This window comes from Chlamydotis macqueenii, chromosome 1 (genome assembly GCF_036417535.1).
Source record: "Chlamydotis macqueenii isolate bChlMac1 chromosome 1, bChlMac1.mat, whole genome shotgun sequence".
Taxonomy (NCBI): domain Eukaryota; kingdom Metazoa; phylum Chordata; class Aves; order Otidiformes; family Otididae; genus Chlamydotis; species Chlamydotis macqueenii.
In genome coordinates, this window is record NC_141556.1 from 47178259 (window position 1) to 47322437 (window position 144179).

At 38.6% G+C, this 144179-nt stretch overlaps 1 protein-coding gene across 3 annotated transcripts; it reads right to left on the reverse strand.

Annotated features, from left to right (window-relative positions):
- Positions 1-15773: 15773 nt before the first annotated feature.
- Positions 15774-71859, reverse strand: KITLG (KIT ligand). Of its 3 annotated transcripts, none has more exons than XM_086750089.1 (10): positions 71685-71855; positions 45487-45600; positions 34800-34862; positions 30455-30634; positions 28355-28517; positions 27367-27462; positions 20633-20742; positions 20057-20133; positions 18492-18575; positions 15774-17287 (listed from the first exon to the last, which is right to left on the reverse strand). In XM_086750089.1, exons 1-9 carry the CDS (start codon positions 71697-71699, stop codon positions 18536-18538), a joined length of 858 nt encoding a protein of 285 aa, XP_086606215.1. In that variant the 5' UTR covers positions 71700-71855; the 3' UTR covers positions 15774-17287; positions 18492-18535. The 3 variants fall into 3 exon arrangements, with proteins under 3 accessions (XP_086606215.1, XP_086606210.1, XP_086606224.1); XM_086750084.1 differs by having other exon boundaries at positions 15774-17291; XM_086750098.1 differs by lacking the exon at positions 27367-27462 and having other exon boundaries at positions 15774-17291; positions 71685-71859.
- Between the last annotated feature and the right edge of the window lie 72320 nt (positions 71860-144179).

The following is a 144179-nucleotide window of genomic DNA, read 5'->3' on the forward strand; positions in this document are numbered from 1 at the left end:
CTATGCTTTCTACACTGTGATGGGCTAGAAAGGAATGTTTACTCCTTGGGAAAATTAAGGTAATACCTGGAAAAAATACAGACTCTCGAGGTTCAGGTTTCTGACTCATTGTGTGTCTACTCACTGGTCATACAGTATAATGCTTTGCCACAATGTTACGTTAACTCACTCTCTTAAAAGACTGAAAGCTCTTTCTTTTCCCACTCTCCCAAGTAAATTACAGAAAATTATTTTGTGTCTCAGTGCCTATGCAAAAGCAAAACCCCAAACCCCAAACAGAAAACTCACTTCAGGGTAAAGTGGATTTTGCACTGGCTCTGAGCCTCCCAGCCACTATTCTGAAGGGTGAAGCAAAAGTATTCATTTAGTGCATTGTATTCCAACACATTTCCTATTAAACTAGAGGAATATAATTACTGAGTGTACTTCATTACCCTACATTTTATGACGGGCACAGAGCCACACAGTATGAGGCAGAAAGCAACAGATCCTAAAGAAAAGACACAGTCAGGGTATGGTACCCTTCATAAAATGTGAGTACTGTTCTGTATTTCTCCTACATCTCATTCCATTTCCAACTTCCTTTCTTCACTTGTGCTTGTCATTTGTTCTTCTTCACATCATTTAGGTGTGCCTTCGCCTTGTAGTTATCCTGTCTGTATAACTCAGGTGCTACACTTGTATCTCCCACTTCTCACACCAAAAAGTACTCTAACCTTCTCTGAAAGGCAACAGTACTTTCTATCACTTTAGTGATAGAGCTGCTAAATGTTGGCAGGCCTTGGACCAGACAATCTCCAGGCATCCTTTCCAACCTACTTTCTTATCCTATGGTTTTGGTTTCATACTGTGGGTTAAGCATGGACAACGGAGCATGCACCAGCCAGTTCTCCCACTTTGGGAACTGAACTGCATCTTTTATGGGTCAATTACTGGCTCTGGAATTTTTCCTGTTTGGTAGCACACGCCTGAGAAAATAGATGTTCAGTTGCTTCCCTGCTAATCTTTCAGGTTTCCAAATGTGCTCTAGGAAAACAAAAAATCAAAAGCAAAACAATTCACATCCCCCAAGCACTCTGCCATGTCTCTGCCAATAACAGAGAACTTGTTCTTTCATCCACCCCTAAAACCCTTTAGATGAGACTCTTAGGTCTGCTTTTTCTCGCCTTCAGTTGAGACTAGTCTGTTGTGTCCAGTCATTGGAAGCTGGCATCTGCACAAGAATTTTTTTATGGGACTGTGCATGTTCAGATGAAACATGCTCCAGTGTGCTCTGCTGTGCTTGTGTGTCTGGGCTAGTGTGTGCTGGGGCAGGAGGAGAGGAGCAGGCCACTCAGAAAGGGCAAGCTGGCACTTACCTAACATTATCTGAATTTTGAATGCTGGGAGCTATGTACATATCACTGTGGATATAGCTTTAGGTTTGAGTTCGGCTTTGCATAGGCTGGCAATGTACAGACTGTAGACTAATGATGGATACTGAACACCTCCCTCCCTCCTTCCTGTCCTGTCATTCAATCCTGCACTTGCTTGCTCGTTATCTCCTCTCTGCACTAAAGTGAACAACAGCTTTCCAAATAATCTGTGCTGCAACAGGAGAAAGTTCTATGATTTGGGGCACTGTATTTCTGGAAAAAAAAAAAAGTGAAAAATAAGGAAGTCAGAAAGGCATGTTCTGAATCAGACTACAATCCTAAGAGAGAGTCTCATTAACGGTGCTTGCTGCCAAATGCTTTTTCATTTGCCTTCCGAACTGTCTGCATTAATGACTACCTCCACTTGGAAGTTATTTACATAAAGTATTGTTCTCATGTCACTGCTACAGATAGCAGCTCCTCACTAGGTGAGCTGAAAAAGAAACAAATAGAGCAGGTTACAAAGGAATTCAGAAAAAGTTGGGTTTAACATGGTAATGGGAAGGATGAAGTATTTCTCCAATAATGTCCCGACCATGCCCAAGGGCAAATATCTCACCACCCTTACACGAGACCCTCACAGGTAGGTCTTCACCGTAAAGGTGCTGTTCTGTGCTAAGGTAATCTATACTTCACTAGTTCCCATCATTTGATGTGTTTACTTGTTTCCCAACTCCCAACCTTTCCTGGCAAACATGGGTGGGTCTATGAGGAAAAAAAAAGACATCCATATTCTCAAGGAGAAGTCATAGGAGAGAGGAAATTGCAGACCTGCCCAGTGTCTCGGCTCGGCAGCACTTTTCCACAATGTCTGAGGGAAAAGTGTGGTGTCTAAACCTTGCAACTGGCAGTGAAGGACTTCATACAGCTAGAGAGGTCACTAGCCTGTCTGCCAAGCCTTCTATCGCCAGACTGCTGCCACTCAGGTCTTGAATCAGCTTCAGGTGCCTGGTGGCAGATAAGCCAATACAAAATAGTCTGAAATATTGCATCATTTCCTTGAACTTCAGTAGCTTCCCAGAGAAAAGGAGACCATTCAAATATGTAATGATACTTAGGTGTAATTTAAATTCTGCTCAAAAATACTTTTTTTTTTTTTGTGCTTTCGGCCCATGACACAGAATTGACTAGAGAGATCTTATCTGAAAAGCAAACCTTATTGTATGCACATCCGTTGGTAATACAGGCCATGCTTTTACAGACAATTCTAACACACTGAATAGGCTACTGCTCCAATGGGTGCTAGACTCTGATGCTATCATTTGATAGTGAGTGACTCTTTATCTAAGCAAGAGAGAAGCAGTGTAAAGCCTATGCCTAAAAACATGTTTCACTTCACTTGTCTGCTGCTGAAATGCCAGTGCCTACTGATCTCATTCCAATATGACTCAGAGTACTCTTTATCGTTTCAATTTTTTTGCCCAAAAATATAAAACTTGATGACTTAGAATGGCTGTAATGACTGGAGCCACAAAGCTGATAGCATTTTTACTTAAATTAAGAGATATTTAGAGACATAATTGCTATGTAACTTATATAATGTGTATTTATTAAAGGTGGTGGAATAATATATACTAATATTTTGAGAAAGTCCTCTAATAATCAAATATATTAAAAATTTGGGTGAATAATTAGCTCCTTGTTAATGAACATTTTCCAGCTTTGTACGACCCATTTGTCTAATGGGTTTTGACCCTTTTCCATCGCTGGCACTTATACTGCACCAGAAATGCTCTTGCGTTGGCGACTTGTTTAGCAGCAAAATTAATTTCTATCAAAGTAAGGTTTAAATTAAAGTTAGAAGATCTTTTCTTCTTTATCTCTCTTATGCAGTTAATTTATACATAGTGTTGGACCATTAAAATGAGACTGTTTATACCAAATGAACTACCAAATCCCTTTTCAAAATGGGTTAACTTATTTGGAAGTAGACAGTATTAGCTCAGATTTAGAAGGCCCACTCCTGTATTTAACCAGAAGTAGATATTCTGGAACAACTCCCATGTAGGCAAATTTTTGTCTTCTTTCAGAGACAGAGCTAGAAATTCCTTCTTTAGGGAAATGCAGTACTATGAGAAAAATGCTTGTGTTTTAAAGTCACATAATACTACCATTTGTCAGAAAGTCTAAGGAAAACATCTTATGAACATTTATTTTCAATATGTATGATGGGTTCTTAACAGAAAACTTCAGTAGCACATCAACTACTTATGGCAGCTGAGACTCACAGTGACTTCCTAGCTGAAAACCAAATCTGAAATGGCTATGTCTAATCTCATCATAACACACTCAAAAACAAGAACCTCTCAATATACAATTTAATTTTGTTGACTGAAGCCACTATATGGCTGAACTCACTTGTTGACTGTTGATTTAATTTTGATATTTTCTTGTTCTCCAAGATCCCAACTTGTTTTGTTCTGGACAACTGCTAGTTGTAGGACAAAAATGTGTCAGTATTTTGGATAACAGTGCTTTAATAATAAAAATAAACAGTAACACCTACTGCTGTGTTCTTCAAAAATTGAGAGTGAGTTCACAGAAAATACTCTGACTCAGAAAATACATAAGCAACAGGAGCTAACTCATATCTGTGTTATATTGGAGAAAAGTAAAATCTTTGAGGGATTCTGTTCTAGTGTTTTGACACCTACTGATCAAGTCCAGAGAAGTAATAAATACTTTCACCTTATTTCAAACAGTATCTGCTTCAAGATTATAGTGCTAATTTACACTTTTGGATTGTTGTAGTTCAGCCCCAATCAGGACCAGACTATGCAGTCTCTCTCTTGCTGTCCCCACCCTCCAAGAGAATAGGGAGAAAAAGAAAAAAGAAAACTGAGGTTTGAGATAAGGACGGGGAGAAATCCTTAAAGTTACCGTCACGGGCAAAACAGACTCGACTTGGGGAAAACTATTCATTTATTACTAAAACCAAAGCAGGATAATGAGACAGAGAAGAAGATAACCTCCCCCCACCCCTCCCTCTTCCCGGGCTTAACATTATCTCTACTACCTTCCCCACTCGGAGTGGCACAGCGGGGAGGAGGGAATGGGGGTTGCGGTCAGTTCATCACACGTTGTTTCACGCCGCTGCTTCATCGTCGGGGGAAGAACTCCTCACATTCCTCCCCTGCTCCAGCATGTGGCCCCTCCCACAGGCTGCAGTCCTTCATGAAACTGCTCTGGCATGGGTCATTTCTTCCACGGGGTGCAGTCCCTCCAGAACGGCTGCCCCAGCAGGCCTCCATGGGCCACAGCCTCCTTCAGGCATTTGCCTGCCCCAACGTGGGGTCCTCCAAGGGCTGCAGGTGGATCTCTGCCCCTCCATGGACCTCCATGGGCTGCAGGGGGACAACCTGCTCCACCATGGTCTTCACCACAGGCTGCAGGGGAATCTTGGCCAGGAGCCATATTACTCCTCCCCCTCCCTCTTCACTGACCTTGGCGCCTGCAACCATTCCTCTCACAAGAAAAATTCTTCACAACAGGCAGGCAGACGCCTCTCAGGATCGCTGCACATCTCATCTTCTCTTCACTTCTTGCAGCTGGGCAGGGCCAAGTCAGGCCCAGTTGGCTGCCCGGCGGGAAGCCACAGGGTGAGGCCTGCAAGACCCACAAGACTCGCGCCTCCCCCTCTCTGCCCCCACTCAGCTGCTTCACATCTTCTTCCTTTTTTTCTTTTCTGCTTTTCCCCTTCTTAAATATGTTATCGCAGAGGTGTTATCATGGAACATTCTGCTACCAATTGGCTTGGCCTTGGCCAGCAGCAGGTCCTAGGCCTGCTGGGCCTAGGCCCAGCTGAGTCCAGCAGACAAAGGGGAAACTTCTAGCAGTTTCCTACAGAAGCTACCACCGTAGCCCTCCCCTCACTAAATAAAACAAGAACATGGATATATTGGAGTAAGTGGAGAGTCCAGAGGACTGCAGCAAGTGCAGCTTGCTGGAAACACAGCCTGTGAAGAAGAACTGAAGTAAGATGGGTTGGTTAATCTGGAAAAGACTGAAAAGACCCAAGTTAGTAGCAACCTGATCTGGTTGAAGATGCCCATGCTCCTTGCAGGGGAGTTGGACCTTTGAAGGTCCCTTCCAACCCTACCCATTCTATGATTCTATGATTCAAATCTGTAGAAGGCTTCTGAAAAGAAAAAGGGAGTAGTCAGTTCTCCATTCTTTAGAGAAGTAAGTAACACAGTGCAGCAAGGGAGTTATAAGTGAGACACTAAAGGACATTATTTTAAGAGTAAAGATTGATGTTCAGTTGAGTAGACCCAGGGAGACTACAGGCTCTTTATTACTGGCAGGTAAAAATGACTTGCTTCAGGAATGACAAAGATACCGCTGACTCTGTACTGGATAGGGGGATGAGCTGTTCTTCTAGCCTCTTTTCCTAAAATATGAAAGTAAGAAACTGATCAATTTTAAAGCTTTATAACATAGTAGGACCCTCTGATAAAACATTTTAGTTCATATTTCTGGACACATAGGAGAGATAGTTGTAAGTAGGGGGGAGAAAACAGGTGATCTCTCACAAGCTGAGATGCCCGTCTTTTGTTACTATGAGGCTTATTCATCTTTTGTTTCTATGAGGCTTATTCATCTTTTGTATCTTTGTTATGCTACATACTTAATATAGTGAGGTTTATCTTAACCTGCTGAACCTGAGTTAGATCCACATAAGACTAAATAATAGGTCTTTCAAACAATTGGTTAACAGTTTTCTTTTTTTTTCTGAAAACACTTCAGTGTTTTTTTAAAGCTTCCATTTGACAAAATGTTCTAGTTTGTTATTCCTAGAGGTAGGCAGAAAAGGTCAAACAAGACTTGGAGAGAGAAACAACCAGAAATGGCTTAAGTTTAAGAGAAAAAGATTGGAAAATATTGTGAAGAAAAAAGAAAAAGGAAAAGTACAATAGTCCTTGGAATAAACAATGCAGATACTATGCTTGGCTGAACTCTAAATGGAAAATTTTTGTAGATACTAATCAATTTTGTACACGGTAAAGCAAATATTCCCAATAGTCGGATAAAATGTAACTGGTGTTATTTTTCTAGGGAAAAAACTTGAATCTTCGTCCTCAAGTTTACAGCGGGAAGTAAATTCTGCACATCAGTACTTGCAGCAAGCAAACTGAGTGACTCAAAAGCTTTTTTTGAACCAAGAGAAGTAATGTTTCAGAGAAAGCACTTTAAAACTCCTTTTTCTTCCATATGTGTTTCCAGCTGCAACAGCTGATGGATTTGGTTATTTTTGCCCACTGGTGCTCTGAGGTCCTGGCTGTCATTGAGAAACACTGTCTGGAATGAACAAAGTGTGCCTTGTATAACTGGAAATTAGGCAAGAAGGGAGAGTTTAATCTTCCTGATTACCGTAAATACAGTTTCTAGGGAATAACTTCAAAATTAGAGCTTGTGCTTTGATGTTTCTGAAGATCATATGGTACAACCAAGCATCAGCTTTTGTGTTGCTATGCTCAGTCAACATGCGTGTCCTCTGGATGGATTATTTGCCAGCTCACTCTGTTGGCATGTTTGTTTGTTTGTTTTAAGTAGCAGACTGCAGTCATGCTTGCCACTGGCTATGATGTGATTTTTCACCTGAAATTCACTAATAGTCTTTTGCTGGATGTTGTCTCTCCTTCCAGAGCCAGAAGGATGTATGATGAGAAAGGTCCCCAACCCTTGCAGCGTTGTATTGCCTACTTCAGCTTCATTTATTAAATAACAGTGGTTTTTAAAGTGTTTCAAATTGGCCTGGTTGATTTTGTATCAAAATGGGTAAGAAATGCTCACCTGAGCTCTTCTGCCAGCTTTGTTCTGAAAGTAGTAACCTCAGGCAGGGGAGCTATGATAAATGGTGAGAAACTGTAACACATAAAAACTCCAGAGACTTCCCTGCAGATATTTTTTTTTTCTAGAACTGTAGCTTTGGTTGATTTCCAGAAGTGCTAAGATCCAAAACATGTGTTGAAGCAGAAAGAAACTTGTAATGAGACTGGAAACAGTCTCATGAAGTCACAAGAAAAGTTCAGTTCAGAAATGTGTTCAGTGGCTTTGAAAACAAATTACGTATCCTACTGATAGAGCAGAGAAGTATTTAAGGTCATAAAATGATCGTGAACAGAAATTATATCTTACACTCTTAAAAGAAAAAAACTTTGTGTTTTCTTGTTTTGCTGCTTCCTCCTTGAATAGATTTTTACATTTCCAAGAGTAACATCTTATCAAATAGATGGCATGTTCTGATATTTCAAATGCTTTATTTAATTGCCAAGATCATATGATGGTTGCCTCTGTCTCCAGCGGTTGAACTTTGCCCTTATTAGAGCACTGTTATTACTTTATACAACCACACAGAAAAGTTGGAAGTGGAAATGAAATTAATTTTTTTTACACAATGCCAATTAATAGTTTTCTGCATAGCAAATTTGCTTTCATATGTCTTTCAGTTCAGATGATATCTGCAATGTACAAGGTCCATTATAAATTGGCAGATTAAATTCAGGAATCCCTGTGTGAAATTCTATGGTTTATATGCAAGAGTTTCATATAATTAACTGGTTAATGTGAACTAATAATTTGCTATGTTCTCCTCTGTTATGCTTATTCCAGACTTCCAAATAAGTTATAGAATTCCAGGACCTGGAAATAAGCTTTTCTAAACATATAAATGACCTGCAAACCTCCAAAACCTGATCTCCTGAGTGCAGAGCTGCTATACAACATGACTTGTTTCTTTGATGCTGCTTTATTAATTTTTTCGATTGCTTGCTGTCACTATATACAGAGCTAGGCAAATTTAGTATAATTTAAAACATTACCATTATTTTTGTGAAAGCTATTTAAATTTTTGTTACTGTTCAATTTCTCAGTTATTTTATTTTTCTAATCTTAAAAATGCAGAAAAGTAAAATTTTGCAGTTTCCACTGTCATTATATTTAGACATGATATTTACAAAACCATCAGGAAATTTGTCAACAATCTCAGGCTGCGTTCAGTCATACTGACTTCCTGCACTGGTGCTTATCTTTACATTTTCTTTAGAACTGTTGCAGAATTTTTGCTTCTTTTTTTTTTTTTTAACATAAACGATCAGGCACCCGCCTCCTCATCACTGCACACAAGGAGAACAATGGATATTCCTCCTGTCACTCAATAGCTTAATTATTAACTATTTACCTGGGAAGGAGCAAAAATTAAATAAAGGGCTTCTCAACTGCCTGCTCTCCAGGCTGGGAGTGAGACTGTGCACCTCTCTCCCTTTGAACTTGCTGTGCAAAATATAGTGCAGTGCTCCCAGGACCAGGGCAGAGGGAAGCTTAAGAGAGGCACAGCATGGCTTCCCACAGCCTGTGGAGCAGCACTGCTGGTGTGAGGTGAAGACGCAGTGGATGCTTTTTGCCCCTCGAGGTTGTGTGCTTCCCTGTTGGTGTCTGACTGGTCAGAGCATGCAAGCCTGGCTCGTGGAGAGCCAGAAGAAGGTGCAGGCAGTGCTGGGCCAGGTGCACTGCATGTCTTGGTCAGGAAACACGTGCTGCTCCTCAGCCTTGGATGCGGAGTTAGGGGTGGGAAGAGTACGAGACTTGAGTCAACTCATGGCTGGAGAGGCGAGGGTGACATGACGTGGTGGGGGTGCAGCAAGACAAAATACACCAAAATGAGCTCAGGCTATAATAAGTCTAAACAAGACCAACAAGAGGTTCACCAGAAGGAGAGGTTAGACTTCAGTCAGTTTGTTCATGCAGTTTTATCAACAGGAACTCTATGAGAACCGATCGCACAAACAAACATCTGAGGAACTTGACCAGCTGTTGCTATCTTAAATCTGACGGCCAGATATTTTTAAGATAAAACAGGGTTAACATGTAGTGTAACCTTTTTTATTTCCTCTGAGGAAAAACTCTCACGGAGTTTCTGTGCTCACAGCCTGCATACGCACAGCTGTGCAGTACACTTCACAGTCAGACTAGCAGTACCCCAGTTATAGCTGTACCATGTCCACATCTGGTGGTCCTGGTGACCTCATCCTTCATCTGAGTTACAAATGCAGCAACTTTTGAGATTAAGCCATCTGGGACAACTTCAGAAGCCTAATCTTTTACTAAACAATTTGAAGTATTTTCTTCCTAAATACTAACTCAAATGTTTACTGCCTACATAAAAACTGCTAATGGTAGGGCTGCTAAGCGCAACTGGGATACACGAGGCTTTAATTGCAGAGTATGACTCAACAGGAGAGCACGGGGAATTGGGATGGGGGCTGAAGGAGGGACTGGATAGCTACAGGACACAAAGGTGTATGAATGCAAGAGAGGAAACCTGGGGCTTTGGGGAGTTTCCAGTTGTGGTCCAGATTGAAATGTAGATTTGTTTGAGTCATGCAACCTGGAGCCAGTTTTTGACTCTCAGTGAAATACCCTTGATGGCCTATATGGAAATAGAGATGGATTCATTATAGGTGCCCCCAGGGATGTGATAGGTGTGTGTGGTTCTGGCACGTGCAGCCACGGAGCAGGAAGGGTGATGGTGCTGAGCTGCCGGTGGCTGGGGAGTGCAGTGCAGGGTGGGGCATCCAGTGAGCCTTTTGATCAGCGCATGGGATTTGGCAATCGTGAGGCTCATTTCTCGCGAACGGTTGGATTTGTGAAGAGATTCTGTAACGTGCAGCCATTCCTTCAGGGTGTATGACTGAAGTTCATGGTAGTTACCTGTAAAGTTTGCTAAATCCAAACACTGGCTCCTCCTCCACACCTCCAGCACCCCCCATCCCACACACAGGCACACACTACACTACAGGTACATTATGCCAGCTTAAAACTCTTGTGTATCAGCGATTCTATTTGTAATGTACTGAGTACCCAATTATAGCACGTAACAGCATTGTTCATTTGTACAACTCTTTGTTTGATCCAAAGGTTAATGCATTTAAAATAAAATCAAGAAAACACAATGCTTACTGACTGAGGCATACTGGACATACCGGAACAGTATGAAACAAGACTTAACATCAAACTGCTGAGTGGTATAGCCATGTTGATGGGATATTTTCTTCTCAACTTCCATCAAAGGAGCAATTGCCCCAAAGAACTCATTGCATTATTCTTAGGGATGTGACTCAAAAGATTCAGATGCTATGTCTTTGCCTTCACTGATGCTATTAATTGGCTTTGAGACACATCCCCATTTTGTCATTTCTAAAGGTGAAGGCTGTTCTGTGTTTTGTTAATGATGACAGCACTGCTGTGAAAAAGGAAGGTCTAAAATATTTAACTTTAAGAACATGACAGATTAAATAACCTGTGGGGTCCTAATAATCATCAATCACAATGTTGGAGATGACAAGGTGAAATTTCTAAGATGACATTTTGTCACTTGGGGTAATCACTGAAACTGACAAAAGCTATACATTCTGCTCTGCAGCTTCTTTACTCTAATTGGGCCAATTTTACTATCATGCTATTATCCTGTGCGGCAGAACTGGTGACAAACAAAGAGGCTTTTGTGATCTCAGTTGAATATTTTTCCATGAGCTCAAGAAAATATCTTCTTTGCCAAAAAAGAATGAAAATTGTCCCTGTATTTTGTGACTGGCCAGAAGCCCAAGGCTCACGTCTGTCCGGAAAAAGTCTGATCTGTATTTTTAGTTCCTGCTTGCTTATCGTGGGATCTTGCAGAAAGGGCCACATGTAAAGGGAACTATAATCAGATTTGGGATTTTTCCTGTTACATGTTGAAATAACGTTCCCCAGGATATGATGGAGGAAAAAAAGTGCTAAACTTCCATTCTCTCACTCATCACAATTTTGGCAGTCTTCTTTAATTTAGCCTTATTTTCTACTACGAACCAGCACATAAAAATTCCATTTAAGCATATAGCAACATGGAACTCGATTGTGTTAGCACAAGCTTCATTGTAGTTATTGGGAAACTTAATTCCATTTTAGAAAAGTTTGAATTTTTGAATAAAATTTATCATCAACGGCTACATGAAGAGTAGTAAGGAAGAGGTTTTATAAGTTGCTAATGTAGTGTGAAATCCTGAAACAACCCATCTCATTAAAACTAAAAACATCTTATGTATTACCATTCTGAAACTCTAGGCAAAAATATGTTTAGTAATGCACATTTGTTAACATGGAATAAAAGTACACTGGAGTGTAACGTGAAGTGTATGTGGAGTGGGCATAAATACTGCTATTTCATGGAAATGTTAAGCTGTTCAAATGTATTGCTATCAAGAAACAGCCGTTTATTACAATAAGCATTGTTTTTCTGCATGACAGAAGTAGGAAAATTACATTATTAACACTCATTATGCCTGGGACAGAGCTTGTCTTTGTTTTCGTCCACTGAACAAAATGTTTATATTAATTGTTTTGGAGACACTTAAATTGGAAAACTGAAGGTAAGTATTTATTTTGATCCTTTAGCACATTTTAGTCTCCAGAGTTCAGATTAAGTGGTGGTGGTGGTGGGAAGTAGTTAGTTAGCATTATGTAAAGCACCAAAAACTGTAAGTCAGACTACTATCACCATTATGGTGGTGTCTCTTTGGCTGGAGGGTTACATCCGTTTTCCCAGACTTTCAGTGTTACCCTTTACTCCACCTACAGATGTTAAAATTACCAGCTCCTGACTTGAGCAAGAGTTGCTTTAGTTAGCCAAGAGCTCTTGTAACTCATTTCCAAGTACCCTGCTGTTAATCCTGCCTTCCTGAACTTCCAGGTCAAGTCTGTATGCTCATCTTCAACCTCTGCAGCTACGTTGTGCTCACCTCTCCCTAGCTGAACCAAGTGTCCATTGCATCTCCGACCCACTGGAGCCACCAGTGCTACTCCTTGGGGAATGACTTCTGCTACACCATCAGTGCGGAGCTCCAGTGCTCCACGGCCTTCTTCAAGTCCATCAGCTCTGCATTTCTTGTTGTGTCCTGACCAACAGCCACAGCTCACATGCTTGTCCATGCCTTAAATTTTGCCATCCCCAAGTCCTGTTCCCCTGTCTCCCAGCCCATTAATCCAGCTCTCCACTCCTTTTCATCAGCCCTGTTTGTTCCTCACTCCTATTTGTAAACCCCCTATATCTGCCTACTGCAACTTCACCTCTCTTTCTTCCAAGGCTCCTTACCTCTCTCCAAGGTAGGTTGAAAGCCTCAGTAGGTTTATCTCTTCCTCTTAGGCTGGCATCCTTTCATTCGCTTTCAGGAACAGAGGGGTTCCAGAGCTCCCTGAGCAGCTCAGTTTTCCCTCCCAACCTCATCCCTGTCCTGGGCTTCTTACCAAAAAACCACAATAAACTGTTGAAAACTGAAAGGAAGGATGACATTCTTACACGATAAGCTCTGGTTTCAGTTGAAAAACCCTGTTATAAGCAATAAATTTCTGAGTTAGTAAATGCCACTTAATGCAAAACAAATGCATCAACAATATTCAGGCTTTTTAGTGGTAAATTAAGTTAAAATTCCAATACGTGACTAGTAGCAAGAATGGGACGTGAAAAACTGCCTAAAGCAGGGCACAAGTTTAAGCCCATTAAGGAGCTACAAGAAACTTTTAATTCTGAAGTTGGAATAATTTTCATAATTGCAGCTACACTATGGATCAGCACTGAAGGCTGATAATGAGAACATATACTTTGGTGGTAGAGGACTTCAAAATGCATGATTAAGAAATGAAATGTATTTTGAAAAAGTCCGCATTTGGTAGCATGCATTCTGGCAGAAAATTCTTCCAGGAGATGATAGGACTTAAAAAAAAGCTCTTAAATGGGATTGACGCAAAGGAATACACTAATTATTTGGCAGTGCATAATATCTTTATTTAGAACAATAAAGCATATGTATATAATGTAAATTCCAAATTTGAACTGGTATAAAAAAGGATCAGGGAAAACATCTATCTTTAAGAGGACACATATATACATACACATCACATTTTATAAACTTTGTTGATTACCTTCAGTCAGAATGTAACTATGCAAAATTGTGCTGAAAATTACATTGAAATAAATGAATTTGCCCATGATACAACCAGCAAACGTCTGTGTCTCTAGCACTAAAGAGTCTGAAGTTTCCGCGTTCCATCAATTTGATAACATAATAGCAACATGCCACCATTACTGTAGATCTGCATTTAATAGACAGTTGAATCAGATCCCTGAATTGAAGAATGTTGGATAATTCTTAAATGTAAATCTAACTCAAAATATCTGTATTTTATATATATGGTTAGCTTTTCAATGTAATAGCTGTATTGTGTGTACTGAACAGTTTCAGCATATTACAAAGAGAGAGCAACAGAGAAAACGGAGCAGTGAAGATCAGAATCTACAAAATGTGCAGGTTGTACACACACTCCACAGTAGAGCACATTTTATAAGCTTACTTATCAAATGACCTTGTGATGAAATAAGTACCATTAATTTATTCAAGTAAACGCACACCTAAAGTAGTACATTGAGTTACTCAGTATATCGCTATCTGCTTTTTATTCTCACAAGGCCACTATTAATTGCATGCAAAGTTCAACTACTTCAAAGGAAACCTAAAAATGTTAGTTTCTCCTCACAAAACCACAGACATCCGAAACCCAAATTTTGTTGACTTTCATATAAAAAATACAACACTCGCTTTTCCCAGTTTCTTTTTAAGAGAAAGGGCGTTCATTTTGTAACTGTATTAATGCTTGAGCTGTTGTCTACCCAAAAAGAAGACTGAAAAACTGATCACTCTTCAGAAGTTAAATAGCCCACAACTGGATAAAGAATGGCTACTTCTGCCATCACTACTCCCACTGAACAGAAACTTATTCTATTTCCTTCGATTTCAAAGACGTGTCATAATTCAGCAGAAATCCAAAATTTTACTATGTCTGAAGTAAGGGCATCCTCAGTGGGTAGACAAAGCAGCCACAGAAATTTTCAAATAATCTCATGATCACATATCCAAGTACCCTGCCATCCAGTGTATCCATGAATGTCTAGAAGCATCCTGCTTTGCAAAATGATTGAGAACATCCAATGCTCTGTTCAGATCTCTCAAAAAGGGGTGCAGAGAACAGGAAAACCATGAGCTTCAACAACAGTTCTGTTACTCCATGTATCATACTACTTTGATGCATAATTAAAGAACAATATTTGTGATGTGAAGTTGGAAGGTTTATATCTGGATTTTCTTTCTGTTCTCATGTAGTGTTAAGTTTACCTTGCTCCATGGAAGAGATTAAAGTATCTGACATTATTTGAAAGTGACTTAGCTACTATTTTAAGATGTTACTCTTGGAAGGAGAACATTTTGCAGCAGTCCATCTGGGTTTAACGTATGTTTTGATTTAAAACTGATATTTTCTATAGTGTTGAACAGTAGACTAAGGAGCCTAAAAAATTATGTATTTTGAATATCAACGAATAATTTGAGGCACTCCAATGTGCAACATTGTTGTGTATTTGATTTTTCTGGAAAAAATGGATTTAGGAAAACTAATATTCTTATGAAAAAGGAACATTAATAAATACAAGATTTTTGTTTAACTGAATATGAGAAAAATACTGTAAGACTTAAATGTGTAAACTTGCTTTGAGAACATATTGTATAGCAACATGAAGTATTTAAGGTTTTTTTAAAATGTGCAAGGATAATTGCTTTCATTTACTGTGGATACTTATCTGCTTTGTCAAAACCAATATGCAGTTATTCTCCACATTACCAATAAGATATAAATTTCCCATCAATTAAGTCATGCTGACATTTCTTTCAGTGTAACTCTTAAGTTTGAAATACAAAGTCTGAGGGCCTTATGAGTAAAGAACTACACAATGTCAAATGAGACTGAGTTGTAGAAGGGGAATTCTGCTGTTTGATTTTTGCCGAGCTAAAATTTGCAACGCACTTGCTTTTTAGAAGTGATGAACAACCTTGATTAGTTCTTATTAAGTGGTGAGTGCTCTATCATCTTCTGAATAAAAATGAAGGCCTAATTCTAAGTTTCTTTTCATCTAGTCTAAGAGAAGTTCCTCAGATGATGCAAATCCCAAAGCTCTGTTAATGTTAATGGAACTATGCTAATTTATGCTATGCTAACCAGTTGAGGGGGACTTGAGGATCTTTTTCTGACACACAGAAAGTGTGAAAAGGCCTTAGTAGAAATAAAAAATAGTTCCACGTGATCAAATCCTTGTATCAGTGAATTCACAAGAAGTTTAGACATTGATCTCAGTAGGACCAAAATTCCATGCAGAGTAGCTACACGGACACTTAAGCTCTGTCAATAAAACATAGTAAGGTTTTGAGGTTTTCTTTCTTTTTGGTAAGTACGAAAGATTAATCAGTTTTACCAATAATACACACGCACACACACATGTATATATTATATGTATATCATTCTTTTTATGCATGGTTCTCAGAAAATTCTGCAGATGATTAAAATTTCCACAAGAATTCTTAAAAAAATTAATTAACAATATACTTTAAAGAGAATACCAACTTTATGCAAAACATTAAAAGGGTAGTGTTTTGTTTTTTTAAAAAATTTTTCAAGTTACTTGAACTAAAACTCTTGCTGATCTAGTCAGTTTGACGACAGACAATAGTTTGCCATCTCAAGTGAGCCACTTGCACCTCCTGAAGTACAAACCCCTAATACAGATAAATAACTCATACCCATTATCTGGAAAGAGTCAGGAAGAAAAGATGCACAACTACACTTTTAACTTTTACCATGGTATTTTTAGGATTTACTTGAAAATGTATGTCTGTACATCAGTCCTGTACAGATTCCATGGATGCTATAACAGCAATAGATGCAGAAGACAAGTGAGAAACAAAGCCTTTCTCTTTTGTTTTGAGAGAACTAACTTTAAAGGTGGAGAATGCCAGGATATTAAAGCTTATTAATCACTTAAAACACAATGCAAACATTAATTACAGTTGATGTAAGTACAAGTAAATACACTCTCAGGATCTTTCAGATTTTCTATGCTATACATTTAAAGACAAGGTATCAATGGCAAGCATTGTCAGCATTTAAAATGCATGTCATGGGTTTTTCTTTATTCTGATGTTTGAACGCAATTCAGACTCTTTACTTTCTCTTCCCTTGGCTTGGCTGGAAATTTCACCAGTGTTCACACATCCAGCAGTTACTCTTAATGCTTCGAAGCTCCATGAGGTACATTCACCTCCTGTTTGCTTTGTCTTTATCCAGTATTCGCTTCTTCTGAACAGAGACCACCAACACTGATGAATTCTTGAGGCTTTCTGAGGTGGGCAACTGGCCACCTGGCACCCAATAGAGACCACATGTTGCTGTACACATGATCTTTGCCAGTCATAAACACAGCTCCTTTTAAGTGAAAGGCTAGAACACGGGTTCATGGCATGATTCTTTCAAGTTTTATATACAATATTGAAGAGTATGTTATCTGTATCCATTTCTGTGTTTTCTGTCAGTTCAGAGAACTCCATCTGAAGACATCAAAGTAAGGTAGAGGACACAGAACTTAAATTAAGGATGCAAATGTACTTATGACTTTCAAGGATTACACATGGTTGGAGGCATTTGAAAGATGCTTTTTGTTCAGGACATGTACTTTGCTTGCCAGAGTCAGCTGCAAGTATTAATGCAATTAAAAATCCCCAAATGCCACACAAGGTAGATATTCACATAAGATACAGTCCTGCTAAGTGCACACTCTTCTTGTTGTTGTTCAATTTAGTGTTGGTTTCACAGTAACAAACACAAATTGTCCTCATTTCTATATTATGTCTATGGAGTCATGGGCAGCAACAACAGATGCAGACTCAGTCTGTCACTCCAGAAGGAATATGAATGTGCTTAAAGCTGCTTCATTTATGAAGCGAACATGGAACTGTTACCTGCCTGAAGAGAAAAACAGAAAATTATGATTTTGCTGATTAGTTTTCCTCTCTGTATTACTAAACAGTAGAGCTTTTCACAGGCATATTACAGAGTTTTTTTTCTTATAGTTTTGGAAATAGATAAATACAATCAGACTTGCACAGACATTCCTTTATTCTGAAAGAAAAATTATTGTTGTAAGACATACTTTCCTGCTCCCAGAACACACTTGCCTGCAAAAGCTCATTGATGTCATCTGTGGAGATAAAACAACTCCTGATTTTACAGAACTGCTACATTTGTGCATTTTGGTGTCTGGCAGTCTCTGGCAGAAAACTTCCCTTTAGTCATCTGGACAAGCCAATACCAAACTGAGTTTATATCTTTGGAAAAATCAAATGACTTGTCCAATGCAGTGATGATTTCCCTTCTCAGTGAGCAGATGTTAGAACAAAGCAGTTAAGGAGACTGCAAATCCTACAAGTTGTAGCTAACTTGATCACAATGAACTCTCCGGAATACACCTGAGTGACTGCTACGGGATGAACTGCAAAACCTGGATTGCCTGCTATACTCCTGTGCCGCTCTTTCCACTCATGATATAAAATGAAGCTGCCGGAATCTTCCAGACCCCTGTCAGAGATGCTGTGGGTTCAGTACAGCACAACTCCTGTGGCAAGAAGCCCCTTGCCAGAGACATGCACCAGCCTGTGGAGGACAGCTGAGACTGAGAAAGCTTCACTTGCCTTTGTTGCTCATACCAAAGCAAGAATGATGTATCTGATAAGGCTAGAGAGACTGCAAACTGTGCTGAGTAAGCAACAACTAAGAGAAACTCAACTCTACTTGGCCTGTTCTCCTACACTCACCTGCTGTTTTAAGGACTGTGGTTTTTGGGTCATGCTGCTTTGATACAGCTGTAGGACAACAGTTCCATATCTGCTCTGATGCCAAAAAGGAGAAGCATTAGCTTTCCTTTATTAGGAAATCCCAGCATGTTTCATTTTGTAACATTCAGGTTAAAAGTCAAATGCCTAAATTAATGATACAGGATTAATTACATTAGCTGCCAAAGATCTTAGGCACAAATGAAGTCTCCTGATAATAAGTTTTCTTTCTTTTTTTTTTTTTTTTTTTTCCACAGAATGGACTCTGAATCACTTCATATTTCAGCAGTCAAAAGTTATTAGGCCTATGGTAAGACTCTAAACCATAACTTACCAGTACACAAAACAGTAACAGTGTTGAGGGAGAGAAAGCAACAGCTACACTTGTAGATGTTCCTTTTGCTTTTGCTGCAACATACTGGAAAAAAAAAAAAAAAAAAAAAAAAAAGGTACTTTATTACTACTATGCTAGTGTTTCCGGGAAATAGAATGGAAGGGTTTATCAGTTAGTTACAATAAAAGGGAACCCAAAGTATTAGATTTTACATTTGCTATTAGGTCTTCCTACTTATAGATTAATATTACAAATTTCTCAGGGAGAAGGGAGAAAAAATAGTGTGCCATATATTTAAGACGATGTCTGATGAAGACTGTAACTTGTTTAAATTTCCTGTTGAGGCTATCTGCTGTATTTATCTAATTGTTTTCTCTTTCCTTGTTTCTTCCTATAAAGCAATGTTTTATATTTCCTGTGAAGTTAAAAGGAAGATGTATGTTCCATTTCACAAGTTTTAATACCCGTGAGGATGAGATGCAGGTTGAGTTATTTGTGGCAACTAGTACACTCGGTGAATGCATAATTTTCCATTCTATGTGTTGTACCTGAAGAAAATTTGTTTTAAGAATGTATCATTTTAGAAAGTTTAAACACTGAAAATTTCAGCTCCTGTCACCAAACTGCTAGATCAGAAACTCAGCAGGCAGCACCAGGCATTTCACACAGTGTGAGAAGCCTACAGGATAAGATGTCATCTTCTGCCATCTGCACCAGATCTTTCCCTTAATCCCTCATAGTTAAAATTTGACCAAACACCCTGAAATATGAGGTTTAATACTCTCAAAATGCTTTACTATGAACTACTCTCACTTAAAATATACCTAACTGCTTTTCTGAATTTCACAGACTTCTTTGCCCAAGTCATATTCAAGCAACTTTGAATGTCTTCTATTGTTATTTGTAAGTTATAATTGATTGACTAAGTTACACAGATTTTTTTTTTTCTGCTTAAAATTCAGATAAAACAGTGATTAAGTATGAACAGAGCTGTGATTCATTTCAGGATGACCTTAGGAAGTTATTAGGACTTGAATGAGTTCTCATTAACTTCCTATGAACATTAAAAAAACTCTAGAAAATATAGATGCTTATATACACATACCCTAAGGAATATAAAAAAGTGAAAGAACATTAAAAATGTTAATATAAAAAAAAAATTAGAAATATTTAGGAGTACAGCCAGGAAGACATTGTTTTCTATTTATTTACATAATATCAAGCTAGCTTTACATGACATAGCAATTAACAAAGTTCACTTCTTTTTTGTTTCTTCCCCTATAGGTCTCAGCAATCATTTCTCACAGTGGGAGTAAGGACAGATAAAGTAGAGGTAATGTCCCCTTAATAAGATTTTGTATGCAGAAATCTCCTCCTTACCAATTTTTGTATTTGACCTACAAGCTCCTTTAAAGGATACACCCTAAGCACACATTTTCCCCTCTACTACAAGACATTATGTTTGGGGCTTTTTTGCACTTGTCAGAGAGAGAAAAACCTTCAGGAGGTAACCCTCAAAGATAAACTTACACTTGTATATATGTATATAAAGTGAAACAGTATACCTTATCTCATTTTCCTCTTGACAGTCATGACACTGTGTAGTTTCATCACTTTCTGGTCTGGATTTGGGGTGTGTTTTCTAGGAATAAAATGCATTAAATATAAATGTGGTAAAGCTTTCTTTAACAGCTCCCTGAACAATTGTATGTTTCAGTTTACTTCAGATTTTTGATATCAAAGACAACTTGCAAAATGTAGGCCAAATCTTGTCCTTTAATATACATCTCCTACTGGTATAATTTTACTGTCAAAGCCTTTGTATTGTAGGCAGGGGCACAAGGGGCAAAAGCAAAATAATCCCCTTCTCAAGATATAATAGGAAAACTGGGAAATTGGGAGAATCCCATGTTTTTAATTTCCTATTAGACAGCTATCATGCTGATAAGACAAGATTTCCACTTTGGTAGTGGAATTCAAGAATTTGACAACTTAGATTTACATTTGTGTGTCACATAGACCAGTGAAGATCAAAAGAGACATCTCTTGCTTTCAAATGCAGAATGGCTCTGTTCCTCCCACCTGCCATAGCTATGAAATGTAGTATCACTAAGTAAACAATTAAATGTAATATTTCTTACCTTCCAGTATATGGCTCCCAAAATAAAGCCAATAAGAAGAGATAGGAGTGATGTCAGTGCTATGCTGATCCCTTGCAGGCTGGAGTTGCTAATGAAGCCAAGTGCCTCTTCTGTAATTACAGATGTTCTCGTTAGTGAAGACAGATTTATAGCAGCAAATTATCTTCAGGGCAACACTATTAGCAAGAGCACTTTCATTCACTGTCTACATAACAGCATCATAAATAGCAGAACAGATACTTCAAAGTGCTGTGTACATGAGGTGCATTTCATACAACATCTCACAGGAAATTTTTGACCACAAGGATGCTCCTCCCATTTCTGAAATGGCAGTGTTGAATAGTTCCAACACTAGTTCTCTTTGTCATTGTACAGAATTTTCTCCTCACACTTCAAAGTTTTGGGTTTATCAATTTTTAAAGGTCTTATTTTGTAACACAAACTAATTATTTGGAAGAGAGTACATCTGTCACTTCATGCATTTGCTTAAGTTCCATAAGACACATCCCACTGACTGCAGATAGAGACTTTGCCTTGCCACTAAGGAATGACCAACATGAGGCCTCTTGAAGGAGGTTAATTTAATAGAAGCAGCCTGATTTCACTTCTTATGTCTGTCTGAAAAGGTCCTCCTGACTTCAGCAAGATCAAACCCTTGTACCTTGAAGTCCAGCTCTGTGTTACTTTGTTGTAACTGTTTCTTGATAGCTTTTTACATTTGGTATGGAAAAGCCTCAATCCTAGTCTTTTATGTACACAAGGAATTCCATTCCCCTCACAGGGAGCTGTATGCATGCTGAGAATAAAATGTGACCCTCCAGTTATTTAATCAAGAGCAGGATGTGAAAAGTCTGGCAGTGGTACCCTGGGATCCACCTTCTGAAACGCAAAGCGAGCCCCAGGAGACTGCTAGTTTAGACACCATCCATCCAGCTTCAGTTCATTTTGAGATTTGGTGTCTGCAGCTCAAATGGTAGGTGTGTTGTCAGATTACAGGGAAAAAAAAGTGCAAACTGTAAGCACTGGAAAACTGTAGGTGATTAGATAGAGAAGTGAAAAATAGACTGATAGTACTAGAAATCTGTGTGACTCATGCAAACAGCAAATGTCTAAGCATGCATGGCATGATATGCTGGGTCAAGAAATGTGAATTTAGTACATTATTAAGCAGCCTCTAAGAAAACACTTTAGTTTAAGAAAGGAGGATTCTCATAATTAACTAGCAAATAATTTTCAACTCAAATTTTCCAGTTGTCATTTTGCAAGCTTTTACACAAACATTCTTTTTATCTCTGGAATTCAGCTGTGCTTTCTGGAGTCACGGTAGACAGAATTAAAAAGTAAGAAAACAAAAAGTCTATCTTATATTGCCACATACTACATGTATCTGTCTCGTACACTGTTTACAAACCACAGGTTCTGACTATAGGGGCTTGAATTTTACATACACCCAGTAGACTTGGCACACTAAAAGGAAACATCCATCAAGCAGATCTGTGCTAGCTTACCGTGAAAGAAACCTATCTACAGAGGGGAAGGGAAAGATAGCAGATAAAGTTCTACAGAAGTGAACATCAGCTGAAAAAGAGAGGCTATCGATTAGTCTGCCTCTCTCTGCTCAGACATTAAAATCAAGAGCAGAAATCAACTGAAGGAGCATAACTTTTCTCAAACAGTCTGTCCCATCTTAGGTGTAAAGGAGGTTTGCATGCAGAACTCAACTTCAAAAAATCTGGACAAACTCAAGTAAGGTAGAGCCAGCCTGAATATCTCAAAAAAAAAAAAAATCCTGTCATTACATTATCTGACCTGTATTCTCAGCATACTCTCAGAAGAACATTTCTATATTGCTCTTCTGCTCTAGTCAAGAAAAATGCAATGCTGATTTGCCCAATTTTATTACCCATTCTCCCCAGCGAGACTCCACTGAGTTATACAACTGAATTAAGTAAAGTGTATGAGGATGGTCATGTTTTCTGGATTCTGCCCTGAAAACTTCAGAAAAGATGGAAAAGTGAAATAAAAATCAAGAAAAACTCTTCAGGTCATATAAAGCATAATTTATTTGATAACAAGTTATGGTAGACTGTATAACCTCAAAAATCCTCTGCCTTCTCTGCAATGTAGAGCAGCATGTCATGGCAAGCATGCTGATTTTTACATGAACTTCTAGAGAAATGTTCTGTATGCAGGGCAATTGGCGATAGTGTAGCACCCTCATTTTTACCATTATCTTTCACAAACTTCAGAGTCTTAGACAACAGAAGAGCTCTTTTTACAATGAGATATCTAAAAGTGGAAAAATCTGATTTCTGAGAGGGTATCTTCAACACAGATGCTTTCTTCAGCATCTCTGGAAAACTGAAATGAAATAATTAGCTTCCCATGTGAGGACCTGCAATCCAGGGACAGAGCCTAAATGCAGCCAAGTTGTGACACCCTCCCCAGCCTAACTTTTAAAAATAGCAACTGATTTTTTTTTCCATACTTTGATAGTGAGTTAATTAATTAGAAAGTTAAGTAACCTGTAACTACCTTAAAGAGCAAACAACAACAGATTATTTAATTTCACTTTCAAGTTCAGAAAAAAGTCTCCTGAAAGACCTGTAGAGAATGAAATGAGTCATGGCAGGTTTCTTCATGAGCCTTTTATTTATAGTAACATCTAAAACATAACAGGTTGGAAAATTTTCAGTCTGGGGAACCTCCCAAAGGCCTGTGTCCTAATGAAGAGAAGAGAGAGAAGGAGAGCAAGCTGGTTGCCTATAGGTTTTTACTCCTTCCACAAGGATCTTTATTAGAAACTTCAGAGCTCTAAACAGAAAGATTCCCACTCCCAGCAGTTGTAAAGGCAGAGTAAGAGAAGGAATAGGAGGAACCAGGTGTATCAGTGATTTTGTGAACTCCTTGGGCAGCGCCAGAGGAACTGCTGGCTTTGCAATGTATTATTCACTTAAAATAAGACTATCCAGCAAGGTGCAAAAGGGTAGTGGAAGCAGACCAGCACCTCTCAGAGCTCTCCCTCTGCACCTTCTGGAAGAAGCCTTTAGGAAGTGAGCTCATCTGACGTAGATTTATGCATAGCCTTCATGGACGTTGGGATATTAAGCTGTGAACAAAATATACTTATGTTAAAAGTCACTGAAGCTACACAATGAAGTTACTGAGCTGCTCTCCACCTTAAGCCATGTGTGCAGGTTTAGCAAACAATTATGATTCAAAGCACTGGCTCAATTTTTTTGTTATATATGTCTCAAAGGAATTTTCAGTTTACCTCTGCTCAGCTCCAACACAATTACCACAAGATCTTATCTACAAAAATGCAGAGCAGCTCTCACTTGTTCATTAAGGTTTTCCATTAACTATAAAGTTGGAACAAAGGCACAGAAGGCAACACCAATTGCATTAAGCCATGGGTGAACATTTTCAAATTGTTGTGCAATTACTGAATTAAACTATGGTATTTTTTGCTTAATTATAAAAGCAGACCTCCTTCCTAAAAAGAGTCAGAGATCTCTTTGTTTGTATGTTCTTTGAACTATTCAGTAGTGAATAATAAAGCTAAATTATTATGAGGAAACTAGAGGCAAAAATGGAAGAAAGCAACACTGAACTTTCTATGGAAATATAAACAATACCATGGCAGTTCATTAAATGAGAAGTGTTAGTAAGAGCTAGTAAGTTCAAGCTTTAATCAGGAACATGAGATTCATCTGATGAAAAAGAAAAAAAAAAAAAAAGACTAGCATTTATTGTTTGGCAAGATCAGGACTCAAGACCTGCTGACACTCGTTCTTTACACATATAATCAGAATTCTCTACACTACGTATGGTGTAAAGATCGAGAGAAATACAATAATACTGGTACTTCAACAGTTAATTGGAATTTAAATTGGACTACAGTCATGTAACACAAAGCAGCCTAAATAAATTGGAGGTGGTGATGGTGTTAGAGAATTTTATGGAGGAAAAGATGGAGTAGGAACATGCCACAGATCTACATTCAATGTTACAAGGATGACAATAGCACTACTGCCATTAAAAAAAAATTAGAACAGGATTAATTGTTCCATTTTACACTTAGCTGAGGTAAGACTTTTGGTGTAGATTTAGTCAAGGTTCTGCTCTAATAGAGTAGTTTAATTTTATCGTTGTGTAATAATAATGAAGTAATGAAATATGACTCTTTCAACAAATGTAGCAACAACATAGAAAACAATTTAGCTAATTTGTATTATGTACAATTTTTATTATAATTATTTCAAATGATTTTATTAGACGATGTACTTCAAGTTTGTTTAAGTTGAACTTAGAATTAAGAGTAGTTCAAGTAATCTGACTACACAGACTACTAATAAATGCAAAATTTATTATTAATCTGGAGGGGTTCTTTTGCAAACAGTTAATGGTCTAGAAACCATTAATTTCAAACAGCTAAATTTAAAACCATTTAAAATTAAAGAAGGTAATTAAAAAAAATGCAATAGGGAGACGCTTTTTTCAAGTTTCCCCTCTTCTCCAAATGTTTTCCTTTTTGAAATTTGAATCTAGCAGTGGTGTTCTGAGAACAGTACTGAAGCCAGCAGACAGGATTGCCTGTGCTGGGGCATCTTCACAGGAGAAGTAGTAAGAGTTACTTTTGTAAGAAGAAGAAAATGCACTTAGCAATAAAGACAAAACTAAAATTAGTACTGAAGACCATTTTCAGGAAGGAAGACAGAGATGCCAATAAAGATGCCACAGGTCCCTCCCCTGCAAAAAAACCCCAAACAAATAACTGAAGTGTAACCAATCAGCATCCAGTGTCCGGGTTAATGTGATTTAATCTGATTATGAGTTCAAACTGTCCTCAGCCCCAGTTCTCCTGCCATTTCTACATAAGGTCGTTAACTGATATCCAATTTTCCAATAAATTGCTTAAGAGAATGACAATCAGTTAAAACACACCTGTACAGCATATGGCCAGCCAAGCAATTTCTTTGACTTACTGCATTATTTTAATTAGGCTTCTTTCCTACTGGATTATCTGTTCCTGTTATAAAACAAGACTAATGAATCTGCTTCTGTACTCCCCTCTGCAGTACAGATACAGGTGCCACACTCCGCTGTGCTGCCTGGCATTCCTCTTGTTTCTGTATCAGGTCAAACTCCTTTCATCTGAACAGCTCCTGTAATCTGTCTTTCTTTTGGCTCCTTGATCCATTCCCATTGCTTCAGGCTGCAGCTCAATATTCTTCCCTTAGCAGTGACAGCAAAAATTATCACATGTTCAGACCTGAGAGAGACAGGTATGCACTTTTTAGCCCCCCTCCTGGTGCCTCACAATTGGCCCTGGGCTCATCAGGTTATTTGTAGCCAGCTGCGTGACCTCTTGGTGAGGAATTTACGACAGTGAGACTTCTCTTTTCCAGAGGGGCAGGCTGGCAGCCAGGAATTGAAGGTGGTTTTTGTTCCAACCTTCTACTCAGAGGTTTCTGGGGAATGATGACTTAAGACCTTCTCCTAATTAGAAAGCAATCAGGAAGGGCTTCAAATCTAACAGCAGCTGTAAGCCAGCTAAGACATAGCAAGCACGGTGATAAAAACCCAGAGAATAACTAGTTTACACATTCCCAAGAGAAGGAGCATGAGAAGAAACTCAATTGTAGTAGTATCTGTCCCACCATCAGGAGCTACTGTCATGCCCACCAGGCCACATCAGGCTGCTTCCTTGTGCACGTTTTCCTTAAGCACAAGGAGTACCAGCCACACACTTCATCATCACGTATTTAAAATAACATGGATGCTTGTGAATTGAAAGGGTGGAGTTCTAAGAGGTAGACACTTTCATCCTGACACATCCAGAAAACAGGAGCATGGAAAACAACAACATGGTTAAGCTTTAAACACCATTTCAGGAACCTCTAAGGAAAATCCCCTTCTTTTGTTTGTATGGAAAGCTCCAGGAAGTATTCACCTTGTTGTATGTGATGTCACTAAAAGCCCCTGAAACTTCCCTGTTCTCCTAAGCTCAGACTCCTATACCTCTTCTGACTCTGTGACGGATAATGCTGAGACTCTCACAGCAACAATTCTGGGCTCTCTTACCTGTCAGTGACCAGTCATGTAATATACTGACCAACACAGATGAGAAACACGGAGACAGCCATGCCAGAGAGAAGATTACAGCCTGCCAAAAGCGTAGTGACTTTGTCCTTGACCTCAACTGAAAACCCGCTGACTGTGGAGGTGGCCCTGCTGTGACTACAGCAAGCAAACATGGGGACCATCTTCATGTTTAGTGTCAAGCTTGGGATTGATGGCACTCTCAAAATGCCATGTACAGGCAACCTTTTTGTCCACATGAATACCCTGGGCCAAATTTTGGACAACTGTTCTGATCGTTTGGGGCAATTTCCTTTTCTGAGAGTTCAAATGAAATGTCTGGGACAGCCAAGCTTGCTGAGGCCATATGAGTAGTGAGACCTCACGACAGCCGAGACGAAGAGACCTGCCCTTTCCAAGTTGTAGAGAGCTGCCACATCATTGTAACTTGATAGCATCTCTAAATTTGTGTTAGATAAGTTCATTGCATTTCAGTGTGACAGCTGAGAAACACATGGTACACCATCAGGCACAAGTAACTTCCCATTAATTTGCACAATTAATGACATTCTTTTCCTCCAAGCTCTCATAACAACCAGCTACCAGAACAAAATGGAGACACACAGATTAATTCAATCACTTGTACTTACTGTTACTGCTAGTGTTACTGCCAATGCTGTCATTCCTAAGGGAGCTGGCAGCAACAGGAGGAAACAAAAATGTTTTTGTGACAGCGACTCTGGAATCTAAATAGAAAATGAGTGTGTCAGCATTATGTAACTTAAAAATACAGTTCCCTCTAAGATGATGGGATATAGGGCTACTCTGATGCAGCTATAGGGCTGTTTTAAAAATCTGGCTACAGGGCTGTTTATAAAGTGGATTAAGCCAAAAAAGGCAGTCTTATTAAGAGGTAGATGTTTTTGTACACTGAGCTGCTGCTGAATAGCTATTCTGGAAAAGCAGTTGCTTTAAACAAGTTCTTAGGTTATGGCACTGATCTCCTTCTAGTTACTACTGGTGTTAACTGTGCAACTGGATACACTGCCCTAATTAAAAAGCTAATAGCTGTCACTAGAGAGAGTAAAAGAAAAGAGAACACAAAACCTCCATTTACTGGAAGGATGAGAACGAACTGCAGGAGCCTGACTTGAGCTTGTTAAATTTCTTAAATTAAGTAAACATGGCCCTTTTCAGGAGGGGCAAGATTAATATGGAGGTGACTTGAGGCTGATGCAATTTACAACTTGTCCTCTTTTCCCATCCTTTCAGTAGTGCAATCTTAGGCTCCTTTACTGCCTTATAAAACTTAAGTAGAGTATTAATAGAAGATAAGAAGAAGAACAATGCAAAAAAAATATCCAGGATATATTTGGGATGAAAAGAAACAGAGTATTGTGAGGTTATTTGGATTACATTAAGGAATGATGTCACTAGGAACAATGGCACTAGTTTTACTGCCAGATAGAACTCGACTTAGAACAGAAACACAAGCTTCGGTGTTGGTAGTAAATTTAACTGGCAGTAAAAAGGAGACATGGAGATACAGCATCAAATCCTTAGCATCTCTGAAATCAAAGGAAAATAATCCACTTATATCTACTTAGATTCTGTTCCCCAAAATGAGAGCCATCTTACCATTCTCTGGTGTTCCTACTGTTGAAGGTAGAATGCAGTCATTCTTATCCAATGTGTCTGCAAACTCCTTGTAGACCTCAATGGTATTATTAAACCGCCTAAAAAAGTCCTCAGGAATGAAGCGACCTTCTTCATAAAGGTGATCATTTTCTTTTACAAAATCCTAGGATAAAATACAGAATTCAACTTGAAAGATGGTCAAGTTAGATGCTCATTTCAGCACCTCAAAAGATCACTCAAATATCGAAAGATGACACAAAACAGTTGAAATTTTTAACCTGCAGAATGCAATGTATGCAATCTTCATAAAACATACAACCTCCCTGATAAGAGGATTTCAACTTAGCCTTGCAAATATAAATAAATTATTAATCCAGCACTGTAAATTGCCAAGGAATTAAATGTAGTCTCCCATTCCAAGCTGAAGATGAAAAGACTTCTTTTAAATTTCCCTCAACAAAAAAAAAAATTACCTTGATTTCACATTACTTTGCAATGTTCCACAGAATCCTTTTAATCTGAACACAGGAATACAACACAATCATAGCTATTATCATAAGAGTACAGGGAACAGAATACAATAGCTGGGATCTACTACTGCACAGGAGGCTGAGATCTCTGATAATGTACGTAAAAATAAGCAGGACTATAAACAAGGAAGCCCAGTCCCTCTGAGGTCTAACAGACAAGTGTGTTACACCAGACTAAACAACAGATTGAGGTCCATATTGAGATCAGTGATGGTTATCTTTCTTTTTTTTTCCTTTTTACCTGACTTTGGCTTTCATAACAATTGTTTCTTAGGCCACCAGTTTGAATTTGGCCTGGGGTTACTCTGGACTTCCAAGAAGGAAGACAGTGATAAGAACATGGGTTAAATATGTACTAAAGTAAACTTCCTAGTTTTGGATCCAAAATTATTTTGTTTAATGCTGAAAGTACTAGACCTAACATCATTCTTCTCTGAGGAAATCAATAGCTAGTTGTTTCTCTGAATTACAGGTTATTTATTTCTTCATTCCATAAAATAAAATTCATCTTCCCCAACCACATCCCAGCTGAGTGCTTGAACTCATCAGAACAAGAAGAGGAAGGAGGAAAAAAAAAAAAACAAAAAACCAAAACAAACAAACAAAAATATATACATTGAAGACTCATTAGAATTCAGTTTGAAATGGAAAGGAAACATCTAAATACTCTCAGCGATATAATGCCAATTATGATGACAATGTTACAAGGTTATGTCACTCTAAATGAGATTGAGTACTTCAGTCCATTTGATTCATTTTGGATGTTAAAAAGGTGCAATTAGAACAGCTAAGGACTTACTTGACAAAAATAATGTATTTGGAAGATGAAGTCCTTGCCCTAAAGAACATGATAGATTTTGGCCATTTTGCTAGTGGGACAAAATCTTCAACTAGAGAACTTACTGTTACTTACTGATAGACTGGTTAGAGCTGGGTAAGAGATTAGAAAGTTAATTTTTCCCATCATTTTCACCTGAGAGAATCAGGCATCTCTTGAGTGAGACTCCTGGAATCCCTCCAGCTGCTGTTAGCATCCAGAAACACATGGAAATGGGCCGATATCCTCTAGTCTTTGCTATAGTTTTGTATAAAAAAGTTAATTAAACCATAGCGAAGCTTTCAGAGCCTCACACACTGACATAAATCTTAAGAGTACATTAATAACTTTAACCACATCATCTTTAAATTTACAATACGATCACTAGCAAAATGAGTAATTTAAGCTGGATGCACAAGGACGATTTCTGCCTGTTTCAAACAGACTAGAAAGAACTATCTTAAGGATGACGGTTACATTTTTGACTACTTAAATAACTGTATACAGGTCATTGTCTACACTGTAATTCCTTGTAAGCCATCTTCCTTTGAAACACGAGATAACGACTAGCCAACATTAGCACAGTGTACTCAGTGCTTTTCTAAACAAAGAAGGATTTCAGAGGTACAGGAATAGAAATTAGAACAAATCTAACAAAGCTTTTGACATTTTTAAACTATTGCTGAGTACTGTGCAATAGAAAGTTCAAATAAAAATATCCAGCATATAAATAGAAACTCTGTATTATGTTACCTTATTTTTATCAAAAGCTAGACATGCCATAAGATCATTAATTATCCTTGTGAGATTATTGATGATTGAATAGTTGCTTAAAACATCAGACATATCTGAAATATCTGAAAACTTCTGCAGAAGATTATGTAGACTCCTTGAAAATTCAGGCACCATCAAATGCAACCAACAGTGATTAGGCTGTCAGGAGGAAAAAAAAAAAAAAAAAAAAAAAAAAAAGAGAAACAGGTAGATTAAAGATCACACTTTTGGAAAAACTGGTTAAGCAACTCAATGTGCAAAAGCAGATTAGACTGTTCTTCCAAATTTAAATTATCTTGAAAGTCTAAATTAAAATTAGTCTTCTTTAGTGTGGCCAACTTTTTCTTTAGACCTTTTGGTAAAATTTCTATTCTCACTGATACTGACATATTTATGGTTGTCTGCTAAATGCCATCCCTTCATTAAATTCTTAATGAATGCTAAGCATCAGTCTGAGAATTTGAGCCTTGGGACACACTACTATGAACCCTCTTCCATGCTTTCATTAACCTATTTTTTTTTAAATAACTATTGCTTTAACAATTTTATCTAGACTTTCTTTAAACCAATCTCAGTTTTCATTTTATTATCGTTACCCTACATGACTCAGTTAACCCCAAAGATCCTTGATCTAAATATCTTCTGAGGAAGGTTTACATAAACATTTCACATGAAAACCATGTGTGCTTTTATCCACCTTTAAACTAGTTCACTTAGTTAACTCCTTCTCTTCAGCTTTTTCACTAAATGCCATTCCTGAGAACAGTTTCTAAAAACTAGATCTAAAAGTCTTTCACCTCCTGAGTTTTCACCAACAAAAGGGTTCTGCACAGCCTGTCGTGGTATCTGCCACATCTGTGCCACTGGAAAAATAAAAGTTCAAATCCTTTCACTGACACCTATGCAATTAGTTTGCAGATAAAGTTTGTACAGCTGTTCATGTGACTGAAACTTGGTCATTAATCTTGTTGCCTTATAGGGAGTCATTAACTTTTTTTACTTAGGTTTACATAACAGTAGTAAAGTAAATAAAAAAGCCACTCAGCTCAGGAAAAATCCTGACTCAATATGGTCGGCAAAAACACAGGAAATGCACTAGTTACACTGCAACATGTACCTGGAAATCCTTTCCCAACAAATGCTGACTTTTTAATGGTATATATTGCGGGAATTTATATGTTAAGTTATTTTTTCAGTGGTTGAAAATGTCTCAGGATCAGTAAAGTCTGCCAGCTATGAAGATCTTGGCCCAGCAACCCCTAAGCACTCTCAGCATCACTAAGCCATTTACCAATTGCTTCTCAGTGGATAGGCAGCATCCTTTTTCCTTCAAGAATAAGAATAGGGGAGGCAGAAGCAAATAAATCAGAGAAAGCTTGTCAAAATGTACTCTGTTCAAGCAGCATGCGTTGTGCCACGTCCCACTGCCCTCATGAGACAAATAATGCATTTTTTTTCTGCTTTGGTGCAGGAACACAGACACAGAACTTCCGTGCTTCCCTGAACTGCAAACTTGGAAACCGTTTTCCTCTGTGGTTTTGTTGATACATATTCTCCTCTGGCAGGGACTAGCAAAAGCCTGCCGCTTCTCCTAGCGAGCATTTGGCAATTCCAGCAGGGAATCTATTTTGTTGCTCCCGTGGTTTAACACATGCGTGGGAGTCTTCTCCGACTGAACCGTTCTGACCTACAAAGCTGTATTTCACGAGAGCTTCAAGTTTTCTTTTCAGCAATATCAAGCTGTGCAATCGCTTGCTATCTCAATATCTACCAAACACAGGGATTAAGCTGTTGAAATTGAGAAATATGATGTTGTTTCCAAGGAGAAATGGAGGTTTAATTCTGCTTTTTTTGTGTGTGTAAATTTGACCAATATTTACATTTTAGGGCACCTGCAAACCTGACTTCCCTTGTACTTCCAGGTAGTCCTCATTTAGCTTTTTCTTTCTACATCTATCTAAAAGTTTCAAGTTTATCTTCTCTTCTGACTTCAGCCCCTGCTGCTGTCATCTTTGCCTTTTAACCTTCAGGTTGGACGATGCAGTTCACTCTACACGAGACTACTTTTAAAGCCACTCAGATGCCTTGAGCTAGTGCATAATGCAACAACCTTTCTGTTTAATGGATCGGGTCAGTCTGTTCCTGTTACATGCACTACACTAGCTTCCCATCTGCTTTGCATTCACCCTGCCTTCATACCTTTAGTCATCTACATTTGAGGCTTGCTACCTTGGGTACATTTCCCACTCTATGCATTCACTGAAGGTTGAAATCTACTGAAAAAAAAAAATCGCAGAGCGCTATTTCAGTACTTTCAGAGCTGAACAAAGGGCATTTGCCTTATGCAAAGCTGTGGGTTTCCCAGCTTGCAGGGACCTTGCAGAACCCAGAGCAAAATCTTTGCTGTGATATGCATAACACAACCTGAAATCCCCAGGGAGGAATCTGGCAAAGTGGGATGTGAATACTGCTGAACACTTCCTCCTACAAAGGCACGCAGCCAAGAGCTGCACCTTCCATCACCAGGACTGAAAGTGGCATACCAGCAAAACAAATACAGAAATCTCAGCTCTGAATTTCTCTTCTTCCTATTCATTTCTTGGCCACTCATTATAAATGTAAACTGTAAAATTTAAGTTTCTGGACATGATGCAGTAAGATGACATGGCATTTATACTGTAGAAAAGAAACTGCATACTGGCAGCCACAACTGAACCATGGAGTGATGTAAGAGTTAAGCAGTGAGAACGACCAGGACTCATCACTCAAGCAAGCTCCCTGCCCTTCTTCATCTGCAATGCCAACTTCCCCAGGAGTGCAGCAAAGGGAACAGCCCTGATCCAGCCCAGCTCTCACCCATCAGCTGCCGCTCTCATCCCAGAGGCTGGGGAGCAGCGCTCAAGGCTACAGCTGTCCTCCACAGATGTGGATCTCATCACATCAGGCACCAAAATAATTTAATTTCAAAAAGCACCACAGACAGGTGATGGATTCCTTTTTCTCTAGATATTGGCTAGTTTCAGAAATGGAAATTTTTCCATTAGTTTCAATAATATTATATAGGAACTAGTACTTGACTTGCATAGCATTTGTTCTGCAGAGTTTTTCTGTCTAGGGAAGGAAGCTTAAACTGAGTTTTCTAAAGTACTCTAAGTTTTAGTCAAAGCCTTGAGATCCTGACAAAACTGATAAGACCACCTCCAGTTCTACCATAATACCTCGTAACCTCCCAGCTCAGGGTCCTTTACTATCCCAGTCTCCTTTTCCTCCAGTCATCATCTTATTATTCAGGACTGAAAGAATGTTGCTTCTGGCATCCTTCTTCAATAGCAATAGGGAATATCGCTAGATTTGCTACAATGTTGTAGGACAGGATGCATTTTTATCTGTGTATCACACACAAATGGGATTTTCATAATGAAAATACAAGATCAGCTTCTTACATCCACTAGATGATTTCCAGCTAGTGATGTTTGTGTACAATGACTCATTCTTAATACTGTTCATTTTAACTAAAACTAGTCCTTTTCTCACTTTTTTCTTTCCTTAAAACAATACAGTACAGTATAGCATTCAGCATAGTTTCTACTTTCACCTTGTTTCCTTCTCTCCTTTTTCTTGCAGTGTATGCAACAATCAAGAGAATTTTAAATGTATCTTTCTAAAAATATTTTTTTTTAAATTAAGGAGAAACATTGAAAATATTTAGTAGAATAAGCAATATGATAATGTGAAAAAGTTTTAAATATATAATATTATAAAATTTTAAACTTATTTGAAAGTATCAATATGTATTAACTATGGGATTACACAGAAAGAATAATACAAAGCATGTTTGAATGAAATATCCTCACTTTCTACTGGTTTGTTTAGTTACTGACACTACCATTTACTGAACTTAGGGTTTTCTTTATTGCCTATTCAGTATTTGTTGTGCTTTAATGGCATTTCCTCTGGCTGAAACAAGGACATTCTACAGTATATTCCAAAATACAATTAGAAACAAACTGTTTCTTCAAGAAAACAAAAATTTTAAATTGACATAATGAAATAATACTGTAGTTCAACTGTTTCCAGATAAAATGATAAGAAATTCAGTATTAAGAAACATTTTTCCAGGATTCCTGTAGTTAAAAAGGTTTTAAGTGACTGCAGGAACATCTCCACATTTCTTTTAAATGAGTACTTACAAAGTGTATGGAAACTGAAATAACTGTTACTTAACTGTAACTTATTAAGCCATAGGACTAGGCACAAAATATTATGGTTGTCACTGGTTTCAGTGGGCTATTTTATTGGATTAACTTGAAGTGTTTGTACATACCAGACTATCCATCTTCCGGACATATTTAAGGGTTATCATATAATCATTCGGGAGATTTCCAACCTACAGTAAACAGATAATAAAAGTGTTATTACTGACTACACAAGTAAGACTTAATTTCCATCACTATATTAAAAAAAAAAAAACAACCAAAAACAAACCCTACCAAATATTCAACCCAAATTTTCAGTAATGAACCAGGTGCAAAAGCTCACATACTCAGTTTCCTGTGGAACTGCTACTGACTCTTATTTGCTCAGAAGTGAAGCCTCTTTCCACACATCTGTAACATCCCCAGATCCAATCTGATCACGGCCAATGCTACCACTTCCCAGCAGCACTAAATTCTCCTCACTGATGTGGTGAGGAGAAGTGATCTGAGGTTATTCATTACTGCAGAAACTCCACTGCATTTTCATCTTTTAATGACATGTCTTGAAGTGTTGACAATTTCTATGTAACCCCAACCACTCCAAACAGTAGAGGACTCAGTAGTCTCTAAACCTTTTTCCCTTCAGATAATTTCCAGGTTCAGTAAGCATCTGAAGCTAAATAAATACTTGCTTGCCTTGCCCTTAGTTATGTACCAGGTTAGAGAAACAACTGAGCACAACTTTAACTTACTAGTGATGGGCAATATAATTATATCATAGCAGTGTCCTGGGGCAAAGGAGAGCTTCCACACACGTAAGGGGAGTGCACCTTTGCCCACGTGGGTGAGTAGGGGTGTGCAGAGGCAAGGACAAAGAGTAGGAAGGATTCTCCCTGAATTTCACAATGCAATTTGCCACAGATGGGATCCAACAGTACCATGAGATGTAGTTTAGGATCTAGGGAATGTGCTGAGTGGGGAGATGAAGGAGACACTGCCACGATCCAGTCTCTCGAGGTACTTTTTTCAAAAGGTTTACCAACACTATAATGCTTAGTGGTATAGTAAATTATTTTCTTTTGTACCAGTGAAAGACTCAATTGATATTTCTCATCCTGATTTGGAATCCATTTAGTCAAAAAGACAATAAGCACATACATAATTCCTTTGGTGAACCAGAATCTACACTTTGTTTAGCAAAGCATTTCTACTTCTTTGGGTTAAAGATCATTTCGTTATGTCTGCTTTTGATTCTGCTGCTATAGCAACTACCACAGGGATTTTTTTTTTTTCTGTGCAGATTTTGGGTAGTATTTTGCTTGACACAACAGAATGTTTTATTTGTTAATTAAAATTTAGTTTCAATTACAAATTTAAAAAGCAATTTCAAAATGTTATGGTTCTAGAAATGATCAAGGACAATACTTAAGCACAATCAGTCACTATTGAATTCCAAACTTTTTTTTTTTTATTTACAACGTGGGCTGAGTCACAATCTTTCAGTTCAATGACATCTAGCTTTCTCCTAAAGCTCAAAAAACCCAAATTTTATACAAATGATCCTCGTAAATTCCTTTCCATAGATCAATTTTCTTTTCTCTTTTTTATTTTTATACCTATACATTCCCAAAGCAGCAATTACAGAAGTGCCACTAAAATTCTCTATATCAATTCCTATTTACATAGCATTTTGGGGAGTTGATTCAAGATACTGTAAATACTGAAAAATATTACAATAAATTTGTTCTTTCTTTAGAGCATCTAATTTATTCTAAATCCTCATCCACACTTTTGGTATATTCTTCCTTCCTCTAAAAACATTCTGACATCATGGTACATTAACAAGTAATCCACTTTTTTTTCCAGCTTCCTTTGCGTGCCTAGAGAGGTAGGATTAGCAGCACTTCAAGCAGCAAATATAGTGAAGATGCTACTGTATGTGCAAAGTTTCCTGTACTCACTCTAGAGGGATTCAACACTTAGCAATGTCAGCGAAAGCACTGTTCCTTAAGAAAGGTCACTGGAAGATTAAATTTGTTCCAAATCAATGAACATTACAAGATTTGATATGCATTATGTATACAATCTACTTTATTGGCATCAGAGCCTGTCAAGCACTTCTCATGCACAGTCAAAAAAAAAAAAGAAAAAAAAATCTAACTGTCCAAGAGCTCTTATAGCTTCCCAAAAGAAGTCAGAGAATACAGCTCAGCCTCAAGTATTTTACTCCTTGACAGACTGTGAATCAGAAAAGATATTTTCGAATTTACTACTAGAAATGATGATCACTGCAGGGCTAGTGTCAAACAAAATATATGCCCTGCCTCAAGACAAAACAACTTAAGTTTTATTGATTAAACTCCACATGCCAGATGCTCTGCTGATGGTAAATGATAGAGCTCAGTCAAAGCGAGGGAGTATATTTGTGTCCCAGTTGGACTTCCCAACTTACACACTGAAAACAGAGTAGAGCCCCTGATGTAAGAGCAGAGGATATGTTTGTACTAAATCTGTGCATTTTGTATTTTCTTGCTTTCCTGAAACAAATCTTGACATTTCATTGAAGACTAACCCCCAAGACTATGATCCGAAACCACGTACTTTATTTTCAACTGGACTCAACTCCGTAAGTACAGTGATAAATTTGGGGGCAACAAAACACCTGCCTGCATGACTTACCTTGGTTTGGATAAAAGTAACACTTTGATGATTATAGAGAGTGTCAACTGATAATCTTGGAAAGTAATGTATAGAACTAAAAGAATCATACATTGCAATTAAAATGCCACAAAGTTGCTCTAATTGAGTGCATGTGTGTGGTTTTAGAAATCCTGTCAGGCTCTGAGAAGAGGTGAAGGGCAGGCAATCTAGACTTATGTCTTTAAATCCATATAAAACTAACATTAAGGGCTATATTCCCAGTTGTAACAAAATCTAAAACTGGGCAATGTAAGATTCCTTTTGACATACAGAGATCTGAATATTTAATACAGCACTGTTAACATTGCATAACCCAAATATACTTTGAAAATATGCTCATGGTCACATAGATGGGGAGATGAAAAAGGGATGTTGTAAAAGCTATGTGGTTTCCAGAAGCCACTCTTTCATCACAACAGCAGAACAGAAGAGAGATCACCTATCTCTGTAGTTAAGTACTTGAAATGAGGGATACTGCTCTTGGAAATTCCCTTTATTGTAACTGTTCTGAACACTTTAAGGAGACAAGCATAGATATAATTTTTCTTTTGTAACACAGTAAAATAAGTCCTTAAAGTAAAAATTAACATTTACCATTGTCAGTGATTTCTTTTTTACTGAGGCACATGATGGGAAGACCACACTTTCCTTTTGGCTATCATTTCTACCTCCTATTTGTCTCTTCTTCAATCCACTTTCCTATTTTTTAACGCCTCTGCATCTCCCTTCTTTGCATCCTTGGCTTTTCTTTTCCTGCAGGAGCTTCCACTTTCTGCCCATAATCTCTGCAATATACTCTCTCATCTTCTAATGAAGCAGTTAATAAAATCCTCATCATTTTGCTTAAGACAGCATGCTAACGACTTCCGTTCACACTTCTCACAGCCATAGTGGCAGATTACTTGCAGGATAACAACACTGGATCATTTTTTATAACCCCTTCACTCAGGAGAGTTAGATCCATTTAAAAATAAATATCAAATGTTGCAGAGAGTGCAAAGTACACATTTACAGCAAAGATACAATGTGAAGGCAAAGTGTTTGAAATAGCATGTCTGGAACATTCAACCTGGTCAGTACATGCTGACTACTGTTTGGGCTTCCAACATTCAAAAGAAAAAAATTGCTTTAGAGAAGTAGATCACGGAAGAAGAGGTGAATATGTTAGATTTAACTGATGAAACCAAAATACGTAGGTACATTCTATACATACTGCACAGCTCACTGAAAATTCTACTTATATGTAGATTTGATGTTCATATTTAACAAACATATATACAACAGATTCCTCATTCTTATGCAAAATCATAGTCATAACTACAGCAATGCAGCTTTACGCTGACTTACTGTGCTGAAAAGAACAATGGGGACAGGCTTTATTGACAGGAGCTGCAATTACAGTTTCATAATACAGAACATTTGTTCATCAAGTAATGTGTTTCCCTCCAGACATCTTCATTAAAAAAGAAGCACAAGTTCAAGTGATTAGTAATGCAGGATGAATATTCTCCAAATATTTTTGCTCTCCATAGGTATGAAATTATGCTCTTTTAAAGTTGTCACTATTAAAAAACAAAACAAAACAAAAAAGACTGTTCAATTGTTCTTTGCTTCTTAGAATTATTTTACTTAGGATATATTCTTAACATGACAAAATTACATTATAAAGATTTGAATTTATTTAATCTTACAGAAAATATAAGTCATTTTTGTATGAACAGATATCAGTCTCGTTTGGTCTTAGGTTGATCAATGCTCAGAAACCTTACTGTATTGAATCTACTCTTTCTTTCCAATCCTAGCTTCTAGTATGATTCTAGTATGATGCTAGTGAAAACCCAGATTAACACAATGAAAACAAGTTACACCATACATCTGTCCTCAATTTATTACACAACACAAAGTTGATTAGGCAAATGACCCACATTTTAAGGCACTGCACAGCATGCCTTATTTATTCCTCCAATAGCTTAAGCTTAGTAGATATCCCTGGTCTATAGTCACAGAACACATTATGTCGGGGGTATGTTCTTTTTATATTCCTAGAATACAACACAGTCAAGCAGAACACAGCTGCAGCCATGCTCAGGGTTTTCTACCAGTGGTACAGGAGCTTTATATTCCTTTTATTTGGAACAAGAAGCTCAGAACCAAATAAATGAAGAATAAGTTGGATCAAGCTACAGGCAAAATAATTTGGTAGGGAATTATGGCACTGTTTTGCTAGCTCTAGGTGAACTGCAGTAGAGGTAGGGAAGAACAGAGTAGGAAAAAGAAAGACTAACATGGATTTATGCTGAAAAAAAATTTAGTATGAGATATGAAGAGGATGAGAATCTGCCTGGAGTTCATCAAGGAGCATCCTTCCCGCAACCATGAACAACATAACAGATACCATAGAAATAATGAGAAGAAACTAGAACAAGAGGGCAAACTCAGCATGTGTGAAGATAAGCAGTATTAATAGTTAGTGCCTTTAAAGACAAAATCAAGAAGCTTACTGTTTATAATGAAAAAAAAAAGAGGAACAGCTTGAACGAAATAAGTAGAAGATATAGGGTCAGAGTAGCAAATTAATAGATAGAAGGGCAAAATTATAGAAGCTGAAGCCAGAAAAAGACTTTTCAGTAGACTGGATTTTTATCCACCAAGAATTTGGAAGAATTTTGTATGGACAGAGAGCTACAAAAACATATTTTCCTGTTACAGCAGGAAAACAATGGAGGTTTTAAAAGTGAACATAGAATCATAAAATACTTTGGGTTGGAAGGGACCTTCAAAGGTCATCTAGTCCTACCTCCCTGCAAGGAGCAGGGACATCCCCGACTAGATCACGCTGCTTAGAGCCTCATCCAACCTGGCCTTGAATGTTTCCAGGGATTGGGCATCTACCACCTCTCTGGGAAATCTGTTCCAGTGTTTCAACACCCTCGTTGTAAAAAAAAAAAAAAAAAACCCACCCAAAAAACAAACAAAAAACAAAAACAAAACCAAAAAAAGTATTCCTCATCTCCAGTCTAAATCTACCTCCTTCTATTTTAAAATCATTACCCCTTATCCTCTCACAACAGGCCCCGCTAAAGAGTTTCTCCCTGTCTTTCTTAAAAGCTCCCTTTTTTAAGTACTGGAAGACCTAAGGTCACCCCAGAGCCTTCTCTTCTCCAGGATGAACAGCCCCAGCTCTCTCAGCCTGTCCTCACAGGAGAGGTGCTCAAGCCCTCTGATCATCTTCGTGGTCCTCCTCTGGACCTTCTCCAACAGGTCCATGTCCTCCTTTTTCTGGGGGCTCCAGAACTGGACACAGTACTCCAGGTGGGGTCTCATGAGAGCAGAGTAGAGGGGGAGAATCACCTCCCTCGACCTGCTGGCCATGCTTCTTTTGATGGAGCCCAGGATGTGGTTGGCTTTCTGGGCTGCAAGCACACATTACCAATTCATGTTGAGCTTCTTGCCCACCAGTACCCCCAAGTCCTTCTCCTCAGGGCTGCTCTCAATCCATTCTCCACTCAGCCTGTATTTGTGCTTGAGATTGCCCTGACCCATCTGCAGGACCTTGCACTTGGCCTGGTTGAGCTTCATGAAGTTTACACAGGCCCAGCCCTCAAGCCTGTCAAACTCCCTCTGGATGACATCCCTCCCCTCCATTGTGTTGACTGCACCACACAGCTTGGTGTTGTTGGCAACCTTGCTGAGGGTGCACTAAATCCCACTGTCCATGTTGCCTACAAAGATGTTAAACAGAAGAAGAACATATAAGGGTCTGAAGTGGCAAGAGCCAAAATGGACACCTTTGCTACAGACCTGAATGGCTGGGGAGTGAGCAGAAGGCAGCCCATGTAGGACTAACATTTTGGAGAAATTAAGACAGGAGTATGGCCTCAGCGGAGGATTCCAGCCATACTGAACCTAAGCTGATGTCTGAGCATTTATGGTAAGACAGGAGGAAGAGAGGCCAATATCCTAAGCTCAATGATAGAACTTGTGCACTACTGCTGAATGGCAATTTTATTACCTACAGATGTGGGACTATACTCACAACTGTGCACAAAAGGATTTAAAGAACATGCAACTGTGGTCACGAATAAAACCTTTAGAAACAACTGTCATACCACTCTGAGCAGCTGTACACATAACATTAGATTCTGTGAAATCATTGGCACCAGAATTTGTTCTGTGTGAAGGGGGAGGACATTTATTAAAGACACTACGTCCTACTGGCACAAACTCTCTTTGATCAGTGGAGAAATAAGACTTTCAAAGGTCAATATGATCAACAAAGAACCCAGTCACCCATAGATGTTATGTCTAATTTTGAAGACGTAAGTTCATCAGAATACCATTCCTTAATTCAATAAGTATATTTTCTTTCAAAAAGCAGAAGTGGTACAAAAACATTTCTAGTCATCTGTAAGAGCTGTAAGGTCTCCTGAATTATGTTTTTAAGCAATAGGATGTTGGAGTCCATATTAAATGTACCAAGGATATACTCCATATAGCATTAAAAAAATAGTACTTCTTAGCAAAGTAATATGATCAGTCAGTATTCTTTGTGAATTTCTCTCTTCACACTGTCAGCTAATGATATTTTGTTTTCTAAGTACTTTAAACTTTATTATATACATTTTAAAAATTTATTCTCAATGTCAAGTTGTGACGGTGTAGCATTTCAGAAGAGAATGACCAACTTGCAATATAGTCAGTTAAGTGAAATCAAGAGTTCTTACACTAAATGTAAGATACTAAACTTATTTCTGTGTTATTGTTTCAGTTCTCAAATGGCTTGATAGAAATTATTTCTGCATGAAAAGTCTATGCGAATATTAACACAGACAGACAAAACAGGGATACAAACTTTCCTCAAAACATTCTCAGATGCACACCTCAAAACAGAGAGAACCCAGGTTCTGGGATTTGTATTTTCTGTGTAATTATTGTTTCTCCAGCCCAAAATATCTTTGAATTTGCTAGTTAACTTCACCCAAATTTTGCATTTGATGGAAAAACCTGAAAGGTATGGGTGTGAGTCAGGAGGTCTGTACAGCATCCTCACTGAGTAGGGGCCAGAGTAGCTCAGCCTTGTCCTACTCTGCTCAGGCTTGGCAGCAGCAGATGTGCAAGAGCAAGCTGGATAGCTGGCAGAGGTTTTCTTCCAGACAAGCAGCACATACACCAGAACAGTTACAACACAAAGCCCTTCCTGCCCAGCCAGCAGCCCAGGCAAAGTGGGATATAAATCTGACAGGAGCTCAAAATATTGATCAGGTAGGTATCGTGCCTATGGAGCACGGGAGGGAACTAGCAACCATGCTGCATGTGGAGAACTAAGAGAATGTGGAGGAGGGTGGGGGTATGGAAACACAGTGCCACAGGGATACGTGCAAGAACTGCAGCTGCTGGACTAGTCTGAAGGAATATGTAGGAACATGATACAGAAAGTCACAGTCAAATTAAAGACTAACCTAATTTTTATGGTTTCAGGTTTCTTTCACAATTTATCTCAAAAGCAAAGTGTGATTGCACAAGCTGCATGCAAATTTTTCTAACCCATATTTATATATTCTTGAAGTTTAAATTGTACTAAAAGGAAAGTTAGAGTGTTCTGAGGACAATATAATTGACAAAAAAAAATTAATGCGTGGTTTTGTTAGTGAGGGGGGGCCTAAGGTGGTAGCTTCTGTAGGAAGCTGCTAAAAGTCGCTCCCCTTTGTTCAGTGGACTCGGCCGGGCCTAGGGCGGACCTGCTGCTGGCCAAGGCCGAGCCGATTGGTAGCAGAATGTTCCGTGATAACGCCTCTGCGATAACGTATTTAAGAAGGGGAAAACAGAAAAAAAAGAGAGGAGAGAAGATGTGAAGAAGCTGAGTGGGAGCAGAGGCGCAGAGGGGGAGGCGCAGGCCTCATGGGCCTTGCAGGCCTCACCCTCTGGCCTCTTGCCAGGCAGCCGACTGGGCCCAACTCGGTCCAGCCCGGCTGCAAGAAGTGGAGAGGAGATGAGAAGTGAGTAAGATGTAAAAAGATCCTGAGAGACATCTACCAGCCTGTTGTGAGGAACGGCTGCAGACGCCAAGGTCAGTGAAGAAGGAGGGGGAGGAGTAATGCGGCTCCTGGCCAAGATTCCCCTGTAGCCTGTGGTGATGACCATGGTGGAGCAGGTTGTCCCCCTGCAGCCCATGGGGGTCCACGGAGGAGCAGAGATCCACTTGGAGCCCGTGAAGGACCCCGTACCGGGGGAGGTGGATGCCTGAAGGCAGCTGTGGCCCGTGGAGGGCCCGCTGGGACAGCTGTTCTAGAGGGACTGCACCCGTGGAAGAGATGACCCACGCCGGAGCAGTTCCACGAAGGACTGTGGCCTGTGGGAGGGACCCCACAATGCAGGGGAGGAGGGGAGGAATGTGAGGAGTTCTTCCCCCGACCACGAAGCAGCGGCATAAAACAACGTATGATGAACTGACTGCAACCCCCATTCCTTCTTCCCCCCCTGTGCCGCTTAGGGGAGGGGGGGAAAGGTAGTAGAGATAATGTTAAGCTTGGGAAGAGGGAGGGGTGGATGGAGGTTATCTTGTTCTCTGTCTCATTATCCTGCTATTTGTAGTAATAAATGAATAGTTTTCCCCAAGTCGAGTCTGTTTTGCCCGTGACGGTAACTTTAAGGATTTCTCCGTGTCCTTATCTCAAACCTTGAGCCGTTTTTGTTATATTTTCTCTCCCTGTTCTCTCGGAGGGTGGGGGGAGTGAGAGAGAGACTGCGTAGTCTGGTCCTGATCGGGGCTGAGCTACAACACCCTGTATCACACAATTTCACCAGCAGTCACCGGAGTTCTGTTGTTCTGTCATGCTTTCCACAGGTTTAAATCAAAGCTTAATACTCTTAAGAGATGAAATATTATCGTGAGTAAACATGCCAGTACTTCAGAATTCTGCCTAAAGGGACTAATGAGAAGCACTAAGCATTTGAGTAGGACTATAGAGCATCTCCAGAGATTTACACTATGTATCAACGTATATAACAATGCCCAAAGAAAACAAGTTAACAACACTGCACTGACAGTAAATGCAATGGACTCTAAATTAAGTGTTTGATAATATCAGTGCTGGTATTGCAACCATTTTTCCATAACGAAGCCATAATTTTCAGTTTAAGTCAGTATGTAGATGAAGGTATGCTTGGTAGATGTTCAGTATATATTATTTCTTAGAAACTTTGGTGATAAATCCTGCACCACTGCAAGCAAGCATAATCACTGACTTCAGTGGAGCTAAATACCAATTGACTTTACATAAGGAGATGCAGTTTTTCAGGTTAACGCAATGTTCAAAGAAGTAACAGTTAAAAGATACTTCAATTAATTCAGTTCTTATACAAAGCTGTGAGTCCTTCAGACTTCAGCTTCTATGTTCAGCAAGTAGAGAGAATCATGGAACGAGTGTAGCCAACTCACATCTGAAGACTGTAAGAGATGTTCAATTGTTATTGTCCTGATTGCTACAACGATGTCTAATATCATACCACTTTTATATACGGCACAAGTTTCTCATGCTCTTCTGTCTCATGAGGGTTGTAGAACACTGGAACAGGTTGCCCAGAGAAGTGGTGGAAGCCCCATCCCTGGAAACATTCAAGGCAAGGTTGGATGGGGCCCTGAGCAACCTGATCTAGTCAGGGATGTCCCTGCTCCTTGCAGGGAGGTTGGACTAGATGACCTTTGAAGGTCCCTTCCAACCCTAACCATTCTATGATTCTATGATCTCAATTGCGTTTGCCACTAGTCAGCTCCACACAACTCAATAACACAAAGACTATAATCTTTCATCTGCATGGGAAGCAATCTTATCCCAGACAACATTTGTGGAAATCAAGACTTTTGACAATTTTTATGGAAGTTTGGAGGGACGAAAACATATGTACACACACTTCAACTTAGTCAAGAAGGTAATCTCTTCAATGAACTCTGAAACTATTCTCCAGTCTCTGCAATAAGGGTTCTGATCAAGTGACAGACGTTGATGGATTTTTTTTTTATAATACAGGTTTGCCAGCTTTACTTAAAAATTTAAGTACCATTAGCCATTGATTACTATTAAACATAAAGAATAATTTAAAACAAAAGCTACTTACCAGTTTTGCAATGTCATTCACATCATCTGTCACTGGATTCCCGCAGGAACTCTGGGCTTTGACAAGAGGATTAAGTAGGAGTAGTTGAAGACAAAAGCAAGTGATAATCCAAGTCTATTTAGTGAAAAAAAACAAACAAACAAAAAAAAAAAAGAAACAAGAAATCCCAAGTAAGCAATCTCCAAATGTGAAGTAATGATACTGTAGCAATGTTTTTCGGACACAAAGTCTAGATGCCACAATACTCTTCACCTTTCATAAGCATATATGCTCATATCACTATAGTATAATCTTCGTGGCAGGGATCCACAGAAATGCACTTAATTGATCATTTCTGGAAGCAAGTACCCTCAGAGTAATAATGGAAAACCTGATATTGAGCCATCAGATTACTTGCACAGAATCCTGCTTAGAGGAGTTTCTGCAAAGTTTACAGATACGAAAGAAGAGAAAGAGAAACTTTGCAATATTCTTCATCACCAACATAAAGCTAATTAAATACTTATCATTCACCTGGTAAGGTATTTGATAAAGCTGTCCCTCTAATGTGATAATGGATGATAACAAAACAATACCAGAGCACAGTAAGATAACAGGAGAAAGTTCATAGTCACAGCCATTACATTTGGGTACTCAAACTGCAAGCAAAACCACAACTGGACTCTGCCCAAACACGGAGATCTCAAGCAGCAATACAATACGTTTTCTCTAAGTGACGTGCCCTGGCCTCTCAGGAGTGGCAGCTTGGCTTTGGCACTACGTGTCCTCCTAAATCTTACTGGGAATAGCAATGCAATGTACTCAACACAGGCTTGTGAGCCCCAGCCAGAAAAGCACCAGATAACTAGCTGTGATGCACCTGGGTGTCTCCTTGGCTACACTGCCTAACTTCCTCGCCTTCTGTTGTTCCTTGTGCTTCACTGGTTTCCCACAGAGCCCGGTGCCAAGTTTAAGCTGCAGATCTTTATTTCCAGAATGTTAAAGCATTTAAGTTATGGATAATCAAAAGTTGCCTCGGGTTGCGAAGCTTCTTGTGCCAGCTGACTGAAGCTGTCAGCGAGAGCCGATGATGGTGTACATTTACCGCAAGTGTGGAATTTGCCTGTGCAGGCTCCCGAGCCTTCACGAGGGCAGGACTGAGACCAGAATTTGCTTTTGCACAAACGAAGATGCATCTCAGCCCCATCTGTTCCCTGTGACAGGTAGAGAGCTCCCATCTCCAGCCTTGCCTTCAAATGCTGTCCAACCTTTCACTTTAAGACCAAAGCAAATCAAACAACACAGATGAACCTCTCTAGAAAAGTACAGAGAAAATCAGATTTGACAGATTAAGTGTCATTATAGTAACCTATAGGGGGTAAGAAAGCATGATGATAAATGTTGCTCAGGAGATACATAAACATGATGGAGCAGTGCCAGGCACTTTCCCTAGAGCTGTTAAATGACAAGTAAAATGACAAGTAAATCTCTCTCTTGTATCTTTTATCTCTTAAATCCCATATGTATCTTACATCTCAAGTAAAACTGGCCATTTGCTTTCTTAGAATATGGCTTCCTGACTCATTTAGGCAAAACTAGTACAGTCCTCACTCTGCCTCTTGCACTGGCACTGATGAGGTGATTTAGCCAGCCATACCAAGCAGACAGCTTCCATTTTTGGTTTCCTGTGCTGTTTTTCAGACAGACCATCTTTCTGATCCAGGTAACCGAGACAGCAGAAATACTCCGTTACAGACAGGACAAGCCAGGACTGCCTGTTTTGGTGGAGCCTACACTCAGCTTTCCCTAAACTGTACCTTCAGACACCACAAGATCATGACAATGGGTAGAATTACAGATAAAGAAATTGAAAATATTCTAAGCAAAAAGTACATATTCCATACGCATGTCTTTTGAGAATGGTTCTTGCTTCAATATAATTAGCATTTAGAAATACATTTAATTTAATGTTTGTTCAAGTAATTATTGAAAATAATTACCTATGTGAAGAACTGATAATAAGTACCTAATAGTCATACAAAACCTCTGAATCTTACGCTATACAAAGCTTTGCAGTTACATGTACATGAAAAAGCCAAGCTCTCAGGAGATGCAAGGAAGATGTTGGGCTCACAGTCCCACTCAAGAAACAACAACCCTGTGTCTATTCCATGATTTCCAGCAGAAGGATAGTGAGACCTGGAATATGGGAACCTGGTTCTGCTGACACTTCTTGAGTAATTTGGCCAGGCTTGGTATGTTTGTACCTCTGCGTCTGTCTTTTGCACCTAGCAGTGGCAGTGACACTGCTGGTCCCTGAAAGGACCTTTGAGAGCTTCTTGCAGTGTATACAGCTCAAAGTTGTTTAAGAACTAGCTTTAAATGGTCAGAGAAACATCTGCCTCTCCTCACACAAGCTCCAGAATCACAGAGGAAACCAAAGGGGATCTCAAGTTAACAGACTACTTCCTCGCTGTGATTTTTGTAACTAAGTTACTATAAAAAGGCAAGAAATTAGTGACAACCAGGTCCAAAATGGACAAGCTATACTTCTTTCAAGAATGAATAAAAAGTATTTCTACCTTCAGAGTTAAACAATACACCAGCAGTTACACTTCTTGGGGTCCAGGGACATTTCCCTGACGTGTTCTTTGCAGACGGAGTCCACAACAGAAATCATCAATTTCTTTATTGGGTTCCTCAGTACTGAGCAGTACGTAAAGCAAGATGAGATTTGCTCACTGACTTGTGTCACTGTCATACGACGATGTTTAATCTAACAGTCTAATAATCAAAAAAGCACCAGAACTCTAACTGGAAATACTTTTTTTTTTTTTTGGCCAGATCAACTAAGTAATACTAATAAAAGCAGCAGCACATTCTAAATAAGACAAGAACTCTGATGCATCTTGTAAATTTTCATACTTCTGCATCTAAAGACAACTCATACATGAGCCTTAAAATCACTACACATTTTATAATTATGCAAATCAATAAGAACACACTTTTTTTTCTATGTAAATAATGAGATTTAAAAGCATAGTAGTTTTTATAACTGCTATTAAAAACAAATGCTTTGTAAATTGAGATTATTTGAGGTTTTTCTTGCTTATTTGTTCCCTGTGTCATCCAACACAATCTGGAAATCTGCAAAATACTGCTAGTTTCAGCATGCCTATTATCCAAAATCTTTTAATTATTTGCACTTACAAAATATTTATATTACATATGCCTACAGGCACATTGTATGTAAGGACTGTATAGATCAAAGAGCTAAGCTATTTCTATATAATTTACTAATGACCAAACCTGCTGTTTGAGCAAAACTTGAATAGACTGAATTAAATCAAGGCCAGAACAAAAGGGAAGCTTAAATGACAGCTTTATAAATACAGATTCCAGTTTTACACTTTACTAAGCATAAATGAAAGTTACCCACAGAGTACTCATAACAGATTTCCATATATAATTACTTCTAAGCTAAAATGGGATTTTCAAAGTTGGCCACAGGATTTAATCACACATCCATCTACCAGCATTAAATTGAAGATAACATGGCAGACAGGAGGCAGACCTGTACACCAAAGGGCCTCTTCCTATTTTTGGCTCAAAAACTAGTCAATTGTTTTTATATTCTGAAATTTTTAAAATACTGAATATTGATTAGACTGTAAAGAATAATTCAAACACTTTTGATAATCCTGCAAATTATTTTTATTATTGCTTATGATCCACAATCTATGAGTTCAGTTAGCAGCACTTCAGCCCCTTAGCTAGTGATCCAATGCTTTGAAGGCCACCCTTTCGGCTGTAAATCAACAACTTTTTCACTTACGTTCTCATTTACAACCTGGAGTGTTGACAAAGGCTGCTGAATGACTGCTTTAGCATCTTTTTCACAGTATGCTATCAAAGATACTCAATCATGCTGGTTAATGTTCAGCTAATTCCTTAAGTGGAAAGCAGCAAGGGGAATACCACATTGCTAAATAAGGTAAACAGTGGAAAGTCTGGATGTTTCCAAATATCTAGTTTGTACTGATAACAATTCTAATCATAAGTAGGGAGAAATCATTCGCCTCTAAAAAAAAAAAGGCAAGTAATAAAATGTAAAGAAAACATTAAACACGGAGAGAGATAGTAACTACACAAATGAATGGGTGGTTCATTACAAAATTTCTTGCATTCAGTTCATGCTAGCCTCAGAATTTTTCAGCCCAGTTTCTTGAGCAAATCATCCAATTAACCACAGCCAAGCCACAGCTGCAGTAGGGTTAGCTGACAATGTAGGGTTAGTTCACCCTGGACCAGACCCCAATTTTTTTTTTCCCACTTCCGCTAATGCTGGCGTAGGAATATCTCTCAATATTGGCTCCTCAGGCAGTGTTTGCATGTTGCTTTGCAGAGGCACAGCTTGTGAATTTCTGCCATACTCAACATTGGTTTGTTAGTCATGGACAGCTAACTTAATGTTCACATTCATACCTCAACAAGCCTTTTTGTAAGAAGATTCAGAGAAAATGAAAGGAGCAAGAAAACATATTTTTATTTTCAACCACAAAGCATCCAGAAGCATAAAAACACAATACTTGTTTCATATGTCTACTAATCTATTTAGTTATTTAGCTGCGATGGAGATGAAGTCACAGAAGAACTGCCTTTAACCAATTAAGAAATTTACTGTCAGTGAGGAAAAATCTTAAAGTGAAAAAGCAGCATTTATCCAGAATATAATCCATTTTCACAGTATTCAGTGATAACTTTCACCTGTGCAAAGGACAGCACTAACTTCAGTACCCTAATAGCTATGCCTAAATACTGCTTAAATGTTAACTATTGCTCAAGTCCCCAAAGAGTGAGTTAGGTGTGGGGTGAGGAGGGGAAAAAAAAAAGTCACCCCTCCATGATCAACTAGTTCTGGAAGCAGTGAAGCATTTTGGCAAGTACATTAGGAACTGGAAAGGCCTCTACACACTCATGTACGTACCCTGGAAATTACTTTCTTGCAGTTGGAGGAAACATTGCATGATCACTGAATAACACATAGTTGTAGTATCAAGTCCAGTATCTGCCTATCATCGTCCTTCAAACCACTGGCAGTAGTCTAACTGAACATAATAGCCTAGCAACTAGGGTACTCACTAACAAGTGACAGACCTGGGTTAAATTTCCTCTAACCAAGGTAATTCCAGCTTGCATATGTATATTCCTTTGATATCTACCTCATAACACCAGAGGCACTTTCCCACCTCTGATGGCTTCTTAGCCAGAAAGGCTAAAATGGGGGTACACTGGTATTCCTGACTCTTATTTTTCAGAGCATGTATGCTTTTTACGCTGGCAAGCCATTACATAGCAAAATAAAAAAAAAACAAACATGTTCGCTGCACAGGCATCAGAACATTTATGTATGTCCTCGTCTCACACATGCTCCTCCATCTGGGCACCCTAACTTCTGGGAAGCTCCCCAGTCAACATGCAAGTTCTCTTGAACAACCTTTTGACAGTCCATTGAACAAAACAGAGGCTAACTCCAGCTCAGTGAGTCATCCTGCTGGGGTGAGACACCTAAAAGTCTCTGGATCACACCCTACATGTTTTGTTATGATTACAAAAAGCAGATGCATACTTTTCTAGTGACTGACACTATTCGGTTTTTTTTTTGTTTGGTTTTTGTTGGTTTTTTTTTTTTTGTTTTGGTTTTTTTTTTGGTTTTTTTAACAATGATGTGTAGTAGGGAGAATGATGATAAAAGTAAACAAAATTCATCAGGGAGTATCAGAGGGATTTATTTGGATTCTGATTTAAACATAGATTACAGAAATGTTGCTCACTTTTTTTTCAGAGTAAGTTTTGGAGTGCTTTAGACATTAAATATTTGAGCACTTATTCAGTTATTTACAAAATGCAGAATACTCTTCTATTAGGTTCTGCATATAATATCCAAAATACATAATACAAGGGTACTTCATGAAGTAGCGGGGAAGAAAATTAATGAGTTATTGTTACAAACACAAGCAGGGAAAGGTGCCATTGCCCCCTACATTCAAATGAGTTCAAGAGACAACCTACTTTCACAGCTGTTTAATCTTTTTATGACATTCTGTATTTGCCTTTCCATGATGTTCCTAACCACAAAACCTCTTCTCCTCTAACCTTTGCACACTCACTTGCTTTCATGTGAGGGACTTCTAGAACACCTAATGACAATTGACAAGCAGGATTTTTCAGCTAAATGTCCATTTGGTGGCAGAACACTGAAGCGGTGCTTACTGGACTCTACCAGCTACACGTGCAAAGGAAAAGCCAACTGCTGTATCTAGATGCTTACAGATGTTGTTCCTTTCTAAGGTACACTGTTAATGAATCAAAAATAACTGTTCAGATCAATGGATAAAAGCAGTTCCAAATCTGTTAAATGCTAATGTAGAACTAGTTTTTCTTCACTACTTTTCCTTCATCTGGAAGGAGAAACCATTCTCTAGTTCTGCCAAGTTATGCACATCTTTCTCCTGAGACAGAGAAATTAAGATACATGGTCTTATTGTGCTGAGAAAATGAGGAATCACACTATGCTTTCCCACCATCCAGACCTTGGGAAAATTAAGAAGCTTCTTAGACTATATGCCAACTTCATTTCATGCAACCTCAGGCCATTTGCGATCATCCTCCACCCCTTCCAGCTCTCCTTGACAGGTACAGAAGCAGGAGGCTGCTCCAGTCAATGAGCTACTGTTGCACTTGGTAACATGCAACCGAACTCCTGCCATGTTTGCTTTGTGTTTCAGCTGGAACCAACAAGAACATAAGCAAGAAGTGTAAATTGATATAAAGTTTGCCTTGCAAATCAATGTAATTCCTGTATTTTGTAATTACAATTACAAACCAGTGTTCTTAATGTGTAAATTAATGTATTTGCTATCCTTACAGGGATGGAAATGTAAAATACTTGGCTATCCTAAAAATTTTGGCTTTGGTTCTTTTAAAAGTGTTATCTGTTCCATAATAAATTTTGTCCACTCTTTAATCTCACTTGACAATCAGGGATTCAGGCAGTTTCCATGCATCCTAAATCTGTCCTGGATGACAGCCAGTTTGTTTAGTTCCCAAACACTGGGAACTGAAGTTACCAAGAGACAGGTAATTATATGGATGCTGCCTCTGGAGCTTGTGTTAACAGTGTCCAAATAAATATTTATTGATAATCATCCATCAGCTAGCATTCCAGTTCTGCAAAGAACCAGGAGTTTTACGGACAAAAATGTTTCAATTGGAAAAAAGGTTAAAAATAAAACCCACATATACTTAGTAATAAATCTTCCTGTTAAGTCATAATCAGTGATTATGAGGACCTTCAGAGGTACTGCACTTAGTACAATCTTTTTAGGACACATGCAGTGTCAAGAGATTCCCCCCCTCTCCCCCACCCTTGTAAAGTTAATTACAATCATGCAGCATTGGTACTGAAATGCTACATTTTTCTATCCCACTTTAGAGTGATAAAGACCAATGTTTACTTGTTGTGTTAATGGAGACACTGAGCTCAAAAATACCTGCACAATCAAACCAAAAAAAATAAGCAGAAAACCAGACTTGAATTGACTCAACAAAACCTCCTACAAACTCCAAAGAGGAAGTTGTATTTCCCCACTACCCTCCCCCCTCCTGGGAACTTAGAGTTTTATAGCATAAATCCAAAGGCATTTTTAAGTAATTGAAAGGGGAAGGCAAAGTAAGATACAAGATTATCTTGGCAGGGAAGACAAGATTCTCAAACTGTATGGAGGTGGATGATCTGACTTCCTCAGGGAATGAAAAGACATTTTCTTAAGTAAAATACTTAATTAAAGGTTGCTTAAGATATATTTCAGATGTCTTGCTTGTTTGCCAAGTTTGTGCAAAAAAAAAAAAATCACTATCTTGAATGTTCTTTTGAATTATAATGAAAACATATACAGAGCCACCCTTCTTATTCTTCGACCTTCAAGCACCAGTGAAGCAAATGGCATATGAGTTGTTAGAGAAATTCTGTGCTGGATCTTTAATTCTTAACATCTGCAACAAAGTACATGGAATTTGGATTGGGAGAATATTATGCTCACAATATTAAAAAAAAATAAGAACAGTGAAAGCATCAGCTATTTTGATACTTGGCATACAATGAAACACATACGTAACAAAAATGTTTGTCCTTCCTACCATTTAATCTGTAGTATGAAGTAAAACAAGTTAAGTGTATTCTCACTCTTTCATGCACATAAACTTTGCTAGAAAGTAAACTATATTATAAATCAGAAGAGTTTTCAGTTCATGCTTGAGCCTGTGGAAAGAGAACATTAGGAACAAAAAATTTATACAACATCAAAAGGGTTTTAGGCATTTTTTTCTTTTTAATCCTTTTATGCCTTCTTGTATAAGCAGAGAATGATTTTTGAAATATAAATCACAGACTGATTAACTTGGTCTTAAACACTTCTGGTTTTGAACTCTGTATTTCTTTGGTAACATCCCTGATAGGTCCTGTATCTTCATGAGGATATAAATTCAGAACTGATTTCTCTGACCTGCTCAACATGAAAGATTTCTTTACAAAAGGATAATCACTGAACAGAGAATAAAACTAGATGCCAGTACAGTCAAGATTAAGTGTTTTTTAGTAACAGCTGAACTTGTAATTGTAAAGATGTAATACAATTAATGTAGATGGATGAAAGAATACTGTTTGGATCTCTCAGATATGCCAACACTAGTATAAGCTTTGACAGTGCTGAAACATTATCTTTTTGCACATCAGTATTGTATAATATCGTGAGACTAAGCATTTACTGACTTTTTACAGCACAGGAGCACTCGGGATAAGGTGAGAAAGAGAGGTTGCGTAAATGATAGGTTTTGCATCATGATAAAGCTCATGGGAGTGAGCTCCAGCAGCTTTGCTCAGTCCCTCTGCCATTGTGAAGATCGCAACCAACATCAGACAAATGTGGTACTCTGCAATCCACCCAGAAAACTTGTCTTAGTAGCAGATGATGTCGCAAATTGTATCAGTAACCTGAATGCCAACATACAAGAACAGGTCTCGGCAGTTCTCCTTTACAGGCAATCAAAAAAACTGGTATTCCTGGAGCATAAGTCTCTTGACTGACTATTTGCCCTATTCAACAGCAGGTATCAGTTTTCAAAGTCGCTGTGGGCTTCAGCTACCTCATGGGATAGATAGGCTCCAGATGACAGTTCTGTTAAATCCAACTCCTTCGATGCCACAGATAGCTTACATTGTAATAGGACTGGATAAAAACAAACAGAAAGAGTGGAGAAGTGGAGTGGGAGTGGAGAGAATAATCATAGAATCATTTAGGTTGGAAAAGACCTTTAAGATAATCAAGTCCAACCATAAATCTAATCTAATCTGCCAAGTCCACCACTAACCATGTCCTTAAGTGCCATGTCTACGTGTCTTTTAAATTCCTCCAGGGATGGGGACTCAACCACTTCCCTAGGAAGGTTGTTCCAGTGCTCGACAACCCTTTTGGTAAAGTAATTTTTCTGAATACCCAATCTAAACCTCCCCTGATGCAACTTGAGGCAATTTCCTCTTATCCTATCACTTGTTACTTGGGTGAAGAGATTGACACCCACCTCGCTACAACCTCCTTTCAGGTAGCTATAGAGAGTGATAAGGTCTCCCTTCAGCCTCCTTTTCTGCAGAGTAAACAAACCCAGCTCCCTCAGCCACTCCTCATAGGACTTGTTCTCCAGACCCTTGACCAGCTTCATTGCTCTTCCTTGGACATGCTCCAGCACTTTTATGTCTTTTAGCAAGAGGCCCAAAACTGAAGACAGTATTCAAGGTGAATCTTGGGAAATTGTCCCAGATCTTCACTGTTCTGATGGTTAAAAGCCTTCTTGTACTGTCCAGTTTAAGTGTACGGATAGCAGTTTATATCAAAGTGTTCTCATGGCAACACTACTCCTTTGCTTATCTAGTAATACTCCCATCTTTCTGGTTTGCTTTCTTCATGTATTTATGAAGATCAACGCTACTATCCCAGTCTTCATTATGCTTAATTAAAAAGCCCATCTGACTTCCAGTGCTCCATGACACAGAAGCAACATAAAACAAAACTCATGGAAAATACACAAAGCATTGCCTTTCTTTTACCTTCTCTCACATTACAAATTGTATTTACTTTCTATAGTACCTTAGTTTCACAGGCTCTTCTCTCTAGCAAATGTAAACAGAGGATTACCCTACTTCTTTGTGACTGTTGTGGCCATTACAATGGATGCAGTATCCAGCCAGGTGGTTGCTTCTGAAGTGAAGTGAACAATTTAAAAATCAACACTTTAAGTCATGCAGCTTTTAAAAGGGATAGTTCCTCATTAGTCAGAGCAGTTTCTCCCACTGATAAATAATAGCCAACATAAAAGGTATTCCCAATTCACGCACACAAAAGCTGGCTTCTCTGGATATATTCCAGACAACAGCACCTGCATCACCTAAAAAAGGCTTGGAACAGGAAATCTCAATGCACCAGAACTGAGAAGCTTTCGCTTTGATCCCCCCCCAGTTGATAACTTCTCTCATTATGGTGTAACATGTCTCTCATAAAATGAGATTGAGGAAAGTGATTTTATATTTTGAAGATATTAAAAAAACCCCAAACCAACCAGATATGTAGCCAAGCCTCTGGTCAAAATTTTCAACACCAACTACAACACTGATGAAAGAAGGTCATTCTGCTTTTCAGCTGCTTTAAATCTTGGATCTTTTGGGAAATACTTAAGGGATATTTTACATTTCGCTCCATCATCAGTAGTGACACCTAAAATTTTGAACATAAGTAATAAAAGCTGTTATTCTTTTGGAATTCAAAATATACTTTTATGAGCACTATTCTAAACCTACAGGAGTACCTTGGAACATGTAGCAGGGATGAAAAGTGATCTTCACACACTGCTTTACTGTAGGATCAAAGAGTGCCATTACACAACTCAGCTGCAGAAACACGGCCAGGTGATGGTCTTCCATAGTGAAGCCTAAGTCTCCACTACTTCTTACTATTTTTCATTTCATCAAGAAATTTACTGTATTGGACTTAATGCCTATTAATGATGTGCCTGTATACCGTTCATGATTTAGAAATGTGGCTTTGCAGATTTAACATAGTGTTTTACAAGCATCTTACGTACAAAACCAAATGCTAAGTCAAAAGATGATCTAGTATGTGCTGTAAGGGAATACTCAGAAAAATTTAACATACAATGCCTAGTTTGTTAGATACAGTTCGAGTTTTAAAAGAAATACATAACCCTTTCCACACCATGTTCTGTTTACAACAAAACAATGTTGTTAGGCAATGAAGTCAGCTTCTGGCCCCATAAACAGTCATGCAGACATTCAACAATAGTCAATTTTTACAAAAGCTGTACGTTTTTGGACAAAAATTTTTCAGGGGAAAAGATTAAAAGCACCTACAGGCAAGCCATTTAAAAGCCATTTTATACTAAAAAAAACAACAAAAATGAAAAACAAAACCTAAGTTTTCACCTTCCTTTATCAGGAGATGCAGGGAAAACCCTGAGGACTTTGAGCGTGTTGAACTTATTTGTCACAATTAAAATCCTATTGTTCTTGGTTCATTTAAATCACATTTCTTGATACAGTAGTCTGCTAACCAGAAGCTGTTGCAATATTTCCCTGGGAAATGTGCAAGTTTAAATCTTATCATTCAAAAACTTGGAGCATACGACTGCACATTTGTCAATAATCAAATGAAGTTTCAACGAGGCCCTCAGAAACAACATTGCTAGGCTTACGCTGTTCCTAGACCTATTTAAAATTATTCATTTTCAAGATTTCAGTAGATTCTGATTTTGTACTTCTTATAACTCTACCTGACAAGCTGAGCTGTACATATTAGTAGTGCACCAAGAAATGTTTGCGAGAGTCCTGCAAGTTTATCTTAGCTGTTTCCAAATAATAGAGTTAAAAATAAAAACAAACCCCAGATCTGAATTGTTTTCTTACTGGAGGCAAAACCTCAACTTTTTCCAGACCCTGATTTCAACTCAGTTCTCATTTATTTATAAAGGCTACCCAGTAAATAATTCTACTTCCAAAAAAATGCTCTAAGCTCTTAGACGGCATTTTATTTCCTAAATAATTTTAATCTGATGCTTTCCTATACATACTCAAAACCTAAGTGAACAATAGAGCTTTAAGATAACGAACTCTGAAAGAATAACACAATCTTACATTTACACTGTTATTAGATTATAAGGCCATCAAGAAAGAGTACATATTTTTTGATGAAAAATATTTCTCCAAAGTAATTTCTCTCATCCATAGACTGATGGATGAGATTAATCTCAAATGCCTTGAAGTTACAGCTTGTGGGACTGCAGACAAATCAGGTAACTGACACATCAAATTAGAAACTAATCTTCAAAACATTTAAGTATGCTTGCAAGATACTGTAAGCACTGGGCAGGCCATAAGCCATTTACCTCAGCAAGCTGGAATTACAAATACATCATGCCTTGTCTTAAAGCAGTTAAGTTGTATATTAATAAGAACAAATCAGCTTTTTTAAGTTTCTTATCTAAATGGAAAACATTTCCTTATGTCAAAAATACTTAAGTAATTATTATTCCAACTGCATTTTTTTTTTTTTTTTTACAACAGAAAATGAACATCAGTTCCTTTTTTCATGATTTACTAAAATGCACTGTGCCATTGTTAATTTTAAAAGTTCTTTCTGGAATTATTTTTGAGACACATGCATTTATTGTTTCTAAAGAAAGAAAATTGCCAAAACACACATTTTTAGATTTTGAAGCAGTGTGTAAGGTTGTTTCAGCACAACATAAGTTGAAGATGGCAGAAGTGGGACAGGACTGTTCAAAATGCTTCCTAGAACATGAAAAGCCAGTGACTGCATTACTGCATCAGACACTCAACTATATTTTGATTTCCTATGCACCCATAAAAGGGGAGGACATACTTTTAAGTACCTTTTCCTGTTGATACTGAAGTACTGGACAATAATATCTTTCAGGGATGGTCCATGGAAATTTCACTGTCTTTCAATGGTTAGAGTTATGCAATATGTCAGCACTGCATAAAATTATGGGAGTTCTAACCATTCATACTCACATGCTAAAAGAAAGATCTTTGACTATAAATGTCTCAGCTGTCATTACTTTCACGTGTAATTGGAGTTCAGCTACAATACATTTCAAAGGGTTTTCCTTTTCTCAAAACTAAAGGCTGAATTGGTACAGATGGTAATTTTGGCAGATGGCTGTATATGAAACTAAGTTTATAATTAGGCCAAATCTGACTCGTGCAATTAAGGCAATGAAGATTTGGAAAATAAGAAGTGTCAGATCAGTACATGATCAGCCTCATAGCCACAGAAAACTGAAGAAACCTGAACATTTACAGAATGTATTGCCTATTTGAAAATGTCTTCTTAATTGCATGAATCAGAAGATAAGCAACCTTTCATGCTCAGAGTCTAAACTAAAGTAACCATGGCTTTTTACCTACTTAAGAGTATAATCCTTTTTTCTTCAGTCGAGGTTAATGAGATGGTCTGAAGCAATCTAACAGCTCCCTGCTGCTGGAGAGGGTTCAGAGTATCTCCTTCTCTGCAGCCTCCCTCCCTCTGACATTCACCTGACCCCTCAGCAAGTCAGTAAATTCAGACAGTGACTAGCCAATTCAGCTCAGAGACAGAAAACTAATCCCTGAGGAATTAGTGGAGGAGAAGAGATGTGGAAGGATGAGAAGACAAGGACTACCCCTTTTGGTGGAAGTGACCTCTTGGGCTCATTCTAACATATATCAAGCTCCATTTCAAGCTATTATATCTAGTGTCAAAACCCCTTCCAGACTGGTAATTGTGTGTGAAGGCAGCATTGCCTGTTTCAGCATCTCCTGACTTTTAATTCTGTTAAATATTTCTTTGCTTTTGTACCAAGAAAGGATCAGTAATGTCCAGTAATTCTCTGTACTAATTCTTGCATATCACTGAGTTTCTTGCTCTTAGCTTTCAGTCCACCTTCATATGCACATTGTTTCTGTAGGCTCCTTTTGCTTATTTTAGGACCATTATTTTTGTTAATGGTCCAATGGAGCAATCGGGACTTTTTTTCAAGATAGTGGACTATCACCATCATAAAAGCAGTCCCCTTTCACATTTCTATTTCTGCTCCTACGGCATCCCAATATGTTGGTTGATTTGTTCTACTATAGGTACAATACATTCATTTTTCCTGACCAAGTATTGCTACAAGAACATTTAAAAAGAGCTTGTAAGTAGTTTTTAAACTAATGAAAACTGCTGTTATTAATGTAGTTACAATTAGTTCAAAACATCCCTTCCAAAATGCAACCCCCATGCTCTTCAACACAACTCCACTTGCCACCATGCCACCTGTTCTCCTACCTTCTCTAGACCTTTATAAAGTTCCTCAGAATCTCTTTTAGTTTCAATTAACCTGAGTAATTTATGTAGCTTCCACAGGTTGTCATCAATCTGTGAACCCTCTTACCAGATTGAACTATAGGAGGTTGCTGACAATTAGGGAACATTACTTCTTAAGGTTTTTGCCATGTTACAAGTTAATGACTTATTTCTACATTTAGCTTTCTGTCCCTAAGTATTTTTTTCCTCAAACTGTTACGATAAGGGAGATAAAAAAACTAAGTAGTCTCGTATTGTTTCTTAGACTTAAAAAAAAAAAACAAATGTAAAGAAGTAATTTCAAAACTTTATTAATCCATTTTGAAACACAAAGAATCTTAGGAGATTGAAAGCACTTTTACAGGAGCTGGGCTTTTCTATTCCTTTCATTAAACTCTATAGGGTTCCCAGCTTCCTTCTACCAACTGATTTAAATACAGCAAGATCTGCTGACAACACAACAATAGAGGCAAGCTGTTAAGAAAGTCTTTTTTAAACTCTGGACATATTCATTAACTCTAAAGACAATAATTAAGAGTCAAGGTGTTAAGAGCTGCAATAGATTTAAGAAAATGGAGGAAAACTCCATGATCACCCATTTTTATCAAGTTATACACACCTTGCCTTTACTATAAAATAATCCAAGTTATAATTTATACCCTACCCCAAACTTTAGACCTGTCCACATAAACTGTAATTGATTATCCTGGTGGTTTGTAGGTGAGTTTTGGCTTTGATTGGGATTTCTATAGGCTAACAACGACAAACTCCAAAGTGTTTGCACTTCAGTGTTTTACCACAATTCCCCTATGTTTCCAGGGAGAACAGGCACATTCTCATGATATATATCAATGTGCAAGTGCTCTCAGCTTAAAGAGACATAGGATATACCCCGTTAGCTCTACATAATTGTGATCACAGAATTAATACAAATGTCATTCAAATGCTGTCTCAATGTTTTTGCTTGAGTTATGCTAACTAGAAAGAACTGTAAATATCTGAACTTAAACCTGAAGCTCCACTTGAGTTTTTCCTTAAAAATTGCGGAAATTGTGGGGTAAACGCACTGAAAGAAGAAGTTGAGCCAGTCAATTTGCAGGTCAGTATAACTATGGAGATGCAGATACAACTGGAAGAGAAGTAACCTGAGAAAAAACTTCCCTAAGTCTGTAAAATTTTGAAAAAAATATAAATGCCTATGAAATACAGATGCCTATAAAATACAATCCTAAAGACATCGGTAACATGGAACTTTGAATTTAGTAAATAACTGATAAGAAATTTTAGGTATCCTCACAAAAACTGCATGGATACAACAGAATGCAAGCCTTTGAAAAAACAGCTATTTTAATTTTATTTATAATCTTCACTTATAAAAAATGCAGTTGTAAATTGTGTCCTGTGTTTGCATCCTATAGTGCTTTACATTTGGTCAAAAGTATTCATGTAAATTAGAAAGAACCACAGTTGTCAGTAGTGAAACTGTTCTGGTACATGTTCAACAGTATCCTCGTTACAGGTGTGCTGATAGAGAAACTCATGCAAATATTGACACAGTATAATATGATTTATTAGATTATTTTAAAATCTAGTTCTCAAAAATTTCCTAGGATTGCCCTTCTTAAAGCAGACACATTAATTTGTCTGGCCTGTCCATGAATCATGAAATTTCTTTGACTTCCATAATTTCACAGAAAATATAACCCATCATTGAGAAGATTAGTGCAAATCTCCTCAGAGCATATGCTTTTCAATGTCTACACGCTAGAATTCCAGTAAGACTAGTTAGGTATTTTCATAAGTGATGCAGTTGCTTAGCAAGTTTACTCAAGTCATACTTGTCAACTTGTACAGTAAAGTTCTTCCCAGTTTTGTAGGAATTGTGCCATTTAGGCTGAAATAAATAATGGAGTGTGTATGTTACTAAGAAGAATGTACCATAGTGAATAAGGCCAAAAAAACCCACATCATACTTTGACAATTAGCACTTTAAGCAGGTACAAATTCAACAGTAACTGAAATAACGTTCTTGGACACAAAGCAAGAGGGACGCGTTTCAATAGATATAAACCAGTAGGCTAAAATCAGATTAAATTCACATACGTCTTAGATAATTTGTAAATGTCAACAACATTCTGTTACAGTGGGAAATGACCAAAAGCACTATAGACAAACTGACTATTACTGGCAAATGTCTAGTTGATCCCTAAATCCTGTGTGAGAAGAGACTTTTTAAAATGTGCTGAGGAGAAAGAAGACAGGAAGTTCACTCCAGCTGATTTAAAGAACGTTTTAGGCCAGAATTTGTTAAGGGCCAAATGAAAACATTAAAACAGAGATTTCTAACTTGGTTAGGTAACAAAGCTGAGAGATACAGGAGAAAGCAATAATATTGACTCTTAAAAGGATTTCCTTTGGTCTCAGTAAGTATCCAACTCTTAAAAAAAAGCAAGAATATTAAGAAAATTACTATACATGTGTCGTTACACATGTCATAAACACAACAACATGAAGGAGGAAAAGGTATTGTCAGTTCTAGAAACAGCAGAACAATATTTCAGAGGGCTCTTCATAACTGTAATAATAGCTTACAAGTGTCATTATATAAATAAACAACAGATTCCACAGAACACACAGAACAGCGGATTCATTCTAATTCTGAGACACTTAAGTTTTTGAAAACAAGACAAAATACAGTAAAACCAGGTTATCCTGAGGATTAATATTTGAAATGGACCTCAGAGATTATGAGAAATAAAAATAGACACTGGACCGACTACTACAAAACTGTAAAAAACATTCATCAGAGATGAAGCTTAGACTGTGTGTAAGGAAACAGGATGGTGAAGGAGACACCTTCAGCATTTTGGCTGCCAGAAGTGCTGAAGTTTTATAGTCAGAGATGAGGATGCTTATTTAAGCACAGCAGAGGCCAAGAAAGGTGCATGAAGAAATTAGGGTGGCACTGTTAGTTGTGTCTGAATAAGGAGAGAGAGAAACTTGAAGGATAACCAACCATTTTTAGATATGAGCTTGAGATGTGATAAAAAAAATCCAGACATTTTGGTCACTGACATAGGGGAGAACAAAATCTTACCACATCTGTGGCAAAAGAAAATTGATGGGGGATTACACACACTACCCTGCTTGGGAATGGAGTCCAATTTTAAAAAATAGCAAGATTTTCACTGGATTTACTAGCCTGAAAAGAGGACTTTCATGCCCAGCTTTACACTGTTAGAGGAACAAATACTGAAGAAATTTATCTAAACAGCTTGGAACAGACTACGATTATGTCCAGAATTTTTAAAGGACATGGATTTAGAGACTGCATGGCAAATCTAGGGCACGTTCTTTGCCAGGGATTATAATACAGAAGATCAAAGCAGCTTCAGTGACAGTATTTAAACTTATGGTTTATAAATAAGGTTCATCTTTCCTTGAAAATAAAGAAACACAATATGCATCAGAACCATTTAAACTAATGTCAACTACAGTGCTGATAGTTTTTGCTATTAGGATAGACATGCAATCCACACACTGCAGAACCACACTAATTTGAAAAATATAGCAATTATGAATACTGGAGAAGTTTTTTTCCTCCTTTTTAAAATAACCACCAAAAAGCTCTGTTTATTCAGGAACATATTTTTTAATTCAGACAAAGAGTGCCAAGCAGTGTTATACAAGCTTCCTAAATTCATTTGTCTGACTAATGCTCCTATTCCTGCATGCTTCAAAGTAGTAAAAGAAAAACAAATCTCAAGAAGAACTGACATTCAGATCTATATCACTTTAAAAACATAACACATAATATCATCTGTTTGCCATTTAATGCAAAAGACAAATTTTGCTGAGTACACTTAATGAGTAAATGGACGCTGGAAATTAGAGGGCTGGAAGTTACAGGTTCTTCACCATAAACTATTAGCATGTTTAAATTTCAACCTCCCTAAATTTCTAAGCACTTCTTTTAATTTAGTGAATTGTTTTGCATAGATGCAGCATATTATTAATGTAAATGTATCGTGCCTGACTCCTTACTGGCTTACTTAAGCCCATTCAGTTAGACCACAAAAGCCAGCGCCTTGATATCCTACTCCCATTTTATACACAATTATGAAATCTCCATAGAGAGGAATTTTTTGGATCAACATGAAATGGAGGAACAAGCTTCCCTATACACTTTAAAACTTCCACATTTACAGTCACTGTTCAAAAGTTACACTTTAAAGTGATGAACCTTGTACATCGGTGTATTACTCCAAATTTTCAGTGTGTGCTGTAGACATCGTTAAGTTCATTCTTTTGTTCAGGAGCAACTCTTGCAAAAAGAGTTGCTGTTATGATTTGCAGAGTTAATTTTCTGTTCTAAACAGAAATAGATTGTCAGGACATGCACAACTTAGTTTTACAGTCTGACTTATATTGCCAGAATAACTTTTTTCCAAATGTAATTAGAAGTCATGTGTTACTAAACAGACACAAAGAATTGCAGTATGATACATCCAGCAATGATGTATCATACTGCAAACATAAATGGAAGATATATTCATCTGCTGCTACCAAGCAAGCACAAGGTAGCAAGGAATTTTTTTTCCCCCCTTATACTTCTGAATTCATATAAGATATATATACCTGTTAGATATCATCCTAAAACTCCTTTAAAAAAAAAAAATAATTAAGCATTATTAAGTTCCTCCTCAAAAAAAATGAGGATTAACTTTACCTGTCACAGAATTCTGAGTTTCACAGTAAAGAACAAAAACACACAAAGAAAAAGCTACAGATCCATTTGATAAGAAGGCTTTAAGATTATCCTGTACAGGACTCAGATAAGCCTTTATTCCAAGGAGGTTATATTGTGCTATCCTCTACCTTAGTTCTTTCCTCATAAAGCATGATGTGAATTCACACACAGATGTATCTCCTGTAAAGGACATACACACCGTTGGCACATATTTCTGTGCACATATTATTCTAGGCTGAAACCAGACATTCCTAGGGCTCAGCTCTGCCCACATTACATACAGATTTTCAGATCTCTTGGGCAGAAGGTTTGCACACCACACTTAGGACCTTCACTGCATGCAAGTTTGTGCACAAATGTAGGCTAGCATCCACATAAAGAATACTGAATATTTGTAGCTCCTTGTGCACACTGTGTATTCCTGTGTATGTATGTGAACACTGGTTCAACAGGGTGAGGATTCCCTCCCAACTTTCATTAGCTGCAAGCAGGGGGGGGAAGATACTGGAAGACTATCAGTACACGTGAACCTCCTTACATCAAGTAGAGCGATCCCAGCCAAAGCTAATGCAGAATGTAGGTCCTATCATACAATAAATAGACTGCATATACTTAATGTATTTCTAAAGCTATCTTTAGGGTGCTTCTAAAGACGAGATGGTAGAGTGAACTAGACTACACTTATCCTTGGCCTTAACTGTCAGTGAACTGATGTCCCTGAAGCTGATGGCAGCAGAACATACGAAAAGCAGAAGATCAGTTGAATAAGACACTGAATGAAGGTTTGTTGTCACTGAGACAGTTAATGTGATTGCGTTGAAGCCAGGTTCAGTCATATGGAATGGCCACGCTTGGAAATACTAAGCTACATGAACAGACAGAACTGGCAGACTGATGTTTTCAGACTCTGATTAACAGTTGCCTAAATCTTTCCGAACGGAGGTTCAGAGGTTGGCATGATTTGTCATCTGTGAATTTGGACTTGTGGCCTGAAACAGTCTCCCCTATATTCCTAGTTCACATGTCAGCCACCCTCAAGACTGAATAAATAAACCTAGCAGCTCAGTTAATTTGGTCTTAAAGACTTAACTAGGAGGTGTTAAAGTCTTAATCTGCATAGACTCAATTCAGATTTGGAGCAACACTGAAGTTACACTTCAGAGTCTGGACTTGATTTTTTTTTTTCCTTCCCTCTGGCACAATGCCTCATTACTTATACAAGGTAGAACAGCTTCAACAAGAAAGACTGGAGGGTTAGACCCTTCTTGGAGACTCAAGTTCCTACCCAATAAAAGATGTGAACCTATGCCTCTCACTTCAGTGAGTATACTCAGGTAAATTCTTTTAGATTAGCCTTTTTCTGTCTGGATTCAATCAAGGTTGTTCACAAACCCAGAGGTAATCTCTGTAGTACACTCATCCTCTTGTGACAGCCCAGGATAAACCAGCTGGTTTTGCAGAACATCAGTCTGACCTGAAGTGTGCAACCCACCTGTGCCCCAGCCCCAAGGCTGCCAGCACACCCCCCTCTCCAACTTCCTAGCTCTGCTCCCCAAAAATCAGGGAGAAGCCAGTGAAGGTGGAGGGGTTTCGAGATACCCAGACTGATTCCCAGAAATTCTTCACTGGAACATTAAGAAATACCATGTGAATGGTGTTATACTGGCACCAAATCACACATGGAGGAAGAGGCAGCTCTTGAGGCTTGGGCTATTTATGATCTTGAGGGTCATTTCTGAACCTGATCTTCTCCATCCACTAGGTTTTGCAGCAAAAATTAAGAAAAATAACCAAATACTGCAGTCCCTGCATGCTTACAAGTGCTCTTCAACAGCAGTGAAGGCTTGGGGCTAGCAAATATCCAAAAGGCAGATCTACAGCAGACCTGCTTGAGATCCTTCCAGGAGCACTGACCACTGTCAACTGGGGGTCAACTTAGCCCTTCAGGAGGGGAGACTGCACTCAGCCACCCCCAGCCTGCACTAGCTGGTCTGGCTTCTAAAGTCACTTCACGTGGTGATGGAACAGCTGGAGGCTTGGGACTTACCCACTTTGCAAAACACCGTGCTCCAAAGCATGGCTGCAAAGCAGCGAGTACCAGAAGGGCCTCCTTCAGGCAATGCCTACAGTGACATCTTAGACCTGATGTTACTTTTTCCTTCCACTCAAGTTTAAGTCTCCTCCACGCACCAACAATAATGCAAAAATATGTATAAAGCAGAAAACCATTTTAAATCTGTTTAGGAATTATCATATCCATCTACCTTGTAGAATTTAAACATTGTTTAAACAGAGACAACAACCAATCATTCACTCAGTGGTTATTAGATAACAACAGGAAATTAGATGATAATTTATTTCCTACATTATTGTGATCCAAAGGGTTCATTAATCTGAACTCCTAAACTGGCTTTCATTTAGACATAGAGCAGAAATGTCTTCATTACTGTATCTACTCTCATTGACCTCAGATATTATGCATGCTATCAGCTTTAATCAAATAAAATACTTAACACTATTTTGTTTTCTCTGTTTGTAATTGCAACTTATTTTCAGTTTTGATTCTCATACTAATAAATGTCCAATACTATTTACACTTCTCAATAACTAAAACCACCCAGCGAAATAATCTATATTTTACATGCTCTCCACAGTCAGTTATTTCAGCATCGGTAATATTCACGAACGTCGTGTTTGCAGGTTTACATATGACTCAGTACACAATGCAAACACAGGTCAACTGACAAAAATAAAGGGGAGCACTACCCCTCTCCACTCACCTTACATTGGCCCATCTCCTTTTTCCACAAGTGCAAAAAAAAAAAAAAAAAAAAAACCACAAAAAGCAAGCAGATTTGCAGTGTGTTTAAAAGGTTGACTAACCTCAGATTCGGCATACTAAAGACTAGGGCGAGAACAAACGCTTTCGTTTTCATCTGTCAGCTCCCACACCACTCAAATGGCACTGCGTCGGGAGATTTTTCCTGCCTTGCTTCAAATAAATGGGTGCTGTGTTTACATACTGCATACTGAGCATTGCCCATCCGAAGCCAAGGGCTGCGTCTTGCCAACTCTTAACTTTCGTACAATATGGCGATTACACGAGCCAGCATACCATTAAGTCACATAACAAAACTTGGAGAATGGCACTGTCAGCTTGCAGAACTGTACCTGAATGACTGACACGCAGCACACAAAAGGAGAAACTGAATTTCAGTGTGACAGCAGAACTGGGTCAGAAGCAGACTGGGTTAGTGGCCTTCGTTCAAACTACAAAGCCAAGTGCCACATAGTTCATGAAGATAAAAACTTACAGGCACACAACACAAGCAAGCAAAGGATAAAAAATAAAAACACTAAGCATGCTTTACAAAATGCTCCCCCACCCTAGAGCCTTCCAGGTCATCTGCTGTTTATTGTCCACACGACACTTTATTCCAGGATGTTCTTTCCAGCTGCAGTACTCGCAAACTGGCCTCCCCTAAATGGAGTCAAAACTAGGGGAAAAGGGAAAGAGACCTTAGTCCATTACTCACTGTGAATAGCACAGCATCTTTCTGGCTCCAGCAAGTCCTCTTTTTCTATCTGATGAGCAACAGATCTATACCTACCATGAGCTCCAAATGTCTTCCAGTGCCTACTGTTTGTTTTTTTTTTTTCCAAACGAGCAAGAAAGATTGCAGATCAGAGTTCACTATTTCCCCTAAAATAATGGCTCTGCAAGCTCACACCAATGTATCAGATCTCTGCTTTGCGTTTCTGATTTAGCTTGCTGATAGGAGACCAGAGCAGGCCACTTGTGTACTAATTCTCTTTCCAAGCACCCTTCCATAATAATTTCTACAGAGGCTCCCACTTCAGCAACACAAACGTACTACAGATAGGACAACCTAAGAAGGTCATTTAACTGCCAGCAATAATGTACACGTTCAGGGGTAAAAAGCTGAGCTCAGATCTAAGACTGTTTTAATACTGAGGGTTTCTAAGAAGCGGTGCATCTAACCCACTGCTGAACATGAAGTGCCCAAACTAAGTATCTGTGACACCTTAACATTAGTAGCCTTCTGAGCCAGCCCCATGAGGAACCCCTCCTTGCAGCATATTTCTCAGTAACTTAATCCTATTTAGGTTGCCTTCAAATCAAACAAAGAGCAAACAAATCAGAAATCTGCTACATGTTTTTGCAAGACTGTATTGCACTAGCACCACTCATCCTGTTTTATTAAAAATGTAAAAGGCTGTCCAGACATCAGTGATATTTTATTTGTTGTAATACTAGCATGCAAAATGACAAACTCACTTCCGATAATAGTTTTAATTACTAAGTATATAAGCCTGCAAATCCTCTCATACAAGTAATCCTTCAATAAGAGTAATTCATGGAAATAGCCCCATTGAAAAGGGATTTGTATGACTGGATTCTAAATGTTTAATCACTTTTTTAAAGGTATTATTACTTGAAAAAAATATATCTCCAGAAGGTGTTGGTGTGTTTAACACAGGGGGTTATATATATATCAAACTGTGTAGTTTCAGAAACAATCCTTCTAGGACTCACAGTGCTGGGGAACATGCTTCTGCAGGTCCTGTGGTTTCTCAGGTTAAGACTGATTTAAATAAACTGACCAACCTGATCACTTCTAGTCTAGTGTTCAGCACGACTCTTCTCTTTCAGCACTTCCGTTGCACTGACGTATGACTCAGCTACTCCTTCAGCCACTCTACTTATATATTATCCCTGGGTAACATTACCTCAAACATCAAAATCCCTGATTTATTTTAAACACCATCCAGGTATTACTAAGTGTTTTCAAGGCTCAGTGATGTAGTGGTTCTTGCTTTCTGTACTATGTCTGTTGCAGAATATTTTATTTTAATAAATGTTAACTTCTTTCCCGGTTTCCTAATCCTGTTCTTTTCACTACACCAGTTACCAGTCTAGACAATGGCAAAAGTAGCCACAGGAGAGCATAAAGATTAAAATTTACTTTAATGTGCTCAGTGCTCCAGTGTGTCTAAGTCCTCCTTCTTGTATCCATTTCACTTGCTCTTTGCTGAAGGGTCTTCACAGTTTTAGTGAAAAGTCTTTCTCAAAGTATTTCCTGCTCTGATCCTCCCAGAATGATTAATGGTTTGGTATCGCATTTGTTTGCTAATCCTTAAAATGAAGGAAACAATCATTTGGAGAGCTAGGAGTCTGTCACTGCCTCCAAAAAGCAGGAAGCATAACTGCTTGAAGGCTGACAGATGCTTCACCACCATGACAAGAAGCTGTTCCACAGGCTACAGCTCGCGAGCCCCTGAGTCAAGCCATATGGTCCTGAATGCCAGGACTGCCTGTCTTTCCCAGTTTACTGGGAAAGAGGGATTGTTCCTGCTTTGCTCTGAATTTGCAAGAGTACTCTGTTGGTTTTAGAAGTTTACTGTTCGGATGAAATAAAATGCCTGACCGCTTGCACTCATAAATCCCATTTGTTTGCTGAATAGTTTTTCCTTCTCTGAAGAAACAGCCCTACACGTATGTTCCCGTGGGTTACGATAACATCTTGTTACTTCATTGCTATCCACTCTGATACCAAATGAAAGCATATCACTATGCATAAATACAGCTCTTACACTTTAAGAGACCCTTCCTAACTAAAAACCTATACAGCATATCTGACCAAGTTTGCATATACAGTTTGAAACAACAGCTTTGAGGTGCAAGGCATTTTTTAGTCATCTAACGTGAATAACAGCGATGAAACACACTGTTAGAATTCAGAACTGATCATTCAAGACAATATCTCACTGTACTTCAGCATCACAAAAATTAAGACTCCAAGTTACAACTCCTTAAGCATAGGCACATTCTCCAGCGCTTTGGCCAGCTGAGATGTAAATATTTCAGAAACAACTATTGCTAATTCCTGTCATCTCTTGAGAAACTATTTAACTGCCCAAACGACTTCAGTAACGTCTTTCCCTCTTATTTAAACTAAATTTTCTGGGTTTTTTTTCCAAGGACTGTAGGCTGAAGTGTCTTCAGGCTACTGGTGCGTGGACGACCCAGCAATCTCCAAGAAACAGACGGAGGCAAAAAAAGTATCATGCTTCTAACCAAGAAGTGGAGGGGAAGGTGAAAGCCCCCCACGCAGGACCAGCGCTGTGCGTGTCCATGCGTTGCCCTCTCTCAGAGCTCGGTCTCAGCACTGAGCAGCCCCGGCTCCCACCGAGGTCAGCCGGGATGGAAGGTACCGGCACCTCGCAAAGTCAAGCCTTAAAACTTTTTCTCTTTAGAGTTTCCCTGAGCTGCTTCTTGTTAGGAGATTATTTTTTTCACTCGCATCTGTCCCCATCCCTCCTTACAAAAATTGCACGGCACAGCGATTGCCATCGCAGAGAACTTGGAGAAATAATGGCAGGGACCCCCACGACGGTACCGAGCGGCTCTCCACGGCAGGATGAGGGAGGGTGAGGAGCGGAGTGCGGGGGGCTACCTGGAATTCGGGGCGGGCGGAGGGCACCCGGAACGCGTGGTGGGCGCTTAAATGGAGCCCCTGAGCACAGCAGCCGCGGCACTGCTGCCTCCCATTATTTCACGTTTTCTGACTCAGCTTGTCGCTGCAACACAGGCAACCGATTTATTAAAGACGATTTTTCCAAGTGCCTTCCCCACGGCTCAGCCGCCGACCCGGCCGCTTGCTGCAACTTTTCCCCCGGCTGCGGGCGCCGAGGGCAACACCGGGCGGTAATTCTTTATTTTCTTTTTTCCTCCCTTCCCCACCCCGCTCCCCTAAATCGCGCCTCAACGGCAGCAGCTCCCATCCCCAGCGCCTCTCACCTCCGGGGTCGCCTATAAGCCGCCCCCCTCCACCCCACGGACACGGGTGTGCACTCCCTGCCTCGACCCACGCACCCCCACCCACCTCCCCGGTCCGCAGCTGGCCTTCTCCAGCCCTGCCCGACAGGTAGGTCCGGCAGCCCCTCTCCCCTCCGCTCCCGGTTTCACTCACTTGTGCCTTCTTCATAAGGACCGGCAGCCCTGCAGTCCAGCCCAGCCGGCCGTGTGCAAACTCCCTTCAGCGGAACCGTAGCTCCAGCATAATGCAGCAGCGGATAGTCCACGCATTGGGGTTGCCCACGGCGAGCCCCGCGCTGCCTCTCTGCCTTTCCAGCTTCCCGAACACCCGCACTAACTGGAGGCGGTTCCGGCCCCCGGCCAGGTCTTTTATATCCCCCAGCTGCCTCCAGCAGCAGCAGCGGCGGCCCGGACGAGACACGCCTTTCCCCGCCCTCCCGTCCGCCCGCCCTCCTTGGAGGACCGGGAGCCCGGGCAGATCCCGCAGGGAGAGGGAAGCCGGGGTAAACTTAGGGGAAGTTGGAGGCAGGAGGAAGCCGAGACGGCCCTTTCCCGGTGCAGGAGGGGCCGGGGGTTGCCCGCCGCGGGATGGAGGAGGGGGATGCGGGAAGGGAGGGGGGCGCTCGGTGGGCTTCTCCCAGCCGGGGGCTCGGCGGGGACCGAGAGAGGCGATCTCAGAACCCAGTGCCGGGGCGGGGGGTCTCCGGCCGCCTCCGCGGTGGGCTCCGGTAACCGGCAGGGCAGGCTGCCGCCGCCCCGGCGCTGCGGGTCGGTCTGGCTGCCGGCCCCGGGGTTGGGTGTGTCCCTCCCCCTTCTCACCGGCGCGGGGGCGACGGGGTCCCTCCCCGCCGCCGGGGAAGGCAGCGGGCTCGGGATATTTTCATTGCGCGCAGCCGGGAGGCAGCTCCGGATTTGCCGTTTCCATTTCTGTGCTGCCTTTCCATAATCGGCGAATACCAGTTAGGCACTGGAATAAGCATTTCAACTAGAGCTGGGAAACTCCTTTTACCTGCTCCAGCCACAGAAAAGTTGTAGAGCAGTGCCTCCTAATGCTTGTGCAAAGGTGATCCCGCAGGTCTTTTAACGTGCTATCACAGTTTGCATACGGTGTAAATGATGTTATTAGTGCTGGGTGTGGAAAAACGATGCTTGAGTTTTACTGTGTGGAGTCCTGCTGGCAAATCCATCCCAGCAGTAGCAACAGAATTTCAGTCCTCTTCAGAGTAGAGAGCTGTCAGGTTAACAGAGGCTAAACCTGGAGCGTGCATTAAATGGAGAGAAGAGCGGTTTGTGAAACAAGCATATCCTGAGACAGCAATCTTTGGTGACGATTCAAAAGCACGTTAACACAAAATGAAGAAAGAATAGTCTGCCCGAGTCGGTGGTCATTTCCTAAGGGACATTAGATATGCTTGGAGTACACAGTAAGATACTTGATTACAAGAGTTTGTCTAGCTTTAACCTAGAATTAATGGTAAATTTTCAAAAGACTAGGTTTCTGCCAAAGTAAAGGTTGAGCTGTTCAGGTACAGAAAAATTTTGAACCCATTCCCAACTCACTATGTATTTGGGTTTCAGTGTGGGGCAGATAAACATCTAATCTTTTCGTGCCTCTGCATCCAATCCGGAAAAATGAGTTGATAATTTTCTTTTATGGTGTGACACTGCTGATTAATTTGTTACAGTTTTTTGCATTTCTTGATTATTACCATGCTGAATTACCTTGGGAGTTCTTGTGTTACCATCTGAGCTTTGCCAGACTGTTTTATGTGCATATAGCAATAGTTTCTTCCTCTGTAAGGTTATGATTCAAGCAATAGACAAGCAGTGAAAGGGAGGAAGCCTGTAACAACAAAATATCAAGGACCACACTCACGGAAAGGATATTTTGCATATCACCTAGCGGTGATCAACCAAAGCTGCTTCCACAGTCTATGCATTTGGCAAATAGGGCCAGGAAATTAAAATGTTATGGCATATTTCCTCCTTAGAACAGATGACAGGTTTAGTCTCCTGGGGAGAAGCCCTGGAAAGTGTGAAAGAGCAGTCTGTCATAGCAATTACCTACCTTATGGGAAACACTTCTGGTCCTTCTCTACCTTAAGCTCTGTCACATTCTGCTGTTAGTCGTGACAGGAAAGCTGTAGTGGATGCCCTGCATCCAGTTACTTGACTTATAGCTGTGCGGAGAGGATAACACCCTTGGGCCTAATTAAGTCTCTTTACCACCCTGGCATCGTGCACCTTTTTGCTCCGTCCCTGATCTAAGCTCTTGGGCATGCCCTTGTATTTAACCAAGCCCAGCTACAGTGGAATAATGCCCTTTTCATCTCTTCCCTTACGCTGGCAATTTGCAAATTTATTGCCGCTGATGGGATCATCTAAGGAACATGAAGGTGCACAAGTCCATGGGTCCTGATGAGATCCATCTGCGGGTCCTGAGGGAACTGGCGGATGAAGTTGCCAAGCCACTGGCTATCATATTTGAGAAGTCGTGGCGGTCTGGTGAGGTCCCCAATGACTGGAAGAGAGGGAACGTAACCCCCATTTTTAAAAAGGGGAATAAGGAAGACCCAGGTAACTACAGGCCGGTCAGCCTCACCTCTGTGCCTGGCAAGGTCATGGAGCAGATTCTCCTGGAAACCATGCTAAGGCACATGGAGAGCAAGGAGGTGGTTGGTGACAGCCAACATGGCTTCACCAAGGGCAGATCATGCTTGACCAATTTGGTGGCCTTCTATGACGGGGTGACGGCATCAGTGGACAAGGGACAAGCAACTGACATCATCTACCTGGACTTGTGCAAAGCTTTTGACACTGTCCCGCACGACATCCTTCTCTCTAAACTAGAGAGACATGGGTTTGATGGACAGACCACTTGGTGGATAAGGAGTTGGCTGGATGGCCGCACTCAGAGAGTGGTGGTCAACGGCTCAAAGTCCATGTGGAGACCGGTCACGAGTGGCGTCCCTCAGGGGTCCATGCTGGGCCCGGCCCTGTTCAACATCTTTGTTGGCGACATGGACAGTGGGATAGAGTGCACCCTCAGCAAGTTCGCCGATGACACCAAGTTGTGTGGTGCCGTCGACACGCTGGAAGGGAGGGATGCCATCCAGAGGGACCTTGACAGGCTGGAGAGGTGGGCCCGTGCCAACCTCATGAAGTTCAACCAGGCCAAGTGCAAGGTTCTGCACCTGGGTCATGGCAATCCCAGGCACAAATACAGGCTGGGCGGGGAATGGATTGAGAGCAGCTCTGAGGAGAAGGACTTGGGAGTGCTGGTGGATGAGAAGCTTAACATGAGCAGGCAATGTGCCCTTGCGGCCCAGATGGCCAACCGCATCCTGGGCTGCATCAAGAGAAGCGTGGCCAGCAGGTCGAGGGAGGTGATTCTCCCCCTCTACTCTGCCCTGGTGAGACCCCACCTGGAGTACTGTGTCCAGTTCTGGAGCCCCCAACACAAGAAGGACATGGACCAGTTGGAGAAGGTCCAGAGGAGGGCCACAAAGATGATCAGAGGGCTGGAGCACCTCTCCTATGAGGACAGGCTGAGAGAGTTGGGGCTGTTCAGCCTGGAGAAGAGGAGGCTCCGGGGAGACCTGATAGCGGTCTTCCAGTACCTCAAGGGGGCCTACAAGAAAGATGGGGAAAGGCTGTTCAGTAGGGCCTGTTGCGATAGGACGAGAGGTAATGGTTTTAAAACAGAGGGAGGTAGATTTAGATTAGAAATTAGGAAAAAATTTTTTACGATGCGAGTTATAGAACACTGGAACAGGTTGCCCAGAAAGGTGGTGGAGGCCCAATCCCTGGAAACATTCAAGGCCAGGCTGGATGAGGCTCTGAGCAACCTGACCTAGTCAGGGATGTCCCTACTCCTTGCAGGGGGGTTGGACTAGATGACCTTTGGAGGTCCCTTCCAACCCTAACCATTCTATGATTCTATGATGTTGATCTCAGTACAGTTTCTGACGTATTTTCTATGAAATTCAGAATTGAATAGTTAAACTCGTTAATTACTTATGTCCATAACCCGTAAGAAATCATGTCTTCATTAGTCTGGTCCATTTCCAGCCTAGTACCAGCTTTTGATTTACCAGATAAAAACTGGTTAGCCATGGACCGTCAGCGCATGGAGTAGTAGTTTTCCAAAGCACAACTGCAAACTACATTAAGTCTTTTATGGCCTACCTCATTCGCGTTTGTAAGTGCTTGAAGGTGAACACAGGCTCCTGTCATGGTTCTGTGAAAACCTGTTTCTTCGCAGGGAAGCTATGGAAAATAGTGTTTATCATCCCAGGTCTTCCCAGGATTTGGTTCCACCCACTCAGCAGGATTGTCCTGCACCAGGAATACTGTTCTGCATGTATGCAAATGGCAACAATTGAAGCATAAATGATGCCTTTCCAGTCCACTGTAAATGGAAAAGTCTCACCATCTTCTGCAGGTGAGAAAGGGTTTTTAGGTGCTGTTTATTCTGGAATTTTATCAAATATCTGCTGTGCTTTTTATAGCTTCAGAAGAATGACCCCACTCAGCATATGGATAGCTTGGCTGCTGGCTGGAACAGCCGGAATTCGAGAATATGCAGAATCAGGGCCAGCCTCAGCCACTGAGGTTGCCAGGTTAAAAAGTGCTCTGCACCAGCTTGGAAAATTGAAAAAATTATCCTATGAAACCATCTAAGCTGTGAAGGCGAATGCCAATGTGTACATATTAGAAAGATAACACGCTAATCCCTTCTAATCTGTTACAGATTCTGAGCATGTGGAGGCCTTTGCTGGCACAGACACACAGCCTGTAGCGTTGGATTGGTAAACTCCTCTCCCTCTGGTCTTTTTTAAGGATACAGAGTAATAGGTATAAGCTTTTTTAACCTACTTTGGCCACACAGAACAAAAAAAATCAGAGTTAATGTTGAGGTATATGGAGCCAAGAAACTCAAAAGGTGCCCTCAAGCTTCTTTAGGTTTTATTTACAGAAGTACTTGATCGTAGAGGAATCACTTCTCTACAGAAAAGAAAAGGCTTGCAAACTTGCAAGATCTACAGAAAATTATATGAATCACTTTGATATTGAGGAAGTACATAGAGATAACTATCTCATTAAGAGACCTTCCCTGTCTTTGATACCGCAAAAATGTACTAGGTGTTATTCTGTGATTGAGAACTCATATATTCTAGTCATGGAGCACAACCACAACTGAGTATTAATACTTTAATATTGGATCAAAGTACATATTTTGAATTTCTAATTGAGCCTTTTTATGCTTAACAGTTACCAAAGTGACTCTTGGTTTCTTTTAAGCACCATGCATCCTTTGTGCTTTATACAAATGACAGGGAAACTTTTGTGGTTATTCAATATTACTAATCAACAAGTAAGTGAACAACTCAATCAAGACCGAGGTCCACAGGGACACCCACACCACTATGGAGCTGCTTTTATTGCATTGAGCACCGTAAGAGCACAGGATTCAGGTGCTTTTTTTTTTTTTTTTTGCATTCACATGACCTGGCTCTAAAGATTAATTTGCAAAAAAAAAAAAAAAAAAACCAGTTTCTGTGTAACTGTTTGATTCTCCATAATATATTAGTACAGACTGGGACTTTACGGATAATGATGTTGTTATATGGTAAAATCACTAACTGGCCAGTCTGTTTGGCAAACTGGCAGAGCAGCTGGGGGTAAAAGCAATATTCTGGATTAATAGTGGTATATCCAAATTAGATATGAAAAAAAAATATTGAATTAAAGTTCAATTATTTATTGAAATGATGCATGAGTAGCTCAATACCTCATTATGATGCTTCTTTAAAAAAAAAAACCTGTGCACTCCGAAAGCCATCTAGATACAGGAAAAAAAAAAAAAGCAAGCAGTGCAGCATAGGAGTGGAGCCAGGTGGCTTCAGACTATTGGAAATCTGTTCAAGAAGTGCCAGTGAAGGAGGCTAGAGTTACATGGTTGTGTGAGATTCACTTGCCCAGAAGGAGCTATGGACACAAGCAGCTAGACAAAGCTAGGTTGTAGTCTTTGTTTTCACTGGAAGGAATGTGGGCTTTGTTCATCTGCCTGCCATCCTGGTTTGAAATACTGATGGAGAGAAGGAATGATAGACTTTCACTGAAAGCCTAAAACTGCTTATGTCTAATAGTGTCTTTGCTGGTTTCCTTTGCAATAAAATGACAGGTTTATTTTCATTAGGATTATACAGCAGGATAATTAGCATGCAAAAGATACTCTGTTTTACTAAGGACGGTTTTTGGCAAGGAAGACAAGCACAAAATAGGAAGTTGCACTGATGCTGTTAAAACTCGATCAGAGCCTGTAAAAATACAGTTGTAGCTGCTAAAAAGTAAATGTCTGGTTTTTTACTTATGTGAGAGCTTATATTCTTTTAATATACTACGGTTTTAAAGCTGTCTAAAATAAGCATCTGAAGATCTCACTGGCATGAGGGAATTCTCAGCTAGAAAAAAAACTGGTACATGGAGAACGTAACTTGGGAAATACTGATGCTGCTGGAGTTCTGTGTTCCTTGGCGATCTCCCTTTGGCTTCTGATGTCCCTCTAGATATTAATAGAAATGTGAGGCTCCTTGAAACTCCTGTGAAGTTTTGCAGTCAGAGGACAGCAGCAATTCAGATTGGTTTTGGTCTTAACTCACTTTTTTTTTTTTCACATGTGTGCTAAGAGGGGTGTGATTCATCTGGGACTACACTCAAAAACACTATGTCTGCTTTTGAGAAATTACTTACATGTGTGCTCTTGAAAGTTATTCAGTTGTCCAGATCAGAGAGACTTGCTGGAGTGCACTGAGATTACTCTGATGGCATGCCTCTGTTTCCTTGTATGTTGAGAGAAATTGCAGGAATGAGTGGTGCCCAACCAACTCTGGTCTTGGCATTTGGTCAGAAAGAGACTAGAGTATATATTGGGACAGACGAATCAGCTTTTTCCAAGCCTCGAGTTTGCATGTAACCATAGTACACCATGCTGTGGTAGTTGCTATTGGTTATGTTTAACAGTGTTCAGCACTGCTCAATTTACCAGAGTCCAAACACCACCTTTGTCCTGTTTCTGAAACGATGGAATACCCAGCCCACGAGGACAATTTACTCTTATTTGCAGAGGTTTCTGTAGTGGGTTTGGTTGGAGGATTGGAAAGCAGTGCTGAACTTTGTTCAGCAGATACAGTTAGTAATCCTAAGTCTGAAGAATACTCTCTTCCTGAAGTCCACCAGCCATCTACTGTGGGGAGTGCTCCCTGACATGTTGGATGAAAAAGGAGCTGTCATTTGTCCTACAGATACTGGTTTCTTCAAGATGCTATAGTTGATATGACTTCTAGGGATGAAATGCTATCCCCATATTTATACGAGGGGATATTTCGGTATTTCTGTATCCACAGGCTTCCAGTCATGAAGGAACAGGGAGATTTGTCGTAATTTCTTAAGCAGGAATATCAGAGGCACTGGTATGACTGCTCAAAAGTACTGGAGCTCATGCTTCCAAGGAGCATATTCATGGACAGTGTAAAACACACTACCTACAGCATTACAAGGAATTATAGTTACAGTATTAAATAATCATTTTTTCCCCAAAATTCATATGATTTTTAACTTTCCTCACATTTTGCCCTATTTTCCACTTTCGGAGAAAAAGAAGACAATTATACACTATAGTCACCAAGCCAGGCAGTGTTGGAGGTAGGTAAACTCAGGCTTGGACATCTACAGTGCAACTAGATGTTTATTACAGGACAAGACAATGACTGCTTATTATGTCTAAAATTCAGTTGTTTGCCTGTCATGAGATGAGTTTGTGTAGCCTAATGCATTAATTATAGTTATACAAGTTCAAAAAACACCATGTTATTTTGGTTATACAATTCTATTTCCAAAGAAAATAACATAGTTTATAATTTTTACCGTACTTAAGTAGCTCTTTGTTATATTCATATTTTGATTTCAGTAATTTAGAAGTGATAAATGTATGAGAAATAAATATCTCTGTTCCCAGATTTGTTTCCTGCATCTCTCAATTTGCATTAGTCTATGTCATTGTATTCACAGTAATTGCAACCCTAGGGAGTTTCATGATAAAATGAGTTCATTTGAAAACAAAACGCTGCGTAAGTGAGATTGGGTATAAATATTCATTGTTTACAGGGAAAACTGGGACTATTCCTGTTCAATGAAAAATTACAGGTTTTTTTTTTTTTTTGTATAGTGCATTTAGTCTGAAGAAAAAGAGAGGTACAGTATCAGCTGCAGTGGCTTTCAGAGCCATATTATGTCACCACTTTTCTCTTTGTTTGATGATGTCTTATTGCATTAGGAGTACAGGAAGGACTAATATGTAGGTAGGAGTAAAAGGACTTTCTAGGCTGAGTCCCCTGCTATCAAGAGAAACCGTATCATCCAGTCCTTTTGAAGGTTTACCCATTTCCAGCATAAAATTAGTTCAGTTTCTTGCCTCTGCTCTTCTATGGGAATGTTGGTTTAAATTTGACTCACCTCATGGTTGGAAAGCTTTTAATTTGAAGCCTAATATATTCATTGTTAATTTATACATATTTGTTCTTGGGCCAAAGTTATCCTTTACCATAAATAGCTCTTCTCTTTCCCTACTGCTTTTTGATCCTCCTGCCCAACCTACTGGCAATATGTACACTAATAAACAAAACAGAGACGAAACATGGACTCAAGTACTGGCATGCAATGGTCTTTGGAATCTAATTTTTAGCATTCAGTTTGGCATCGTTTTGGTCCACCCAACTGATATTCCCCAGCCAGAGGAAGAGTACAAGCCAGGACCTGTTTCCAGCAAGCATTTTCCCCCTGTTCTGGGGAAGGCAGAGAGTTTTGCTGCGTGGATGCAAGCCATCCTCTGCCACTTACCCTGGGGCTGGAGAATGGGTCCAGGCCTAAAGTTGTTGTTTGGATTGCTTCTTTTAATGCATGCACTAAAAATAGCATTTGCAAATTATGTTGGGGAAAAAAAAAGTTTGGTAAAACAGGTGTTCAGGAAATGCCCAACCACAGCACCTGTGCAGTAAAAGTCAACCTTAATTCTGGAATTTCCTCCTTTTTGAGGTTTGGAAATGCAATCAAAGCATTCTATTAACATGAAAAAAAGGGAGAACACAGAAATGACCTCATGCTGGCGTATTCTTTCCTTGACTAGAAGGTGCTCTGCTGTTGGAGCTTACCGAGTGAGTGATATCTGACCGTGCCAACAAGAGGTTATGGTGCACTGAGAAACTGTCTGCACTTATTATCCCTGTGTATTACTGCAGAGAAAAGCTAAAGCTTTTAAACTGCTGAAGAAGGAAGGGTGGGGAGACCAAGTGAGGAGTCCAGACCTTTTGAAGGAGAATGTGGGTTTGCTTTAAATATCCCTCTAAAGATAAAGAGAGAGGAAAGGTAGAAAGTTAATGACTTTTCTCCATTTTAAGTGGTGTCACTAGAATGTTTTCAGTGCAGCTGTAGAGAGAGGCCCTGTTCAGAACTGGAGTCCCAGTTGGAATGATGAGAAATGTTTGAAATTGGTTTTGTACAATAGTTTAAATACCCCAAACTGTTCGGTTTACTTTGGTGTTTTCTTTGCATAAGAAAATACAGAATTAAAACTATTTTGCTTTGATTTTCAATTTCATTAAGATAGCAGTACTAATCTATGCGCAACCCCTGATCTCTGACAGGATAGATAATCAAGAAATGTGAAGATGAGATTTCCCCTTCCCTCCCAGTTCTGGAAATAATCCAAATGGAGAGCTGTGACACATACATAAGCCTGAGTCATTCCTCAGGCTGGTTTCATGTGGGGTTAACCACTCTTCTACTGGACATGAAAAAAAGTGACACCTGCGTGTTGAAAGGATGATGTATTTTCCTGTTCTTCTCTCTTAAGATTTTGTAAACAGTGGCATTTTTCATTTAATATATTCAATCTGTTAAGTCATTCGCTAATTTTAAAGAGTAGTTATAAAAAGGAAATGTAGTTTCGTCTGCTTTCTTTTATGAAGTAATATGAATTCAAGGTATTGTTTTCAGGACAGATTCATGTGGCAATTCTTTTCCCAGAGTTTCCAGCTCTGGAGGACTGTACTTAATGACTTTCATTTTCTTTCTTTTTCTCTGCATCATGCAATGCTGTCTATCAGTCATCATCCTCAGCTGTTTCAGAAAGATGATTTGCCATATTTTCTCCCTTATTCCTAGATTTAGTGAATGATTATTTCAGAAAGCACTAGGAAAGTGAGTGAGAGACAGAAAGAGAGAGAAAATGTAATGCAGATATTTTTGTTATCCATTTAATTTTAGTCTTATTTAAATTTTCTGAAGTTGTTCCTCAATTGTTGTATTGCTATCAATTTCACAAGCGAACTATACATCTTGTAAAATGTAAGTACTTTTTATTTTAAACAAAGTGTCTTTCAATACCATTTAGTTACTTTGTGTTGTTTAATTATTGTAGAATTTACGAAAGAGCACTTAGTATATTTTTGGTGCTTCACTATTTGTTACATATCTAACACTTATCTTCTTATCTTTTCTGTAGACTAGTAATATAACCTTTTTAGTGGCTTTTTGTAGGAAAATCATACCATGACTTTGATATTCCATTCTCTATCTTTTCTCATAGCTTACCCTATTAAAAAGAGACTGAAAAAAGGCATGTATGTTCTGATGGACGGGAGCCAAGCTTACATAGTGATGCCGACAGCACACTTCAGGCCGGTACTGGAAATGATGTGGTTAAATCTGGCAGGAGCCAGCCGCTAAAAATTGCCATCAACAAATTCTGCCTTTCCCCAGGAGCTTTGCCTCTCTGTGCTTGAATGGCCCTTCCTCCTCCTCCCTTAGACTGAGCCCTAGCTGTGCCCCCTCCCTATCCTCCGTTCTCTGCATAGGAGAAGGAGGAGTGTAACCTTGCCAACTTCTTGCCTGCTGGTCCTGGCCCTGAAATTGGTTGCTGTTCCCTTGGCAGCGCATGATCCTGGAGCTCTACAGCTGTATGCTGCAGCTAGTGACAAATAGACAGCTTCGAGCTGCCTGTTCATCTTCTTTAACACATTTACTTTCTCAACACATTCTTTTTTTTTTTTTTTAAATGAAATACTAAATCCAGTTCTAAAAGGTTGAAATCACAAATGTGGAAAATAAGGATTTTCTTTAGCATTTGAAATAACATTTTTTTTCAGTGAAAAAAAAAGCTTTTTAAATTAAATAAAGCAAGATCAGCTGTGCCTTTTAATATTTCAGAGCAACTTGTAGCTGTGTAAAAGGGAGATATGGTAGTTAGTCCACCATACACCCTGCAGCAGTAGAGAAGTGTCAAGACACAAGATCCTCCAAAGTTCTCACCTTTAATAATGGATGAAGAGTTCTGTTAATCCTGGCTTAAGAAAAGGTTATTCATTTTGAAGACTATTAAATAAGGCTTATTTTGGAGAATAGAGAGTCTGTTTTGTGGAAAAAGGATAAAAAGATCTTGGTTTGTTTGGTCTGGTAGGCCAAAGGCTAAGATGTACTTTTCTGTGGAGGTCAGGAAAATAAAGAGGTAAAGCAGGAACAATAAGGCAGCAATATTTACAAAAGGATGTGTAGATATAAACTGGCCAATAGACAGCTTAACCTGGAAACAAGGGAACTACGAAGGACTGATGTTCTGGATTGGCCTTCTGAAAAGAGCAGGGGGAAGAAAACATACCGACATAGAGTTTAGTCAGCATATGAAAGGGTTAATATGTTGTGCTTGTAGGAGAGAATAGCAGATGAGAAGAGCTGGAAACCAGGGCCTTCTCTTGCTGTCCTGTCAGCAGGGGGATAGTAATCCTAACTGTCTGGTGAATGTTAGCGCATGAAATTCTTTAATCTCTGGTTTTCCCAACAAATGAATATCCAAGTATGCCCCTATAGACAGGTGTGTGATGCCTCTCTGCAACAATGACAAATACTTCCCTCTCAAGCATTGTCATCAATGTCCTTTATAATGTTTGTTCCTTCAGCAATAGAACCTCCTGACATGGTTTTTATGTGGGATGTAGTGGGTGATACAGAGGAGATAAGGACAAAAACAGTTTTCCCTAGCCTGCACAGGGTAGTGGCACCTCTCTTCATTACTGTAAAGATCAGTAGATGCTGTAAGTTCTTCGTAAGTCACATGATACCATGCTGTGAATCAGGAAAAAGACCTCATTACATAGTAAAGGTAAGCTACAAATTTAATATATTATGTTGGAAAGAGTTGGGAATATCTTGAACATGTATTTTAACAAGACAGTAATGCCTGCAAGAAGTAATCTTTCAAAACATGTACAAATGTGTCCATACATTTATAATAAGAGAGACTGATCCTTGACTGGTGCTGTGACATAAGCTAGATCCTCAGCAATCTAAAACCCTTCCCTCTGTGCTTTCCTTTTGTCTAGGGGAGCTATGACATGCATCAGGCTTTGGATGTTTCAGACATGTTCAGACGTCCTCAGGCACGCCTGCCTACCTCAGTGCCCTGAAAGGGTGGAAGGGTACTAGAAACAGAAGAACTAAGAATGGTTTTGGCAACTGATCCTATCTCTGACCCAGGGGGGAAATGTTATGGGACAGATTTAGTAATATGTCTCATCTCTGTTCATTTTACAAAACCTGCACTAACTGTTGGCCAACACATGGGATTAAAAAGGACTGCACTCAATTTTAAGAAATCTGTTTTCACAATTGCCGGTTTTCCTTGGGTAAGTAGAGTAGTGAAAAAAGGCTGCAAAACTAAACAAATTGAAGCAAAATATATTCATTCTATTGAAAAATTTCTTTGGCCACCTGAAGTCCTTATTTCAAACAGTTTAGGCTCCATATCTCATATGGTAAACTAATGGAAAAGCCCTTTGATTCTTAATCTTTTCCCATTTGCTTTTTAAGAGAAATCTAAATGTACAGAGACATAGTATTATGTATTCTATTTGCTGCATGTGTGTCTGTGTATTTATTTCTAATTGCTATTTCTGTGGGTGTCACAATAATAAATTAGGTCTTTGGCCAGCTATTCTGACAATTTCATTTTACTCAGTGGAAATATTCTTGATTTATATACATAGTCACATGATCAGAATTTGACCTTCTGTTTAGTTTTTTGTTATGCTTTGTGTACAATAACAATATAATGAACTTGTGCCATTTCAATGGCTGTGCTGACATTAACAAATGGTCCTGGAACACAGCAGAGATTCCTCAGCAAGATAAGATACTATAAATTTAGCTACTAGAGCACTGCAAGTGATGATGCTGAGGTTTGATTTTTAAACAGAATAGCTGCGTTAATCCGATCTCTGTTGAATGCACAAAGGAAGAATTCATGGTAATTAGGAAGAGACAAATGGCTACATTCACTTCTGGAATTCTGGACCCACGTAAGCGTCCAGTAACCACTTTAGGTCTTTAGGTTTCTTACTTGGTAGAAAAGGAATTATATACAAGGGGAACTTGCATACTGGAAGGAGGCTCCGCTCTGTCTCCAGACATACAGACCATCTACAGGATGAGTGGAAACAGGTTTACCATAATTATACAGGGAGCTGGAAACAGCCTTGTTGCCTAACATGTTCCATTTTCATTTTACATTTTTCTTGTATCTTTGTTAAATGTTCTAATACCTCCTCTAAGGCTGCTACAAATCAACAATTTAGCCTAGAAAAATGTGTTTTCCTATGTCTCATGAAACTATATTTGGGTTTGTCTAAATTAGAACCTGCAAAAAATGCAGTTTCTTTTCTAGGACTTGTGTTCCCCAGGAAGACTTCAGCCATCTGCTAAAATACTAGCTGAACATGAACAACCTGAGAGTTAATCTGTTCTGCACTGTAAAGGTACATGCAGAGCTACAAATGCCCGGAAGCTTTTGGAGCAACATTAGTGGAAGGTGAAGGAGAAAGATTAATGTATTGTCTCTGCTTTCCAGACTCAGTAAAGCACAAACTTCTAATGATGGGAAAGAAAAGGAAACAGGATGGACTTGGCTTTCTGGAATGGTGGTGGCAGTGGTGGCTCATTTTCTACTGTGAAATAGAGGCTGGCCTTAGCTGCTAGCTATTCAAATGAGACTTGCAGCTCAAGCTCAGGTTTGCTTGTATGCAGAAGGATTGAGTTTAGGAGTTTTCCCTGGACTTGCAACTTAATTTACAAATGAGAAAATTCTCCACCCTCTCCCTCTTTTTAAAAAAAAAGATAGGACATTCTCTACAGAAAGTGTGACCATTAGATCATACTGTATGAATGTTCCAGAATTTAGTAAATGGTACATGTACTGTGTCTGTTGTAACCACACTTGTGTGTCTTTGATGAATTAATTCTACTGAATGTCATCCATCTACTGCTTCTCCTTTCATTTAATGTGTGGGACAGATGCCTAAAGAGATAAAATGTCCTGACTAACCAATGCACAACTAAACACTAATTTGGCATTTCCTCAGATTCCTAGTCCTTGCTCTTGCATCCTAAAAATATTTCATAGGCTGGAAAATGTATGTCAGAACAACTGTAATCTCTGCATATGGTTTAAAAAGATAACTCAAGCTTTGTAATTCTGGAGGTTCCTTATATAGTGACACTTCATATTCGTGTTTTTTGAGGGAACAGAGATAATAAAGATGCTTCGCCCATAAACATAGTTTCCCTCCCTGTGTGTGTATTTATAATATTTAATGCAATCTCTAAGTATGTATCACTCACTACAAACAAAAAAGTCAAAGTATGTTAATTATCACACAGATTTATTAGTGTTTTTGAACAGAATAAAAACAGAGAAGAAGATAGTCACCTTAGAATAGGGATCCCTAGGAAGCAACCCTAAATCCCATCATTTTATAAATTTTGAAACAAGCAGCATTTTTACCACATGGGGTATCAAAGAACAGAATATGATAACATAAATGCACCAAAAGGCATGAATTGCCTTGTGCGTCAAATGCATTTTGAAATGCCTCCCGAGCACAGAAAGAGTGCTCTTTTGCAAAAGATCATTAAACTGATGCATTTTAAGTCTTGCTTGTATGTTGATATTCATATCTTTGTTTTTGAATTCTTTACTTTGATCCTGGTGTAAAAATTATTTGAATTTTTAAAATGCAAAATAATAAAAAATAACATTTTAAATAATTCTATATTTAGGTGGCCTAAATTCCAGTACCCACCCTCCTACTTCTCTCAGAGCACTTATCTGCCAGGAAAGAGTCGTTATATATTGGGTATAGACCAGCTTAATGTTTGTCCCTGGTGGCTGCTAAATTTGGAATTAGAAACCTCTCAGACAGCCAGGAATGGAGTATGGGTATTTGTCCCTATGCTTTTCAACTTTTATTCACTGGGCGTAATCCTCATGTAACTATTCTGTTACTATTTGCCTTCTGTTACGAGTAATCACACAAGCATTTATTGTGTTAGATCCTTGAATTATGATTACAAGTCAGTTCTGCTGAACTGAACTTAGAAGTAAGTTAAAAACTTACTACAACCTACCCATTATTTACATGCACTGAATTGGGAAAGAAAAGATGAAAGCAAGTATGCTTCTTTTGACTTAAGCCTATAATACCAGACCTTTTGAAAAGGATCATATCTTTTCAGAAAGTCAGTCAGAAAAAATAATCACCCAAACATACTATTTGCCCATATTTAGAAAATAAAGTGTTCTCACATGAATATGCTCTTTAAATTCTGCAGTGATTAGAGGATGAGAGTGCAGAAGGAAAGGCAGATTCAGAAATCCTTCTCCTGGATCTGCAAATGGCTTCTTGTGAAGCTGTAGGAAAATGATTAAAAGCCTAATCTTAATAGCAAAATTTTATAATAAGAAGCTACTCATTTTGTTCATACTGTCTTTCAAGATGCTTTATTCATGAGGAATTTAAAATTATATAGTACCTACTTAAATGACTTTAAAAGATATTCAGTTAAGGAATGAAAAGAAGTCTAAGTATATGATGCTGTTCCTATTGAAAATTGACTTCCTTGACTTCCATGGAAGCAAGATTGGGCTAATAATATTGATTTTGTTTTCTCTAATGATCAAGTATATGGTTGATTTGGTTGGCTTTAGGAAACCTAATTTAGTTCTTGGGAACTCCATGCTGCTGACTTACTTCTTCTGTCCAAGGGACACCAACAGGGCTTCTAAAATCTTTTGAGAAAGACTATTGTGTCAGAGGCATGTATGATGCTTTCCTAATGATTGTTAAGTCAGGACACTTACTGGAATTAACAGAACAGCATCCTCAAGCTGTGGTGCTCTTCATGCCTCAGTGGAGAGCTCCTGCATATACAGCCTGGCTTTCCATTGCAAACCTAAAGAAACAGTATACCTGTCCTCACAAAAACTGGACTTTAACTGCCTGTTTTCATTTTCTTGATTTATGGTACTTACGAGTTCATTACCTCTGGCAGAGACTCAAGCTGGGAAATCTGCATCTCCTCTTTCACAATATATTTCTTTAAAAACAGTGTAATCTTTTTCTCCTGGAATTTTACAAAACAGCAGCCAGAACCTCAGCCAGTGTAAATTGGCCTCTTGTATTGACTATGATAGAGCTCTGCTAATGTACATTTGCTGATTATCTGACCTATGTTTTCTAACTTTAAAAAACACAGAGGGCTTTTTCAGGGACCAAAAAAGCTGTGCTTGACCTTTAAAATTACTTACATACAAGGGAGATGAGAAATGCCTGTGTTTCTTCTTAATCCCTTACTACTTTAAAATTTAAACAAGTGCTTTAAAAATAGGTTAGGCCAAAGTTAAGCACTTTGATGGGACTAACAACATTCTCACTTTTTTTCTTTTTTTTTTCTGAGACCTTTTCCAATTTCATTTTAGCCAAGGTTAGACCTGTAAGTGCTAAGCTAACTTTGCACTGGGGAATAGAAGTCGTCATATACTGAGAAAGACATTTTGGTGTTTGTCTTATTACTTTCCAAATAAGGCTGTGAGTGAAAAAAAAACCAAAACATTACAGCAGTTGACCTGGAAATAGATTCACAGATAAATTGTGAGTTTATCTAATCATTGTACTCAACCTGAGAAACAAAACTGCTCTACAACCATGCTGTCTTTCCCTCTTCTAGCTTTCATTCCATCAAGACTTCCAGTTACAATCATTTTATCACATCGCTGGCCTTTAGCACCCGCCTTTCTTCCTTGACAGTGGCAGTGATACGTGTCTGACGATTTTCGTTGCCCATTAACACAACTTCAGTTGGCTGAACTGGAGATTTGGGGCTTTCACTTTGATACCTTTTTGAGCATTTACATTGTCCTCCTGGTTTCCAAGTCAACCCTACTTGGTCAGGATCAGTTGTACCCCAGATGAATTCTACCTGTGCCTTGTTTCCACAGCACAGGCAGCTCTCTGCCATCCAAGAAGCACAGAGTTATATCACATAGTAAGTTAAGGAGAACCAGGCACCACCCTTCTAGTTGTTTTAGGGCTAGATGCCTGGAGCAAACAGGAGCAGAGGATAATGACTTATTACAGTGGAGTGATTCTCCAGACATTGTCCTCCTTTGACAGGACCAAGTGACTTTGCTTGTTGCAGTAACACGCAGCCATAGCCCTGCTGCTTGCAGGGATAATCCTGCACTTTTCTGATCACTCAGTTCCACCCATCCCCTCTGTGCTGGAGGGGACACCATGCAAATAATGAGGAGCTCTAGCAGTGGGAGGAGGAACATGAGGCATGGAAGGCCTGGTGTTTCCTGGCCATCAGTCCTCTCCTTTTCTCCTCCCCTGCAGACGACTGCATTGCAGCCACACCAGCCCTTTCAGCAGGGTTTTGCCTCCACTATCCAGAAGGGTGGTGTTAATGGAGTACATCCATTTCTTATATGACGGTAAGTTTTACTGCTCTGAAGATGAAGGTAAAATTTGGTTTCACTTGCATAGCTAAAATTTTGAGCTAGCTTTTTACCAACAAAAATTTTACTTTGTGTACAGTCGGATGAAAAGATCATTGACACTTTTGTATTGGATGTAGGCTTCACATGCCTGAATGTGTTGATTCAGTGCAGTAATACAGTTTTGTAACTAACTTTGAGTTATCCCTACTCAATGGATGTTGACTTGGTTTCTAAAGCAGCCTTTGTGCATGCATACTGGTTTCCATCTGCGTGAAGTTAAACCAGAAGCTTTTCTCCAGGAACTTACATGTGTGCTCAAACCTCTAGCAGGTGTCCAAACCACTGACCCGTCCTTGGAACGGCTATGAATCATGTGCATGATAGAGATGCACATGCCTTCAATTCAAGGCATCAGACGAGATCTAGTCTGAAGGACAAGCAGATTGGCAGAGGGAAGCTGCTGATGCCCCTACATGCACATGTTTCCTGAATTACATGTTAAAGTAGATGTAGCTGCTGGAAGAGAGATTTATGGGCTCTTAAGACTTTTCATGGAACTAGCCTAGAGCTAGAAGGAGAAAAGGCTAAATAGTCTGTGGTAAATGCTGTCTATGGGAACACCTAGAGGCTTATATTTTATAGAGTTGCTTGGTGGGAATGTATGCTTCATGCCATCATTTCCTGGGAAGCAAAAAACGCTCCACAGATGCATTTTTAGACTCTCTTCCTTCATTGCACAATTGGAAGTCTAACTTTGATCCATTCTTAAACTTGCCAGTGGACATAAAACGCTCAGAGGCGTAGACTTTATGTACCTTTTGAATCTCATTTATTGGTTGAGCTCAGAGTGATGAAAGTGAAGAAATCCATGTCACAGAATATAAAAGACAATGTTCTAGAGACAATATTTTTATTGACTGGATAATCAAGCTCTGCTGCTTGGTTCCTGAATAGCTCTAGTGCTTCACTCCTGAAGTTATATAAATAATGCCATTTTTCTAACCTTATCTAGAACATAATTATATTTAATGTTATACAAATGTATTAAACATATGCAGAACAAACAAATAGATTTTTTCTTACATTATTTCTGTTATAATGTAATTATTTTATAACATTCTGATTGCATAGCCAATATAAGATCCAAAAAAAAAAAAAACAAACAAGAAACCAGATGGGGAAAGAATAAAGTGTCTTGATTTTTCTTCTTTGTTTTGATTTTCTGTTATATCCAGTGAACAAATTCCAGATGTTTTCACAGTCTTCCCACTTATTTCTCATACTATGCTATGTATTTAATTAGGCAATATTTGGTGTCTTTGAAAGTTTTTCTCCTTTTGAATCTGTTTTATATAATTCATATGATTATATAAATACATATCATATTACATGTTAAACAGTACATATTATATGTTATATATCCATACATATAAGTTGTATATGGTATATTTTACATTATATATATTATGAATTTTACATATATGATATTTTATATAATTTTCATTACTACAGTCTACTCACAGATGAGAAGAGAATCACATACTGTAATGTCATGTATCGCATATGGCATAAAATTTCAACTGTTAACATGACTATAACCCAGAAAATTGTGTTTCCTCTATATGGATGTTTTAGGATAACAACTTCATAGCAATTTGAAAATCGGAGACTCATAAGCCTATTGTAATTTATTTCAATGGAAAAAAAAAAAGTGTCCCTAGAAGAGTCAATCATTCAGAGAAAAGAGATATTGCTCTTACATCTTCTTCATAGTGTTTGACTTAGCATCCCTTTTTTTTTTTTTTTTGTAAAATGAACAAGACAACATAGAATCATAGAATCATAGAATGGTCAGAGTTGGAAGGGACCTTCAAAGGTCATCTAGTCCAACCCCCCTGCAAGGAACAGGGACATCCCTGACTTGATCAGGTTGCTCAGAGCCTCATCCAACCTGGCCTTGAATGTTTCCAGGGATGGGGATTCCACCACCTCTCTGGGCAACCTGTTCCAGTGTTCTACAACTCACATTGTAAAAAATTTTTTTCCTAATATCCAATCTAAATCTACCTCCCTCTATTTTAAAACCATTGCCCCTTGTCTTATCACAACAGGCCCTACTGAACAACCTCTCCCCATCTTTCTTGTAGGCCCCCTTGAGGTATTGGAAGATTGCTATCAGGTCTCCCCGAAGCCTCCTCTTCTCCAGGCTGAACAGCCCCAACTCTCTCAGCCTGTCCTCATAGGAGAGGTGCTCCAGCCCTTTTATCATCTTCGTGGCCCTCCTCTGGACCTTCTCCAACTGGTCCATGTCCTTCTTATGTTGGGGGCTCCAGAGCTGGACACAGTACTCCAGGTGGGGTCTCACCAGGGCAGAGTAGAGGGGGAGAATCACCTCCCTCGACCTGCTGGCCGCGCTCCTCTTGATGCAGCCCAGGATGCAGTTGGCCTTCTGGGCCGCAAGGGCACATTGCCGGCTCATGTTGAGCTTCTCATCCACCAGCACTCCCAAGTCCTTCTCCTCATGAATTCTGTCTATGAACACCTAACTCACTGGAAGCAAGAGAGATGTATTCCAATGCATTATTGCTTTCTCTGTTTGAACTTAATTGTGCAGATTTATCCAAAGTAATAAAATTTTTGAGTTTATGAAGAAGCTGATGAATTTACTGGTAATATTCTCCATCACTTGACCACTCAGTGCAAGTGTGAACCTCCATATAAACTCCTTATGGATATGGCTTCATTTTTAGGTTATGGTGAATACTTCCCCTTCCTTTTGAAGGGAAGCACTCTTTGATGTTGATGACGTGCATACATTAGTAAGAGTGGTACCAGTGTCTCCCAGAACTGGTTACACAGTCATGAGGGCCACATTAAGAAGGCGGGTGAAACTGCTGGAGTCCTACTTGTATATTTTAATTCTTAATAGAGTTCTAGCTGAGAGCTAAGACAACTTTTAAAGTTTTTGAATTATCTCTAGACTAATAGAAAGACTGCAGAGAAATTACATTACAGAAAAAGAACTATATACCTTTACTTCTAAATTCTAAGTAGAATAGTTTAATACTTTAACATTCTTTTATATGGAATTGTTTCTAACATAAACTTAGATTTGATTGTTTTTGTAAAGGCCTCATGTTTTTAGAAAAGCATTTAAGCAAGATAATTACTCATAACAAGTGTAGTGAAAAAGGAGAAATAGCTACAAACTTGGGACATAAATGTTGACTTAAATTTTTGACAAAGCACTAATTCCTGCATTTTTAAATGCCATTAAGAGCTTAGAAAGGGCAAGGAGTAAGACTGCTGTGTTTGCCTGATGCTGACAAGACCAGAAGCCTTTCTTTTCCTAAACATGTCTATACAGTACTGCTGTTTACAGTACTGCATATTTTATACTTAAGTGAGAACTGTAAGGCAGAGTAATGACTTTACAGATTATGTTAAGGTTTTGTACTTTTAAACATTTTAATAGCTCATGCCCATGAAGTAAGCCACATATCAGTGAATCATATTCATGGATATGACTATTAGTCTACAGAAAGAAGTCCCATAATTAATAGTACTGCAGGTACAAATGAAATAAAGACTATTGGATTTTGATTGAGTCATTCCTATATTGAGCTGGAGTAACTCTGGATGAAATAATGCTGTGTAGCTCTGTTGTGCAGCCTTCCCGTAGAAGCCATATATGTGTTCAGAAATGTCTACTTTTTGCTATGATGCAACAGTCTGTATGTTCTTCAAGATGTGAGTGCAAATCACATCACTGCCTGTACCACAAAATACCCAAGTTATGCTGTTGTCATTTCTGAGGACTCCACCCTTCAGCCAGGAAAGGCCCCAGAAGATCATCAGTCAATGCAGTAATTTCCATGACAAGCATATCCTTCTAGGCACTCATCAGCCCAGGCTACTTTGAGAAGATAACTATCCAAGAGAACTCAAGCCAGATTATTTAATTTACTCTGCCTTATAGGTGTCAAATCTGACTGGATTCTTTTTCTGCACAAAATGGCAGAAATCCTGAAGTGGCAGAAAAATGGCATATCCTTAATATGGCCCAAGCCTGCAGTTTCTACACAGCTCCTGAGTATTTGCCTATCCCACCTCTTATGCTGCACAGACAATATGGGATTTAAACTTGGGCCTTCCTTTAATGCCATGCTGCTTTGTCTTTTAGCACTCACGGCAACTCGTTTCTGTTCTCATCCAGCTCTCTTCACCTGTGCTTCTCAATGTCTTCACAATAGCACTTGATTTTACCCTGTGCACTTCTGCTGTTGGTTTATACCAATTCTTTCTGATGTGCCTCTTGCGTGATTCATTTCTGCTTCAGTTGCACCTAATGAAGCAAAAGCCATTCCTCCTCCCCTCTTTGTGTCTCAGACTAATTGTGTGTTTGATAAGGTTTCTTTCAGTAAGTGCTTTCTTTCCTACTTTACTTTCCCCTTCCTGCACCTTCCCAGGAGATCAAAACCGCTCATTCCTCGGTTAGATTTTATAACATCTGTTTTATTGTAATTATTTTGTTGCTTTCACTCCTTCCCCTCCTTGCTCTTTTTAGAGTGATTCTGCAGTATTTTCTCATCAGTTGCATACAAATGATTGTCCATTTTCATATTCTCAACCACTTCCTCTGTTAGTCTCCTTTAAAGCAGTAGTCCCCTAAAATGTTCCCCCTACCTCCAAGGTAAAAAAGTGAGCCTGAGTGTATTGCTATATCTTACTGGAGAGTTTGGGGAAAAACACTTCTTTCAAGTGAAAGTAGCTATAGTAGTGTCATGTCCTGACAATATATGTTTTTTTTTTCTCTTTTACTTTCATTTGTGGACATTCTTCCACTCAGCTTATCAGCTCTTCCTGTACATCAGATAATATATTTTATATATCTAACATTTTGTACATCTATATGACATACAGCAGTCTTAATTTACAATGGAGTATTTTCTCCCATTTTTCCTTGCTTGTTCTTCCTGAATATGTCCCATTTTTGGCAGATACATGTCACTCCTGTGACTGGCTTCTAAATTGCCAATAGAACGGCTGTCTTCATTATTTACCAAAAACTGACAAAAATTCAGTTTCTGAATGAGTTTTTCTCTGATACTGATTTTCTCTTAAAAGACTCAAATATGATATTTGAATCTATATTATTTGTGAGGACTTCAATATTTTTTCTTTTTGAAAACATGAAGATAAAAATCAGAAAGCCAGTTTTATTTCTTGAAGCTGCAAATGTAAGTGACAATTGGCATCATTCAGCTTGCAGAGATGATGAGTTTCTACTGAGCTTGAGTTTTTAACTGTGTTCTAATGCATACACATGTATAAGATGAGAATTAGTATACTGGATTGGACCAAAGCCCAGCTAGCCTAGTAGTCTGTCTCCAGCAGTGCTGAAATGTAATGAATCATAGAATTACAAAATCATTCAGGTTGGAGGGGATATCAGAAGACCTCTAGACTAACCTCCATCTTCTCAGTAGCCTCTTCTTAGGTACCAGAGAACTGCTATTAGGTCCATCCTAAGTCTTCTTTTCTCCAAGACAACAAATACAAAAGCAGAGACAGCCTACAGTATTACAGAATTGCCAGTTGCTCTGCTTCCATTGCTGGAGCCACTGCCACAGTCCATGAGTCCATGAATCAGTATAGAGATAGAGAACAGGCCATTTTTCTTGTTCAGCAATACCTAAAGCTAGCTGGATGGCTTTCGCCTCTGCAAACTGACTCAATACACCTTGTCCTTCAGCTGTTCCTGCCATCTGTCATGTAGGATTCCACACAGCAGCTTTCCACCTTTGATGTTTTACCACAATATGACAGGACCCATCAGTGAACAGGGCATATTGCTTTTTATTTTCTGGTAATTTATTATACAGAGGGACCTCTTCAACCTGAGTCATCTCCTCTGCTGACACTCCAAAGTTTCGTCCCTCTGGCCAGTCCGTAATCACTTCCAGGATTCCCAGGGAGTCAGGGTCGAGCCCACTGTGTGATCAGTGTCAACCACTTAACTGTAGTATCAGTTGCATGATGCGTAGAGAGGACCCTCCCTTTGAACAGCCAGCCGAGCACAGGCAATCTAGGTGCCAAAATGAGCTGTGCTTCAGTGCCAACTATTTTTGAAGCAGCTCAAATTCTTTCATATGCTGACAATATATCTTTTTTTCAGTTGGAGTGTAATGGGCTTAAGATCCCCTATATCCCCGGCTCCGATGCCCAGAGGTCCAACTCAAGTCTCTTCAAGTGCTTTCTGCCAGACTCTCCAGGTGGGGCTGTTAGCCCTAGCAGAGGTGTAAAGCACATTTTTCCTACCTTGTCCTGTCTGGACTGGCCCAAGGGCTACTGCACAAACTATCTCCCTTTTAATTGTTCGAAGGCTTGCTGCTGCTCAGGACCCTGTTTGAAGTTGTTCTTCTTTCTGGTCACTTGATAAAGAGGGCTTATGATCTGGCTATAACCTGGAATATGCACTTTCCTAAAACCCACGACACCTAAGAAATCTTGTGTTTCCTTTTTGTTAGTTAGTGGAGACCTAGCTGTTATTTTATTGATCACATCCATTGGGATACAACAATGCCCGTCTTGCCATTTTCCTCCTAAAAACTGGATTTCCTGCACGGATCCTTTGGCTTTACTTTGTTTTATAGGAAAACCAGCTTTCAAAATAACCTGGACTATTCTTTTCCCCATCACAAACACTCCCTCTGCTATGTTGCCCCACACAATGATGTCATCAATATACTGCAGGTGTTTGGGAGGTTTACCTTGTTCCAGTGCAGTCTGTATCAATCCATGACAAATGGTAGGGCTGTGTTTCCCCTCTGGCTCGTTTCCTCCACGAAAAATGTCTCAGAGGAAGAAGTATAATTGTTAATTTTCTCCATGAGATGGTACCTGAAGCACAGGAATGGCTTCAGTACAGACCCCAAATAACCCCAAAAATTAAGCTCAAGGTCAGTGTTTTATTAACAAATGTCCTGAGCAAAACTTCCCTAATCACTACAGAGCACAGCAAACTGCAAAAGCAAACACCAATCTTTACATGTACATCAAAAAAAAAAAAAAAAGAGCATGGTGCAGATCAGGTAAACTAATATCAAGAACAGATTAATCAATATCATGACCTGCAACCATTAGCAGATATAAACCCCTTCTAAAATGCTCTGGTCAATCTGTTATTATCTCAAACACTTTGAGCCCCACATTGAATGCCAAAAGGACTGTTGTGGTTTAACCCCAGCCACAACTAAGCACCACACAGCCGCTTGCTCACTCCCGCCACAGCAGGATGAGAAGGAAGAGAATTGGAAGGGTAAAAATGAGAAAGCTCATGGGTTGAGATAAGAACATTTTAATAATTGAAATCAATAATAATAATAATGAAAAATTGTAATGAAAAGGAAAATAACAAAGTAACAGAGAGAAATAACACCCATTAAAGACAAATGATGCAAATGAAAATAATTGCTCACTGCCAAGAAACCAGTGCCCAGCCAATCCCCAAGTACCAGTCCCCCAGCCAACTTTCCTCCTAGTTTTATTGCTGAGCATGATGTCATATGGTATTGAATATCCCTTTGGTCAGTTGGGGTCAGCTGTCCTGGCTGTGTCTCTCCCCAACTTTTTGTGCATCTCCAGCCTACTCACTGGTGGGGTGGTGCGAGAAGCAGAAAAGGCCTTGACTCTGTGTAAGCAAGTTATTGCTCAGCAATAACTCAACTATCCCTGTATTATCAACAGTGTTACCAGCACAAGTCCAAAACATAGCCCCAAACTAGATACTATGAAGAAAATTCACTGTAACCTAGCCAAAACCAGCACAACCTGTATGTCCCCTATGAACAAGCTTGTTACCGCCTTCAAAGAATGCCAGCAGGCTTGTAAGGCAAAGCCTCCTTTCCCAATAATGCCTTGAGCTCTTCTGCAGTATATTGTATTTGTCTGTGTGTCTGCTGATTCTGTTCTTTGCTGTAATTGCCACCAGTTTGTCCAGTGCAGATGACAAGCTTACTAATCCCTAGCTCACTGAGTCTGTCCTGGAACCCATAAAAACTAGCATCACATATTCCCCCTTCCAGTTCACAGGCACTCAGGCACTTCTAATTCAAAGGTTGCACATCACACTGACTAGCTGAGCTATTTTATCCTTGATTTTCTTGTTGAATTACATCTGGTTCTAACTGACATAATTTGTTTAATCTTTTTCTTCTGTAGCCTCTTCTACCAACACTTAAATTTGAATCAACTCCTGTAATGAGTTCCCCATAAAGAAGGTTTCTGGCCTGAGAGCCTTTTCATGTGCATCCATAGTGAAAACAAAAATAGAGGATTAATTTTTTTTCTTTTTTTATGGCCCTGCCTTCCCTGAGTGCTCCTTTTATTTTCTGAGTATCTGCTGGCTCTTTGGACTCCCTAACAGACTTCCTGTGCCTGATATCTTTTTAAAAAAATATTTATTGTTGTTTTTTTTTTTACAAACTTTCTTCAAGTGGTCTTCTGGTTTGCCTTACTGCATTTTTATATTTAACCTGCCAAAGTTTCCTCCTCTCTAGTTTCCATATTTGGACACCACTTCAAGTTTTTCAAACTTGCCTTCTTGCATTTACTAATCTTGCTTGCACTGTTGTTTAGCCATGCTGGCTTCCTTTTGCTTTTCTCGAATCTTTCATGGCAGGAAGTATGCATATCCTTTTTACCTTCAGTATGGTCTCTAAATTGTGCTCATGTCGCTGGCAGAGATTTAGCTCTTTTAGTCAGATTTTAACAATCTCTTAGCTACCCTTTTTAGCATATTTTTAACAGACTTCATTGTGATTATGTAGTTGTTCTTTTTGGAGTTGACCACGATCATAATTACTTTTTGACCTTTTTTTTGGTTGCTGCTGCCAATGTTTTAAAGCATATTGTGGTCACTTTCACAGAGTTTTTCTTTGTCAGTAAATCATGATGAAGACAGCTGAGTTGAATTGAAATAGAACATATCTCCAGAGGGTAAAAACACACTTTTTTTTTTTGGTCCAGTTTCTTAAGTACCATTATTTCCTCTAAAAGCTTTCCTAGAATTCTTCGTTTTGGAATCAAGCTTCCCTCTAAGCTCCAGATTGGAGACAGTCTAAATGATTCTGTGTAGTGCATTCTACTGCATCAGTGTCTATCCTTTTAAGAATGAATGAAGCATGCAGGCAATTATTTTCAAAAAGCTTTAGTATACCTGGTTAGACTCTGTTGAAGAAGCATCTTGCCTATGTCTTGGCGCGGTCATGTGCTAATAAATGTCAGAAGAGCAGAATAAAACAGCTGCTTGCACCCTAGGGATTCACCTAACCTGGAGGAATCTTCATGAGACTCTAAAACATGATTATAGCCCTTTTGTTTCACTGCATTCAATCTGACTAATTTTATTTTAATAGAATTAGTAACATATGTTCAAAATACATAAAATAGAGTGTACATTTTTCAACTTACTTATCCTATCTACCGTTACCCTCTCTTATAAATCTTTTCTTATGTCCCATAATTGACTTGGTAAAATAACTTGTTTAATTTACTCTAACAAGCCCTCTAATAGCCACCAAAATAGCATTTTTCACCATTACCTCTAATTAACCAGAGAAGAGTTGTATCAGTAGTGCTGGCCACCTCTGACTATTTTTATTAATATGTGATATGATTCACTGGTGACTGAACATACAGTACAGAGTACATCAGCTTGTTTTGCTTGATGTTTCTTACAGAATTAATAACTTCTGTTATTTTTCTTTAAAAAGTGAACTGTGCAGCTACATCTTTTTCCCAAGTATGTTCCAAGTGTATAATACAGCAAAATAAATCCATGTAGGTATGTTAATACTCTCCTAGTCCCGTTGGTCTAAAAAGTTTCTTCTTCAGCTAATCAAAATATGACTGCACATTTTTAGAAGTCTTCTTCAGCCCAGCTGGAGCCCTTGCTGAGATAACACTGTATAGCCACAGGAAGGGACAAAAGATAGAGTGTTTAGTCTAAGTTGAGCTGGTTTAGATATTTCAGTCAGAGGACTTTCAAGCAGGAGCATAAGGCTGCAACGTAACTTTTAAGCTAATTGTCCTGGCTTTGCTAGGATCCTACTATTCCTCCTCTCCAGCTCCATACACCACACTCCTCATGTCAGCACTTGCAGTTGTCTGACTCTACAAAAGAAGAGTCAGTTCAAAAAGCTACATTGACAAAAGGTCTTTTCACTTTTTTTTTTTTTTTTTAGTTAATTTTCTGCTGGGCTGGCTCTCAGATCACCATGGAATTAGAAAAGAATGGGAACTGATGGTAAGGGCAGAGGAAGAAACAGCAAACCCAGAAGTTTCTGAAGGTATGTCTGACATACAGACTTTGACTTCACTGTTAGCTAGACCTTTGTGACAATGGACATTAGTAAAACCTCTGTGATTGCTTACTGCCATCTTGCAAGGCACTTTCTATCCATCCTTAATGGCAGTCGCTACAAAGGAAGAGAACCTGAAACAACAAAAATAGCTAGGATGAGTGGGGAAAATATTTGCTGTAGTGACTGTAGCAGAAAATTGTTTTTTGATGGGTGGAGAAAGAGCTTTTTTCTTTTCAAAAAGAGATGATTAAGCAAGAGTTTTCAATATAACTCGCCTTCAGTTACGGTTTTTCCTACCTGCTTAATAAAACTGGAGTTTTCCCCAATTTCCACATTCTCTCACAACCTTGCTAGAACTGATATATTCACTGAGATACCACAGTTATTTTCTCCTATATCTGCAGTTGGCAGAAGACATTTTGAAATAAATCTGGGTGAAGGGATTGGCACTACAGTGGTTTACACTGGTTATTGTAATTTTATGAAAGAAAAAAGAAAAACATTTTTCTTTCAATGAAAGGGCAAGTTATGAGAAAACCACCAGAAGTTGTGCAATTCAGATGATTATGAAATCTTGACATTCTTGTTGAGGATGTGATGTATCTAGCTGCCAAGTCTGGAACTCATGTCTTTTTGTGTCACAGTAGGCTAACTCCCTATTTACCGCAGAGACTGTCCCACAACTTACTTCAGAAAACAGAGCCAAAGCAGGATTGTATGGTCTACTAATGCTGTTACCTAAGATGGGAAGCTCAGCAAGTAAATACCAAATCTCTCTTGTTTCCCATCATGCACTATCTTCGTAATTGCATATGACAATTTTCTGAGTTTTACTTCAACTTATTGCCTACTGAATCTGCTCCTTTTCTAAAAAAAAAAAAAAACACAAACAATTGGTTAATTTTTTTATGTTCCCAGTTTCAGTGGCTGGACCACATTGGATCAGAGCCTACTGCAGCTGCAGCTACTTACTAACGACAAGAAAGAAGAGCTTACCAAAACTTCCTTCTTCCCACTATTCCCTCAGGAGGGGCAACACTTAAGGACCCATTTAAGGACTCTGCTCTTGGTGGATGATTTTTTTTGTCTTTCTTGATGAATGAAGCTTCAGTCGAAGAACACTACTGACTGAAGAAAAGGACTGGTTGCATTCAAAGCACTGTTGGCTGTACAGCGTGCCTGGTTGAAGTATGGAGCTGCTAAATAATAAGCTTATGTACAAGCTCATTAGCTACTGATTTGTAGCTTGTGTGCCTGGATGACTACTCTTTGATTTTGGCTCCTCCCACTCCCAAATGTTTTGGATTGGATCTTCATGTGCAGTGAAAAGAGAATACAAATCTTTGGCTCCACTGGTATCTTCCTTCCTAAACCAGCTTGTTTTAGCCTCTTGTTTTTAGGATTTGAAATTTGCATAAAAGACCAGTTTGCTGTCAAGATGTCTATGAGAAACATTTGAAACATTTTAGTTTGATTAGCTTGATTGCTTACCGCAAATATAATCTAATGTTCTACAACTTTAATTTGCAGTGTGGTGCCAAAAATGAAAGCTTTTTAGTTTTTAGCTAAGCTACCTTCCTGGTACTTCTTTAATGACTGCAATGCAAGGAGTCTGAAGGTGTTAAATGAAGGAAGCTAATGGGGAAATGCATTAAAATACCTCAAATCTCTTAACATGATTAGATTTGGTTTCATTTTGGAAGTGGGGCAAAACTGACAGAAAGAGGAACAACGTTTTTCAAAACAGACAAAGGAATTCTAAATTCTAACAAACATTAGGTTTTCTTAAATTTAAATGAGTTTTAAAAAGGACAATTTTTTTTTTTTTTTACATAAGGTACTAGATAGCAATCACATTTCTCTCATGTTGTTGTGTTAATACCACTGACCTCACAAGGAATTTCTTTGTCTAATTCCTCTGAAAAGAAATGAGATGTCCAATTCCTCTGTTTTGGCATCCTGCAACTCTCTGTCCTGGCGAAGCATCCTGCAGGAGGGAGCACACTGCCCCATAGCATCCTCACCTGTCAGCAGGTGGTGGAGGTGGCTGTTGTCCTCAGTGGTCTCCTAAGAAGCTCTTGTCTTCTGCCACTGGCAGGAACACACTTGGTTTGAGAAGTTTCATTGGACAGATCTCTACTGGAGGTGAGGACAAGTGTAGATCTTCCCAGGCAAATGCATGGTGAGTGGGATTTTTGTGGCAGGTAGAAGGAATTTGGGAAGCGGCATGGTGATTTTGAGAAAAGAGCTTGAGAGGAACAGGGCTGCAGTGCTGATCCACAGAGTTTGGGGCAGACCTGAGAGGCAGGAGCCTGGTAGGTTAGAAGTGTGACTCCTGACATTGTGGGGAGTGAAAAAGGGGTGAAAAAGGAGAGGCTGATTCTCGTGAGAAGCATTTTTACAGCCAGCTAATTGGATGTCCAACCTTGCTAGTGAGCTCAGCTTGGTTTTTAGTTTGATGACGTTATAGCTAGAGATTCATCTTTATCTGTCATGTCTATCATCATAGAAAGGGACAGAGAACATTGAAAATTTAAGTAACAATGAATGGAACTGTGAACATAACTAATGACGTGGTATTACAAATTGATCACTGTGGTTTTTTTTTTTTCCTGATTAAGCTTAAAAGCATGTTCTTACCTTTCAGTTCTGGATTTCCACATGTAACTGACATTACTTATGTCATGTATGTCATATATTATGACATCAGTTATGTTGTATATTTACATCACCATGTTTAAGATGTTGGTAATCATATATTTTCTTATTTTATGTAACTCATGGAAATACAGAGTCCTGTATTCTGGTGTTGGAAAGATTTGTAATTAAAATTAGACTGTAAAAACAGCACACTTAGTCCATGCGTCTGACCTCTGCATATTAGGAACTAATGTTTATTTTAATGTCAAAGCCAATTTTGTACATGTCTGTATAACTGTTGCTGTGCAAATTAAGTATCCGGTTTGTAAATTCAGAGATGAAAATTTGAAGATAAAATTATATATTAATATTTTGTCATTTCCTCTGCCTTTCACATGTTGTTTTCCTATGATTGTAAGCACTTCTACACAGGGGCTATGGATTGGATTGTACCCCAGGCTCCAGTGCTGTGCAAGGACAACCAAGACAGCTCTAAAGAATGCCAGCAGCAATCTGCCTCAGCACTCAGGGTGGTTAAATCTGTGACATGCAAAGTACAGTGGTTGGCACTGGATCTTGTGACTGTGGCAAGGTATGTTCTGATTCTTGTTTACAGCTAGCTCATGTATCACATCAATACATGGCCATCTGTGTTGTATGTCAGGCTATTTTTCTGTGTTTACTCTGGACACATGGACAGCTCGTTGAGACCTAATTGGGTCCTAAGGGGATATACACACGCACCCATGCGTATTTAATATTCATCTCGTACGTCATGACAAAAATAATTAATTCATGTTCCACTGTGAAATTCTGTGATTATTTAAACCTATGTAATCCACTGAATACACTGGGATTTAGATGTAAGTTTATCATTGGAATCTTTAGGTCTAGTCTTAAGCCTGTTGAATATATTTCACTGGATATATATTTCTACTAACTTCAAATCATGTTTGCGCCAGTTCTTTGACATACACATGAGAAAGCCCACAGTGTGACATTTCAGAATGATTATGCAAGGCTGGCACAATTACAAGAACATTTATTATTTGTAAACTGAACAGATATAACACAAAAAAAATTAGAGGCATAATGCCAGTTCCACCATTTATTTAAGAACACATTCATACTTCTAAGACCAAAGATCCACCTTTACAAATCGATTTAGACAGGAATAAAATAAGTCTTTCCTTTCAGATATGTGCAGATGTCTGAGGTGAATTTTAAGAGCTTCTGTCCTTAACTTTCTTTTGGGGAAGGCACACTTAAGATTCCTGATGTTGTCAGTGTAGGGAGTTACTTCAGTTCCTTCCTCCTAAGCCAGGAATGACAAAAATATTATATATAACCTCCAGATATCAGAGGAGGAGGAAGTTACACCTATTACTAGTGTGAAGAATAATATAATCATCCCTGGCTTTTCCTCCCTGGAAATGACTTCAGAGACTCTGTGGATCTCCTTTGGCCGCCTGAGAGATTAAAATGTTTTGTTCTACCTCTGTTACCATGCGGCTCACATAGAGCCATGCATTTTGTAGCAAAACTAAAGGAAACCTTTAAGATGCATACTAGCATTAACTGTATAGCCACCAGAGCTGTGTTGCTAGAACTGAAATGCTTCATTATGGGATTTTATTTAACTCTGGCCAAGAGTATAGCAAAGCAGATTGTGCAACATTCTGTTTTTATGATTTCTGTATAAACATATTAAATAGATTTTTAATAAGGACTTCGTTATACAGTCATTTATTAATAACAAACAGAGAATTTATACATCTGTTTTGTTAGTGGATTTTAGAAATTTTGATTATGGGAAACTTGCAACATTAAACCTAAATATTCTAATTCTAAACGTTACCAGGATTAAGTTGCGCGAGACTCACACCATGCCAGCTCCACTGCAGGCTTTCAGAAAAGACGTCTCTTGTGAATACATATGTTTCTGCCCATTCATTCAAAGCATGGTCTCTTGTTTTTTAGTATGTTCTCTAACTTGAAGCCAGGACCACTCCTATCTCTTTCCCACCCTTGATTTCTTTTCCTACTCTCATTTTTCTGGCACAGACAAGTCTATTTCCTCCTTTCTGACTTTCTTCTCATCTACATATGTTTTAACTACAGTTGTCTTCTGCTTACAGTCTTTCTCTCTGGACTCCACATTCCTCCTCGTCAACCCTTCTTCAGCTCCTCAAATGCCATTCCCAGTCACCACCACATCTTGCCTTGTCCCACTGTTTCAAGAGAGTTGTCTTTCTCTTATTTCCAGGCTCTCAAACCTTCCCGTATCTTTGTCCCGCATTCCCCAATTGCAGCTGTAGATCTCAGCCTGTCTCTGTGCCAGACTTCCAACAATTCATAGGTCCTGGTTCCAATTTTCCTTTTTTTACTCACCTAGATGTTCACAAAAGTGTGAATACTTGCCCAAATACTCTCTCAGTAGGCATATAACCAGCATCACCTGCTGGTTAAAAATTCGGATATTTGTAAACTATGTGTGCTTACATTTCCCCTTGTCTACTGAATGAGGTTCCTGGGTACCAGTCCTTTAGAATTACCACAGTCTTGACAGGATTGAGTAGCTGGTTGCTCTGCTCACCTGAGGTAATCTGTCAAAGTGCCCCTTTGCGCTTTTTCCCTGCAGAGTCCAGCTCATTCTGGGTTCCCAGACTGAACCTCTTGAATTTAGCCCTGCACGCAATGGCAGCTCCCCCATATTCTTGCTCAAGGGCAGAGTAGTCCAAATTCTTTTCCAAGATGTGGGGCATTTGGATTTGATTCTTACTACTTCCTATGGTCCAGTCTCTGTGGAGCACTCTGGATTAAGGCTGTCCTTACTGCTGAGCCAGTTGACTGACACCAGCCTGGAGCTCACGGTTTGATTCAATGCATAAACAATGTGCACTATGGGAGAATTTGAAGTCAAATGTGAGCTGGAAGTCTGTGCAGCGCAGAGGTACCTTCTCAGTCTCTCCTGTTGCATCTGTTCCATTTTGTAGGGAACAGCTATATTTTACAAGGGCAGAGAGGGAGGAAAGTGAGTGAGTGAAAGCGAGATTGTCTTCCAAACTTGTGAGTCTGCCAGGTGGAATGGCAGTTATCAAAAAGAACATAATACATGTGCAACACAATATAAGCAACCGAATGGCATGACTGTCACAAGGGGAGTGCGCCCTCCTTTTAGTACGTGTCGGAATTCAGATTGTTGCAAACGACAGTGCCACTGCAGAACACTTCTTACAGGTATTAGACAATGCTGTCTTGTGAGGTTTCAAAATATTTTCATTGTGGTTTTCTAAAGTATGATCATCTGTTATTGCTTGTATAAGTGTCAGAATAATAATCCTAGAGACCACAAATCTGTGGTGTTTATTGCCATTTAAAAATGTGTATAAAAGTAAGAAAAACACATCACAGCCTTAAAATCTTCTAATTCAGTCTTTTTGTTTGATCCCACAAGTTTGAAGTAGGAAAAGAAAAAGCCATAGTCACACTGATGATGGTCTTCATTACAATTTATAACACTTTTCATTTTCTTAGTCATAGTGGTCTCCATTGTCCCAGTTCTTTTGAGAGTCTGCTCTAAAATGTAATGATTCTTTGCAGATTTTTTTTTAGAATACTCTACTAAAATTCTCATACTACATCCTCATATCAGCTTAAATTTTGCTTCTGTTCTTAGTGCCTTATCCTCCACTTATATAAATCAGCATAACTGCTGAAGAAGACAGAATCATAGAATCACAGAATCATAGAATAGCTTGGGTTGGAAGGGACCTTCAAAGGTCATCTAGCCCAACTCCCCTGCAAGGACTAGGGACATCTCCAACTGGATAAGGTTGCTCAGAGCCCTGTCCAACCTGGCCTTGAATGTTTCCAGGGATGGAACCTCTACCACCTCTCTGGGCAACCTGTTCCAGGGTTCCTCCACCCTCATTGTAAAAAATTATTTTCCTTATATCTAGTCTGAATCTTATATCTAGTCTTATATCATATATATATATATATGAACCTTATATCTAGTCTTTCAGTTTAAAACCTATCCTTGTCCTATCACTTGCCCTATTGCTATAGGCCCTACTAAAATGTTTGTCCCCATCATTCTTATAAGTCCACTTTAACTATTGAAAGGCCACAATAAGGTCTCCCCAGAGCCTCCTCTTCTCCAGGCTGAACAGCCCCAACTCTCTCAGCCTGTCCTCATAGGAGAGGTGCTCCAGCCCTCTGATCATCTTCATGGTCCTCCTCTGGACTCGTTCCAACTGATCCACATCTTTCGTGTGCTGAGGAGTCCAGAGTTGGACACAGAAGTCCAGGTAGGGTCTCATGAGAGTGAAGTAGAGAGGCAGAATCTTGACCTGCTGTAAACACTTCTTTTGATGTAGCCCAGGATGTGGCTGGCTTTCTGAGCTGCGATCACATATTGCTGCTCATGTCCAGCTTTTCATCCCCCAGTACCCCCAGGTATTTCTCCACAGGGCTGCTCTCAAATCCTTCATCCTCCATACCAGGGGCTGTCCCAGCCCAGGTGCAGGACCTTGCACTTGGCATTGTTGAACCTCATGAGGCTCACATGGGCCCATTCTGAGCTTGTACATAATGAGGAAAAAAAAAAAAAACAAACAAAACTGTTGAAAATCTTCGGATATTGATCAATTGAGAGAAAAGTTAGCATACTCATGCTCAGAATTTCTACTACACATCCTCAAATTAGGAAGGTCTTTATTTATGTGTCTGTGTGTAGCAAACCTAAGACTTGGTGTTAATGTATGTCTTGAAGATGTTTGCTGTGGAAGGTGTGCTTCCTGGAAAATCAGCCTGTGCCAGTATTAGTAAACTAAACAATCCCAGGAGCACTCTGCAGTACAGGGACTCAGTCATCTCCCTTGGGAAATTAGAAAGGTCCTTGGCATGGTTTTGGTCCAGAGCATGGCTGGAACTGCTCTTGATAACCATTGAGATGGCACAAGTCATCCCTATCCTGAATCCAGTAACAGACTGCCATGGAGTAGGAAAACTCCCAGAGAGTGCCCAGGACTGTGGACAAACAGGAAAGAGAGATAAAGGAGGAGGTCACACACTTCAGTCAGCCACTTGCTTTTGTGAAAAGAGACAGACAGACACACATGAGGATCATGCTGCGGAAGGACTGGGGTTAGAGTCACCAGGGTGTAGCATCATCATAGTAAATAGCAATTCTGTCAGGATTGCTGTTTTCAAGGACACACAGTGCAGATACAACCAGTGCCACTGGAAACTGCCACTGGGTGTAGGTGGTGATTGACAGGATGAACTGTAGACAGCTGCCCAAGCACACTTTGATGGTTCCCCTTGTGAGTGGACAGTGTGGCCTGCAATTGATCAGCAGTGGCAGGACATGTGGCATGTTCAGTTACCAGGTGGAAGAGCCAGGCAGTCCCTGCACACCAGCCCCTCTCAGGCTGGGCCTGGATTTTGGTTTTGGAGCTTACAGCAAGAAGGGAGTGGCGGGGAGAGGCAGAGAGTGAGGTGTACCTGAAGCTTTCTCCCTCTGCCTGGCTGCCAGCCCTGTTCAATGACTCATTTAGTAGGTGTCTCTGAAGCAAAGCATAAACGCCGTTAGCTTTTTCAGCTTCTATTATCTTTTTTTACCCAGTACAAGAGTACTTACCGCAATGCATTCACCAAAACTCGTTTTGCAAGAGTCATTGAATCATAGAAACATAGAATCATAGAATAGCTTGGGCTGGAAGGGACCTTCAAAGGTCATCTAGTCCAACCCCTCTGCAAGGAGCAGGGACATCTCCAACCAGATCAGGTTGCTCAGAGCCCCATCCAACGTGGCCTTGAATGTTTCCAGGGATGGAACATCTACCACCTCTCTGGGCAACCTGTTCCAGTGTTCCACCACCCTCATTGTAAAAAATTTCTTCCTTATATCTAATCTGAATCTACCCTCTTTCAGTTTAAAATCATTAACCCTTGTCCTATCACGACAGGCCCTGCTAAAAAGTTTGTCCCCATTGTTCTTAGAAGGCCACTTTAACTATTGTAAGGCTACAATAAGGTGTCCCTGAAGCCTTCTCTTCTCCAGGCTGAACAGCCCCAGCTCTCTCAGTCTGTCCTCACAGGAGAGGTTCTCCAGCCCTCTGATCATTTTTGTGACCCTCCTCTGGACTTGCTCCAACAGATCCATATCCTTCTTATGTTGGGGGCTCCAGAGCTGGACACAGTACTCCAGGTAGGATCTCATGGGAGCAGAACAGAGGGGCAGAATCACTTCCCTCGGCCTGCTGACCACACTTCTTTTGGGCTGCAAGCACCATGTATGTCCACTGTCCTACTTAATCTGAACCCATTCTTGAGGAGAATGGAGTAAGGGAAGGGCCCTCCCAGGGGCCATCCCAGTCTGCAGGTGTTGAGGAAGGCCCATCCTTGGTTTCCTCAATGTTTTCTCATGTCATGTACACTGGTCTTACTGTGGAGTGGATGGGGAGAGGACAAATTATGATTTTACAAAGTTGTCAGTAAAAGAGGCAGGTGTGTTGTCTTAGACTGCCTTAGTGCAAGTGGTATTGCACATGCAGCTGTTTGGGGTTTATGTCTTTGGTTTTCTGAAAGAGCAGTGATGTTCCCAACTTCACCTGCACTTCCATCACAAACAGATCATAGTGCTTACTCGATCCCAGAGACCAGCTGGTAGTGCACAAGAATTAAAGAGCAGCAAGTCAGGAGGCAAGAAGATTTGTTAGTTGTTAGAAATACCTAAACAATGAGATTGTTTACTAGTAAAGGTAAAATTTATGTCATTGACAATTCCCCAAGACAATGTAGAAGAATATACATCAAGAATGTTTTTAAGGATGGTTGCTTCAGCCTTGGGACAGTGGACTGAACTAGGTTCAGGGTTCCTAGCTCTTGTTTCTTTGATATCTGTCATCCTGTTCTAAATACAATGCATGCAAGTAAAAATATAGATTTGGTGTTTATTTTAGCATTATTTTATTTTCATTGCACAAAAAGTACTAGCAGGGAGCAGCTAAGAACACTGATTCCTTCCAGAAAGCCCAAGTCCTTGTGTGACAGCAACATGAAAAGAGAGAAAAATGTTATAGAATCTTTTAGTATTGAAACACATAGCAAAATAAAGGGTAGAAAAATTATTTGAGAAGCGGTTACTATTTGCTATCAATAATAACCAGGAGACAATATTATGAAACAAAGCTCTGAATTTTGTTTGCATAACCAAAGTTGGCTGTCATGTTCAGGATTATTAAACGATAAAAAGATTTAAAGTATATAATAGCAACAGTCTTGCAGAACCTTTGATAAAGAAGTCAATAAGCCTGTATAAGCCTCTGGACATCTACAATTAGGTGAACTGAAGAAGATGAAATAACTAATGAGGAATAAAACACTGCAAGTATTTTTATGTGTTTGAAAATTAACTCCGTGTTTATTTAGCATATACTTTTGATGCTAGACTATTACTGTTATCATATATCTAACACTTACCCAAGAAGAAAACATTAAAAAACAACAGCATTTGTTACCATCTGTTTGTAGTATCTGGAGTAAGGAGCATGTATACTGAAACAATTTTTTTTTTAAAAAAAAACAACCTATTTTTTCAACTTCTTTGGCTTTAATACCTGAAGAAGTGGACAACTTTTAAGTTTCATGGAAGTGTGATATGAATAGGCATAGCTAAATCTTCATCTCCCTTGTTTAATACAACACAGTCTCCTTCCTGACCTGCAGCAACCACCCTGCTTTCATTTTTAAGTAATTCTTGCTTAGTTATGGAGACAAAGTCCATCATTAAAATCAGGAACATAGTTTTGCAAATTGGACAAAGATTATATAAAACAAGATCAAGGCCTCATTTGTGGTACTGAGTAAAACAGGGCTAGCTTTCAGCTGGAAAGTTCAGGCATGAACCCTGTGAGCCTCAGGTCTACAGCCTGCAAGGTTCTCCCTTAAATTTTTAAAAACTATGTCTGTGTGGAACATCAGGGCATTTCTCAGTCTATAACTAACAGCCAGCATATGGTAAGCCATATTTAATTTTTTTTCATAACGATGAGAAATGTATTAAAACAAGAAATGTCAGAGGTTAAAAAGGTCTTGTATTTATGTAGCTTATGAACATTGTAGAAAGAGAACTGTTTTATATTCTAAGAAAGAACTGGATTTAAATTAAAAATATTTTCTGGATGCAAGTCTGAACAGCATTCACAAAGATGTACTTTAAATAAAAGACCCTCAAATATAAATATTAATGCACTAGACTAATGTGTTGTCTACTACTCTGCCAAGGAATATTATCATGACGGAAAATAGACGGTTCTCCTTCTGCTAGGAACAGACTAAATCAGAACACTCCAAATATGAACACTAAGACAGACAGAGAGAGAGAATGACCTTGAAACTCTGAAACATAGTTTTGATACTCGGCTGCTTTCTCATGTCACACTAGGCACTGTAGAGCAATGATGTTGACCGGAGATGCCATTCTCTTTGTTTTCCAGAGTATGTGTGGACTACAGTAATCTCTCCAAAGTGAGGACTGCAATACCTCACCCTTTTGTGACTGAAATAAGCTAGGAGTATTTAAGCTAAGCCTGCCACAGAAATTCTTTTGGTTCACTGGACACATAGCCCAGGGAAATTAGCCTCTGAAATTAGGTACTGGGGTAAATATTTAAAGGTCAGCAATGTAAATATCTCCATTATAACTTGCTTTGAAAAGAAAACACAAACAGGACTGTGATAATATTTTTTTTCATACTTGTGAATGGGTATGCATAAAGTAAAATTCCCATATATTTGTTTTAAAATGCGTCAAATGAGTTTCTAGTTATGATAACTACCGGGTACAGAGCACTGGTATTGTCCTTAAGCAAGGAATTTCTGAAGTGCAAAGCCCTGGCCTCTGCTTTAAGGTTAAATCCAACCCAAAATTGGTACAAGGTCGAGTCCAACAAATAAGCTGCTCTCCTACTGAAGGTGACAAACAGAGGAGAATGAGGGAACAAGTATTGCCCATCTTGAAACATCTTTTTCTTGAAAAGCCAGTCCTGCTGATCAGCACCTGCTCCCCCTGCATTGCCTCATACAGAATCACTTTCTCTATTGAAACAATTTCATCTAAGAGAAGAACAGCAGATGTTCAGTGAATTGCATTTTCTGTCTATTGCTAATTTGATTTTAAAAAGGAAACAGGAAATTTATTATTTTGTTTAAAAGAAAAACACTCGTGCAGCCCCCCTCCCCATCTTTTTATTCAAATGCCACAGATTAGAACTCTTCGTCCTCAGGAAAAAAAAAAAAAAAATCTGATTAATGTTTTCATTGATTTTTTTTCCCTCTCCTTCTATACTAGGACAGTTTCATGCATATATTTAAAGACCTAAAAACAAAAAAAAAACAACCAAAAAACAAAATACCCAGAAAAAAAAACCCTAAGATTAATAGTTAAATAATTTATTCAAAGTTTTTTCTTAGAATGAAATGAAAGTAATTGCACTAGGAATCTGGAAAGCATCTCCTTACTGTTTTTATAAAATAAGATTTCCCATTCATTTTAATGGTTTCCTCTCACTAAATGCTCAGCCCTGTATTCCAGTGCTTTTAGATGGAGAGAGCAAATGATCTAGTCAATTGTGAAATACATTAGTGACTGCCAGACTCTCATCCCTGTAGAAAATGCTATTTTTGTATAGTTACAATGGAAATCAAAGTGCATTGTCAAGTTCATATCTGAGATCATCTCATACCTACAGAGGCTTTAGACTCATGACGGGAGCATAATTAAATTTAAGCTTAAAAAGTAAATAGGTTACAAAAATCACTACAGAAGTAAATGTAGAACAGTGTTAAGCAATGACTTTTAGAAGATTGTCAATGTGATCTTTTAAAAAAATCTATCCGTGCTAATAAGTAACATATTATAAAAACATAATTAATATGTTTTATAGCAAGTAAGTATAATACTGAAAATTCTACTGTGGTGGAAATACACATTCTGGAATGAGTTACCAGCACAAATATTAAGGGAAAAAAAAAACTATAACTAGATGTAGAGACTATACAAATAAAGCAGCAATGAGTTGAAGAAGAAATTATGTTTATAGAGTAGTTGTGCCCCATAATAGAGTGCTATATTTGGTCTTTTTATACAAGTTAAAAAATAATTTTAAAATACTGTAAAAATTAGGGAAGGGTATAGCAAGAAAACACAAAAAGAAGTCTAATATCAGAAAACTACCCTATACTGAGAAGATTAGTCTGTTCACATTATTAAAAATGAGATCAAGCAATGACTTGGTAAGACTTCTTTCATGTGGAAGAGCTTGGTTCATGCTATGCCTATGACTGAAACCTGAAGCAATGTATTGTCTAAGTAAGAATAAGGGTCATGTTTTTAAAAGATTGTGTAATGACCTACTTAAAAGCCTTCCAACTCTTAGAGTTTTTATTGCCAAAACTGCATGCTTTTATCAGTTATACTTTGGATAAATGCCAGTTATGATACCTGTAATAGAGTGATTAGTTTTGCAGTCCGTAAGACTCGTTGATCTAATAAGATTGTATTATTTAGTTCATTTTTTGTAACTGAAGTAAATATTTCTATAGGAAATGTATAATGATCTCAAGAATTTATTGCTGATCATTGCAGTATTCTTCATGTCCCCATCATTTCTATATGTCACAATAGTCAAGGTATCATTCTCTTAGAAGACAGACATTAATTCATCTGTAATTGTGTTTTTCTACCTTACCTTTCTTTTCTGCTGTGAAAAGTGTATTCGATACTTTAATTCTAAGAATATGGGTGGGCTTTTTTTTTTCAAGTGAAGATATGTACTAAATTACAACAGAGCCTTTCCACAGAACAGTCTGCATATTCTCACTCTGTGGAAACATGAGAGAGCATATCCTTTAGAGAGAGAGGTAACCTCCCTAGCATTTACCAGCATGTGCCTCAGGGTAAGAACATTGCATATGGGTAGTTCCTGAAGAGAAACTGATGTGGCAAAGATTCAAACATCGGTGTACCTTGGAATAACTTGTTTGTCTGCTCATGTCTTCAATTTTCTAATTTCAGGAATGTTTTCTAATGCATTTGTTCACATGCAATATGACAGCTACTACACTTACACGAATTTGAAGAGGATATATAGTACGAAAAACACCTTTGATAAAATAAGAGAACAATTAGTACATTTTCATAAGTCTGAATCAACTAACCTAACAAGATTGCAACTTATTTTTGTAAAACAGAAAAGAAAAAGAAAGTAACCATGTAAGCTGCATAAAATCAATGCAAAAGTAGATGTGAGAGCAAGATTCAACCTCATTTTGCTCCTACGGTGCTTCTGGTAAACAGAGGCATCTTCATTTCAATTTATGAATTTAAGATTTGTGCTGCTATCTTGCACTGTTTCTTTGTGGTGGATCAATTACTCACCTTGAAATCAGCGTTGCAGATTTCCTTGATTTTTTTTTGTTTTGTTTTTGAAAAATATGTCCTCTTTGGGCACCTGGAGTACTCCATTCATATACTTCATCTGTCTACCTACCTAACTCCTTTTGATTTGTGATTTTTTGAGCTACAGTATCCTACATCCTTCTGATATTACTAAGTAATTTCCTTCAGGCTTTTTTGCCTTTTAATGGACTTACATACTACAGATTCTGGATGTTAAGTGAATCTTTATTTTAAATGGATGACTGCTATTTGCTCATAATCATGCTTATAAGCAGCATTAAGGTCTTCACTGAAGTTGCTTATATCATTCATTTCAATGTTTTAATTAATTAGTGTGCAGGAGATATTCTTTCCAGTCTTGTCTGCTGTAGAATTTTTATCTCTAAAATTAAGGCCTCTAATGTAGATTCACTTGCATGGAAGACACATAGCTTAGAGGTTTTAGGCTTTTAATTAGATAACTTAATTTAGAAAACACAAAATTTCTAAAACTGATTTTAAAATATCACACTGATTGCACAATTTTCAGCATAATACAATAATATTGTTGTTATCCCTAATGCCAATGTGACTTCAATAGTATTAAGAAGGAGTACAGCAAAGGTCTAGGTTGGAAGAACATATTTCTGTGATCTTGCTTCAGATTATGGTCTGTCAAATGCAAAAATATTCCTGGGGAAATTCTGCAAATGTCACAAGGGTTGAGAGTTCATAGATTTATTTGATTTATTGGACCTAGACTGTAAAGAGGCAGGGGAAAATGTGTTTGATGGTTCAAGGGAGGCAGTAATATAGGGAATGTCTCTCGTAGGCCACAGAGTTTGTCAAGGCTCCACTGAACAGATTTGGAAATGCATTTTATAATGATGTTTTGGTTTCATAATCTGTGTAACTGTATAGAGTGCAAGAAATATCTAATTGTTGCTTTTTAAACAATTTGGTGTTTGATAAAACATTTTGTTTGCTTTTGAATTGTTATTTATAGGTAAAGAATGAAAGTAAATTGTGTTTTTAGCAATTGTTTCAAATCAACAGGAAGGCTTGTTAAAAGCCACTGAGAATATATTTCTGTGATATGAAAGGGGACATTCAGTTAGTCAAGTCCATTGAAGCCTAGCTTCTATCATTAAGAAGAAAGCCTTTGTTAAGCTTTTACAGACTATTTTAGAAGTATTATTGTTGAAAATGGTTGCCAGTAATATAGTCTAAAACTTCACCTGCCAAAATGCATATGGTTTAATTTTTCTTTACTTTTTACTTTTTTTTTAATTTACTTTTTTTGTATTTAGTTAACAATTCTGTTTTCAGATGTAAGCCTTTTAATGTTAATTGTTTAAAAGCCTAAAAGGATTTAAGCTTATTTTATTATGTCAATTTTCAAGTGGTTCATATGCAAATAGTCTAATACTTACTGTTCGCACTGCTGTGTAAGCAGTATTTTTTTCTAATATAGCAATGGGAAATCAACTGATGTTTAGATAACTCTACAGGAGATTATAATGACTGAATGGATAAGATGTCCTGTTTAAGAGCCTCACTTGTGAATCTCAAGTGCCAAATCTGTCTCTCACAATTAAAATGCGTTGCTAAAGAAACTTCCATACAATTTTGTTTTCTTATCTGTACAGAAAAAATGTCTGGATTAGAGAGGCTTGAGGAAAGACTTGAAGAGAAACGACTGTTGCATCTGGGGACATTTTGTCACTTTAAAAGAGACATGCTAGTTCTGGCCTGGATGTGAAGTCAGAAAGGGAGTTGAAAGCTTTTTCGAATAGATTGAGCTGCTGAGGTCTAATGAGATGGCTGTGGGAAAGGCACTGATACCACAGGATAGTTCAACTTCCTGTCCCATCCAGGAAAACAACTAGCTTTCAGCCCAGTCAGTCTTCAAGGGAACAACAAATAGTTCCTCTTATCAATCCTCATCAACTCATTCATTTCCTAGAAGGGTAGAAAAAGCACTAGCAACTGCCAAAACTTTTGGGGCATCCTGGAGAGAAAATTGGCTCTCCAGGGTATAAATGCAAAATCTCAGCCTGTTTCAACCAAATTAAGAATGCAGGCTGGCAAAGTAATGAATCATTGCCTATGATTATGGATAACAAGGTAATCCATTTTGTAGTACAGGGAATTCTCACCTTACATCTTCATTGCACTTTAACTTTATTAGTATTTTAAATTCAAAGTGTATTTAACTGTTTTTCTTTTTCATTTTGATCAAAGGACATTAAAATATTTCTCTTAGCCAATACTGCTGCGTCTGCATTCCCATGCATATTAGAAGAACTGTCATTACATTCCCATCCAGCAATGCCTCTTCTATATTCTTATTTACCTTAGATACTATTAGATCTATGTCTGCCAATGCATTTTGCAAACTGCTTTGGAAAGCATTTTCCAGACTTCTGCCTTTAACAGATTTTCTGCTGTGCCAGTAATAATTCTTATCCCATCTACTCCAATAGGTATCCCATCCTTAGCTCTAGTATGGGAGCACCTGCTGCTAAAAACTGCAGCCATCAGCTGATACAAACATGAGTTTACATATTTGAATGTGAATACAAACAAAAACCTTAAGAAGTAGTGAATACCTATTGAAAATTTAAATAAGGAAGGTATTGCACCTATCTAGGCAATATCTTAATTGGCTTTTTGAATTGTATTTATGTAGACAAATGAAAAGGATAAAATTCTTGCATAACTTAAAAAAAAAAAGGTCTTTTATAAGTATAGCGTGACATGGCAAAGGTAACTCAGGATAAAATTCTTTCTACTTCGGTATCAAGAACTTCACCAAACATTTTATTGATTATTGTGGCAATTATACAAGTTTACATGTTAACTAGATCTAGCTCACCAAAGAAAAAGTATACTGTACCCGTTTTGACCTGATGATAAGGAAAATTTGGTGGCACCTAAGTCTAATATACAGCAAGAGAAAACAGAAATGTAATAGGAAATCTACAGATGTAAAACTTGCATGTCTCTGCTAAATAGTGTTTTTCATTTCAAAACTAACCTCATCTAAGGAAGAATCACTAAAAGCCTCACTTAAGTGTTTTAAGGATTTGCAGAAGGGGAGGAAAAATGTTTTAAAAACAAAGCAGTTTATCCTAGATTTAAAAAAAAAAAAAATCAGATCAACCAGAAATGAAACTTTTCAGTGTTTTTAATTTGCCAAATTTTATCTCTTCATTTTTCCTTCCTAGTTCAATATGAACGTACCCTTGAATTCCTCTTTATTGTTCTGTGATGTCTGTTCTGTTGGTGATAATGCTGATTTCTTCTCGTTTAATGCCTGCATGCTCAATTTTAAAGTAAGATAGCCAGAGCTAGATCTGTACGTTTCTTTCTAAGCCCTTTTTCACTTTTTTTTCTCTGTAGTTGTTGGCAATACTAGAAAAAAAAAAAAAAAAGCTGTAGTATCCAAAGTTCTTGGATTCACACATATCTTTGGTTAAGGTATTTTTTATTTACTATAGAACTAGGTATACAAACATGATAGAAAACTTAGCAACATTTTCAGTAATTTATTTCCAGTATCTAAATTTACCTAACTTCCTGACTTTTATTCTGCTCCTTATGTATTGTTATCCCTGCAGTTGTTTCTTGGCCATATATAAATCCGTTCAAAATACTATTAATATTATTTTCAAAACTTACTATTTCCAGCTTTTAAATTCTTCCATGACTGGCATTATCAACTCACCACATTTTACAGCATCAGGAATAAGCTCACCATTCTTATTTTGAATACTTTTCACAATTTTGATCCTAATTATTAAATAATAAATCTCACATCTTATCAGGTTTCCTAGCCCTGATGCTCTGCAAGTGGTATTACTTTGACTCTTTGTTATTCAGTTTTCCCGTTTCCTTATAATTGCTTCACAAGCTGTCTCAAAAAGTTACACTGCCCTGCTTCACACCAAAGATTATCCAGTTCCTTAATATTATATGCTTGCCTAAATCTTAAAAAAATACATTTACAACTCTGTGAAAGTGTATGTAACTAAACCTTGCATTATTAGGGCATTTTATTGAAAGTGGGTTTTGGTAGAAATTTACTTTTAACTAAAAAAGAACCATAAAACATATTTTGCTTTTCCTAGAGATTTGCAACTTTTCATCAAGCAACTGAACTCTTTCAAATCACATAAATTTACGATAAATATTTCAGAATTCCAATTTCTGAATCCTCTTGACTTTTGGAGATGGCTGCCAGTTTTGAAGGTCAAGCTACAAAGGAAGATAACTAAAAAGCAGCTATCACTTTTTGAAGTTGATTAAGATAGTGGGAAGTACTCTTTCACTGACCAAGATATGTTTAAGAGAAAGAAGGATAAAGTATCAGAAGCAGAAAACTGGATGCACAAGTGAGACGGGATCAGATCAGGAATCATGAGCTACAGAGATAGAGATCAAAAACACCCTAGGGATCTCTAATCTGAGATCAAAGAAGTGTTTCAAACTGCTGAGGAAAATGAGACAGGGGAAAGCATGTAGGTGTTTTATCTAGATTTGTATACTTACCCTAATGTAGAAGGTGTAGAGGTTTGGTATCCTTTATAGAGCCTGGGAGGTTGTTTGCTGCAGCTATCATTTGCCCCGGAGAAGTGTACTAGCCCTCTTGGGTTTTCTTTTTGTTCTTTTTCTTTTTTTTTTTTTTTTCTACAGGTAGTCAATCCTAGTCTAATGATTGCAGTGCTGTAATATTGTGTGATCTGTGTTCTGGGGAGAATAATGATGAAGACTACTTTTAACAATATCACATAGTGGTGGATGGAAACAAGGACTCATCAGATCTAGCACTGAGGAAGGGACTTCAGTGTGGTAGGACCTAAAAAGAGCAGTCTGATGAATATGCTTTTGAGAAAGTAGCATCCAAGCTTATTTGTCTCTATATGTTTGTGGTAGTCCTTTATACATGGACCTCCGTCTAGATTGCTGCTACCCTGACTGTTATCGCTATACTTCTTCTGGAGAGGAAAAAAAAAAAAAAGATCCCAAGCCACCAAACCTGGGAATTTTTGTTGGACGATTTTAATTTTTCTGAAATATTACTGAAGCAGTATCCAAAAAAGCTCCAGAGGTGATGCAATACTTTAATTTCCTCTTTTCAAACAGAATTGAATGAGACTGTTCATTCAGCACATCCTCCATTTTATTTGAAAACATGTATTTAAAAAAAAATCAGGTATCATTTGCAACCATTCTTTCTATTTGCAGGAGAGATTTACTAGCCCTCAGGAATTCCAACACTCATTTTAGCAGCTGTTAGATATGAAAGAGTAAGAAACTTGTCAGAACAGATGAGATGAGGATGAATTTCCCTCAATCTGTTTTAACCTGTGGAATCACCTTTTGCTTGATAGCAATCTCTCTGTGATTTAGAAAGAGACTATAGTTTGCAGTAGTTTGAGCCCTTATCCAGCAGCCATGATCTCCTAAGTTCTACCTGGGCTGTAAAACTGACTTGCTGTTAAGTCTTATTTAAGCCATTTCTGTGTATGTTTCCAGATATCAAGTCCTATATCACTGGAATATTGTAAGACACAGATAATGTGTGTTTGCAATCTATGCTGAAACTGTAAAGGGACATGTATATAATCTCTGTGCCTTATGGTACATGTCAACTAGGAGGATCAGCTTAAGTAACTGTTTCACAAATATTTTGTAAGTTTTGGAGCATATAACTAGAAAAAAAAATAAGAGCCCCTTTTTGAAACTGAAATAGCTGCATGACTTTCTGGGAAAGAGATTAATTTACTTCACTATTGATCTAATTGACAAGACATTTCTGCCTTGGAAAAAAATACCTAAAACCAACAGCATTATGCTGTATTCCGTCTACTCATAATTCAGATAGCCTTTTGTAAGTTTTTTAATTTCCTATTTCATTTATTTGAATAGAAAAAAAATCATAATTCTAATAATCCCACTTATATCAGTCCAGTTACATTAAAGAACTTGCATGTCACAGTTTTATATTTTATACACAACCAGTAACACTCTGCAGCATTTCACTTTGGTGTGTGACAACACTGTTGCACTCTTAAAGGAACTCTTAGCAATGGCTTAGAAAAGGCTGGAAAATCTTCAAATGCTGAAGAAAGTCACATCATGATGCTTTGAAAATGTTTTCGTAACTGCTAAGTTTGTCACTATACCGATAAGCTTGCACATTTTTAGAAAAGTTTTCTCTTCCTTTTCATTTATGAGCTCATAATAATATAAAAATTTATAGTAGGAAATAGAACTCCTTTCTGTTATGACTTCTTTCTCTTTCTCTATATCCCATGTTATACTGCAACGATGTGGACCAAAAATTGTCTATTAGAAATTCCAAACCAACAGAAATGTGTATGTTTAATATTGAAGTTTACTATATCAACACTAAAAAACTCCAGTACTGGAACTGTTTCCAAACCAGTTCTTTAACTACAGCCAGAAATATACCCAGTTTCCAAAAATTATATCTACATGTCTGAAAGAATGAAAAAACCTTTGGAAGCATATATGAAAGAGTTTGTTACGATCATTAAATGATTAAATTATCATCATTAAATATATTAAGTGCTTTGAGTAAATCACTTTTCAAAATTACATTGACTAGACAATGGCATGGCGTTCCAAAGGTATTCCAGGATAAATTAACTGCTTCACACATTTATAGCAAGCTTCTGAACTAAGATCAGAAGTGAAATAAAGAAGATCAGAGGTTTCCGTAGTTTAATTCTGTTAAGATATTTATCTTCTAGTAACAGATTCAGATCTCTCATGGCACTCTGTGAAAAGTTCTCTACAAGTATATCATTCTCATATTTAAAGTGTTACTGAATGTACTTATTCATGAATTTGACAGTTTTGATGTATTGCAGGCAAGTCAAACTGTTGTTGAACAGGACGATATCTGACTTATTGATTGTCTAAATTACCCAAAAGTTTAACCATCATGACTGCTCCTTATTCAGAAGAATGTATTAGTGCAGAAGCACCCTACAGATTTGGGCCTTCCTTAAATGCCTTTGCCCCATTCCACAGAATGTGTAAGCAGTAGAAATCAGCTCTTTAACGATTAAGTCCTTTGTCTGATTTGACAGGCTGTTCCTGTTAGAATCTTTGTGCTGTCTGAATGGGTGGCTGTTCAGAATGAAATACCATTAATGTTTTACAAAACATAAATTATTAGTGTGCTAATCTGTGTATCTTCCTTTTGTAGATAGCATAAAATATACTGAGGAATACTTGCGATTACTGAGTTTTCAGTTTGATGTCTGTGGAAGTACATCATGTTTGTAGAGGGAACCTGCATAATTGTTTGGATGTCTAAATTTGAGTCAGAAAAAAATTGCTGATAAATTACATGTGGAGTTATTCAATATATTTTTAATATATTAATATATTTTAATATATTTCAATATATTTTTAATGTTATTTTTTAGTATTATTTTTAGATGACAGCATTAAGTTTGTATTATACACAAGTGTTTAAAACTACAGACTTACCCTTTGATATTATAATGATCTTCTTGCTTTGAAAACACTTCTTGTAGAGAGCTGTGACCATTATGATTTTCTTCAGATAGCTATTGAAATAATAAAAGATGTAAGCCCAAAATAATATAAGTTTACATATATAACATTGGGTTTCATTAATTAGCTGTCACCTGAAATGGAGAACAGTAAGAAGATATACCTTTCTTTTTTAATCAACTGTTAGCACTTTCCTCTCTTTTAACATTTTCTGCTATAAACTTGTCTGTTGCTTATGCCTTCTGTGTTATACTTTTCTTGTATTTTATTCAAGTGTCTTTCTTTGCACAGGGCAGCTTCTCAGCCTCAAGTTCTTCTCCTATTCCTACAATGTCTTCTAAAACCCCACTTCTTTATTGCACTGAGAAAACAGGAAACATCAGATCAAGATAGCTAGTCCAAATTCAATTTATCCTCCCTTCCTCCTCTATTAATATATATTAGATGATATAGTCTTTAATTAGTTATTTAAATAGCTTTTTTTTTTCTGTATTTTCCCTCTTCCTTCGGTGTGTAGGATGGTTGATATTTATAAAAGCAGCCACTCAGTATTTTATTCAGTATATGCTTCATTACAGTAAATGGGACTATTTCTAGGCTCCTAGGAAAGAACTCAAGGTTCTAAAACTTGATTTATGTACGTGCCTAAGCGTGACATCCTAGAAATCTCCCTCAGATGCTTAAAAAAAAACCTGTAGCAGCAAAAACTGATCGCAGGGAACTCTCTACAGAGCACGGTGGTTTTCAGGGCTCCCGAAGGAACGAAGTTGTTTGGGTTTTTTTTTTAAATTCTGTGGTGCATATTTACTACAGCCGCTTCAAAAGGCACAAGCTCACCCTGCTCCCGTTCCAAAGGAAGCAAAGGCAGGAGCCTGCGTAACTGACTGTACCACCAAACCCCATCAGCTCTCCTGCGAGGTCGAGTTTGTTACCCAGGCTCTCTGCCTTTTTCGCAAGGTCATATGGCTCTTGGATAGCTCAAGGCAGTTCACCTTGTGTTTGCATTTGCTGAGTAATAAGATAGCTTTTGAATGCCAGAGCTATATTGTGCAAGTACAAACTTTGAGAGCTGACTCTGCCGTGAGGGTCTGGCAATTCGTATCAGCCTGGTCAGTTCCTTCTGGTTTGAAAACGTAACTCTTTTTCTCCCTTCTGAGTAGAAGCAGATGTGATCCCTTCCATCATTAATTATCCTATGGTCCTTTGCCTTCTATTACTACTAATTCTGGAGAATGGGAAAGATTTGGAGTACACCTTTTAGCTTCAGGTTTTCTGAAGGCTTCTCCTTGCTAAGCATACTATTTTTATAGATACCAGTCTAGAAAACCTAGTTTTCTCTGCACGTTGTTTGGTGATACTGAACACAAATTGCCTTGCATCATAGAAGCTGCAGGTAAAGCATCACACACAGGAAGCAGAAATTTGCAGAAAAACATGTATCCTCCTAAAACTCCCTTCTAACAATACACAAATAAACTATGTGGCTTGGTCTGCCGATCTGTTTCTTAGAGCATGCATATTTTTCTGACATTTCTGTCCAGTAACTTTCTGAAATGGATCCATGTACTGTAAAAGAGATACAAGAATAATTTATGACCCAGCAGAAGAAACCCACAATTTTCAATGAAAATATGTCTAACATGTTTTGCACATTTAATTAATGCAAGCATTTTAGTCTAGCATGCCTTCATATTGTGTTTGTGAAAAACACTGGTCAGATGCATTATGAAATTCAAATTCCTAAACGGTATCTAGAGAAAAAAAAATTATTTTTATTGGTTGAGGCAAAATACGGAGAGTAAGATGCTACAGTTTACTGGAACATGTTATGCCCAGCTATTGCTAGAGAACACTGGATTCTCGTTTCAAGAGCCACTCTAAAAGTGCCTTTTAAAGAATTTTAGAAGATAAAGCATAGAAATCCTCTGAAAGATTCTGCAGGGTGAACTTTCAGAAGGCAAAAAGGCCAAACATCTTAAGGAATGTTGTGGACACACCCTCTGTTTCCACAGGACGTGTTCTCATTCAGGAAGTCTGGTGCTAATTACTTTGAATCAAAGAGCCGGACAAGCATATCCTTCCAGTTCAGAAGATATGCATCTGGTAGGGTTAAGAAGGGATTGTGATAATGCTCAGGTAACTGCTACATGGGAAAATATTATCACTCATTCTTCTGTTTAGCTAAAGTTGTTACTCATGTGTGAGTCACAAATAAATGAAGAATAAATGGATGAGAGAGAATGACATTTTAACTCTTCATCCTCTTTTTTCACGTATTTGTCTACAAACATTTTCTGAGGTGCTGGATACTGTAGCATAGGAAGAAAAAAAACAGGAAAAAAAAAAGGAAAAATATTGCTTTTGTTAGGTACGTTTGCTGGTGATTTGAATGAAATTATGTTACTCTGTCAAATAAAAAAAAAAAATGTGGTCAGAATCTTGCAGCTAGTCTTTAGGAATTCCACTAAGAGAGGCCAAAGGACGAGTCCTATATTATTCTCAGATTGTGTCTATCATTTTGTTTTTTGTTGATAAGTCTTCAAATGAACAAAGGAACATTTCATTCTCTGATTCTATCCAATTATTTTTTTCCTATAAGACCTTTCCTACATAGACACACAGTCAAAAATTTTATAATTTCACATCAGATTTAATATAACTTTTTTTTTCTGACATTGACTAATATAAATCTATGTGTTTCTATAAATATGGCTTGCATCTATTGGGTGCTGCTGTAAAGATTATGCCCCTGCCTATCTCATTCACTGCTTTTGTTCTGGTTTTATTTAGTGAGAGGGGGTGGCTACGGTGGTAGCTTCTGTAAGAAGCTGCTAGTAGTTGTTCCCCTTTGTCCAGTGGACTTGGCCGGGCCTAAGGCAGACCCGCTGCTGGCCAATTGGTAGCAGAATGTTCCGTCATAACGCCTCTGCGATAACATATTTAAGAAGGGGAAAACAAACAAACAAAAAAAAAGATGTGAAGAAGCTGAGCGGGGATGGAGAGGGGGACACGCGAGCCCTGTGGGTCTCTCACCCTCTGGCCTCCCGCCGGGCGGCCGACTGGACCCGATTCGGCCCAGTGCGGCTGCAAGAAGTGGAGAGGAGATGAGATGTGAATGAGATGTGAAGAAATCCTGAGAGGTATTTGCCTGGCTGTTGTGAAGAATTTTTCTTGTGAAATGAACGGCTGCAGATGCCAAGGTCAGTGAAGAAGGAGGGGGAGCAGTAATGCGGCTCCTGGCCAAGGTTCCCCTGCAGCCTGTGGTGACAACCATGGTGGAGCAGGTTGTCCCCTTGCAGCCCATGGAAGTCCACGGAGGGGCAGAGATTTACCTGCAGCCCGTGGAGGACCCCACGCTGGGGCAGGCGGATGCCTGAAGGAGGCTGTGGCCTGTGGAGGGCCCACTGGGGCAGCTGTTCTGGAGGGACTGCACCCCATGGAAGAGATGACTCATGCTGGAGCAGTTTCATGAAGGACTGTGGCCCGTGGGTGGGACCCCACGAAGAAGCAGGGGAGGAATGTGAGTTCTTCACCTGACGATGAAGCAGCGGCGTGAAACAACGTGTGATGAACTGACCATAACCCCCATTCCCTTTTCCCTCTCTGTGCCCCTTGGCGGGGGAAGGTGGTCGAGACAATGTTAAGCCTGGGAAGAGGGAAGGGTGGGAAGGAGGTTATCTTGTTCTCTGTCTCATTATCCTGCTGTGTTTTTAGCAATAAATGAATAGTTTTCCCCAACTCAAGTCTGTTTTGCCCGTAACGGTAACTTTAAGGATTTTCTCCCTGTCCTTATGTCAAACCTCAAGCCATTTTTCTTATATTATCTCTCGCTATTCTCTTGGAGGGTGGGGGGAGTGAGAGAGAGACTGCGTAGTCTGGTCCCGATCGGGGCTGAACAACAGCTTTGTAGCCTGAAACCTACTCTACTCTCCTTCACCAAAACAAGATATTTTGTTTTACTTTCAAAACTATCATTGATTTTATCCTGTTCTTCATCTTCCATTAACAGAGAACATCATTTGCCACTTTCAGTCAACCGATACTGCAGCTTTTTCTACCATTTACAATCATAGAATATTTCAAGTTACAAGTGACCCATAAGGATCATCAAGTCCAACTCTCTGATCCTCGCAGGACTACCTAAACCAAAATCATGTAACTAAGAGCATCGTCCAGATGCTCCTTCAACTCTGACAGGCTGAGTGCCATGACAACTTTTCTGGGGAGCCTATTCCAGTGACTGACCACCATCTCACTGAAGAACCTTTTCCTAATGTCCAATCTGAACTTCCCCTGATGCAGCTTCATTCTATTTCCTCATGTCCTATCACTGGTCACCAGAGAGAGATCAGCACCTCCCTATCCACTGCCCTCCTTGAGAAGGCTGTAGACTGTGATGAGGGCACACTTCAGCCTTCTCTTCTCCAAGCTGAACAAAGCAAATGACCTCAGCTGCTCCTTATAAGTCTTGCCCTCGAGGCCTTTCACCATCTTGGTTGCTCTTCTATGGACACACTCAAATAGCTTGATGTCCTTCTTACTGGGGCCTTGAGGCACCCAAAACTGCACACAGTACTTGAGGTGGGGTCGCACCAGTGCAGTACAGAGTGGAGCAATCACCTCCCTTGACCAGCTAGCTAAGTGCATGATGCACCCTGGGACATAGTGGGCCCTTTTTACTGCCAAGGCACACTGTTGAGTCATATTCAACTTGCCATCAACCCAAACTCCCTGTTCTCTAGCCTCTCATTCCCCCATTTGTGCATATAACCAGGATTACCCCATCCCAGCTGCAGAAGCCAGCACTTGCTTTTGTTAAATTTTGTACAGTTGATGAGTTCTTAGCACTCTAGTCTATCCAGATCTCTCTGTAAGGCCTCTCTGCCCTCGAGGGAGTCCACAGCTTCTCCTAGTTTAATATTGTTGTGAAACTTACTTAACTTACGTTCAAATCCTGCATCCAAATCAGTCATAAAAACATTAAAGAACATGGGGGTTTTACTAGGTTTTAAACAAGAACGCTTGTGGTTTCTGCCACATGTAGTTCCCCGAAAAATCCCCAAAGTCATTTAATTGTTCTCTTTAATGTTTTACCTTCAAATTCTCATTTGCCATGATGGCTTCTAAACTTGGCAGCAGTGGAGACACTATTATACTTACTACTAATATTGCATGACCTTATACTCCTATATTTGTTGTATCCATTTGTTGTACCTTACATTTATATCACAAACTCCCTTAAGACAGGGGTCATTGTATGTTTATGAAGCCCCTAGTGAACTGAAATGTATTTTTATGTCACTGTAAGTCCTAGAAGTCACCATATTATAGTAGTAGTATAGCAATAGTAAGTTGAACCTTTGTGTTCAGAAAAATGTGCAGTAACTCATGTGCAATGTACAGTTTTGCCAAGAGTAGGGCTTTCACAAGTTGCTGAGCATCACTTAAATACAAAGTGTTTGTAGAATAAGAGCACAGTCCCACCTCTGTATCAACAGCGGACAGAAGAAAAAAATGATGAGTGTAAGCAGTAAGAAAAGGTCTGGTTTGAATTTAGGGAAAAATTTATATCACTAAGGATAGTGAAATGTTGGAGAAGCATAAAATCTGCATTCCCAAAACTATGTACAGAGAGGTTAGACAAAGATCAGTTAGAGGTGACAGAAAATGCACTTTTGCCTCCCAGAAACCCTTCCAATTCTTACTGTAAATTTTGCAGATGGGTACGTATATGATATTATTAGTATGATACGGTTACAGATTTCAAAACACCAGAAAAAATACCTTAATTTTTTTAAAAAGTGTTAAGTAGCTAAATAATGACAAATTAAGACAACTTTAGAGTCAATAAACATGTAAATTATTATTAATTTGAAGTATAATATTTCTGTGGTCTTTATTATGTTTTAATTAAGAGGTGCTGTTATTTTTAAGCTTATTTTTATGTTTAGTCACATAGAGATAGATATTTAGATATTTATCAGTCTCAGAAAGGGTAATGGGGAGGTTTGCAAGCTTTAACTAAGGCAGAAGAAGCACTGAAAACTTTTATATAGATACATTTGTTTCTGAGACTTTTGTTTAAATAGGCTGTAAGCAAAACAAAAATGAAAGGCTTGGGTTGTGTTTGCTTTGAACAACTGAAGCTTCACAGAACAGGATTTAGGAATAATGCCTAAAAGGATGAGAAGATTAGTTTGATGACAGTCATGTCAGAAGATGAAGAAACTACTTCCATTTCTGAAGATCAGTGTAAAAGCTAATATTAAATTCTTGGAAATTTGACTATATCAGCTGTCTGCAATAGTCAAAGCAATGTGGATGGATGTGGGTGTCAATGCAATTAAATGTATATTCATAGTCTGCATTACTGTTGTACCTTTGGACAGCAGTAGAATGGAAATGTAGTCTTGATAACTGACCTTTCTCTGTATTTTCTTAGATAAACTGAGGACAAGCTTGGCATAGCTGATTTGCTGAATCAAATGCTGTCACTAAACTGAATAAAAATATCTTCTTCTTTCTGCTAACCAAATTTCAGTCAGCAGATGTTTTAATTTCTTAAGCATAGCCTTTTACTCATCTAACTGTTCTCAAATTCCGAGTACCTTAATTTTTCTTGTGAAAAGGCAACATGGAGATAAAATTAGGGGTTTTTTTGAAATAAGAAAGAATAAATTTATCACACTTCTATTTGTATCACGTTCATACAACACTTTCTGTGATCCACATCAAATCACTGTAAGCTGACACTGAGACCGTGTGAGAAGAAAATAAAAAAATAGAGTATGTTAGTAATTTTTGTTTTTACAATTACAGGATATCACCACTCTCTTAATGAAAGGTAAATGACAGTGCCGGCATTGCTACTGTGATATCTTTAGGGGGTTTACATTTTAAACAAAACTGTCAAAGAAATAATTCTAATAGGTTTTTCTACAGTTTGTACTATGTTTTTTACTTGTTGTATGTTGATTCTGAACACGGATTTTGACAATACTGGTGTCCTTATATTAGCTGTTTAGCTATTCTATTTCCATTACGACTGACAACTAAGACCTTAGAGAATATATACATCTCACCAGCCTCCACTGGCTCCCTGGTCCATTTGGAATTATTTTTTTTTAAATTGCTTTAGTACAGCTCTGTTTCATTTAACTATTGGCACACCTCACCAAGGCAACGTGGGCAGAGTCCTTCTGGTGCTGGCTAAGTAACCGTAAGAATCTTTAGAAGCTGAAATTATCCTTTTTTTATTGCTAGAAAGGTTGAAAAAAAACCAAAGTTATTAAATAGTCAGCAAAATGTTGGTTTAAAGCTTGTATCTGGTATTGGTTTTTATTTATTCCATAATATTCAGTTATTATTTGGGGAATAATATACATATAACTGAAATAAATTAATCCATTAATTTGGCTTATGATGCACTATTACGAAGCAGATGTTGCTGCAAAATTTCTGGTTTCTGCTAGGGAGGTGCCAAACCCAGTAGCCCAATAGGGGTGAGGCTACCACAGCTCCACGACCTCAGGTCCCACCAGTTCGGGAGGGTGAGCACATATTCCTAGTAGGCACACACATAAACACACATGTACAACACCACAAATACACACGTACACATTGCCAGCCACACACACAACACAGACAGACACACTCCGCACTCACATGAACAGAACCAATGGCCTCATCCAGATCCCCTCTCCGGCTGAGCAGGATGGAGGTCTGCTAGCAGGAATATATGTACAAGGTGCATCCACCCAGCAGCTGGATTCAGCCTTTCAGCTGGCACAGTAGTAGCCCCTGGGTCGCTGTCCCCATAGCTGCTGGCGCCTGGACATACAGACATACAGACCGCCAGGGTCTGTAGTTCCACTCCAGTTGCTGCTACAGATACACACACACGAGCACCACACCCACCAGCTGATCTTCCCCTCAGAGCTCCCCAGACCCTATGGTCCCTCTGACAGCAGGAGCTCTCCTGGTCCTTTCTCTAACCAGGTCCTCTTGTGGTCTCACCCTTGGAGACACCCCATCCCAGACCCATTGCTCCCAGGCCACCTCACCTTCTTGCTGGCAAGTCCGGTTTGATCCCTGCTAGTGCCTGCACACCCACTTGCACACTTACTCCAGATGCCGCACTTCATTCAAGTCCCTTCAGATGCTGTTACCAGGCATTTGAAACTTTTGTGCAGACCGTGACCAGGCAAGCCCTCTGACCAGCCACTGTTCATGCACTGCTAGCCCAGTTACCACTTTATCCTTTTATTCTCCCATGCTTGTTCCTCCCCATACGACATTGATTCCTCCCTTTCACTACCTTACGTTCTACCTCTAAACATCCTATGATATGTCTTGTGCAATCTCAAAATGCTCTTCCCTTGCATCCCATAGTGTGCCCCAGACCCCTAGGCAGCAACCCTCCTGAAATATACTCCATAGAGTTGCTTCTGTTGACTAATTTTGATGAGTCAGGACACAGTGAATGATGCTCTCTTGGGACAGCCCTCGGACTGGCCCAGACAGGGTGTCCATTCAACTGAGTCCATAATTCGGGTTCCTCCTCCTGCCATTCTACCTCTGTGCTGCTCTGTGTTTGTGTACATGGGCCTTTGATGAACAGAGCTTGCCTGTGATGGGTCTGTAAGTGGCTCGGGCTGGGTAGCCTTTAGGTTCCCTTACTTACCATTCTTCCTCTGTGCTTCTTGGTGTCTTGGAGTATAACATTTTTATCACATAAACCTAACAGCTTTCTCACTATTTTTCCATTAATCAGTATAGCTATTAGTGGAGAAGTACAGTGGAGTTCAACTGTCTTTAATATTCATGACTCACAGTGGGTTTTTTTAAGAAGAGAATTGGGAAAACTGGATTCTCCCATCTCAAATATTGGCATTTCGGAAGTAGATTGTTGGACCTGGCTGAAAAAAAGTAACTTGGTGGTACATAAACTAGGCAAATCCTTACCAGCACATGTGAAAAACTGAGGACAAAGTGTTGAAAGGCATCAAACTTCAAGAGTAGTGAGTGGCACACTATGGGAGAAAGCTGTAGAGACAGTGGATACTCCTGTTACTTAATCCTCAAAATGTGATACCCCGTCAGGCAATATATTATTTAATGGTGTAATTTTAAATGTGATATTCTAAGTGTAAATGAAATGTAGGTGTAGAGGAAGTAAATATAAAAGCATAAGAAAAGGCCTTAGAGAAATAAAGAAGGTACTTTAACAGAGTAACCATGCTAATTTGTTTAAAATTAGTTAATCGATTCACTTTAGTATCTAATTATCTTAATATTTTTTGTCAGATCTAGTATTTTTCAATCCTAAGCATTAGTCTACTAGATTGAGTTCAGAAAATGAATCAGACATGAATCTTTGTGTTAATAGGTGGCTCATGTTGACTTTGATGATCCATTTGTTACAAGAAAATGAGTGCAAAATATGCAAATCTGCCATATTTCAGAGCAGATTAGCATATCATTATGATATCAGGATTACATATAATGGAGCTTCTTCTACCTAGTTCTCTACTTTTCAATGAATTTTTAATGAATAATCCTAAACCTTGTATTTTATTTAAAAGAAAGTGAGCCTACATAGTACGATGTTAAATCAGAATGGCTTCTGAACCTGGCTGTTTTGTCCAACACCCATGGTTCAATTGTGTGGGATATCTCTGGGTTGCTCAGATGGAGGCAAAAATGTAGTGCAAAGCTCTGGTGCTAGTGTCATCGAACAGAGGTGTCATCATTACTAAATGCAGCAGTTGCCTTAGGTAATGCTGCTACGATGGTGCCTCTGATACTCAGCATTTTTCTAAGGGCATGAACACGGCCAGTTACATACTGCATCTCTGGGACATTAAGCGTGATTAATATGCTCTGAAAGTGATATGTTGGAAAAGTGAGGAATGTTCAAGGAAAGAACTGCCTACTGCATGTGGAGTCTGGAAGGTAGGATACCAGATGCAGTGCATTTTAGCCCAAGACATCACCAAAGTGATTATTTTGTTTGCAAGATAGACACATGATGGATCTTTTCTTGTGTCTTCCAACATTAATGCTCTTGTATTCTCCTTTTTCAGTAAAGTTAGTTTTATTTATCCGCAGATGCAATGCTTTTAAGGGAAGATTAATTACTTTCTTAGTGATTCAAAAAAGAGGTGTGTGTTTTCCCAATTTCTGGATAGGGCTTTAGCCACTGGTTCTTTTAATTTTAGTCCAACCCTAGATATTTAAATGCAGCCTTTGTTACCATCATCAGCACCTGGCAAGAAAAGCACAGTTACGCACTTTTGAAAACGAATGAGGGAATGAATATTGAAACTCCAAAGGCAATTATTACATGTCCGCAAGGAATATCACAAGAATAGTAACAATTCCAGCGATGCTGTCTTTTATTAATAGTCTTACGTTTATTTCATGATACTTTAGAAATTAAATGTGTTGGCACTTCACCTTTTATTCAGCTAATCATACTCTGTAGAAAATCCATTTTGTTATCCAGCCAAATTGCTTTGCAATCATTCATCAGAGCTTCACTCACGAACAATTTATTGTTTCACCTGTGGCAATACTGTAAAATAACAAATTATTTTAAACAGAGCCTTGATCTTTGTTAAGACTATGTTAGTCCCCATTACCAGCTTGTCAACTATGAACAGAAATTGTGACTGTTCAGCTTATGGCCATAGCTCTCAACATCAGTCAGACACACCTGTGGTTTGGTTTGTATTTAGAAGAGTTGTTTGCTTGTTCAGAAATTATAGTGTTGGTTTCCATATAAAACATTTATGTCAGATAGACATATAAGGACAATGGACATTTTCCTCTGGGAAACAGGTAATGATCACATGTCCACCCTAATGTTTTATGAAATCTACTGATCTGTTCATGAACTTTATGAGGTACCTGAAGACCTTGACGAAAGTAAAAAGAATAATTCTTCATTCTTGTCCTTAGATGAAATCTCAGCTAATAGTATCTCCCAAGAGAGATCTCAAGCATAGATTCCAGTTTTCCTCTTCAGAGTGTATTCCTCATTGTTGAGGGAGTTGTTAGGAAGCAGAGGAAATGACATTATTAGTAAACTGCTAGTATGTGGTCCTGTGCTTGGTGCTTGGACATTGCAACAAAGAACTGCAGTCATTATCTACGTGAGCTAGATGCACAGATGGGAGTGACTTGTCTGAAACTTAGACTAAGACTGAGATTGTGATAGTAAATTATCGAAATAGATGTAGAAAAAAGGAAGCAGAAGATGACTGAGAGTAGAAGTCTGTCATTGCTTGCTGAAATTCATGAAAATGGGAAGTTAAGACAATTTTAGGCTTCCTAACTTCTGTTCGGTGATCTTGTTGTATGTGTTACCCAGTAAGCTTATTATGACCTGTGCTTGGTTAGTAAGCTGCCATCTTTTGAAAGCAACTCTTTCTGGTACTGTTTTCTCTTCTTTTGCTACTTTGAAACTAGACTATTGCATCAAGCTGATACAAGCAGTCAGGGACTGAAACTGATAACGAATGCAGCAGTAAATTTAGTGAGCTATCGAACTGTGGGAGGCAGGCAGCAGCCCATCTTCTAAGGTCTTCACTGGTTGCTTAATTGCTTCCAGAAGCTGTTTAGGAAGTTATAAATCATCCAAGCCTACAAAATATTGTATTATCCAATGTCACATTACCACAGCTGCTGCTAGCAGAGAGCTCAATACTGATTTCTTTGCACTCTCCCTTCCCTTTCTCCTCTTTTCCCTTCTCACTGTACACATACATGCAATCAGGTGTGTTCTGTATAAATGCTCTAGGACTGTAAACATTACCTCTAGCACCACCTGAGTTTGAAGCTGCTTGAGTACTATAATCTTCATTTCAGGTTATAAAAGACATCATTTTCAGAGGGCAGAAAATAGGTGTTGGAAATTTTACATTGCATAAAGATGAAAGGTTGGAAAGGAGTGTCTGTATATTTCCTGTTTGCTGAGTTTCCAATTAAGTTAGTGTTGATGTTATTTAATGTATTGTGGTATTAATAGTTAGGCTACTTAGAGCCTTGGATAAGTGCATATTATTATTTATATTAAGTAAACATATCTTAGCTTCTAGTTATAATGCCATTCATCCTTAAGTATTTACCTTGAGCTCTAGACCCAGTGGAATGAATTCTAACAGTTTAAGAATAAATAATATTAGATCTAAGTTTCATAGCTTGTACTAAATTATAATTGCCAGTCATGTACTACTTCTGGAAAAAAAAGTACAGAGTATTTTGTGTTTGATTTTCCCTAGTTGAACTTATTAGGCACAAGAACTATGTCGATATCATTGCTTATGAAACGAATGGCATATGCAATGAGAATCATTCACTATTTTTCTTTACTAGAAAAGGTTTTTACATATTATGGAAATATTTCACAGTAGAATACATTATATTTAAACACCAGAAAGCTATTATGATAATTGTAACATGAGACATATATCAGAAAGGAGGACAATAGCACTAGACAGAATTTTCATTCTCGTTCCTTCTACATGTTAACATTCCTTTACTGGTGTTTGATGTTATATATTATCATTTTATATTTTATAACAATATTATATTAAATGAGCAATGAAAATTGTAAACACTAAAAGCTAATGTTGCTTCTTATAGGTTAACTTATTTCCTATGTCAAGGTTTTTGTAGAATAGAGATGGCAATTTTTACAGTGGGGTAGATCTCACCTAATACTAGTGCTTAAAAATTATTGACCTACTAAGTAAGATGCCTAGGCTTCCTCTGCAGTTAATGGAAAGGAATTTCAGCACACTCAGTTGAGACATATTTAACACCTCAAATTAAGTAGGATGAATTTATATTGCTCTGTTGATATTTATGGTTATTAAAACGTCACATGTGTTAATATATGTTGCTGTGGCAGCATGGCAGCAGCTACCTAACTGAGGAAATAGTTTTGGATTAAGTTGCTTTTGAATTCGATTCAAATTGTCAAAAACTTATGAATTCTTTTGGTGAGGTCTTGTTTCAGTATATTTTTTTATTTCAATGTCCTTATGAGATTTCTACTAGTGTTCTCAATGTGATTTGAAAGAGAAGGATTAAAAGCCAGATTTGAAAGCCCATATTTATTATTTAGAATGGAATAGAATAGAAATTAATAGAACAGAAACATTAAGGTTGGAAAAGACCTCCAAGATCATGAAGTCCAACTGCCAACCCAACACCACTATGCCTACTCAACCATGTCCTGAAGTGCCACATCTACGTGTCATGTTCAGCCAGCTGTCTACCAGCACCCCCAGGTCCCTTTCTGCCAGGCAGCTTTCCAGCCACTCTTCCCCAAGCCTGTAGCATTGCATGAGGTTGTTGTGACCAAAGTGCAGGACCCAGCACTTGGCCTTGTTGAACCTCATACAATTGACCTCAGCCTACCAATCTAGCCTGTCCAGATCCCTCTGCAGAGCCTTCCTACCCTCGAGCAGATTGACACTCCCACCCAGCGTGGTATCATCTGCAAATTTACTGAGGGAGCACTCAATCCCCTCATCCAGATTATTGATAAATATATTAAACAAGACTGGCCCCAAAACTGAGCCCTTGGCAACACCGCTTGTGACCGGCTGCCAAGAGGATTTAACTCCATTCAGCACAACTCTCTGGGCTTGGCCATCCATCCAGTTTTTTACCCAGCGAAGAGTACCCCTTTCTAAGTCATGAGTCGTCAGCTTGTCTAGGAGAATGCCATGGGAGACAGTGTTAAAAAATTTGCTTTTTCATCAAACAATGACCAGTGAAAGATGTTATTTTTGTTCACATAGTTTCTAGGAAAGATTACCAAAATGAAGAATTCTATAATTTCTACTTGTGTGTAAAATGTTTTTTTTTTTTTAAAATATCATGGTGAAAAGGAATATCATAATCGTTTCAACTGCAATTGGATACAGCAGAAGGGAAATATATATAGGAACATTGGGTATGATAGTTTGTCTTTAGTGTGTTGAAATTAGTCTCTTCCAGTTCTTATTTAGATATGCTTTAATACTACCAATCGCAGTGCTGTAGCCCAGGTGTAACTAAAAATGCATAGTAATGTGTCCTGATTTCAGTTGGAATGGCACTAATTTTCTTCCCAGCAGCTGATATGTTTTGGATTTAGTATGGGATTTGGTATGTGAAGAATGTTGATAACACACTGATATTATTAGCTGTTGCTAAGAGATCAAGGACTTTTTGAGCTTTGCAGGTTTTGCTAACGAGCAGGTGCAAGAAGCTGGGAGGGATATATCCTGTACAGTTGATCCAAACTGGCGAAAGGAAATATTCCATACCATAGACATCATGCTCAATATATAAGGAGGGTTGGCCGGTGGGCAACTTGTTCTCTTTCTCTCAGGATCATTCCAAGATAGCTCTCTGTTCCATTCCGTGATGGCTGCTCGGGAGACTATATCAGTCCTTGGGTCATTGGGTAGTAATAAATGAAGCATCATTTGTTTTGTATATTCTTGTTTATTATTATTATTATTCCTCTTCTTTTTCTTCTTCTTCTTACTCTTCTTATTTTTTTTCTTCTTCTTCTTCTTCTTCTTATTATTATTCTTATTCTTTGCTATCCTAGTAAACTGTCTTTATCTCAGCCCATGGGTTTTCCTTTCTTTCTGATTCTCTCCTTCCTCCCAACTGGGAGGAGGGAGGGTGAGCAAGCGGCTGTGTGGTACTTAGTTGCTGGCTGGGGTAAAACCACAACAAATGGTAAGGCACAAATATTTATTTAGGAGTTATAGATGGGTGATCATATTAAAATTATTGCAAATACATTGGAGTTACTAAACTTTCCCAGGCTTAGATATTTTAAAAATAGAAGAATAAGGTTACCACTATGATAGTGAGCAATGAGCGTGTATCATTTTCTGTGTCTGATGGAGTTTGAATAGATAAAAAGGTAGCAGAATATTGGAGGTATCATACTATATTAACTTTTTTGCAGCTGACAGCTGCTCTCCAAAGGACAGTGTGTGCACATTCTGCTGTAACAGTGATGGTAACACGGTATAATGACCCAAAACTACTTTACAAGATATCAGAGTTCTGAAGAAAATATACATTAAAAATTGACCTTCGGTTAGTAATGCAATAGTTCCGTAACATGTTTTGCTAGCATACAAACCATATAAGGATGAAATGCTATGCGAGACAGAGCACAGGAAATGTCTAAATAATGTTTAGTGATAATTAACTACAGGACAGCATGTTCTGCTCCTGAATCTACCACTTAACATTGTCTTTTGTAACTTGTTTAAAAAAATTATAGCATAGAAAAAAATTAATTCTAAATTGGACATTAGAAACATCATGGATCCAGAATAAGTTCTTAGTTTTATACACCATCAAATATGCTGACCCAGCTGCTAAATTTCAAATATGATTGCAAATTATTCAGCTATGCTCTTGTTTCTACTGTTCAACTATATAACAAAATTTTTATGGAAAGAAACAAAATTATTTGATACTGCACCGCTGGGACAGCTTCCAAATATATCTCCAGCTATAAGGTTCTTTTTAAGGAAGCATACATTTTGTTATATGTATTGCTGACTATTCTTTAAAAGCAAAATGTAATGGCTGAATTCCTATTTAAGCATAAAACTTAGTTTGAACTTTTAAAAGATACAGCTATGTTTTGGGTAAGTAGTTAAACTTAAAACTCAAAGTGTGGCATGGGAAAATACTTTTTGCAATATAACAGATGCCTTTCAATGTCTTCAGGGGAAGTTAAATTATTTTACTAACATCAAAAGAATGTAATTAAACATCTATGATGGCTAAACAAAACAACAGCAAGTAGAGGCTTCTTCACATTACATTATGTAACTATACTCTCCCAAATGGGTTGGGCATTTCCTCTGACAGCTCATATAAGAAATTTGATTTAGATTAATTAAAGTTTGTGGTGAAAATAGCATGTACATTTATTCCACATCAGAAAAGTGAAAATAATTAACAATTTATCTGTAAGTGTGGGCTTGCTACTTTGAGCAGCTTTCTAGTATAAAAGGTGTTGCCTGTCTACCAAGAAGTGTACTGTAATTGAAAACACAAATAAAAACACAGAAGAGAACGTTGTAAGGCTAACCACTACAAAAGCCTACTAGACAAGAATCCTCAGTATAGAATTTAAGTAGAGAAGAACTGTAGGAGCCAAAAATTTTTTACCTGAAATTTTGGGGCCTGAAATCTTGATTCCTTCACTAATAATAGGTGTATTTTCCATGTTTAGCTTATTTGATCCTGTACTAACCATGTTCTGTATGTTTTTCAGTTTCTAGTTCTTCTTTAAACGTACACTCATTAAGAGATCCACTCTGTGGGTACATAACACAGGATATGAGGTGCATCAGCTTCTGCTTACCACTCTCAACTCTTTATAGAGAAGGAGTATGTGTAAGACAAGTTGGTTAGATGCCTAGTTTTTAGGTGCCTGAAGTTACACAAGACTGGGATTTTTTCAATATGATAGGAAAATGTATATCTTGTCTACAAAAATTACTTGAATCAGGTAGCAACTGCCATAGATTAACAGAGACCCCTCTTTTTCTGTATTAGCATGGTATCTTCATTACAGAGGTAGTAAAATTTCATCTAATACATGAAGTAATTTTCCTAAATGACTTTTGATTTTCAGGTCTTTAAACCTTAGGTATTATTCCCTTATTAAGTCCCCAAGACATCATAAGAATGTAAAAGTTTCACAATTTTCTACCTCTCACAATAACCAGAAGACATTTAGAAAAAAAACTATATATAGGGTAGTTGGATGCAAATTCTTTCTCCCTGTCTTCCTCCCCTCCTCCGCTTCCAAGTCATCTTCGAGTAAGTAGGTTAGGGATTTCCATTTAGATGAATCAGAAGGTTCTGATGATGTAAAAATTATTTTGCCTTGCATAACAATTCATGTTACCTACTACTGCTTGATGAGATTCAGAATGAAACCAATTCCTTGGTTTTGAATGCTTTGAGAACAACGCAGATATGTAGATCTGTATCTGCTCTGTACTAAAGACAATGCACTCTTTATTTCCCACAAGTGAGAGCAGTGGTTTATATGTTTTTCCATGAAGTAGAGGCAAAGATATAGAAGTGTGGCTGAAAAGAAGATCCATGTCATCAAACAGAGGGAGATAACATTAACCAAGACATTGATGTGCATTTAGAAAGTGCTGAGGGTGTGCTTTTGTGCACGTTGTGACAAAGATACACTTTCTTACCTCTTTCTTGCATTACAATGTAAGATTTCAGCTATACATTATACCAATATCCCCTTCATTTTACTCCCAGGTTACATACAGAAAATAGATACGGAGTGTAGCCTTTGAAAAGCAAATCAAAGCCTAGAGAATTAATGAATACTATAGTAGTGTATTGCGGACAAAATTCCACAACATTGCGGGCCAAGTCCTGCCAAATGTCTCTATTTCAGCTGGCAGACCACATAACAGGAAAGGTCTTATGCTTCAGTTGTTTGCAGCAAGTTCTGTCTGGATTATGGCAATAGGGGAACAGTAGCCTATCCCACTTTTAATACTGACTTCAAAATGAGATTGCTAGTGTGATTGGTTTTATGGGAAGAGTCACAAGCCTACAGGCATATTATTGAGGTTGTTTATGGCAAGGAGTCACGAATTCTGACATGAAAGCAGAGGAGTCCTCAATGGCATGAATATTTAAAGTCACCTTAACATATCAACATTAACAACATGTTGAAAAGGTTAGTGTTATGGGAATAATAATCTCTAAGGTGTTAGTTTTGGATATCATCAAAAGGCATGCATGCTCAAACATTTTTCTGATCAATAAGAAGACTAAATAGAAAGTCTGTAGCCAAGCAAATATGACTGTTTGGAGAAGAGGCAGTTTTTTTATCTTTTTAAATTATTATTTACTCTCTAAATCCTGAAAACAAAATTCTTTAGTAGCTCAGAGAAGTGAGTCTGGACCATCTGGGCCCTCATCATGTCAGCAGAAAAGATTCATATATATAACATTCAGTGCAAGAGAATATTGTACGTGCTATGTTCAATATCGGATGGCCTGTGGCTTCCAGGACACAGAAAATAGGCTTCAGCCAAGCGACACAAGTATTAAATAACTGTCCTAGGACTGGAAAACCAAGCCCTTTGAGTTAACAGAGTATTCCTCATCCAACGTTACCCTAGCTCCTCTGACAAGGTATTATCACAACAGATAAATGTTAATTGGTGACTCTACCACAACTTGCTATTGGCAATTTACAAAGTTTTAAAGTTTTTAAATGATTATTTGACAAAGGCCTACTGCACATGCAACGGTGATTTTATAAAATAAGGATAGTCTGTCAGCTATACAAAACAAACAGCAAAGAGGAAGACTAGAAAAGGCATTCACACGTTTAATGAAGTTGTGTTATCATAGGTAAGCTACTCATATGACAAGAACTAGATGTCTCACATGGCTAATTCTTAAATATCCTCAAAATTTCTAAACATTTTTGTTTTCTAAATATCTAAACTTAAAGCATGATCATAACCAATCCAGTGGAATGGACAGGCAGAGAGAAATGCAAACAGAATTAAAAATAAATACTGACAGAGTTATGAGTAATTTTGTTACAGAGTTGGAATAATTCAGGCCAGATCAGAGCTCAGGGAGTCTTTAGTCCAACCTCCTGCTTAAAGCAGTATAAACTCTGTGATTAGACCTGGCTGCTCAGGTCCTCATCCAGTCACATGAACCTCCAAGGACAGAGATCACCCAACCTCTCTGGGCACCCTGTTCCAGTCCTTGGTTAGTGTAATAGTGGTTTGGTTTTTTTCCTTATGTCAAGTCGGCATCTCATTTTTCCTTTTTCTCCTGTCATGCACCTCAGTAGAGAGTCTGGCTTCATCTTGTTGATAACCTCCCCTTAGGTATTGGAAAGCTGCTATTAAGTCCCTGCAAAGCCTTGTCTTCATGCCAAGCAAGCTCTTCCCTCATCTGTCATATTCCAGTGAATCACATTTACAATGTGCACGTAGCATAGTATGAAATTACCACTGACAAAGTTGCAATGGTGACAATACTAAACACTTAGGAAGAAAAATCAATTATACACAACAATTTAGATCACTTAACAAGCTGGATGCTATCAAAATGTGTGTGAAATACAACCAAGTGTAAGTAAGCGTAATCCAAGTTTCTGGATAAAAAAGGCCATGTGCTAGAGGTACTAGATGAGAGTATTCACTCAATACAGAGCACAGAGGTTTAAACAGGTTCAGGATCACAGTGAAAGCACATGGTCAGAGTACTGAAAAGAGCTCAGGCAGCCACAGGATATAAAAATAGTGGAATATGCTGTAAAGAGAAGCAAGACTGTTTCGGCATTGCTTCACTAGAATGCTGCAACCAATTAGCAATTTAATAGTTCAAAAAGGAAGTTGAAATTTCTAAATTTCTCAGTAACTGACAAAAGGCAGTGACAAGTCTAAAATAATACAGGTCTTATCTCCTATTAGAGAAGACCAAAAGATGATATGATAGTATAGTCTTTCCTGAAGATAAAATCTTCATGATAAATATTAAATCTGCTCATGCTATTCATTCCAACAGAAAGAAAAACCCAATGTCTAAAAGCAAGAATGGAATAAAAAAGACAAATGTCAGTAGTAAAGGTAATTTTTCCGCAGAAAAAAAATACACAAAAAAGATATTTTGTGTGTTTTTTTTTCACTGGAAACTCTTATATTGAGGTTGCATATGACTGAAAGAGACAAGCTCTAGCTCCTCCATAGCTTTTGGACTGGATGCAGTAACTGACTCGGGTAAATCTCATAACTTGTCATGTGGGAAAGTTTAAAGATTAGCATAAGAGTCTTTCACAGTCCTAAAATCAATTAAGTATGGTAATGCAAGGTGACAGCTCCATAGGGTCAATTCATTAAGATGAAGATATCGATAGCTGTTGTTGGTGAAAGGAGCTTTCTTTACTATTCTATTGGCAATTAAAGTAGCTTTCTAGCATAAGTTTTGATATTGGTTGCTAAGTGCTAGAATAAACTTAGCACATAGCAAAGCTGTGAATACTATGCCTGTGTTGCCTATCACTAAACTCAGGGTGTGCCTTCTCTATTACTGATACCTTCTTGCTGTATCAAGCAGGCTGATATAAATGAGTAGCTGAATGGGGTTTGGGGGGTTTTTTGGAGGTTAGATTTGGCACATACTGATTTGATGACACAAAACATAGTCCTGTGGACAAGTTAAGCACCATGATTTTGCTGTGAATGATTGGAACAATAAAAAATATAGATTTTGAATCTTCTTATAAAATAAGATTTTTTTTTTTTAAATGAAGGATGTTTTTGTTTTCTGGCTTGTTTGATTTTGAAAAGTTCCATCATCTTTTCTTGTAATTATTTTTTGTAATTGAAATTTCTTATTTACCAAAGATTAATTAATTATATTCTGTAAAGTGAGTTCCTTAAAGTATTTGCTTTGAAGGTGGCTGCTACCTCCCATTGTTTTGGAACGAGGTTAAGCTTCTCTTTGAGTAAGACAGTGAGTCTAAAAACATAAAAGTAGTCCTTTGTGTATTTAGTTTAGGTAAATGTAAAAAGATGTGTGAATGAAGATGCAAAATAGCATATGAAAGAGAGTAACGGGAGATCAGGATGAGAGCGCAGAAAACACTTTCCACAGTGGTAAAGCAGAATTGAACTTGTTACTTTTTCCAGCAAAAGTTAAGTAAGTTAGAAAGTTAAAAGAGAACACAGCTTAAGACCAATTACAGTCACCAGTGCGCTCTATAGATTAAAATGCCTGTTACAACCTGGAATGTTTAAAATAAACCAAATTAATTTTCTGTAAGGAATATACTTGTTCAATATGAATTTAAGAAGACTGAAATATTAATCTTTGTTTACAATCAAATAATACTTTTCTGTGCTACAAACATTTTTGCTTCGTATTGAATCAAGTCGGAGTTGTGCTTATCTTTTCTAAGGCAGACTTGTTTTTCATTAAATATGGTGTACCGAGCATGCTGGGCAAGAGATAACAGATATACTTTATAGCCCTGAACCATTTTGCTTTTTCTCAGAGTCTCTTTGTGTCTGTATAACCCTACTTTGTGAAAATTAAGCTTCTGCTAAGGAATTATGTATGATTTTGGACTATTGCCAATGATCTGAAGAATGACAGAATTGATTACAGAAAAGTGAAAAAAATTCAGAGCATCAAGAGAACTGGTGTGTTAAAAGCACAAAGCAATATAGGGCATAAGGATTTGGTTTACATGAATAGTATAATTAAATGAAAGCTAGATCAGTGAAATACATGTTATCTGGAAAATTATTTAATTTGTATATGTGATTAAGTGCTCCCAGGTGATTGTCCAGGTAGTTCGGGGAATTACATGCAATATTTGTGATCTGACTTATATCACCTTTTGAAAGGGTATTGCACAATGGATACATGTATACAAGGAAATTTAATAATTTTTTTTATTTGCTGCTGCATGGCTAGCACGTGATCTGAATGTATGATTATAAGAATTGCTGGCATTTGACTGTATGCTTAATGTGTGGATAACAGCCAGTTAAGAAGGGCATGATAAAAACGTGAGAGAAGACAGTAACTACTAGAAGAATGTGTGGCACAGTATAATGGAAATATCTAAGTACTTGCCTGGAGAAACAGGATGTTTTAATCTGTGTATTCCAGTCATGGCATGAGTCAGACACCATATTTTACTGTTTGATAACCAATACCAGTGTTACACTTGCTGCCTCTCATACACTCTAGTTAAGAATCTCGGTATGATCAAGTCTTGCGGTTAGGCAAGCCTTCACAAGTACGAGCCACTGAAAAACAATTAGAAGCAGACTCAGTGGTGTTAAATTACAAACTGTACTAAATTATGAACTGTACTTTGCAGTGCCTAAGGGATAGTGGAGCTCCTTGAGTGTCCAGACTGGTCAGTGTACAAACTGCACCTGCTGTACATCAATAAAAACTCCCTATCCTTTTCTGGGACTTCTCAACAAGCAAGTATTCCATTCTCAGGGAAGTACTTTACTAGAAGAGTATTTTAAAAACTAATCTTGGTCTAGTCATCTGAAACACATTCAGTGTTGGTCTAAAATGTATGGATGATTATGCATCTTCAAATGATGATTTTGAAAGGGTCTAAAACTTACTACCCCATTTCAACACCAACCCATCAATGCACTTCAAGCTGATGATGTGTTCAACCCTACTTCAGTTATTTCTTCTGTGTGTCATATCCTTTGCACACTGGAGTTGGGCTAGGAGTAGTTTTGCATTTACTTTCTAAAATGTCCGTGGTGCTTTTGTAGCTATAGCTCTCTTTCAGCTGTACAAACACTCTTCTTGAAGATAAAAGTTTCTCAAATATTATAAATATTTACTTTTATAGCATTCCTCCCTATCAAATAAGGTCCAAATAAAAATGACTATCAAAGATAAGAATGTTTTAAAGCCAGTATAATTTGTCTAAGCTGGATGGGTGAAAGTGCCTGTGTCCAATTAAAAGCTATTATCCTGTGCACTGCTATCTACGTTGTACATGATTTGATGGCAGACATTTTCTTTATAAATGCCCTCACCAGAGCAGCACTCAGTGGATCAAAGGACATATCAGACACATTGGTTTTTAGCCAAGGACTTTTCTTATTCTTTACCAGAAATCTGCATAAAGAAAAATATTGGCTTTCTGTT

Coding starts and splice junctions, on each gene's coding strand:
- KITLG (XM_086750089.1), bottom strand. Junction 34,863..45,486: donor TGAATGACATTGCAAAACTG/GTAAGTAGCTTT, acceptor TGTTTACTGTAG/GTTGGAAATCTCCCGAATGA. Junction 20,134..20,632: donor TGGGAGCCATATACTGGAAG/GTAAGAAATATT, acceptor TTTTATTCCTAG/AAAACACACCCCAAATCCAG.